Here is a 121896-nt window from a genome sequence, read left to right as displayed (position 1 = left end):
GCTGTCAATAACACACAAACGGTGGATGTTGTTTAAACAGTAGACCAGTCAATTAGGGATGGTAACTAGCTTTTGGAAATACAAGGGTTAAACAGCTTTGTGAGATGTTGCTAAGGTTGACATTTGTTCAATAATGATACACACCACATGCTGTTACGATGCTGTATAATGTGCATGCTGTGATACAAATGTAAAGGCTCACTCAGTGTTGTAATGATGCACTCGTAGATAATGCATTATGCAAGTGTTGGAATTGTCAGTTTTATTATATTTAAAACAGCATGTCCATGTCCAGGTTATGTGTGTGATGTGAGCGCTGACCGGCACATTATGGCATGCTTAGCAGTCCTTGTGAGGGCAGTTTTCCCTTCACAATTTTGATATTGCTTTTTTTTTTTTTCCTTCCTAAGGGTAGAGGGTCAGTGAGTGGTTGCTTAAGGCTCGGCACGGTAAGTTAGTTAGGCCTCTTATGTGTTTCCAATGGGCGTAGAGGTGCTCTGTATTTTATTTTGCTGAATACCGCGCTGCAATATTTGCAATAAACAACGTAATTATTTTGTAATTGAATGTTGTCCCTTGGGAAATTCTTGTGATGATGAGCTATAAAAATAAACTTGAGCTGACACTGCATTAATATTATATATTTTACGTCTTTTTTTCTTCTTCTGCATCAACCTAGTTTACCTTTAGGGGTTTCATATACTCCTATACTATCCTCGTCTTTATCAGTAATATCACAAATAATTCTCATTCTTTTTCATCATTTCTCTGCAAACACAAGCATTCTCCCATTGACTACTCTGGAGACAGATTCAATCTTGTTTGCCTGAGACGATCAAATATAATGAATATGTAGTGTGTGTGTGTGTGTGTGTGTGTGTGTGTGGATCTTCTTCCATGTACCTATACCATGCACCTCTCTCCCATCGACCAATGTCCTTCGTTCATGCAAAAGTAGGTTAGCTGACACGGCAGTTACCATGGCAACCGGCTCTTTGCTTCCTTGTTGAAGAGTAGTTAGAGAATGTGTGTTCTCACAGACAATGTGCATGGGGGGGATATAACAGGGGTGCTAACAAGGTCAAAGAGTCTGTGGTAGGTCCATTTGTACAGCATGTGTGTGTTCTTCCAGAAATAATAATAAAAAAAGTATTACAAAGTTTAAGAGAATGATATTTCAGCTATGGTTGTGCCAAAATATTTGCTCAATATGACGCTATTGTTGTTGTTTTGTTACATGTGATGTGATGCATACCTTTAGTCTTTTATATGTATTATTTATGTTTGTTCAGTGGGAATGTAACATTCTATATACAGTCAGTAATGTACAAATGTGTTTCTATTATCATCATAAGCCTGGAGTTGTTATGCTCCGTGGTATAATTGTACACTTTTCCATGAAGATAATTAGATAAATATGAAATATCAGGAGAAAAATATAAGCTATTGCATTTTTTTTTTCTATATTGCATTGATTTCATCCTTGAAAAGTTCAGAACAGTTAGACCATATTTTCAATTTCTTCTTTCAGAGTTCGAGTCTCCTTGGGGCACATAAAAAGCATGAGGAAGTTTGCTTTTAATGATTTCGCTGCAAATTGAAGTTTCTTCATTATACCAAGCAGCAAATTAGGCCTCCACTGACTGCTATCTTCTCTGAGCTACAGTACTTTGATGTTGTGCTGAGGGAGGGTTAATACAGGACAACCAGTCCTGTGACAGCTGCTCTACTATACTGAATCTTTAAAACTTTGATCCACAACATGTTGACCTTTAACCTTTGTACAGACTCAAAATATATCCAGTTTATGATTACATTTATTCATGGACCAAGTAATCATAACTCTAAAACATATTTTGTTTAACACAATTCAATAAAAGGCAGTACATGAAGTCAATATATTGGGTAAACTAGAAATATACAGTAAATTAAATTCAGGGTCTTCCATATTATGCTTATTCTAATGTTGAAAGAAGAGTGAATATACATGTTGACATGTGAATATGGCCCACGGGATTCAAAACAACACATGAATAATCTTTAAAATAGATTTTTTGTGGCAATCTTTTTATCATAAATGCTGTTTTTCATACCTCATATGTTTTGTTTTCTTTATCAGACGTATTAGACTGTATTTGCTATATATATATTGCTTGTTTCTTTGCTGCATCCTACTAGTTAATGCTGAAAGAACCATGTATTCCCACAGGGATCATGCAGTATGTAAAGGATATGTAATCCTATACCATCTTATGTTATATTGCCTTATCAAATAATCCCTCATCTTATCATATCTGATCTTGTTTAATCCCTTTTTGTCACATTCTGCCTCATGTATCTCAGCTTGTGTCATTATATTGTCTCATATATTATATATGTCCTATTATCTCAGCATATCCTATCTTGTTATACCCCATTTCACCTTATGCAGCATCAGTTGCATGTGTTTTTGTGTTACACCATCCATCATAGTAAATACAGGTTTTGCTTAATACGTGTTTTTGTCCGGTCTGTGACAGAGCAGCCATCATTCTCTCAGCAGAACTCATCAGTCTTCTTGTTATCCTCTCTTTATCCTCTCTTCTCATCTAATCTCTTCTCCTCTCATCCTCCTTTTCAGTCAGGAAGCCCCTGGATCGACATCAATGAGCCTCTCAAAGGAGGAGGTAGACAGGGAGACGGGGAGAAGTAAGAAAACAGAGAAGAGGATGGAGACAGAGAGAAGGAAACAGACTGCGAGAGGGACAGAGAAAGTTAAAGAAAAAAGAGAGAGTGACCATGGAGGAGATAGTCGATGGGAGATACAGAGAAAAAGAAAAATAGAAACGGGGGAAAGACAGAGACAGAGAGGGAGAGTGATTAATTACAGGACTCCCAGTGTTTTCAAAGCCCCTCTTTTATCTCACCCTTCCTGTGGCTGAGAAAAGGAGAAGCGGCGGAAAGAGGGAGGAGGAGGAGGAGGAGCAGGAAGACTAAAGTCCAAGCTTTAGTCCAACTCAGACAACAGGCACCAGTCATCCACATCACACAAACACACACTCAAACTAATTTATAGCTTCTGTTTCAAAGACATTTTATCATCTGAAACAAGGTGTTTGTGTGTGTGGGTTGGCCTTCATGTAAAGTACTCTAATAGTGATAGTAGGAATATGTAACTTTTCTCTGTCCACTTACAAATATTGTGGTTATTATTCATATATGTCGTGCTGCTGACACTGCATACCGAGCGATTTAACCATGCTGCACCAAAAACAAATTGCACCAAATCTGACATTGTCATGGTAGTAGGTAGGATTATATCATTGTGGCAATATCAGTATTATTGTGAAAGTAATAGCAATATTAGCAGTAATGGTAATGACAGCCGTAATAGTATAACTTTAAAATATATAATATATTAAAAGCATATGCATCACATATTATACCAAAATCAATTGTTTTCAATACCTCAAATGTGATGTTTTGCTGCTTTTCTTTGTCTTAAATTACAATAATATTAATACCTTCATATTTTAAACCGCTTGACCAAAAGAATGAGCAATTTTGAATTATTATTATTATTGTATATTCTGAAGACGTCAATTTGGACCCTTGAAACTTGTAATGAGCATTTTTCACTATTTTCCAACTATCAATTGATTCATCAAGAAAACAATTGGCAAATTAATCGGTAATCAAAATAATAATAGTTAATTGCAGCCATAATATGAAAGGCAGCATGGACAGTATAGAAACACACACATATTCAGAAACCTTCAACACTTTACTTTTGGCGATACAGATCAGTGTCCATACGTTTAATAAAATGTATTTTTGCATATATTACTGTAAAGGTGTACAGTAAAGTAGGCCTTTAAGTAATTTGGGTGAATCTTGGTAGTTGTTTTCCTTATCCTCCTGAGACCCAGCCCATTGACATGTGTCCTCTGTAGTGGACATTTTGTCCACATGGATAACCTCTTACTCTTTTGACCTACTCTATCAACCCCTGGTGTATTGTAAAGAGGACATCCTAGGCTTTCCAATGATATGGCATGTGTGGTTTTTTTTTTAATCTCACTCTACAGCCATAATCTGTTCATTTTTTTTTGTCTTTTCACACTGAAATAGTCCTGTAGTCCACTACAGTGGACAATAAAAATAAAGTTCAACAAGCCTAAATTGTTAAGATTTTCTTTTAACCCTAAATAAGAAGGAAATCACAAGAAAAAGTAATTGGAAGACACTTTTTTTTAACTCGGTTCCCAGGAGGATATGATGATCAGACTTGAGTTCAGTTTAGCCACTTCCATGGTGCTGCCACTACAGCCCTGCGGACACTAGATGGCGCAGTTGAGTCGCAGCCTGCAGCTCGTTAATTGAGTCTACCTGGGACAAGTTAATCTGTCTCTCATTCAAGGGCGGAGAAAACTTCTCACTTTTTTTCTCCTCATCAAGGAGGAGCCTGCAGACACACCGACATGCACCAAAGTGGAGGCTGAGAGACACAAACTTGGACTGAGTGGAGTAAAAACCAGCAGACAGACAGACAGTCCCTCGGCGATGCTTATCCGCCACCGTGCTAGAGATTGATCACCTCACCGATCACCAGGACTGATCGCCCCCGCCAGCAGAGCCTGCAGAGCCCGCAGAGAAACCAGACCAGCGTGCCCCCCTCTCTGAGCTCCAGGTAAGACGTCTGAGCAGCTCTGCCCTCAGGAATGCAAGGACGGATTGCTGCAAGACTTTGGGGAAATTCCTGAGCAACACTTATTATGCCAAACAAGCATGTGCTTTATTGTCATTTTACTTAAAATAGGTATGAATTGATACTTTTTTCTATAGGAAATGTAGGCTTTAGGACAGAAACACTGCTGATGCATGCAAGAAAAACAATAGCCTACATCTACTGTAGTTTATAATTACTGCAAAAGTGACAAACACTGCTTTTTTACTTTTACATGTCATCTTATTTATTTGACAGGCTGATTCCAACTGGTCAAAGTATCTCATGCTTTAAAAGCAGATGTTTGTTGTCAAGTGCATGGGACTGGATGACTATATTTCCAATATTGTTATTTGCATGAATGTCATATCTACATGAAATACATTTTTAAGTACATTGTGCAACAGGCATATCCCCAATATACATTCTGAAGTTTTGTGAAAGATACTGTGCGTGTTGGTGCAAAGGTTGTAGCCCAAGGTGGAAGACAAATGAGATTGTCTCTCACATCACCAGCTTCACACTTTATAGGCCTGGATTGCTTTTTGACAAGGCTGTGATGTTTGAATCCCAAACATGCTGCAGATATAAAAACTGACTTCACTGTCTTGGGATGATTTTGATTAATAGAGTAGAAGAACTTGCAGAAGCAAAGGCAGGCGTTTGGATTATTATATTATCTCAATAAGAAATCATTTTAATGCTGCTAAATTTGGCCAAATCAGTCCTGCAGTGTTGGGGAGTTTTGTCTATGTTACTGTATTTTTTGGCAGTGTGTTTGAGAAAATGTGTGACCTTGCACACCTTTCTCCTCTGTCTGCATAATTGTTTTCTTGGTGCCGCCTGACTGTCCCGGGCCCCGGGGCCCCTGGGGGAAGTCCTGCCCGCAGACAGGCAGCTCGGCCCGGCTGGGGACATGCCGGGTCCTGCCGAGCCTCTGAAGTCTGCTGGCTGACTTTGAACTATAGCTGCTGGAGGTGGAAATCAATCCGACTCTCCCCCCCCCCCTCCCTCCCTCTCTCTTACTTACTCTCTCCCGCTTTCTATCTCTCTATCTATGTCTCTCTCTCCCCCTGCAGCCCCCAGCTCAGCGTCTCCACTGCCATTGAATCTTTCATGTTCACAGGTAGAAAGGCGAAGGAGACACAGAGAAGAAACAGGGGAGGGAGTGTAACTCATCTTCAAAAGAAGTTAATATGGTTTCTAAGGATTAAAGGGATGAAGGCAGAAAAAGTAACAAAGCCAGCGCCTGTAGTCATGATCATCCTGTACTAGACTGAAGTGAATAGGTAATTTGTTGACTTACTCGCCGCTCTGTCGCTTAATGCTGCTCGGTACTAGAATTCACACAATGACCCTATTTATTTTGGGGTGATGTCATACAAAGGGAAGGGATTCTTGTGTTTGTCTTGTGGAAGTTATTGTTGAGATTTATGTATAACAGCTGATTCCAATCCACACAGCATATCCATTCCCCCCGCTGAGAAATTTATAGAGCTCAGGAGGCCAGTTAGGGTTGAATGTTTCATAATGCTTCACACATCTAAAATGAAATCAGAAAGAGTTTACGTATGGAAGTGATGTTATTTCAGCTCATTAGGTTACTACTTCTAATTTATGGCAGGACTGTTTGGTGGAGGCTTTCATCCAAACTGCCTTACCAGACCCAGGCCATGTGCACGAATCCTTCACATGTTGTGTATAGGATTGTAATAATCATCTATTTGAATGTAAAACAGATTTATAGGGATAATCTAAATATCCAGTAGGAGATCAATCTAAAGGAACTAAAATGTCAGTGTCAACGTCATCCTTACAGGGATACTGATATTTATTTTTAGGCTTTTTATGACATCTGGAAAAAGTACAAAAAGAATTCGCTCAAATGCTTCTTCCTCCGTTATAGAGAACTCAAGTCAGACAGCAGAGAAGTCGTACTAGTAAAACAAAAGAGCAGCTGACAAAATGTGCATTATTATTTCACAGAAAAACATAAAAAAAGTTATTGCATTAACGTATATTCCAAAGTGAAAGTATAACGAAACAAAAGACATTGGTATACTTCATAGAGATTAATAAAAGCACTGAAAATAAGTGCTAATGTATACAGTACAGTTAATTTACAAGACGTTTTACCTCTATCAGTGGGATTTTACCCTGACAGCTTTTATTCTGAAATGAACAAAGAAATAATTAAATGATGAAATACAGGGTATAACTTGAATCTATCATTTATATATTCTGTATCAGTGTGTTGAGGTTCTGTATGTGTTCAACACTGATAGTGTACACAGCTCAAACGGATGCAAACTGAGCAAACAAAAGGCTTCATCTGAGAATATACACTCATTACTGCTGCATACAGTAATTCGCAGTCTCCAGTACAGACAACTAACATAGAATAAGGCGGTGGATCTTCAGGACTCCCCGAGGGGCCTCCAGGAGGTCCCCAGCAAAATGAGGAGGTAGCTGCATTTCATTATATTTTAATTTACATGCAATAATTCCGGCAAAACAAACTTTTCTAATCATGAGTTTCACTCACACCACATGAACAGCGCAGACAGTTCAAAAAGCCAATACTAAATCAGCAGATGAAATCTCTCCATGCAGGCCCCCGGGAGCAAGTTTAATCAAATTGGGGTTTGTGGTCTAATTTGTGTCTACTGAAGAGTCCTCTGTATATGTGGAACCTACTTCAGTTAGTCATCAACTTATTCTATACGGAGTCTGTGGAGGGAGATCTGGCACTTCATGTCTTACATTGTGGAAAAGCAGAAATACTAGGTGAGGTCTTGAAAATCATAGTTTATATGCACAAAAATACGTGAAGTGTGTGCTGGCTGGTGCAAAAAAGGAACAACTCTTGCGCACCAAACTGTTGTGTTTCTGGCTTTGGTTGGTAAAACAACCAATTGGCAGGTGGTAAGCATGGTGAGGGATTGTGTTGTTGGCTAGGGCACCTGTGCAGATGGGTGTAGGTGTGGCTGGTGGCAGGTTGAAATTACTAGAAGTAGGCGTGAATGCTTCTGTTGGTTTGCAACTTTCAACCCTCAAAGTAAGTGCTTAAATTCTTAAGTCTTTACTTTTTCAATGGATTGATGAGGATTTGCGCTTTGAAGATTCCTCCATCCATCATGACTAGCTGCTGTTCAGACAACGAGAATTATCCGCCCGCAAGAAAGACTCCGAGAGCCCTCAGATTTGTTTTATGAACTCGCCGCAAAGGGTGAAAACACACACCTACGGTTTATTATTGCAATGCCTACTAGAAACAAACAGAAATTAACAATGTGGATACAATTTGTTGTACTGAAAGCCATTGTTTCAATAGTAGCTCTCTCTGATAAGGTCATTTATATGAGAGCTTTAATATCTCAATGGGTCCCAAAAGGCTTGTCCACTGCTGAATTGGAGTGTTTTGTACACTCTTTAATGTGTATTGTCTAAAAACAAGGCAACACCATAAGAAGTACACTCCCCCAAAACACACATTTATCCTAATATATAGCTTTTACTTGAGCGGATGGCATCGTTCTGCCATCCCTTTATTGTAGGTTAGTTAGAGGGCAACAATAAGACATACAGACGGATTCCTGGTTGCAGATTAGGCTTCCCACCTACAGCCACTGCAAAATAAACAGAGACAGAGACAGAGAGATGTTCTGCCCCAGCAGAGCTAAAGAGGGGAACAAGGGATCAGGGAGAGGAGACGATGAAAGACAGATCACCGGCAGGCAGAAAATCAAAGAGCCTACTGACTGACTGGAGCTGGGCTAGGTGTGTGTGTGTGTGTGTGTGTGTGTTACGTGAGCGTGTGTGTGTACGACTTCTTTTCATGTGCCCTAAGAGTTTGTTTTTCCTGCGCACAGAGTGGGAAGCTGACAGTAAGTCTGTAATTAAAGCAATCAAAAGATGAAGAAAGATGAAGAAACATCACACACAGATGTGCACGTATACAGAAACACACATTTTATATAGTGCTCTGTCCACGAACGTATGTAACTCTGGAGGTGTGATGATTCTCTGCTGCTTAAAAAATCTGCACATTACTTAAAGAATTAAGTATTTACATGAAGTCTTTTCCTGAGTGAATTGCAGCCTTTCTACTGTAGGTGATATTTGAGCTTTTTGTGTGCCCCAGTTAGTACTTCTCTGATTTGTCGATGGAAATTCAAGTTGCTACAAAGCATGTTTTGACACTCCTGTGAAAACACAGTTCCCACTGATAAACCGCGATGTTGCAGTTGGACGGGGTCGGAGTAAACGGATATTTAGTGAGCATACGAGGGCCAGCTGTTGTCTGGGGTTTGCGCCTGTCTCCAAAGTTTGAAATCACTTTAATCATGGGTTTATTTTCACATCAAACTTAGACGGTCATCGTGTTGCAAATTAGACACATCTGACTGATTTAGTTCCTGATATCTGAGCCTTGATGGTTACTTTGTTCAGTGAGTTTGACTTCCTTTAGCACTGATAAAGACATGTAAGGAGAATGGGAATTTACAAACATGTCAGTAGTGCGATGTGTGAGCCTGAACTGCAGTAATGTGATAATACATTGTAACTACAGTGATGTCTCCTTGTTTTTAGATCTTTTTTTCCAATCAGTGAGCTCTGTTTAGAAGTTTTGAGACACACTCATGGTCTGATTCAGCTGAAGGTGAATTGACTGACAGCGCTGCCGCCACCACCCCTCTATTTACTGCCTCCAAATCATAGAAAGGAGACAAAATGCCAGCAGCACATTCCTCCTTCATAATTCACTTCTGAAAAGACAGACAGTAGGGGCACTTATAATTACTTAAAAGTGGATTGGCCAAATTCTTGAACACACACTTGGAATGATTATTGAAAGTCAGAGCCAAACGTTCAGTGAACTGGGGTGTGTGTTGACGCTTTTCAGGCAGATTATTAAGAGCACAGGTCGATGATTATGGCCGCTGTACTGTTAATGACATGGTATTATACCGAATGAAAATGTCTCATTTCTTTTTCTGATGATTATAGACTATTGTAAGAAGAGTTTCTCTGATTATGATATCCTCACAATTCACAATTATGTTCACTTTGTGGTGGGTGTTAGTGTTTAAGACCTCTATCGTGGACCTATACTTGACTGGAAAACCTGGCATGAAACAAAACAAAGTAGTTCGAATCAGAGGCACAACCATCCAGTGTAAAGATAAAAATGTATGGTAAAATGAATCTTGTTAGAGTGAGTTGTTTACCAGAGCTGGTGGAGGTGTAAATGACAGACTTGATAGAGGGGAAATCCACTATGTTTGTGTGTTTTATCTACAAACCCACATGGTTGAAGTTTTATTACCTGTAAGAATTCAGATCATTAATCTTAGTCATAATCATAATATCCCAGCATTTATTTAAGTATCACTGTGGCACTTTTTGCCAGTTAACTTCTTGTCTGTGTCTAGATAGTTAGCTATATTTATATTTTCTACTGTTAAAGCTAGTTTTAGTTTGATTTAGTTAGCATGAACTTTGTACAGACATGTGCAGGCCTGAAGAAGTGAGAAGTTGTTAAAAATTACACAGTAACTGTGTTTACAGAAAAGGATCTTAGTTGGATAATTTTCTTTAGACGTACATCTGCATCATGTGAAGTGGAGCTAATGATGACCATCTCTTCTTCTGTAATAGTGTGTGCGATAGAGTCGCTGCTTGGTTGGCTGGAAAACAGCAGGATTTGAGGTGTTGTGCATGCACACACAAACAAGCAGGCGGTCACAGTGAGTAACATGTGTTTGAGATCTTGCTTGGATTTGGCAAGTTGAGCTCTGGTCTGTAAAAGGAATTGGTTTTTTTTTAAGGGATAAAGCAGTGCATTGATTAACTTTGGAACTTGTTTATGGCCTGGAAGCGGATGGATTATATGTGAGAGTGTGTTTATGTTAGGCTTAGAGCAATATATTGGTTAGCTGTTGTATGGGGCCAAAATGATATTTTAATTAGAGTGAGATATTGAGAATGACAAAATGGGCAAAGCTAGTCTCAAATATTGGCAAAAACATCAGCTACCAGCAGCTCCAGTCAAACAATATCAGCATCAATGCCTTTTGTATGTATAACAAGCATTTCTAGCATATGCTGTTTATGAATCATTAGATTTTAAAGGAAAAGAGGAAAAGGGGAGAGGTTGTTTGAAAGAAAAAAAAATGAAGCAAGAGAAGAAAGAGAAAGGATTCAATGGAAAACAGATTTTCCTTTTAGAAATACCAAAACCAGGATGACAGAGACCCCTGGATCCACATGCTGCTGATTTAATTGTCATCAGAAATTAAGTGCCATGGAAGAGCCCACAAACCACCCTCTAACCTCATTCTTCATCTTCTTCATTGGTTCGCTTCCTGGCCAAGTTCCCTCGCCACTGATTGGCCTATTACTTAATCAGGGAGGAAGTCATTATCAACCGGCGTAATGAATAGACGTTACGGGGTTAAACACTGATGGTGAAAAGCCTTTTCCTACACAATCCATGGGTAATCGTACTGAATGACATAGAAGTAGGAAGACACAGAACAATGCAGAGTAAGAGAGTTATTTGGCTCTATATTTCTCAATGAAGTTAATGAATAGAATTGAATCAATGAGACGGTGAGAGACAGAAAGAGTAATGTTTAACACGGGTTATCCATGTGGTATCCATTAAATGGTCCAACAACAACAAAGGTTGCCACTGGTTTATTCCTTTTAATGCACTAAACAGGTTTAGTGTAGCCCCAGTTTGTGCCGCTCATGTGTTACCATTACGTTTGAGCTAAGGATCTGATACTCCAAAATCCAAACAAAGATAGTAGCCGGAAGGTTTAGCGTACATGTACATAAAGAATGTCTGAAGTAGGTTAATTTCTGTTTTGGGATTTAACACCTAAATATGTGGTTCATTCACACGGTGGCCACTAATCAAAGGTTGTAGGAACTGGATTTATCCCCAAGCATTATCTCACGTTCATAACAATAAATTACACGTTATTATATGTAGTGTTTTTAATCTTGGAACCGGCTGAGTCTACAGTATAGGCTGTTGGGTTCATCTCCCAGTAGCGGTCCCTTTGTGACTTGGCCCATTGAACTTGTCGCATGTTGCTGTATCAGCGACTGCTACTGGACTGGTTGGTCCTAGACTCCACATGAAGTGGAGTGGGATCTTGGAGATATTGTGACTCTTCTAAATGTTACACTGCACCCCTCCTGAGGCCGACGACAAGAGTTAGGAATGACAAAGACCGCAGTGCGTGGGGAATTGGGCATTCCACTCTGGGTGGAAAAAGGGGGAAAACTGACCTACCACAGACTACAATCATGCAGTAAAAATCTACTCCTTATAAAAGACCAAAGCATATTTTGTCAGTATGACTGTGGTGCCAGAGAGACGTGACTGCTATTTTCAAGTAATGAACAATGATGAATAGCCCATTTCCCATAAGAAACAACTAATCACCTAAATGTTCTTAGTTAACCGAACAAGATACTATCAGCTTATTAGTGGGCAGTCCTAGTTTTGAATGCACAATGTGCTTACACAGTAAGGTTTAAAGCATTACCACAAAGAATACAAACACAAGGATGAATAACAACAGACTGACTGGCAGGTATGGATGGGTGCCTGCCGCGCCTGCCAAAAAATGTGGAAGTGTTGACAATTAACATTAACTATCTACTTAATGTATATGTGCTTGTGTGAGCTGATCTGGGAATTTCCATATGGCAACCCCTCCTTTCACCAGGGTGTAAACATCCCCATAATGACTTCGAGCTAAGTCTATCACAGTTGGCTGCAGTCCATATCAATACAGACTTAATTCTGCTTTGAAGTTTGTGATATTAAGGTATTATACTTGTCACTGTATGCCAGGGAGCTTTGATGAAATATGTCTTCTTTTAGGTCTACTTAAAATCACATTGTGTGGATTTTTGAGGTCAATGGGTTTGTTATTGTGCATTTTTTAATGAAGCAGAGTAAATTGTCTTCCCATAGTTATGTGGAATTTCATATTGGGTTTCCTCTGCTGACAAAAAGAGCAATCAAATGCAACCAAATGAAAAACAGAGATGAAGACAGAGATAATGAAGGGAGGAGGAGGAGGTTGCAAAAATGTCAACAAGTCGAGCAAATGTTGCAAAATAAGGCCTTGAAACAAACTGTACAGATAAATGTCAGCTGAAGTGCTTTAAATTCACACGCTCATACTGGGAGCTGCCCAGTACAATCGCTGTGTTCTACCGGTGACACAAAGAACTGCGTAGCCTCTACCTGGTAATGACACCGCTAAAGACAGAAGGCTTATTTATTGGAGATTATGTGGTCGTTAGAAGATTAATACCCTCGGGGGGTAAAAGACTTGGGCTGACTTTCATCTCAGACCTGCCCCGACAGAGAGAGCGGGGGTGAGAGAGACAGAGATAGAGGGTGGAAAGAGGTAGAACAGAGTGTCAGAAGACACAGAGAGTCTTCAAACACAGCGGTGTGTGTGTGTGTGTGTGTGTGTGTGTGTGTGTGCATCACTTTAACCCCATAATGAGTAGCCTTGAGGGGGTCCACAGCAATTTGGCAGTTCTTCATTTCCTGATTTAAAAAAAAAGAAGTGCTGTCTACCCTTTTATCTCTTCGGCAGCAACACACAGCCCCACATATACACACACACACACACATAACATACACATACACACACAAGCGCACACACACACACACCGGTTGCGGTCTTACCACAAGGACTTGTGCAATTTAGCCTATTCTGCCCTCACAAGCCAGCTCTGTGCGTATTTATAAGCCATACATCTATGTGTTAATGTGTGTTTGTGTGTGTTTTGCGCCTCTGTGTGTGTTGAAGCTGTAATTAAGCAAGATCAAACCCTCGGGGTCGGAGAATTAGCCATCATCGACGATCAAAAGGTTTTTTCACTCAAGTCTGCGACATGGAAGAGTGAAATCCGAGGTTGAGAGCCAGACAGACGGATTTTGACCTCAGATAGCAGATATTGGCGGCGGCTTCTTCCTCTCTTTCTTTCTCTCTCAAACATGCACACACACACACACACACACACACACTTGCTATCAACAGCTTGAGGTGGATTTAAAGTTCAGCTGTCAATGTGTTGAACGGAACTGATCTGACCTAAGGGCACATCAATCAAAACAATAACATGCTTTTATGACAAGACTACAGTGTCGACTCTTATGGTTATGGTATGGTTAGGTTAGGTTAGGTTTAGGCAGGCGGCAACCCCGGGTCTGAAAAGTGAAGCCAATGCGGAAGTGCCTTAAACTTGCATTCTTTCTAATAGCCAGCAGGGGGCGACTCCTCTGTTTGCAAAAAGAAATCTGATTGTATGAGAAAATGCCCCTACTTCTCACTTGATTTATTACCTCAGTAATCATTGTAAACATGAGTTTATGGTCTCAATCGCTAGTTTCAAGTTTTATTCAATACAGTATGATGTTCATTTAGTAAATTATGGTCCCATTTAGAGTCAAATAGACCATAAAGCAGGGGATGCTTTAGTGCCTGGCTACATTGTGTTTGACAGGCCGCTACAATGATATTGCCCAGTCTGGGAGTTGTCCGTGTTTTTGTCCTACAACTTTAACCCTTTCACAGTGTGTTTTCAGGTCATAAAAGTTAATACACCGATCTGCCATTCAGACCTCCCACAGCCATACATTTGTCTGTGCTGTCACACTACTCATGCTACAAAAAAATTAAAAATAGATCATTGCTTATGCTGTTCCCCGGACAGACTTATTATTTTATTTTAATGCAGATTAAAAATGAAGAGTTAAACAATGTTAAAAAAAAAAATCAGTGCGGATATTGAATGTCTAAATTAAAAAAAAAAGCTAACTGTAGCATCTTGAGTTAAAAGTAATCCCAGTAAAAGGTCTCAAGGTTATTACATTCAGGACCGTTTGAGTGAGCAGATGATGTGGGTGTGTTATCAGCAGGGTTTAGGGTGTCACAGGGTCCCCTATAAAACCAGGAAATCAGATAGAAGCCTAAGATCCAAGTAAAGTCTCTGTATACACATTTATACATCTACCTGCAACTTTCTTTCTTTCATATAATTAACACTCAAAGAGACTCCATGAGAAATGCACTTAATAACAGTAATTAAAGGTGTGCTGTGTGTGTGTGTGTGTGTGTGTGTGCACATGCTTTAACTTCACCGCTGTTTGTCTTTTTTACTAATCCAATGTGACTTAAAATCTTATTTAGCTGTGAAAATAAATGTTACCTTGGAAGATGGGAAAAGTGGATTTGAAATATGGGTTTGAAATAAATACTTTAGAATAACATATTCTTTTTCATTTATGTTTTTGGTGTGGTTAGTATCCATTTCTCATTTACATGTCTTATATTCATCTTTATACAAAATTGGATGGAAAAGTGATTTATAGTTTTCATCATCTTAATGGCCAGAAAATGAATTCATCCACTCGCTGAGTTGATCATAGGATTGTGCATTTGATTCCCTACCGGCCTTATTGACACTGATAAGGTGGAGTTTGTTAGTTTAGCATATTGAATGGAACCGTGTAATTACTTGTAGATTAGAAGCAAATTAAAAAAAAAAGAAAGGAAATATGAAGCAAATTATAATTGGAGAGATTTAACACCCAGCAGCTCCACAGTGTTTGTGGAAGCCTCCGTGTTTCAGGAAGCTGATAGAAGCAGCGTTCTCTCAGCATGCTCTTATCTGTGCTGCCACCCTGTCAGAGACCACACACACTTACACACACATGCACTGATTTTCATCCTACAAGATAGGAAAAACATATTTGAAAGAAAAAAAAAAAGTTAAAAACCTAGTGGCATGCTTGGAAAAATGTGATGTGTAGTAAAAAATAATCAAGCATGCAAGTTGCTTGTGCTGCGTTGAGTTTCTATTTCTTTGTATGAAACGCTGCAAATTAGTCCGTTTGTTCCACTTTTTTTCCTTCTGGAGAAGTGATTTAGCACTCTGTGGGATCTGATTATTTTTTCTTATTTGTTTGTAAATCGTTCTGAGCTGTCGAGTGATTCTGGGCTCATTGTTTGTATTCAACTGTGGCTTAAGGGGTGATTCTTTACAGAGGACCCCAGCCAGCATATCCTTTCAATTACAGTGACGACATTATTTACACACTTGCACAAGCACACACACAGATGCTCCACCGTCAGTGCAAGCCAACCCAGGACAAACACACAGTAAATACAATCGCAGGCACAATCTTGCAGATGCACAAAGAAATAAACAAGCAATTGCACATCACCACACGCAGGCAAATGGACTCACAAACACACAAATATACCATAATATATGCTTTACTTAGGGAAATGCACACAGAATTTATGAAGTGTTGCTGCTATAAAGCACATCCAAACACCCGCCATCATTTCACAAGTAAGAAAACAAACACACAATCTCACAATGACTGTTGTTTACCCAACATCCACCTCAATATTACAACCATTTCCTATTTGTTTTTTAACTTAACCTCATTTTGGAGCTGAAATAGAGTTGCTAGCTGGTGTGAAACCAGAATTGCGAGCTGTTTTTACTGGCGTTTCAACTAAGTTTGGAGTTTTGACAAAAAAAACGAGAGCAAGTGCCGAGAGAGACATAACAGAGAAATAGGCAGATTAATTATTAAGTGATATCACCATCCTTTATTGAAGCAGAGGTTAGCCAACGGTGATGTGTGCTTACAGTTATGAGCAAGAGGAATGCCACAGGCTGTTCTGTTGCTAATACATGTTTATGGGCGATGACGTGATGGTAACGGGACAGTGAACTCATCTGGGCCACACATACACGCACACACACAACGTGCCAACTGACAGCACTACTGTTGGCAGGAATGCAAATAGATTCATGACTTTGCTGTTTAGTAAGTTCGGTGCAGAAGGCTGATCGCAGAAAATGATTGCATTACAATGGATCACCATTTCTCTTTGTCTTTCTCTCTGGTCTCCAGGAAGAAGACGCAAAAATGTCAGAGAGGAGAGGTCAGAAGAAGTCCGTCTTTCTGTCCTCTTTATTGGTAAGTTTTTATTTTTTTGCCTTTGTTTCCTGTCTCCTCCTCTTTAATTCCCCCTGTCCTCCTCCTTTAATTCTTCTTAATTCCTTATCCAACATTTATTTTCTTCATTCAGTTCTAATCCCAAACTAATTTCATGTTTCCTTTGACTTTATTTCTCCTCCATGGTCCTCCCTCTTTTCCTCCTCCATTTCCCTACTTTCACTCCACTCTTCCTCTCTTTGTTTTTTTATGGTCTTACTCTGCTTCACATACTCCTTCCGTTTTTCTTCTCCTTGCCCTCTCTAAAATACTGCCAAGCAGCAGCATAACTCCAAGACCATCATCATATTTCTGGTATCCTCAGAAACTCTTATTAGTCCACTGGCATGGATCATAGCCACAATCGATTCCACACTTGGCACTGCGGCATCCAGACTTGTGCTCTTATGTGCCAGCAGCTTGCACAACTTTACAGCACTTGTACCAATTAGTCAACCTCAGAGTTTTTCAGAGAGCAGATATCTTTATAATCCGACCGGGAATCCAGAGATTCTCTGCCTGTTTTGATGTTGAAACCCACTGGCAGAGTTCCCGACAGGCTCAGAGTCCTCCACCTTACCCTCCCTCTCTCCTCTGTTTTCATCTCATCACTATATGTGTGCATGCAGACTGACACTGGAGCACTTAGTCAACAAGGAGGAGATATTTGGATTCAGTCAGTGGTGTCAATACACTACGCCACCAAGTAGTGGCATTAGAAATGTATTACTACTAATTCTAAAAGCACTTAGACTATATTTGTGGGGAAAATGTAGAACAATGACGATTGACTGACTGAGAAGTACACTGGTAGTGTCATAGTGTACAATATCACATACAGAGACAACACTCATATACAGGTATCGATGTGGGAAAGGAGGTCAGTCAGTGGCGTAAAGTAACTAAGTACATTTAATCAAGTACTGCACTTAAGTCTTTCTATTTCTACTCCATTACCTTTTAGAGAGGAATATTGTCCATTATACCGCACTACATTTATCTGACAGCTACAAATAATAGTTACTTTACAAACTAAGATGATACATAGAAAACAAAGGACTTTTAAAATATGATGTATAGTAAAATATTTAAATATTTAACTACCTAACAGTATGTCATTGACCTTAACTGATTAACTGACAATTAATAGTCAATTATCAGAAAATTCAGCCGCAACTGATTTTACAACTGATTCATTTTGAGGTTTTGGGCTGTTGGTTGGACAAAAGAAGACATTTGAGGATGTCACTTTGAACTCTGGGTAATTGTGATAGACATTTCTTTCAAACCAGACAATTAATGAATCAATCACGAACATAATCAGCAGATTAATCCACAATGAAAATAATCTTTGGCTGATATTGATAATAGCCATGATATTTAAAAATGAAATATTGATATCATGTTAATAATACACATATGATAATATCATGTTAATAATCCAGCGGTTCTTAGATAATTTTATATGCTTACATTTTCTCTCCAACTCCCTACATTCGTATTTTGATTGTAATTCATTTGCCAGAAAAAGAGACAAAATGCACAATAAACAAAGTTAAATATGAATTTGACTGAGAGCATTATTATTTATTTTTCAAATTTTCTGTAGATATTGTGATAATATTGTTATCGTGAATTCTTTTGGCCACGATAATCATGTAGTGAAAATCTGATATTGTGACAGCCCTAGTTGCAGCCCAATATAAAATAGATAAAATATATCCATCTCAACAAACTACAGTTACATTTTAGTAAAAATGTTATTTTACTTTTGATACTTTAAGTACATTTTCCTAATAATACTTTATATGCTTTCATTTAAAAGCATGTTCAGTAGAGGACTTTTACATTTTTTTATGTTTATGTTTATTTACACACACATTAAACTTCATAAAATCCAGATAAAAATAACAAGAAATGTTGACAGGAGAGTTCAAGAAGCCAGTGGTTTATATAACGGACCTCCCTTCAACATAAGGAGAAAAACAAAAGAAAAGAAAATCAAGCAAATGTAATGGAGTATTTTCACAGTGTGGTATTAGGATCTGAATACTTCCTCCACCCCTGGTCTCCGTAAACACTCCATGTTGTTTACAAGAGCCTTCCTGCCAAATCGTAGTATAAATTGAACTGTGAGGAATAACAATAAGAACCCGCCGGATGCTTTGTGAATGTGCACAAAGCATCTGACTAAATATCCTCCCAAAGCATTGTGGGATAGCTGGTTGCGCATAATCGCCCTGAGGAGAATATTGGTGTGACAGAAAGTTGTTGTTTTTCCAGCTGTGGGAAAATGTGGAGAAGATCATTATTGCAGTTTCTTCAGAGCCAAACAAAGTGCTGCTCTGTGCATGGTTGCACAAATCGTCAGAGAAAGCCAATGCACACAATGCTTGCTAAATACCCACAGTGAGCGATAAATGTGCGACACGCTGACAAACAAATTGTTTTGCTTTCACCGTGTCGATTTGGACTAACTGTACATCGGCTGTGTGAGGTAAAGGTCAGTTCATTTTGAATCTGGTATAAATTAAGAACAGTTTACTTGGCCTGAGATGATTGGGCTCCATACAAACCCTTGTTACACATACACACAGGCAGTTTACATTTGTATATTTAGCCAAACAGTGTCTTGTGTCTGCTGTCATGAGACGGTTATGAGGAAGAGAAAACAAAGGGAGATGTTATTAAAACAACAGAGAGAGGATGGAGAGATTTAGTCATGCACTCATTTGCTTGGCCTACATCATTTTCTGGACTGCAGATGATTTTTAAAAGTCAGTTAGTTTGTTATGAAAAGAACAAAGTGTGCTAGTAAAGCTATAAATACCAGCTGCTACTTATTACAGTGAGCTAAAATGACACAATGCCACACACACAAGCACACACTGGTATTGTGCAAACTCTCTCATACTCACACACGTGCACACACAGCTAATAAAGATCCACTAATCTGAATAACACAGATGACAAAGTCGGGATAAGATGTTTTGCTTTCTTTGCGTTTGACAATTAAAATGATGATGTTGATTCTTTGCCAGTTGATTTAACTGAATAAATCAGCCATCACCCAATGAAGTCATTATTTCTGCTGCGGTTGCAGTGTGAATCATTTTTGATCCAACTTCCCACATGTATGAATCAATTCAAGTTCAAGTTTTAGTATCCATGATAATGTGTTTAAATTCCTTTGCAGAGCTATGCCTAATTACAAAAATAAATGGATGTACAAGTATTTTTTCTACAGTTTATATGCAGAAAACGTTTGAGAGGATTAATGATGTCTGTCTCTGTCTTCCGTCTCCCCCTGTCTGTCTTTCTGTCCCTGCAGGTGTGTTGTATGTTTGCTAGTGCGGAGTATTCCCAATGTGGAGAGTACGAATTCTTCAATCAGACCAGTAACACTTGCCAGGCCTGCCCTCAGTGTCAGCCAGGACAAGAGCCACAGATGGTGAGACACACACTCACACATGCACTGAAACCATTGTTTTGTCTATAAGAGAGTTGCTTTTTCATACTTTTTGAGTACATTTTAGAATCAGCCGTTAGGAGGCGGATAAAGTATCAATTCAACATCAAATTGTAATCATCCAAAATTGATAAATAGCATAAAAACTCATTTTATGACTCTGTGTGTCATTTTTGTTCAGACCACCCACAACACACACACACACACACACACCTACAAACACACACACACAGAAGTGCACACATAGCTGCACAGTGAAGAGGGCCTAAATTCAAATGAACAATGTTTTATGCTTTATTGCTCCCATTGACTTCAATGTGAAGGCATGCATTACAGTGAATGACTTGCAGTAGTCACACAGAGCTTCAGTCTGCGTCAGTCAGTCTGCCGACAGCCAAAGAAAACAGAGCGAAGGTAAGCGCTTCAGTTGGCACCCCGGGGTGCCACACCCTCTTAAGAGAGACAGCCGCACTCAAGGGTGAACAGGATGAATTATAGCCTCTGTCATTTATTCGGGGGCAGCAGTATTGTCTTGATTTCAGTACTTTTCCTTTTATATGGTCATGTGCTGATTTAATGATGCTGCAGAGTGCAGACTTTCTTGGCTCTATAAATGCAGTGTTACACTGGTTAAATTACAGATCCTAAACACTCCAATTTATCTAACCAGTTTGCTATGGTTATGGTTCTTGAAAGTTAAATTTCAAAAGTTCAATAATAGCTCTAACATTAGTAAACTAAAGATGTTAAATTATACCGATAGGCATACAGTTTTTCCAACCACAATGAATCACATGAATTTCTGAAGATTTTATGAAACCTCAATAAACAAGACCAAGAGTTTACAGCCATGTTAGCAGCTCTCTGAGGCTGTACTTATTGGGACATGACCATCGTTAAATTTCATGGCAATCCATCCAATAGTTGTTGAGACATTTCACTCAAATCATCAAATGCCAACCTCATGTGCTATAGGAAAAAGTTGGGTGATATCCAAAGTCAGTACATCTTGCAATTCATCTGGTAGATATTGAGGTACTTGAGGACCAAAGTAGTGGACCGACCGTCAATCTGACCAAAATTGTCATTCTAACATGGCTTAAAACAAAGCAACAAACTGAACTCTGTTGTTTCATCCTTCATTAAATTGGGAATAATCACAACACTCTTCTTTCCTTCCATCCTTTCTTCTGTCCTTGTCTCTCAATGATTGCTCCAACTGTGTTTGGTTTTAACTTCCTTTCCTGCTTCACTACTTCCTGCCTTGTGTTCACTAAGCTACCATGTGCCTCCAGTAAGCATCCTCAACAATGTGCCACGTTAGAGCTTGTAAAATAACAGAGACAGAGATGGCAGCGAGAAGCTCAGTCTGATAAGCATCGAGCTCTGTCATAAAGAATAATTTGGCCATTTCAGAGCGACAGAAACATGAGAGAAGAAAAAAGTTCAATCAGTGAGATGAGAGCCCCCTTTGCACTTTCTCCTGCCTGTCTGATCTTCTGGGTGCCACAGTCTGTAATTCATGTGTTATTTTCTTCCCCTCAGCTTTGTGGGCTCAGTGTGTGTGTGTGTGTGTTTCGTGACACCCTTTTAATCATGGGATAACCACAGGGTTCCTCCTCACAACAGAGACTTCAGAAAGTACACACTTACGCACAGACAGACATCACACAAGACATCCGAGGACACGTTTAAAGTGCATCTTGTATCCAGATTGTGCATGATGTAGTTTATATGAACATAAACAATGGGGACAGACTTAAATTTCCTAATTTTTATTGAGGCCGGGTGAGTACACATTAAAGAATTGGGCATCGAAGTTTCAGCTTGCATGGTGTGTGAAAGCTGCTTGACATTGAAGATATGCTCTCTGCGGGGGGGACCTTGTGGCCCAGCGGTTTTCAGATGCATAACATGCACCACAACTTCCCCGGCTCAGTTTGCCTGGAACATTTTGTTGCATGTCATCACCCCCCCATTTCCCTTCCTTCCCTTCACTGTCAACTTTCAAAATAAAGGCAAAAAAGACAGAATATTCCCTGCTTGTTGTCACTTCTAGTTTCTATCCTCTTCCCTTCCTCCTAGATTTATGATACATAAGATTCAAAGAGGCGACAAATTTGTTTTGAAAGGAAAGAAGCTTTCAAACGGAGCAGCTTTTGGAGAACAAACAGAAGCAGAGCCATGGCAATCCTATGTTATAAAAAAGATCCAAAGTGAGCTTTAACCAAAAGCGGCAAGATCCTGCCGATAGCTCGGAAAAGTTTTATATCAAACAATCACACGGAGACTTACGGACGTCAAACAGAAGGGAAGGAATATTAAATTTCTCTGAGAGTCCGTCTGCTGTAGCCCGAAGCTAAGAGGCATAGGCTTGTTTGAATAGACGGATGAAAGTAAGAGGGAAACGCAAGATGAAAGAGAGGGAAGCAAAAGAGAGTATGTTTTTGTGTGTGTCTCTGTGTGTGTGTGTGTGGTCTGTTGTTCGGCCTCCCCACTGTGAGGAATTACCATGCAGAGATGGGAGGGGATCGATGCTGGATGACAGCATGATGAGTTGGTCATCTTAAACACTACCAGGCATGGAAAGCTCTACACACACACCCACACACACTCAAACCTCTGTGGCAATCGGATTTCTCTTTTGTCATCTCAAAACAGTAATGCCAGATTGGTTAAGGATATGGATAGAAACAGATGTGAGTGTGTGGGGTGTGCTTTTTTGTGTGTCCACAGCACAGTTGTAAATCATCTTAATGATCCGAAGGGTGTTGAGTTCATTTAAAGTTACATCCAATTTACTGTCGGAGAGAAATACTAACCTAATGTATGAATGTGTGTGTGTTTTGCAGACCTGTGGCTACGGTGTGAAGGATGAGGACTTTGCCTGTGTGCCGTGCCCACAGGGAAAATATTCCAAAGGGAAGTACGAGATCTGCAGACGGCATAAAGACTGTGACGCCCTCTACAAAGCCACTGTTCGCGTAGCGGGAACTCCGGACAGCGATGCAGAGTGCGGACCCTGTTTACAAGGGTAAACAACACAAACACACACACACGTTTACAAGATTCAACTTAAAAACAAAAAGCCAGCAGGGATTTACTACACAATTGAAACAGAGGATCCACTGAAGCAGCTTGCAGGCTCAAGGCCTTGCTTAAAGGTGCCCTAGACAAAGTTTCTGTTTATATTCAGGGCCAGATTTACTAAGAAAATGGTATTGAATGCATTTCCTTCCTCATAAAACCATTGCAAAGCCATTTTAAACTTGCATTGTTTACTTGCTAATAGTCTTCTTCTTCTCTGCCTTGTCCTGGTGCACTGCTGCGTTTCTTGGCACATTCCTGCATCCTGTAGATCGCTGGAATATCATGAAAACTGCATTGGCAAGAATCTGTATTGAATCATTTGCGTGCGTGTGCATGCACGTGCGTCCTTATGTGTGTGCACAGGAACAAACAAATCAGGGACCCACTCATAAAAAGTTGCTCTGTAGCACCAATAGTGCTGGAAAACTCCACAGGGTACCTTTAAAGGCATGCATACATAAAGGGTGAACTATACTACACTGAATATATACTGTACGTACACAAACGGAGATGCACTGTTATAGTACTGTATTATTCAGACTATTCAAATCTTGCCACATGTACAGTATGAGTTGTCATGAATGGACCACCCTGTTGTCTTCATTTTAATACGCTGCCTCCCTTTGTGAGCAAACCCACTCTAAATCCTAAACTTCTTTATTTGCACATGACAGCTGCGGATGAAACCCCCTGTCACTCACAAATATGAAGTCAATAAGGGAGGTTTAAACGTTACCAGACCTTCCTATTCTCTTCCCCTCTCATCCTTCCCATCATCCATCTCTCCCCCTCCTTCTGCCTCTCTGTACATTGACGTGCTTTGTCAAGACCAAACTTTGTCTTTCTTACAGCATTTAAATGTCTGTTTTGGATCTCCCGCTGTGAGATATTTTACGCATAAATGTTTGCTAAATTAAAACATTTTAAATATTTTTCTGGATCATATTTCATCTAATAACTATGATTGATTGTGGGCAGTATTTAATTATTAAGTCTTGGAGGAACTGGCATAAATATGAGAGATTCATGATTCTCCTCCTCCTGTCATCAGCCTGGATGTTGTCCTGCTGACTTCTACTTTTCTTGGCTCTGTGTCTCCTTTCACAGGATGTTTTTGCTTTTGCTCAGGAACACTGAGTTTGGTCATGTCTATGTCTGCGTCTGTACTGCATGCGCTGTATTGTATGTATGGGTGTTCTACGCTGCAGTTCGCAGAGTCCATACCTGTTCGATGCAGAACAGAACAGGCCTGAACAGTAGCAATAAAGTTCAGTTAAAGTCTGCAGAGAAAAAGACCTGGAGGAAAATGAGGAGTTTGTTATGATAGAGATTTTTATCTACCTGTTTCCCTGGAAACAACTTCAGTAGCGCTTTAAAGAATTACTGTTTACAAGTCATCATTGAGCAATGAGTTCATGTGAACTTAATTAATACTTTATTATCTATAATCTATCAAAAATGTCTTCATAATACGCAATAGTAGGCTACTTCACTGTCTCTCTAAGTCCAGAACAGTTTTTCTTTTGCAAAATTTCTTAAATATTCAATCAGTATTGCATATGTAATATTTTTAAGGGCTCATGAAGAAACATCTATATGTGTTATTGATTCATTAATACTTATAATAATAGTTCAAATATGACCTAAATTCTTCTTGTTTTTTTGTTACAATAATGTTTTGCTTTAACTAATTGAGAGGTAATATATGTGTAATTCACTGTGTTGCAGCTTTTGCTATCCCACCTCTAAATAGTTTGCTAAGTCTTTTGTAAGGGTTTAATTTAATACCCCTTTAGACTAAGGTATATAAAACATTAACAAGTGTTAAGCAGACCTTCTGTATATAATTTTACCATTTAAAATTTTTTTTTTTTGAATAATAATACAATCTGAGTTAATATTCTGTGGAACATTTGCATAAAGTGTTAAATAATTAATTTATGAACTTTAAATGAGATAACTGATGATGCTTGCTCATCTTCATGAACGGTTAACATCTGCTAAATTCGTAATCGTGCAGTTATTTGTAGTTAAAATAGAGTGACTAATGTCTAATGGTAGAGATCATAAATCAATCACCAGCAAACAAATCAGATGTTCCCTCAACTAATGACCAGTGTCCAGGAGCACAAGATTGAACCAGTTTCTCTGACTATATCCAGATATATGAAGGCATCAGTTAATTACCTGCACGCTGCATACATTATGTTCATACTCATAAAAATTCTGCTCATGTTCTCAAGCCTAAATGATTTAATACCACCACCAGTCATTCACAGACTCGACTCCCTCTCGCCTTTCCTCTAATAGACGCTTCATGACTCAGGGCCATAATATGTACCAAGCCATCTTTAGTGCCTTTAGGGCATCAATTATGTACATTTCTTCACCGAGGCAAACTTTTCACCTCAGCTGCTTCCCCATACTTATGCACGGTGTAGGTACAGTATGTCTAGAAGGTAGGGAGGCCACATACCGTATTACACACCTGCCGTGCTCGCAGACGTGCTTTAATTGTTTTTTTTAATCTTAAAATGTTCCTGCAAATGCTCCTTTCCTTCAGCTAATTTTTCTCCGGAAAGCCTAACCAGGTCTAGTGTAGCTTATTTATACAGTATAATCTACCAAGTTGCTGGTTTATACCGATGTATTTTATGTCTCCCAGGTATTACATGCTGGAAAACAGACCCAGGAACCTCTATGGGATGGTTTGCCACTCCTGCCAGAATGCACCACGCAACACCAAAGAATGTAAGACCAACCTCTTTGCAGTTTAATTTCTCCCTCCCCTTCCTTCCGCTCACTTCCAACCTTTCGTCCCAACAACCTTTTATTCTCTTTTCAACTATGAATTCCCCTGTTTTCTTTTTCAACATTCATCTTCACAGCTTTTTTGTCCAAACACGGACCTGGTTTCCGCTGGATTCAAAGCTACCAAACATTAAAGTTTTCTGTCTAAATGAAAGGAAATAAAAGGGGACATGCTGTGTAAAAACAGATGTGGAAAGCCTGGATTTAGTTTGAGGGAACAATCGGAGGTCAGAGGTTGTGGTGAGTTCTCCCAGACCCTCTGGTCACTGTCCTCCCCTGTCGGCGGGCCTCGCTGATGGACTCAAAGGAGTTCAACAACCGGACCTCCCCTTCCTGCATCTCTGCTTTTCTGGCTCCAGAGGGGTGTTTGGCCGCTTATCCATAACCTCACTGATTACCCTGCATACCTGACACTGTGTGTACATGCATCTGTGTGTGTGTGCGTGTGTGTGTGCGCATGCATGGCGCCAACTGTTGCTGCGACCACATCTTTGGACGATAATATTTACCAGAGGTTGTTTTCAGTTTTCCGTTTCCCATTCACTATCAGCCTCCGCAGTTCATAAACGTTTCCTCACACTTGCAACACAGAGCGTGAATGTTGTCAAGTGGCAGTCAAGCAAAAAATAACTTCAATATATTTTGCAGATTTGACTGTGGTGGTAACGCATACAGGAATATTGCAACCATAGGCTATATAATATGATACCGTATGTAAGCAGTTTGATGCTGCACTTCATAAAGCTGCAGAAAGCAAAAAGGGTTGCAACCCAGCCTTTGTGTTTTATCAGAATACATTATTGAAATTACGTTTCAGAATTATACTTTATCATACAGTATTTTTCATTTCCTCATGCTGAATTTGAATACATATTCAATCACCACAGTGTCCCTTTTGGGGTGTCTCGTTAATGGTAACTTGTTTAAACGTGATTATAAATAGCCCCAACACATTTTTTTATTATTGTAAATGGCATTAATAACTTTTAGGTCATCGGTTTTAAAAGGAATTATCCTTTCTTAGTATTCATCATGCACAGCAAAGTTTCATTTATCCTCCTGCCATCTGCCTTCCATGTATTTGAACTACTACATCTTTGTTATGAAGTTAGTTAGTCTGAAACATATAAATCCGTTTGGGACACTCTGGAAAAGAGAGAAAGATAAATGTAAACTGTAATTAATTGTCCTCTTGTGTCCTCTTTTAAAGATGAAAAAGGCGCAGATATTGTTAAAAACACCATGAAAATGAGAAGGAGATTAGACCTCAATCAATTACAATATAATTACATACTGCAGAAACGGTCTTCACGGCCAAAAAAATGTCCATATTATTAAACCATTTAGTTAGAAAATCTGTCTCATAATTTAATCTTTGTCACAATAATTGAAAATAATCTTTCAGCGGCGGTGAGATTAATAGTCTTTCAAGACATCCAATGTCATTTCCCATTTTAAGTAATTTTCTACACTTGTCAAAATGATTATTTATTGCAAAGCTGGAGGCGGATATTCACACCATCCTGCTGTGCCCTCTGTGGGTTTGTCCACATGTGACAAATAGATCACATTGATCCAAAAAGGAGGGAATGTCGACGAGATCTCCACAGTGTTTTTGTACACCCACACATACATACTCCTATGGGAATGATATTTATGGGCATATAATTGCTCAAAACCCCCTGTGAGCATAATTGAAGAGGCCGGAAATGAATGGTATTGTTATTGTGTCATATTTAATGAGTGTGTTTTGAAAGACGAAAACCCCAAAAAGCAGCCCGGGCCTGCAGGGGAGAGGGTGTGAAATAGGAGCAGTGTGTGTGTGTGTGTGTGTGCGTGTGCGTGCGTGTGTGTATGAATAAACACTTGCTTTTCAACAGTTCCTTAATTATTTCTCCCAGGCATGGAAATGATTGATTGAATGATGCTGTGAAGAAGTGCAACTAAGACATAGAATGATTTAACACAACTTGTGTGGCAAGTAATTTTATCTTGTATTCAGATTCAAACTGATTAGGGGATTGCAGTATTTTTGTGCTGACATATTTCATATACAATATACAACATTCAGGTTTCTTGTTTGAAAAGAATAACTGGACATTTGGGGAATTGCACTTACTCCATACTGAGAGTTAGATGAGAAGATTGATACCACTCTCAGACATGAGAGTAGTATCAATAGTCTTAACTAATTCTCATCTAAAGAAAGCAAATAAGCACATTTCCCCAAAGGTCGAACAATTAATTTTAAGATTTTAACCATATATTGAGATATTTTTTGGGGATACTAGTGCTTACTTACTACTAAAGCTGCCCCCTCAGTCGATTTGTCAACTAATGATCGTTTTGGTCTCAGCCGACTAAGATTTCTTTAGTTGATTAATCGTTTTTTATTTTTTTCATGCTGAATGGCTTATTTCTAAGAAACTTATGAGCACATTTCTGATAAAAAAAAGATTTAAAGTGCTGCATTTATGTGATTCTTTGTGGAGAAACTCAGTTTTACAAATCGAATCAACTAATCGATAAGTCAACAAAATTGTATGAGAAAAAAATGCACAACTTCTCATGTGAAAAGGGATGTCTCACAAGAATAACCTGACGATTTATAGCCCTTAATGGTCTGGGTGAAGGTGTAATTGCTGTTTGTGTTATATCAATCAATGATAAGGAGATTCAAATCAGATAATAAGAAACATGAAAACAATTAGAACTTAAAGTTCTTCAAAGCAAGCTGTAAAAGCAGTATGGTTTTCTGAAATAAGATTGATTAGTCTGGTTAAAAGATAAAATCACAGAGAGCATTCTCCATTTCTTCTTATGTATTAAGTCAGTCTGTGGTACATTTTAATTAAACCCTCTTTAGATGATAGAGAACATAAAAATAATGCACTCCCAACAGTAAATAAAAAAAGGAGCTGGAAGCTGGGAGTTCTATTTGCTCAGGGTGAAGACAGGCTGACACTCGCCATGTAATCTGTAAATTACCCTGGCTCCTGCCTCGCTCTGTGTGTGTGATAATTAAAACTTCAGTGGGTATGAGAAAGAACGATGATGATTAGCGTGTTACTGCTTGCGCCGATGCTACTCTTTGGCAGGCAGTCTGTCCCTCAATTTCCACCCTCATCTTTTGATTTTTATTGACTTTTACTGCCCTTTTCCAAGCGGGCATCAACACATATAAATACTTAACTCACTATCAACAGATATCATAAACTTTACTCAGTGTAAGAACACATTTCGAATCTTCTTTTTCCTCTACGTACCTACGGTGACACCAGACACACGTGGCTGCGTATCACATTTCCGCACTTATCAGACGCTAACCTTCACTTCATCCCTGCTCACAATTCTTACCTCAAACAAAAATACTTTGATTTGTAATTCTGCTCCTCTCAGTTTGTTTGGATTTAAGTACTCAGATTGCCCTGCAGAATTATCATTTTGCAGTGTGAGTTCAGCCTGTGAGACATGATCAAGAGACGAAACCGCAAGACGCTAAACAAAATTCCAGTTCGGGCTCATATACTTATCCAGAGTGTAAACACATACCCCGAGTTAATGTCTGCAGCCACAGGGCACTGATGTGTGTGTGCTTGTGTGTGTGTGTGTGTGTGTGATGACATGAGGCTCTGAGACCACGGGAAGCAGCAGGGCACATGCCAAAGAGGTCTACAGTGTATCGACTCGGTGAAATAAAAGACTGATTAAAAGAGCTGATTTATGAGCTGCCAGGACTTCACAGCTCCATTAGGAAAGAGGAAAAACAGTCGATGAATAATCCAGAAAAAGAGACAGAGGGGAAGAAGGAGGGTGGGGGGGAGGAAGTGGTGAACAGAGAGAAAGAAAGAAATTTGGACAAAGAGCTTCGTCCGTTGCAAAATGATGTCATGGAACACTATTGGGGGGTGAAAAAAGTCATAAAATGCAAGGCCAAAGCTAACATGCCATAAGCAGTGACAGATGGCATGTCGCCCCTGCCAGTGACAAAATTAATGTTCAAGCTGGACAGTACTTCTGGTGCTTTCACCTTCAACCAATCTGTAAAACTGTGTCATCTCTGGAAGAAAGTGGCGCATCATTCATCCAACTTTAAAGGAATAGTTTGGCATTTTGGGAAATATGCTTATTTACCTTCTTGCGGAGATTTCAATTGGAAGATTGATAGAACTTTAATGTGTGTATGGTAAATATGTAGCAGCCGGTTAGCTTAATTTAGCACAAAGACTGGAAACGGGGAAGCAGCTTGCCTGGCTCTGTCCTAAAGTAACAAAATCTGCCTACGAGCACCTCTAAAGCTCAGTGATTTACATGTTATATCTTGTTTGTTTAATCCGTACTTCAGACAGACAATGTATCCTCATAGAATGGTTCGTATGATATCTTACGAAAAAGTTATTCCTCCTTATTCGCTCGTTTTCCTACGAATGTCCAGCAACACCTGTCAATTTCAGCTGGTTACATGCATACAGTCTTTTCAAAATAAACTTCCGTCTACACAGTAAACAACTTAATTAGGTTTAGGGAAGAAAACTACTTTGTTAGGTTTAGGAAAAGATCGTGGTTTGGCTTAAAATAACTCTGAAAGTGGCGTTAACCTATGTGACAAATAAATCAACGTTGACTTCCGGTTTCACACAGGACACGATCGCCGGTCTCCTGGGCGTAAGTCCGGTATTTGTTGACTCACCCATCCTCCTCGACCTCCTCCCTACGTGGCGTTCGCCACTATTTATATTTCCTGGTTCACGGTTATCTGAATTACACACAAATTGATTTTGTGGGTTATACACAAATTTCAGTGATCAGCCTGAGACAGAGAGTGATATTGATCTTCTCATCTTACTCCTGGCAGGAAAGTGAATAAGCACATTTCCCAAAATGTCAACCAATTCCTTTAATCAAAATTGTGTGTGTGTTAGCCCGGTGATAGCTATGGTTTTGTTTGAAATGGATTTAAGGGCAAACAACAGAACAAAAAATATTTTCACTAATCCACAATTAATGAACAAGTATTGAAAGTATGTGTCTGTGTGTGTTTCACAGGCATGTCAACGGGCGTGCAGAGAGAAAAACCTATAATTGACCCTGGCAGCACTACTGTGTTCCCTCATCCACATAAAGGTATATACATAAATACACAAACAGAAATATACTGACAAGCTCCATCTATCTATAACCATCCATTGTTTGTTTGTTGATGTCTTTCTTTCACCCACACACCCACAAATCATTAACACTACTTTACATCATTGCCTCCATGTTTCAGATTCCACCGGACAAGGTCACCTAGCAACGGCTCTCATTATCGCCATGTCAACCATTTTCATCATGGCCATCGCCATCGTCCTCATCATCATGTTTTACATCCTGAAGGCCAAACCGAGTGGCCAGGGTAAGACACCACCCCACCCGACACCCCCACACACACATACACACAATGTCATGTTAAAGGTTGGCATTTGTGTGTGACGTTCCTCATGTGTGTGTGTCTGCAGCATGTTGTTCTGGACAAGTTGTGAAGGCAGTGGAAGCTCAGACCAACAAACAGGAAGACAAGAAAGATGTCCCTGGTGAGACAACATACACACACATATTTAATAATTAATGAGGTAACGCAGCATTTAAGCTTATTAATGATTTCTTGTTTGGTGTTTCTCACGAACTGACTTAGCTCCCATCTGTATTCTGGCCTCATGAGTGGGAGTCTTGTTTACATGCACACTTAGTTCCCGGTTATGAGCCTTATTCTGGTTTTGATTGTATACCGGATATGATGTTTACATGAAACACAAGTAATCTTGTTATTTATATCCTTGTATACATGATTCTAACATTATCCACATTTTTGTCCATACGCATGGCCATCGGGATACAAGCTTTGATTCAGGTTTCTGAAAACAAGTGATTATATTGAGATGCAAAAACACCTCAATGTAATACTCCAATACTACCAATAACTTGAATTTCATCCTTAAGAGGACATATGACAATTATTAGACACAATTTGTTTTTTATTTTTATTATTCTTAAGCAAGTGTGGTCAATAAAAGCCAACAGTCCTTGAAAATAAATGTAGTTGCTGTATAGTTACGTTACTGAGATCATAAGGAGTAAATACTCTAAGATATTTCTTTTATGATTCATAAAGTTAAAAGAAAAACTGCAGAAACCAAGTAAAGCATGAACCTACAACAATTTATCTACTGTTTATGCGCACACCATCTGTTCTGTCCTCTCCAACATTCTCAGTGTTTTCATATCTGTAAAAATAAACAGGCTAACAGTCACAAACTTCCAAGTTTCCATAAACTTCTTTTGCACATTGCGCAGTTCCTAAAAGAGGGCCTAGAAAATATATACTCAATAAATAGCAGACGCAGTTTAAACTCAATCTACTAAAAAATATACTCCGCACAGCACAAAGACGCACAAAGCCATAATTATAGTAACAAAACAAACTATAATTAGTTTTTTTTTCCACCCTCAGTTTTAACAACTATGAAATGAATCCCAAATAGTCACAGTGACACAGCACACAATTTACTTAACAGTCAGTTGAGGCATGAACAGATACCACCCAGCAGTGATTAGAGCAACACTGTAATTTTACTCAATCCTGTGACCGTATGTCTGGCTTATTCGTTAAGCCCAAACACTGTATGTTATCTGTGGATGAGCTTATATCTGCAAAAGTATAATCCAATACTTTCCTGTAGTGCTCTGGGCTCAGCTGATATATTTCTTATTGGAGCTGTAAATTGCATATTCTTTTGCAACAATTTCACACTGAAAAAAAAACAAGTTTCCGTCATAATTGTACTTTTGCCAGGCAGAAGAGTCTCTGGAGCGGCATGCAGATATGAATTATGGAACACTTGAACTCTCACTTCATGTTAAGATCTGCCCTGCAACGACTAATGCAACGCTGATTAAGTCTACATCAAATATGTAATCAAACAAACCGAATCACATCTAAATGTTAATGGTGTTGGCTCTGCGTGTCAGTCCAGTATGAGCATATTTATGATTTGTAGCATAATGTATGCAAATGCAAGTGTGTGTGTGTGTGTGTTCTGACAGATCTGCAGTATGATGAGTACATCATGGTGGAATGTGAAGCTTCCAAAGCTAAAACCATACGTTGCTTTAGGCGCCATTTCTCCTGACAATGATGCTCTGTTCAATTTCACTCCCAGACTGACTGCCTAACCACGTACATGTGGTGTGGATGCGAACACACACACACACACACTCACACACCCACATATACGCACACTCATACTGTATCTGCGGCCACAGACACATTATGTGGTACAATGAGGTTGCGGACTTAATAATGTAATGGCTAAAAAAACACGATGAAGTAGTTATAGTATGACAAAAAAATTAATGCCTGCATTGTTACTTACTGTTCTCTGTGTGTGTGTGTGTGTGTGTGTGTGTGTGTGAGAGAGAGTGACTGCAATGTGTATTTGGGAGAGAAGCCCATTGCTTGGAGCTCTACCGGAGCTAGCTGTCACTCATGTAGACACTGAGTTAATAAGGCTGTGAGATGAAAGACACAGATGCTTAAAATCGCACACACTCTCTCTTTCTCTTACACACACACACACACAGTATTTGTTCCACTTAGGTATTCACTCATTACGCTGTCTATCCCCATCAGTATCCATGATGTAAGTGTAATTTAACATAATAGTCACCGTAATCATTTTATACATCACTCTGCCTGCAGTTACTCCATTCGAGGTATACATCCGTTTAGCCTCAGGAATCTGTTCTCTTTAGTGAACTTCAAGTCATGCCAACATCTATTCAAAAATGTAATCTGGTCTTACTTTGCGATAAAAGACAGATTTGAGATCTTTTCTGAATTTCAGATCTTTCATTTTGCATTACTGTACTATAACCTGCCACGCACCACTTGTATTTCGATAAATGTATAAACTTTAGGAGTGTGACTTTCGTCGCACTTGTGAGATGTTTTGGTATGTCTGGTTTATTACATGTACCAAATTGAGATGTGTACATTCACTAACAGTTAAAGTGAGAATATGTATCTATTGAAAGAAAAAATAACATTTGGGAAATTCAATTTGCCATTCTTCTGTTATTCAATGAATAATGAATAATCATTCCTTATTTCATGTCTTATTTTGGGATTTATACTTTATTATTACATACTTATATAAAAACAAAAACCGAAGCATTCAAATACTGATTTGGAGGTCGATTACCATGGCAGTGGTTGAAGCTTTGAAGCATTCGGGTCAGCCCTAATAATGTGGCAGTCTTTTCATATACAAAATCACATGTGTTAGACCAACATCCTTTGAGATGTTAGTATATTTGCAGTGTTATTACTACTAATTCTGTATTTGCGAGAAAGAAACACACACCTAAACCTCTATATTATCTCCTTTTCTCTCAGACAATGTGGTGATCTACTCAGAGAAAGATGAGTTTGACAAACTAAAAGCTCCTCCTCAGAAGACGGTGAAAAGGTGAGAGACACTTCTGATTTACAAACAACTTCGCCACACCGCTACTCTTAGGTTGAACAAAGTAAGAGCAGACAAACGGACATCAAGCATGTTCTAAACTTAGCAATGCTGAAACATAAGGATGAAAAACAAGCTTCCCAATGGAACCTTTATTGATTACCATGAGGGTATGTTGTTAAAGGGGATGGTTGAGGTTAGAGAATCATTTTTACTAGCCTTGAAATGATGGAGTTGGACTAGGCAAGACAAGGGTCAACAAATCAGAATAATGTTTTCCTCTCTAGCTTGACCACCAGCCATGTTTTTGTATATCCACTGAGGTTTGAAAGGGATTTACTCACCAAAACAAGGCAGAACGGCTTCTATGTTTAGTACACTGAATATATTAACCTTAGGGTATGTGTGTCTACAATAACTGTGTATATTTACTCATCATTTTGTGCTTATTCATCAGTGAAGTCTATGTGTCTGTCATGACTGTGTATGGGACATATACAGTAGACTTTATATTCACCACTGTGTTCTTATCTTGAGTATGCATTATGAGTATATGTGTGTGTTTGCATTTGTATGTGGCGTCTCAGAGGCTTTACACAACAGAAAGAAGTTATCATTTTTTTCAGCATCTGCCCGTAATTAAGCCACCGCAGAACAAGTCACTGCAGTAGTAGTGTCGTTGCTGCTGGCCTCTTTTGTGCTGTAGCTACGTAAATGTATGTGTGTGTGTAAGGTATGTAAAAAGCAAATTCGGTTGAGTTTTTTTTATGAAGTAGAGAGCCATTATGTGGCTTGGAGCAGGCAGAGAAGTGGTTTTGTGGGGTGGCGAGGTAGCATACATGAGCCCTGAAGCCTTGCACACACTGAGCAGGACAGAGGGGGTAGTTGTCGACACAGATAGGGGTATTTATTCTTCGCCCTAAAACCACCACCAGGTGAAAGCACACCCTGGCAGACAACAAAGAACAACAGTTTTCTCACCTTTGTTTCCCTGCGTATCTCATCCTTCATGTGCAGACAATGCTGCTTTATAGGTGCTAGTGACTAGTGCGCAGAGGGAAGTGTGGGAATACATGATAGCATATTGCACACAAATCTACAGTGAGCCATTGTGCTCAAATGTTACAGTGCCCGTAGTGAACATGCTTAGATTGATACGCTGTTCCAATATATGGAAGACACACACACACACACAGACACAGACACACACGCACACACACACACACACACACACCTCAGCATCAATAGCTGTAAACAGTGTGGTATAGCAGCATGCCAGAGGATGTGCTAACTCACTGCTTTAGCTGCCAGAGTGGGTGTTAGATGTCTGGGAAACAATGCCATTTTGTGTGCGCGTTCATGAAAAGAGCGTGGGACTGCGAAACAATGGCATTCTGTGAGCATCTCTGTCAACAAGGTGCTTTCGGGAGAAAATCCAGAGCAGGCATAGGGAGGAAGAGGCCGGGTAATCAAATGATATTACATGGTATCATATTTTAAAATGCAGGGCTATTTCAGTCAATCACAGGGAGGGCTTAGAAACATCAGCAGCTATGGCAACAACAACAGCATTCTTCTCCAGTTCATTTTCATTTGACAAAAGGTCCTGTTAAGTTTGCAAAGACACAAGTCATCCTGTGTTATCTGTCACCATTTAATTATGAAGTATGACAGAAAAACGGTGTATTCTGCACCTGCAGTTATTTATAGAACCATAATTAGTACATATGCATGGATATATCAGAGTGCAAATCAGTAGAGTGTAAGGGGAGGGACATTCAAAAGAATATAAAAAAACCCTCTCACCTACTGTAGCTAAAACCAATGTAGTCTAATACATCAAATCTGCAAAAAACCCTACCTTCATGAAGGCTATAATATTCAGTTTTTGATGGAGCTGTTTTATAGAGTTCTTTATTTTACTTTTTTGAGGCTGTTTACTGTTGAATTGTATTGCATTATAGATATTTCTAATGTGTGGCCTACCCTCATTGATATAAATGGGGTGGACAAAACACAACTTTATAACCTTCATGAAGATAGGACTTATTGTATTAAACTGCATAAGCTTTAGCTAGGTAACCTGGCAACTGAGTGTACTTGTAGTTTATCCATTGAAAACCATTTTTTTTTTTGTCAGAAGCTGGAACACATTTTACTGCAACATGGAAGTGTGATACTAACAAGTAACCTTCGACAAATTATCTTTCTTGTATATTGAGGACAGTCTTGTAATGGGTTCTTTGTGATGGTATAATAGTTTTACTTTGTTTAAAGGAATTGTCTGATATGTAAGGAAATATCATTCGCTTTTTTATTTTGTTTGTACAGCAAATGTAAGCTGAAGCCAGCATCCGGGTTAGTTTAGCTTAGCATAAAGATTGGAAACAGCTAGCTTGGCTCCATCCAAAGGTAATAATACCCGCCTACCAGCACCGCTAGAGATCAAGAAATCCTTTCAAGAAATAGTCCAGCAACAATCCCCTGTTAAACCACAATTTGTTGTTTTTACGCTTCCGTTTTGTACAGATTAAACAAACAGGATATAATTAGGTAATGTCTAGGAGCTAGACCTAATCACTAGCAGGCGACCATACACATTGTAAGTGTTTTATGGGATACCAATGACTTTGTGCACATATAAATCTTTTCAAATATGTGTGTTTGTGTGCGCAGTGAAAATGATGCATCATCAGAGAACGAGCAGCTGTTGAGCCGTAGCATTGACAGCGACGAGGAGGCGGCGTCTGACAAGCAAGGATCAGCCGAGACTAACAACCTGAACCTGTGCCTAGTCAATCTGGGAAACAAGCCCGACCTCTGCCTTCTCTCTCTGGGCCTCTTGGAGCGGGAACGAGCCTGCAACGGGGCCCCCACTATTGCAGCTGGACAGGCCAATAACATCCCGAGTCCCAACCACATCGGCAATGTCAACCATATCGCCAGCACCAACCACATCAGCAGTGTGAACGGAATCAACAACAACAATAAAACCCCCGGGGTAGGAAGATGAAGCTTTTAAAGATGTTACTAGAGTAAAAGATATGATTGTGAACAGATCTTCAGTTCAGTTTCATCTGGAAATCACAAAGGGCTGTTTTTTACTCCACAGATGTTACAGAGTCGAAGGAAAAAGATCCTGGATCTGTATGCCAGAGCCTGCAATGTGACAGAGGGTAAGTCTCTTACACAGATGGAAATCCATCTTACCAAGCCTTGTAATCAAGAATTGATCTCTGCCAACACTGTGGGGGCATTTTACTTCTTTCTACTGAAGATGAACTCTCTGTATGGACTGTGTTGAAGTGAGAAATGATATTGACTGTTATTTTCAAGAAAATTGCTTTAGGAAGTGAAACTGCCCCAGAAAGAAGTCATTACCTCACTCCGCAGGCATATTTTTTACACAAGTAAACAAAATTCAGACTTGTACACCGTCTTAGATTAGTGTGTTAGCATGCAACATTTGATAATCAGCCCTACGCAAAAAGTGCAGCAGAGGTTTGTAAGTATTCAGTCATAAACCAAAGTATTGGACAAAAAATTTACACGAGAGGAAAAGTTATATACTCATATACACTCAATACTCATTTCTAACACTCATGTCCTTCTCCAGGCCTGAGCCCCACAGAGCTTCCTTTTGACTGTCTGGAGAAGACCAGCCGCATGCTGAGCTCCTCCTACAGCAGCGAGGCGGCCGTGGTGAAGACATGGAGGCACCTCGCCGAGAGCTTCGGGCTAAAGCGCGACGAGATCGGTGGCATGAGCGACGGCCTTCAGCTCTTCGAGAGAGTGAGCACGGCGGGCTACAGCATCCCCGACCTCCTGACCCGCCTGGTGCAGATAGAAAGGCTTGACGCGGTGGAGTCACTCTGCTCAGACGTGCTGGGCAGCGGTGAGATGGCGGCAGCTGCTGGACGACAGGGCAACAGCAGTTTTCACAGCCAGCTGGTCTGTACATCCCCATGCCCATCTCCATCCCAACGCTGCGCCAGCGTCTAACTATGTGTTGGAGCAGAGACTCGGATGCCTTACAGTATACATGTATGTAGGGACAGATACTGCTCTGACGAAGAGGACAGAACATATACAGTATACACCTTACCCCCATCACATGAAGAATGTCAGTGGACCTCCCCGTGCACAATCCTTTCTTTCCTATTTTCTCTGTCAAGAAGCTATTCTGAAATACTTTGTATGGCCTTAATGTTCTGTCTTTCTAAAGTGCTAGAGTTTGAGAAAGACAAAAATCAGACCAAATATTAAGAATATTCTCTAGTTTCCTAGTTCAGATATTTTTTCCTTTGGAAGAATAAAATAATCAGAACTAGTTTATATTTTATTAGACTTTTGTCTTTCTCAAATGCTAAAGAATTTTACCAAAACAAAAGCTGGATTAACTGCGCTGGATGCAACTCAATCACAGCTTTTGCAGTGTTTTTCTAAAGTTTTGATAAAAAATTGTGTATGCAGTTTAAAAAAAAATCATACAAAAAGAGGCAATGGTGTGCTGATGGAAATAAGTGCCAATTAAGTGCCTTTCTTGGAGGCACACTGCATTATAAGTAGGAGTAATGAGGATGCCTTCTTAGTTGTCCTCTCACTGAACCTTCTGATTGGGGCCAAAATCTTCGGGTTAATCCCGGAGCTGATGTAACTAGATGTTTGTGTCCGCATAAAGAAAGCGACCTGGTTTGACCGCAGCATCAGTTAACATTCATACTGTAACTGTGCCTTTGGCTGTGCTGTCATCATACAGGAAAGACAACAGATAAGAGCTCCCTTTTTAAAAAGCAATCATTATGCTATAAGCTGGAAACGTTAAAACATCGCTCAGATCAGCTTTCATCTGGTAAACTTTGCTTGATAAAATTTGGGCATTTGGGGACACCCCCGTGTCTCTTACTGATATACACAATTGTAGTCAACATTACAGAACAGTATTTTTTATAAAGACATTATGTTGATATTTTTAACTAAATGCTTAAAACTGTGGTTTTATGTCAATTTCAGGTTGATTCTGTGATGATGTTTCCTTTAAAATACCAACCCAGCTCTATCAATTGATTACCAAATGTGTAAAGTGTGATCGAAAACAGATAGTTTACAGAAGAGTTCAACCAATCATTTGCAAATCCGCTTTCTCCAACTTTAACAGACAGACCATCACACTCTCTTACAGCAACTACTTCCTCAGCAGTGACCCCAGTCTGTGACCCTCCCCCCTTATAATTCTTCCTCTCCCTCCTTATTCCCCTTTTACCCCAATGCTGCGGTCTAGTGCTGCCGCCAGCCCTAATTATTTGGCGTGTGGCTCCCCGGGCCCCTAATAGGCTGAAGTGTTGTGGTTTACAGAGCGGGTGCAAAGTGCCTGTGATTTCCAGCACCCAATTAAGCATTTAGGGCCACTTAACCACTGAAAGCCCAGTGGAAAAGTTGTAAAAACCCTGCATTAAAAAAGAGAGATGCCATGGCAGAGGCATAACTAACTGCCCCCGGGGTTGCTGCACTGTGAATGGCGCAAGAATGCAGCCGGTCGTGGTTGAAGCAGCGCTACGGTTGTCTCACAAACGTCTGACCTTACTCAGCTCTTGTGGTCGGCTCAGTCATGCTCAGACAGGATTTAAGCTCCCCTCTCCCCTATGGGACCAATATGGCAAATGAGAACAATATGCAGTTGTGCGGGTTGTCCACCTCTGAAAAAGCAGCTGAAGCCGGTTAAGTGTTGTATGTTCAAAGAATGAGGCTGGTTCCGATAAGCAAGTTAAACTTTGTGAGGAGCGTCACATAATGCTCATCTTTGCTCCATTAATAGTGATGATGTTAACAGGTAAGATGCTACAGGTCATCGTCCTGCTTTCTCTAGCGGTTAAGCTTCAAAACTCAGCAGGAAGTTCCAAAGTCCAACTTTAACAAGCAATGCCAAGACTTACTTTGATCTCATTTTTTGGGAATAGGACTGATCTTTATCTGAAGTCTGATTTTGTCAGCATAACGTCCCATGACTGCTCTGCACAAAATCAAACACATCAAGTTCCTTTTCTAATGCTTTTTTGTTCATATTTTACAATGCAATCTGGGGCTGGACTCCGGTACTTTAAATTAATTAATGTGCATGTTTATCAAGCATGTATTCCAATTTTTTTTCTTTAATATCTCCTGTCAAGCTCACATTTAAATATACTGCCTTCTTAGTGCATGGTTGTCCTCATCAAATCCAATTCAAAACAGGTTTAAGCAATTATTTTTATGTTTTATACTTTTGTAAATAATCTAAGTGGTGGATTGAATTGAAATTAAATGGACCCAAGGATGGACCATGCTGATAGGATGATATACAGAAGCCAAACATGGATTACTTACCTCAGTAGCACATACAGTATAGTAGTACTTGTCGAAACACACACAACTCATCACAGAACCAAAGTATAACTGTATATATAACTTATTATTGTACATAATGTATACATTAATAAAGATGTATGGCAAAAATGGCTTGGTGTTTGTATTTGTATGTAATATCTGACTAATAAAGTACAAAATCATATTTATTACAGTTTATCTTTGCTGATATCTGATTAAAGGAAATTTGTTTGAGACTCCAAAGAGTATGGAGCAATTTCAAATTACTTCTTAGATGTTTTTTATAAGTACAATTTTATAAACTTGCTTTGATGCAGTTATTTTGTAATTTTTTTTCTAGGTATATGCAATAAGTTGACAAGACTAAGGATCTACAGCCATGCTAGCAGCTCTGTGAGGTTGTACTTAGGAACAGTGGTTGTTTGAGCTAAATGCCAACATTGACCATTTTCACCATCTTAGTTAAGCCTGTTAAAATTTGCACAAAACATTCACGACATCACGGTAAGTCAACACTTTGACCTGTTGATAGCGCCAGATGTAAGGTTCAAGTTTCATAGCAGGTGTAGGAGGACTCTTAAAAAATATTCTTAAGTTTTACAGACAGAAAAAAATCCATATACAAAGTAAAAAATTAGTTTTTAAAACATATATTTAGAGTAAACAATTAGATAATGGAACGATCAAAAAGGTAAACAGGATTAGAAACTGCAAAAAAAAATATTTGGTCTTCTCATACAACCATAAGTATATCACTGATCAAATATATAAATGTAATGAGCTATATACGTCATGTCAGAGGTTAATGAAACTGATATACATTATAGTAAATTATCTCATATGTCCATCTCAGATTGTTGTTTGTCAGCCATTACAGCAGACACTGACAGGCTTTGTCAATGGCTCAGAGACACCAAATGGAAAATCACTAATCACAGCAGTTTCCAGTTCATTCAACAATTCCAACAGTAAATTATAGATCATTAAATGTGACATATTAACTAGACGGTTCAACAAATGAGAGATGATGTGAATGGAAAAAGACTGCAGGACAAAATTAGTTGACTATAACTTCATTCAGGAATTAGATCCAGCCCTCAAACACACCTTTATCTCTCCCACTCTCCTTATTTCATAGTATAATTTACTTGAAGCCACATGAAAAGTTTTTACCGTAAACTGTTACGAAACAATGGAGAATAATATAAAACTTTGGCAAACTACATTTTCTAGATACTTGACTTCTGCATCTAATTTCAGATGATTAGTAAATGATGCAACATGACCTGCACCAACACAAAACACTTTTCTAAACCTGGAGGAATTTTGTTTTCGACAGCACTGAAGTAAATGTCTGTGTTGCACACATTTATCTTTTCTATTTTTTTTTTTAAATAAAAACTTTTCCGCCACAAAACAAAAGCATCAGTCAATCCAATGTCACTTCTTCACACTACTCTGTCATCAGGCTTTCAATGTGGGGTTGTGTATTTGTGCCAAGATTGCCAATGCCAAACGATTAAGTGTATATGTGCTGGCTGGGGATCTTAGGTCTCGTTCATAGAAGGTCTGTCTGGCAGTGGAAATGCCAGTGATACTGCTGTGGGACATCAGCGCATCATTGACATCTTTCTCTCATCATGTTTCAAAATTGCCCACAAAGAATCCATCCCAATTAAAGAGCATTTAGTCTAATAACACACACACACACACACACATTGAGTAGGTACACATTTGTGCACAAGTGTCTTCATGTCTTTAGGGTCTGTTTTTGCGTCTTAAGAGCTTGGCTTGACTTTAAATGAGGAGGATGAAGCCATAGAGAGCCACTTCAGGGCAAGGAGTGCCAACCATGTGGCTAATTAAACCTCTGCCAGTCAGTAACACATGCACCCTCATAACAACAACTGCATGCACACACTCATCCTCATCAGTCACCTGCAAAGACATCAAAGAGCAAGAGTTACAAATGCTGTCCAGATCTCAGTCAGTCAATCAGAACGTGTGTCTGTCTGGAGGGCAGGATGAACTGTGTTTGCACTCTTAGCAATTAAATTGCTTTTAACAGGCATAGTTGTAGTACAAATTTTCAACTACTGTTTTTAAGGAAATATCCACTGAAATACTGTTGTTATAAAATATAATATCTGTCAGCAATGCACCTTGCTTTTGTAGCAGTTATAAGATAAGAGAAGAACAACAACAGCTCCTTTCAAGAGCTGCCATTTTACGCTAACTTTCAAAAATTAAAAGGGCACACAGGACGTGTATTTAGCCATATTTTGCTGAAAATTAACATGTTTAGAACTAATGTGGCGTACGGATGGACAGCAAATATGTAATTTTGCTGCAGGAGTGGTTAGAGTTAAGAAGTTTCTATCAACGTTGAACCTCCAATCTGATTCCTCCTGATTCACGGTTCTCCCTGAAGCAGCAAATTAATAATAAGGTTCGTGACTATTTGATGTTTTGAGTAGAATATGTGTTTGCCCCTAAGAAAAGTTTGACATTTCAGAAAATAGGTTTATTTGCTTTCTTGATGAGAGTTACATGACAAGATTAATACCACTCTAATGGCTGTATATCAAAGCTGGAGACAGGGCGCGATGAGCATAAAGCTTAGCTAAGCATGAAGACTGGAAGCAGGGGGATTCAATTAAGCCTGGGCTGGACAGATGGATAAACAGATATAAAGAAATAGTTACAATGATTAGCTCCACGTAAAAAACTTAGGGCTTGTTAATTGATTAAAATATTTAATTGCGATTAATCGCATGATTGTCCATAGTTAATCAAGATTAATCATAAATGAATGCACATTTTTTATCAGTTGAAAATGTACCTTAAAGGGAGATTTGTCAAGTATTTAATACTCTTATCAACATGGAAGTCGGTAAATATGCTGCTTTATGTAAATGTATGTTTATATGTATTATTGGAAATCAATTAACAACACAAAACAATGACAAATATTGTCCAGAAACCCTCACAGGTACTGCATTTAGCATAAAAAATATGCTCACATCATAACATGGCAAACTCAACAACAGGCAACAACAGCTGTCAGTGTGTCAGTGTGCTGACTTGATTATGACTTGCACGAAACTGCATGTGATTATCATAAAGTGGGCATGTCTGTAAAGGGGGAGACTTGTGAGTACCTATTTTCATTCATATATCTTGAGGTCAGAGGTCAAGTGGTCCCTTTGAAAATGACATGATTGGTACCAATGGATTCCTTAGGTTTTTTCTAGTTTCATACGATACCAGTATCTTCACTCTAGCTTTAAAATTTAGCCCACTACAACCTAAAAATCTGTTGCGTTAATGCATTAAAGAAATGAGTGGCATTAAAACAAATTTGCATTACAGCATTATTAAATTTGACAGCCCTAAAAAAGTTGTTGTTGAGATACATTGTACTAATTACTAGGATTTAGAGTTGTTAAGCTAAGCTGATTGCTTGCTGGATCTAGTGCCACACTTAAGGCACAGACATAGGTGATATTGATCTTCTAATGTATCGGCAAGAAAGGGACTCATTTCCCCAAATAATAAATGGTTAGAATTAAACAATTTATTACCAACGTACTATGAAAAGTAAATGTAGGAAAACAAACTTTGGAAATGTTTAGAAAAAAATGTTTAATTTAGAAAAAATACTGCAAGCAGAAATGAATGAATCAAATTTAGTCCATGTTAATGATAGAAAAGCAGAATTAAAAGAGTTAAAACAAACTGGAATTTAGAAACCGATGTGATCCCAGCCTGTTCACCATAAAATAACCCCTGACAGCTGCTTCCACTCACAACTCCTTCACACACACTAGCTAATTTACAGTCAGGTATATTACCAGAACCTCCATGTGCTTATTGCATTACTCAAACAGCATATTTATGCATATTGTGGCTGGTGGAAATAATATACATTTGGTGGTCTGCCATGTCAAATCGCTGATTGACTTGACTTTATGGTTGTGCTGAAGTGGAACCGCTAATGTTTCCCCCTGCCAGCTTCCTCCCAGCGACCAAATAACATTTTAATGAGGTTTACCAGCCAGACCAGAGCAGGGCGACTCTTTAGGCTAATTCTCTGAATTTTTGGTCCACTGAAAAAACCCAAACATAAATCAAGATCAGTGTTTAAAGTCGTGTGGGTGATGCTGTGCAGGGTAGAATGGCAGAGTTAAGCGTGTTAGGGAACGCGCACCAGACACCGATATGCTGACTGCAGTGCAGACCAGACTCGACTGAAGTCATGAAAGTAAATAAATCAGCCGTCGACAGTTCCTGGAGTAGGCATAAAGGCAATAACTCACTGTTAAAGTGATACTCCAACTGAAACCGATGTGAGTATCAAACCTTTAGCTTGAAAAGCAGCTGGAAGACGTTTGTAAATTCCTTTAGCTTGAATTCATGTCACTTAAAATTAAATCCAAATGTGACTAGTTAAAAAAAAAAAAAAAAAATCCAATCACTATCTCCACTGTCCAACTGTCCATCCAGGTGGTCAGTGTGTTCAAGTCATATTTTTGCCAAAATACTGCTTTTGTGTCATGTTATTGCCCTCCTGAAGCCTCCAAACTTAGGTTTGTGTCAGTGGTCACTTTAGGTACATTTGTACAATCAAATCCAATACAAAACAACAAAATAGCTCTGTCATTAACAGCACCTTTACAAAGCTTATAACATTCAGTTTTGTTAGAGAAATGTTAATTCAGGAATATGTTTATTCAAGACTTACAAGGTCATCAATAAAAAAAACAATCTTGCAAAACCCCAGATGTCATTCAATGTATTTCTTTTACATTCAATGCCAATCTTTTTTAGATTATCACTTTCTAAAATATCTGCGCATGATACGGTATGGTCAAGGTTAGGGAAAGATCGCGGTTATGGCATATAAACTATGGAGAAGGTATTTTAGGGTTTAGCAACTAAAACAGTTACTTACCAATAAATAGGTGAATATGAACTGCACAAAAGTTGGACGTAAATTGTGAGGTGCAAAATTGTCTAATATAACATAATTCAAAGGGGTACTAGGCCGTAGCTTCAGTGTTGACTTTGAGAATACAAAATGTGTGATAAAATAGAATCCTGCGGCCACGCAAGCAAACTCCTTCCTGGTGAGGAAGGCCATGGGAGATGATCAAAAGCTCTAAAAAAAAAACACAGATAGATCTAGATCCATAGATCATAGTACAGTATATGGATGGACAACAGTGAAGTGAATTGTGCTGCAGGAGTGATGTGAGGCATTTTTTGGCTGTGAAGACTGTTGAAATATTTGTAACTGACACATATTCAAATTGACCACAGCTTTCCGTAAATGAGGAAAACTACAACCCTTTTACAGACATCTTTCAAGCCTGCAGAGGGTGAAAAGGCAGAGTGTCATCTTTAATTAGCGCCGGGCTGGAATCCGTACACAGACGAACAGTGTTTGATTTATGAGGGAAAAGTGTGGACAAAATTGAGATTAGGACAATTTTATTTGCCAGGTCTGCCAAACAGGGATGTGCCCTACCAAGTTCATTTTAACTGTAATGCTGGGTGTGAACATAGCCTTACCATTTCTGTATGTCATAACTACACCAAGTGCTCATAGAAAAATGCTTGATTGGTAATCTGACATTATTATATCAATTTGTTAAGTCAGTAAACGACACAACTGATCCGGTTGTCATGTGTTACCACTCTGCTCAATAGCTATAATTACAGCTTTGCCAAAGCAAAAGATGAGTTGATGGAGAAAGGAAGTGATGAGTGGCTTCATAGTGAGCTCCAGTTTTCAAACAATTTGTAATCTAGAGAGCTGACGTGCTCCAAGGCAGAAGAAGAGATGGATGCCAAAGAAACGGTTGATGATGATAATATCATGAGCTTGACAGAGCGATTTTATTAACCACACTGCATCTGCCTGGAAGTGACGGAAGACAAACAGATTTGTTTTTTTTTCTGAGGGTTCAGGGTCAGACAGACCTGCACATGTACCCTGGGTGGCTCGGCAAAGAATGTGTGTTTACGTGGCTGCCGTGTGCAGAATGTGTTCTGCTGTTGATCATAAAACCTGATGTTTCCATTTGATCATCCAGATGCAACAAAATTCACAACAGCCACAACAGGAAAGCAATGTAAATACTCTCCTCATCCGTACTACAACCAAATGTGACCTCCTCTTTTATCTATAATATAATCTCCTCTGCTTACGGCTGTTGACAGTTGGTGAAGTAGTAAAAATGTAAGCAAGAAAAGAATTTAAGGTAGGCTAAGAGTTACAGTAATTAGGGTGATTTGCTCCATAGGATGGAGGGGGATTTCCCCCTTCTGGTCTCTACATCTAAGCCCTGGCAATTTGGTTTCACCCCCAGTGGAGATTAACATTATACAACTTATTTACAACAGCGCAGTAATTTTTAAAAGGGCACTAAAAATAAATAGTTTTCCACTCATTTTGTATATAAACAGATCTGTTTTAACATTGTCCTTGCATGCGTTCTGGTGCCTGCCACGTAATAACAGAAGTGGTTAGAAACCACAGTAAAGTAAAGTATTTGGGGTAATAACATTCCATATCATTAAATGGGCTAAAATATAAGCTACAGCTCCGTCCTGAACCTTTATCACAGCTAAACATAGGACGGATGACCCAGAGGCTTCCAAACTGAAAGAGAAAATGTGTTTTTTAAAAATAAACACAGTGACTTTACTTCAGTGGTTCAACTTGCTTTAAGGATGCAAGATGCTGTAAATTCGTCCAATTCCAAAACTGATATTTTCCATTGTAGTTTCACTATACAAGATTTAGTTTTGCATGTGTCTACTTTTCCATTAATTTAACTACTTTAACTGTAATGCTTGGTGCAGATGCTGACAGTTTTCAAGTGTCTGCAATAACTCAAGGAATTATTTTAACAAAAACATCTAAAGCAGCTCTCATATACTTTGGCAGAACATTTCATTTCGAACATCTTTGTTCTTGAATGTTTTCTTGAGCAAGTGGTTTAAAGCCTCCGGATGGACGGTCACATTATTCCCTTTTTAGATTGGATTGATTTGATTTATTGCTAAATGCTACGGTTATTTCTGACATTTTATAAAACCAAGCAATTCATTAATTAATCAAAAACATAATTGACGGATGAACTGATCGTGACAATCGTTGGCTGCAGCTCTAAATCAAACACAATAATGAAAATCCGAATATATAAAAGATGAATGCATATCTATGTGAAAACTGAGTAAAATGTTACAAACTAAAATCATAGAAAGCTTTGCCTTTTCGTTTCATCAATCTCTACTGAAATAGGTGAAAGAGAATTCTATTTAAAGTCTCAATTTCTTATTTGAAATTAAATTGCTTACTATCAGTAAATCTGTTCAAATCATGTATAGACGCATCAATTAAATTTAGGGGCCTCACATAGACAACCAATGTACAAGTATACTGTATTCTACAATACATATGTGACACAATATCCAACAAATCTTTCATCAAACTCATCATCTCCTAACCCTGACCTGAACACCGTTTCACACAATAACTAATATGAAGTTAATTTAGGAATTCAAACACTGTACGGGCCTTAAAAAAATTGGATGCATCCTTTTCAAATTCAGGCCAGCGAATCACTTCCGAGTAAAACATCAGCTGTAATTGTTCCAGTCCGTCCAATATCCTCCATCAACTAACACCACCGGTGTGTCCCATACTGAGACCATTAATCCCATCAACCCACCCATGCGCTGAAACAAATAAGACAAGTTTATACAAAACATATGGATTTCAGCATTACATACGCAGTCCAATCTCAATGTCCTTCAGTTCCTTTTGTTTATTGTCATTAAAAAGCTTCACAGTCACAGCCTCTCTTCCTCTGAGCACATCAGACACCCATTAAGGCCACTGGCAAGCATGACACCCGTTTTCATCACAGAAAGAAGAAAGAATACAAGACGAGACATCAGATTAGCATTGTGGAACAGAAAAACACGGGTCACAAAGTGCAAACCGTACACAACACTAAAAAAGTACTTCTGACAGACATAAGAACTTCAAAAACATATCACTAAATAAATAAAGAATGTGCGTCTGCATATTATTTGAGGTAGAGCGAGATGGAGGATTGAAGTTATTTATTAGTGTTTGAGCAGACATGAAAGACCGAGCTACGTACTGAAGTACTGAAACACAGGGCAAGTTATCTTTATCTTAACCGGGAAGTCTGAATTGTTAAAGAGGCCTTTAATCAAGCATGAAGCAGAGAAACATGTGAGTGAGTGTGTGTGTTATTTGAGGTTGTGGAGGATAGACCTGAAGTTGAGGCAGAGGAAGGTGTGTGTGTGGTTGGCGTTGTGATTGAGTTCTTGTATTTGGAGGTGGAGGGAGGACAGTTCAAACAGACGGCGGTTCTTCCTGGACAAAACCAAAGAAATACACAACAACCCGTCAGTCCAAAGACATTCATTGAAACATTTTCCTGTGAGTCAGTCACACTTCAGTATTTGACAAGTATACAACAGCTGTAATATCTTTGGCTGGATTTTCATCAAAGAAATACACAACAACCCGTCAGTCCAAAGAAATTCAATGTAACATAGTCCCGTCAGTCAGTCACAATCCAGTACTAGACCTGTACTACAGCTGTATTACTAGTTATCTTAGGAGGGTTTACACTGTTTGGTTGACCAGGCCAAGAATGACGTCTAAAAGTTATATATAAAAACACTTGATATTGATATAATAAAAATATTGAGTATCACGATATTGTGTTCTGTGATACTGTATCGATTCTCAAAAACACTATTGATTTTTAATGTAGCAGTTTACATGCAAATATGAACCCAGTCAATACTTTTCATTTCACTATTTCATTTGCAAAGAAATGGGCACTCAGTGTACGTGCACTCTCAAAGTAGCGCTAAGTGTGTTAAAACTATGCCAGTTTTCCTAAAATTAGATTTAAAAAAATATATCACCTTGCTTACAGTATTGCGATATATCGCAATTTATTGAATCGTAACCCCTGTATCATGATATGTATCGTATCGCCAGATTCTTGCCCGTACACAGTCCTAATGACCAGTTGAGTAGGTTAGTGAACACACGCTTGACCTATTGAGTCCAGAAAATACACACTACTAAACTCCATATGTGGAGGCACTGGAAGAAAAGTCAGGGATCACTAAAATGATTAGGATTCATCGTCCACGAATCATGAATGTCTGTACAAAATTCCGTATTGATGCATCATATTCACATAGTTTTTGAGATATTTAAGTCTGGACCAAAGAGGTCGACCGTACGATCCACCGACCAACATTCCCATCACTACAGCCGCATGCATGGTTAAAAATTTTGAGAAACTGTGAAGGTGTGGATTTAATATTGTTTCAGCACACACAAAGATCAACTAAATACATGACCACCACAATAACTTGATTTAGACAACCTTGTGGCTATAATAGACCCAATAATCCTGTGGTACGCTATTAATGGGCCACAATATAAATATGAGTGGTCAATGAGATGATCAACAGGGTAGGAAATGAAAAAAACATCATGGTACTAGGGGTGTTGCGATATACCAGTATTGACCGTTATATTTAAAAAATGCAATATGGATATCAAGTTACTCGACACACATGATAATATTGTGTAAATAATCCAGTGCCTCTTAAATGGTTACAGACTCTCCCTCCACTTCCCTACACTCGTATTTTGAGTGTAATTCATTTGCCAAAAAGGAGACAAAACACATAGTAAACAAAGTTAAAGATGAATTTGACTGATAGCATTATATTATTATTTTTTAAATTTTCAATAGATATCGTAATAACATTGTTATCGTGAATTCTTTTGGCCACGATAATCATATAGTGAAAATCTGATATTGTGACAGCCCTACATGCTACAAAAAAATTATATTAATGTTTTCATACATTCCTCTAATCTTTGCTTTTAATAGAGGTAATGTAAATCTTTACTTTTAGGAGTCACAAGCCAAAACGTTTTGGAACCACTGTAATGGTTTAAATGTCATTGCCTATCCTTGAGAAAAGGAAGAGAAATAGTTTGACTCTGGACCCGGGTTGAGTATTTGTCAGATAAAGATCAGTCTGTGCAACACATAAAGGAAATGATGAGAGTGCGTACGGTTGCATTTGTCCGAGCATGCAGGAATTTACTATCCATGATCAGAGACAAGCTAATCCTTGTTCAGTGTGTGATGTTATCAGTATGGAGATGAGTGTGTCTACCTGATGTTAGAGAGCTTCTGTAGAAGGATGGAGAGCTTCTCCAGCGTTGGGAGCTCAAGACGAGGGTTTTTAAGAAGCTGGGAGGCCGTCCGGAAAAACTCCTCACAGCTACATGCCTCCAGGAAGGGATTCAAGTAGCCTACAGGCACACAAACACAAGCAAAGCAAAGAAAGAAGGATATTATAAAAAACAATTTCTGTAATAAACACCACATTTTTATTGTCAAAACTTCTAAGGAGATGGAAATTATCAACTTCAGATTTGCATAGAAATGAAAACTACATGGAGGCACAAACAAACCGTGACAACACTTTAGCGATCAAACCGAGTTAGACAGGGACGCAGATGCTGGTCAGAGAGGATTGTATGATTGTATGTGGAAGGGCTTCCATATTGTCACTATTAAATGTGACCTTCCATTCATCAAACCATAACCTCACACAGGGAGATGAAACAGAGTAAGGACAACAACATCCATCCACGCAGATGGGAGCTGCACATTTTTTAATAAAAGCAAATGTGGACCTCATGGAGTCCTAAAATTAGTCGAGTCCTAGTAAACAAACATTTGTTTCTGCTAAAGTCACATTCCTGCTCCTATTAAAACTAACTCTCCACTGTCTTCGACCACGCACAAGGGTGAGGGAATACAATATGAGACACAGAGGGACTTTTTTTTTGGCTGGTGCAGAGGTTCTTGCTGGCATCAAATCACAGCAGAGGATTGGACGGGGAAGAATAGGATCAGGTTCAGATGAGAAAGGATAAGACGGGTAGAATCTGATAATATGAGAAGGATAAAGTAAGAAAGGATAGGTTGGTCAGTCTTTTTCCAGCAAAAGCATCACCTCACCTCAAGGTTATACAACTACTGAATAATAAGTAATTCATGTTACTGACATGTCCTTGAATTATTCATTTTCTTGCTGATTTTGGATCTTCCAAGCTCCGGGATTGTTTTTTGACTGGTGAATATTTAGTGTAATGTCTGCTGATAGTGGCTGGACAATATGGTTGACAGCAAAACTATGTATCTGTAGCTGAACATAATCCTTCAGTCCCAAAATAATGTTAGAGGTTGTCAGAGGTGTAGGGCTGATGATTTCGGCTCTAAAAAGAGGACACAAAAGCTGTAGTCATATCTGCATCTATTGGATTATAATTATTAGTATGCACTAATATCTTATAATCTGTTTCAGTGGCACTGATATAGTATCTTATTAAGACCAGAGGAACAAATGTTTGCAGCACCTCGGCCCACACTGTCCAGTCTTCTGGTTGGTCTTTATCCTTTTAAGATGTGCTACATTCTACACTTGTGTTACGACACGGATACAGATGGAGACAGACACACACACAGAAATACAGACACATTCCTCTTGGGTTTGATGGTTGACAACATAAGTGCTGCGGGACAAATCAAATAGTATAAGAAACAAGGGTAAAAAGTCCTTATCTAAAGTAGTTTAACCAGGTCAGGGAGGGTATTTTTAACTGCAACACCATGAAAACATACAACAGCAAACACTTCTCTACAGAAGGAAAGAACACATACACACACACACACTCACCAAGTAGGTTCATATGTGACCATGGAAGTTTAATATACTGCATGAAACAGTTTGGCAGTAAATGCACCCACTGTTTACCAGACATCAGTCAAAGCTAGTAAAACACTGTTACGGAGTGTGTTTGTGTATATCTGTGTGCTGAAGTGGCCAAATGCATTTTGTGATCCATGAATGTGCTAAATGTGTTGCGCAACTGGTGTGACTGAACTTTATACGAGCAGCCAAGGACACAGACGTCCTGTATGTGTGTGTGTGTGTTTTGTGTACAACTTGACCTTTTTGTTTGGTTTTGTTTTACTGGCAACCTTCAGGTGCAAACCTTTCTCCCCCTATACTCACCCCTTTCCAGTCTCTCCTCATTACTGCTTGTAAAAACACAATAATTAGCAAGTCTTGCTAGACTTACAGTCCCCTTGAAACACACACCTATATGTACACACGGTCACGCAGCTCCGGCCCCAGTCACCTCCAGCATATGTGTCTGCTGCATATTACTGTAGCATACAGCAGTCTTAAATGATGCGGCTCATAACCCAGCCGAACTCGCCCCTTCCATAGAAACACACTGCAGCTGTGCTCTCCCCTCGTCCACCTCTGTCAAGTCTTTTGTCTTTCTATAAAAAGAGCCAGGAGGTGGTGGACGTCCAACGTTTTATGACAACTTCTAAATCTTTTGCCTGACCAGTGCTTATGATTGATGTGAGCTCAGACAAACCCTTACTTTCACATGTGGTTTTTACGTGGGGATGATATGGAGTGATCCTGCAGGAGGAGCTGGTATAAATTAAAGTTAATAGTGATAGTAAAGACAGTCTATAAATCTGGGCTAGAAGAATGATCACAGCAGCTTTCGAGGTCACGTCAACCACAGACGATTTCCCAGGCAAAGAGATTTGTAAATTTGTTTTAAAAAGTCTTGAGGTCACCAGTGAGGTGCTGGGCAGGCTACACATACATACTTATTAATTTAACAATAACGTACAACAGTTGTGCCGTCCGCTGTTGCTCCAAAATGTTAATTAGTTGCTAAAGTAGTGTCGATATTGTGTAGTTCCCAACTTCGTAACTAAATGTTGGATGAGTTGTACACTTATAGTCATCTGACACATGTCTACTTACGGGACTGTTCAGTTAGCTGCACGAGGATGTCTACAGGTGTGTGCCGACCTCCACGGCCAGCCCGAAGCATCGCCAGCAGCACACACACTCCTCCGTAGTGGATGAAAAGGCCTCGGCTCTCCTCAGACATCAGCTCGGTACGGAGACTGTCCAGAGCCTGGGCCAGCACATCAGCTGCAGACAGGATAGAAAGAGACATATACTGTATACATACATACAGAGATACTTGATTCAGTTTTAAATTGAGTTTTTAATTCATTTCAGTCTTACATTTTGTCAGTTTTAGACCGAAACGGTTGTCCATGAAAAAGCTACGGTAAGTCATAAAGTGCTAGGATAAGAATACACGCCAAATTATGTAATTTATATTACAAACAATTGGTTATTGATTATCGATTAATCTGCTGATTATTTTATCAACTAATCAATTAACTGCTGGGTCTATAAAACATCAGACAAGAATGAAAAAATGTCCATCACAGTATCCCAGAGCCCATGGTGACATCATTACATTTCTTGTTTTGTCGGACCACTAGATCAAAATATCGAAACATATTCAATTTACTATAATGTCAGACCAAAATATGTGATTCTCACTGTTAAGTACCTGGAACCACCAAACTTAAAAACATGAAATTATTAATTGATTATCAAAACAGTTGTTGATTATTTTTCTTTCGATCAACTAATCGATTAATCAGCTAATCGTTGCAGCTCTAATCTCATTTTTGTACAATAAAGTCTTTTTAGCAACGGGATACGTGTCTTCTATCTACCTTTCCTCATCTTATCCCCAGCTGGGTTTCCTTTCTTTCTCACAGTCTATCTTTGTACTTTGGCCTAATACTTGCCATTCTTCTGCAGTCACTTTTCAAGTCCAGAACCCATTTTATCTGATAAATTCACGATCTGTGATCACCTCAAATAGTTCTGAGAGATGTCTGAAGTTCTAAGAAAATCCTTTTCAAATGTTCAAAAGTGCTGGATTTATACAACCTGACATGGGATAAAAGCTTCCTTTTTTTATTCTGGACTGACTTTGGTTAGCTCTGTCTCAGAATAGTACCTATATACCAAAATCCCAGCATGTATGAGGGGGAAGAAACTCCTCTCCATTATGCTCAATCTGGTTTCACGTCAATCCAGAGAAGGGGAGAAAGCGAACCTGGTAAGCAGATTGACAGAATAGAGTCTCTATAGAGACGTACCGATGGAGGCCTCCAGCATTACGAGCAGATGGAAGGTCAGTCCAGAGGAGAGTTTCATAAAACATGTCTGGATATACGCAGTACCCACTGAATGCACTAAGATTTATACTGTGGAAGGCCAGGGAGCAAAATTTAGATGCAGCTACAAGCTCTTTATCCTTCTCAAATATTTGTATCAGAACCAGACTAAGAGCCTGAAGCCACGCTGGCGGCTCTGTGAGGCTAATGCTCTTTGTAAAGAAAACAAAATTGTAAGATAGACATAAGCAGAGGTCCAGAGATTGTTTGGGGCAGATGAGAGTTTTCAGATATGTGGTTACAAACCAAAGCATTGGAGAAATAAAAATGTTAACCTGATGATGAAAGTCAGGGGATCACCAAGGTTATTACAATTCATCCTTTGAGGAGCATGAATTTCTGCCTCCGTTTAACAGACATTCATCCAATATTTTTGGAGATAATTCACTTAGAACCAAAAATGTCAATTTGTCAAGACAAGTCAAAAACATCAACCTCTTGTTGGCACAGAAATGTCAGGGGATCACTAAAGTCATTAGGTATAACCCTGTGGGATCCATGTATGTATGGTCAAAATTTCATGGCTATCCATTCAATAGTTGAGATATTTCAGTCTGGACTACAGTGATGGACTGACTGACGTTGTCATCACTTGTGCCACAGTGCTAGTGTGGCTAGAAAACCTGTGTATGCCCTGATAAGCTGATCTGATTAACAACATTCAAACCTTCCCCTGGCCAGCAGTGTTTAATAGATGGCGTACACAAACAGGACAGTGCAATAAAGTACATTTCAGCTTTGGTCATCTCTCCTTTGCACACAAAATGAAATATGTACTTGCATTAGCAGTGAAATGTGAAGTAAGAGGTTTACACAGCATGCAAAGTATGTGTGAGAACACAACACTCAGTTACATGTTTTAACACCCTGCTGTTTCTATGGATTCACACCTACACAGGTGGGGTGCTAGCACAGTCGGAAATGATAAATAACACTTTTACAATATTTAGCACGTATTTATCACATTTTCTACAGCAGGTCAGGTTAGGATTCTGACTAGCAACTTAAATTAGGCTGCCATGACATCACTATACCATGGAAGGCATTAGGCAAACAACCACAACTACAGTGAGTTCCTTCCCTTTCCTTTTTTTCAGAATCAGATTTTTGATTAATTAAATCATTATTACTAAACATGTGTTAAGTGTAATCTGCAATTTTTCACGTTATTTCAAATGTCTCCTCATTATCCAGAATAACTCTTCTTTCTATTATCTGTTTCCTTTGTGAAGCCAACATGATTTAATGACAGCATGGGAGAGCACATTCATTTTCCAAAAATGCCTCTTTTCCCTTTTATGAATTTTGAATTTACAGTATACACATATAATTGCATATATAAAAGTATCTACATCACAAACTGATCGTAAACACTATTAATCAATTTGTAACCGTTCTCATTTCTACTTGACTACGGTCTTCTTTTAGCAAAAAAATGTTTTTCTGTCAATCATTTAAATTCAGTCTGTGATGCCAGCCGTAGATAAATTACATAAGTCAGAGTTCAGTTGTTTCTCTACACGTGAGATTGAACATGTGGCATGTTGGAGATTCAGATCTCATCTTTGCAGCTATTGTGACAGTAAAATTCTCCTTGGAAAGATAGTAAATAATAGGGAGGTGTAATAAATTAATTGTAAATAACAATATAACTAATATACCAACGTGGAATCAACTAAGGTTCACAGCTTTTTGATTCTAGTGCTTAATCAATTTAGGCATTTAATTGATTAGTTGATCAACAGAAAATAAATCGGCAACTTTTGATCATTGATAAACGCTTTGTCATTTAACAAGCAAAAAATGATTTGCTGGTTCCTGTTTCTCAAATGTGAAGATTTATTGCTTTTCTCAATTTTATATTTTTGTAAAATGAGCATCTTTGGGTTTTGGACTGTTGGTCGGAGAAAACTAAAATTTTAGTAAAGCTGCAGCAAATAATCAATTCGTTGTCAATTAATTGCAAACTATTTTGATAATCGATAAATTGATTTCAGTAATAAAGAAAAAGTCAAAATTCTCTGATTCCAGCTTCTTAAATGTGAATATGGTCTGGTTTCTTTACTCCTCTATGACTGAATATCTTTGAGTTGTGGGCAAAACAAGACATTTGAGGACGTCATCTTGGGCTTTGGGAAACATTGATTGACATTTTTCCCCATTTAATAGATCACAACTATCGATTCATTGAGAAAATAATTGACAGATTAATCAACAATGAAATTCATTATTCTAACCCTGCTATTCTGCTTTGTGTCCATAATTTAAATAAAATATAATATAAAATATAATGCTTAAGATACAGTATGTGTATGTGTGTTCAGTATTGTTACCTTGTGTGACAGTGCGGAGGAGGATGAGGGTGGAGAGGATGCGTGTCTGAGGACAGGGGCTGCGGTAAAGAGGCCAGCTCCTGCAGGGTCCACCAGCAGCCCCACTGCAGGACTTGGGCAGGTCTGGATCTTCAGCCTGGTGCACCGTTAACTGGGCCGGGGGCTTTGATACTTCCTCTCCTATCCGCCGCAGAGTAGCAGATAGTGCTACATGCTGTGCAGACACACACAAACACACACTGGTCATTGCACAGAATTCATGACTGTGCGTGCACTCGGTTACTTTTGTTATATAAAATAGGAATGATATTGCCAACAGTGATCAAACGTCAGTGTAGAAAACACAAGCTCAGCCTGACAGGGAGCCAGCAGGCTTCTACTCAGATGACTTCAAATATCTAATGAAGCTAATAAATCAGTGCAGCAAACTACAGCTACTATCCAAGATTCATTTCCAGAGAAGTGAAGTTTTCAAACTCACTACATCCCTCTCTCTCTGTCTACTACTCCCTCTCCCAAAAGTCTCCATCAGCTCCACAGGGACCCAAGATTTTAAGTTATCTCCTTTCATGCATTCTGGCCCAATAGTGGTTGCTTTTGTCTTAAAAAGTGAGCACATATTGCAACAATAAGGGAGCATGTGATTCCAGTTGAACATCAAGCATGTCACTGAGCAGATATGACATGTCATGGTCTGACAAACAAACATATGGGGGCTAAGCTCCCTGCAGCAGGACTGGGGAAGAGGACTGAAGCTTGGAAGTTGGAGGCTGTTGGAGGGTAGAGAACTGGGGGGACAGGGGCAGGGGATGAAGGCTGGAAGATAGCTCATAGTTGGGATTGGGAGGTTGGACAATGAGCTAAAGGTTAGAGTTAAGACCTTCTAATAAGATAAGCCTAAAACGTGCGATTCCTCCTTCTACTAGAAACAGCTGATGTAGTTTTTGTCACGGGGACTCTCGAGGGGCTCATGGCCCTTATCAAAGCTACAAAGACAGGGACAGCCTGTTCTTATGTCTAGACTCTGTTCAACACACAGTCAGGCAGACAGGCAGGGGACTTCAGATAACCACGCTTCACATCCGAACACAAGATGGAACTCGACAGGACCTCCAAACATTAAAGCCCACCGTGCTGTGAAGGGAGATGTAGCGATAAAGTGGATATCCCCGGCTTGAAGTGGATGTGTACCTCTCTGATGTGTAGCTATGTCTTCAGGGAAAACTGTGTGTCGTGTTTGGTTTCCGCTGCAGTGATGTTGTGAAAGTGACCCAGCAGCTTTTTTGTAGAAGAACATTCAGCTTTTGCAAGGCCAAATAACCAATAACTAAGGAAGGTGCAGGCCTCAGAATTAACAGGCTTTTGTTGTTATAAAATGTAATGTCACTCCCCTGTGGTGCTGCTTTTTGACAGCCCAGATAATCTATTACATAAGAAAGTGGATATCCAGATAACAGTTTTTTTTCCAGGAATAAAGTGGCTTTCTTTTCGATTGACGCTCCCTCTGGCTGACAAGTTGCATACTGTCAAAATGCTTTAGCCTAACTTACAGAAATAGTATAGTTAGCCTTAAACTTACATTTGGACAAAATGCTTGCTGCAGACGTTGGCATACTGAGTGTCGGGATCCCACAGTTTCCCCATTCTTCCTGCTGATGCCTCACTTTTGTCTTCTTAAAGGCTCAGTTTTTTGGTTCGGCAGCTTATAAAAACTGATCTCTGGGTTCTTTACCCTGTTGGTAGTGCATCCCACCCACACAACAGCTTTTAGGCATTCTTCTGTTGTTTGATAGCAGATGGAATTGGCAAGGAGGCACCTTCACGCAATACAAAGTCAAGTGAGAGCTATGAATCATTTTCCTCTCCGGTGTGGGCGGGACTTGATTGCGTTCTGTCTCTGTTGTAGGTGATGTGGCTCGTTCATAGTAGCTACTCGCTGAAGGTATTTTATGAAATAGAACAGTGACGGACGGTGCTGCGATTTTGCCGTAGTGACCGCAGACAGAACTGCAGGTCACGTGACACCATCTGGCGTACAATTGACTTTTAGGCACACAGTCAATACAAAAGAAATGTCCGTCAAGCCACATACATCACACATATTGCTCTTTGAATTGTCACAATTCCAACCATATGCCCGGCTCCTCAAATCCAGATTTTCTTTGGTTAAAATCTGTAAAACCTATGACATGTTTTTATTGTAGTCATACTGTTTGTTCTTTGATGCATCCTATAACTACTAGCTGCAGCAGCCTAGTTTACCCACAGTAATCATTATTTTTACCTGTGTACTGCTGTCCATGTGTCTCAAAGCCCAGTGGATGAGGCGAAGAAGGTTGAGGAGGAGGTCCGTTTCTGACTGAGGAGTGTGATGAAGCTGATCTGCTAATAACGGCAGCACCTAAGGAAGCAAAGATAATTTATGACTTTGATTGCTATAAAAATGATCAGTGTGTCTTGATCTAATGCTCTTTTGTGGTCAGGACACCAGAATGTGCATGGAAATACAGTTGTAATCAAATTCAGAGATCACAGTGAAGCTACAGTGAACACGCCACCTTTAGGCATCTCTCGTTGAGTACGACCTCTGGAGGCAGACACTGGCTGACACCTTTCCCTTCGTTTCCTGCTACTGTTGAGAACGTCTGTCCATCGAGTACCCAGTCTAGTAGAAGGGCCAGGAGCTTTACTGGGTTGGGACTGGAGCTGCCCTGAGGGAAAATATAAAAGGGTTAAATTACATTGCTAAAGCAGTCATCTGAAACTTACTTTCTCACCAAACGGTGACTTTAGTCAGCTGTTATTTTAATTAGATCTTCATCATATGTCACACATATTGATCTGGATTCTATAATATGTCCTGCATGGAGTCACAATGAGCACCTAAGGGTTTAAAGATTCAAAGAAACGTAACAAGAAGTTATGACTATATCTGTTTTGAAGTTCCTGCATGGAGAAGTGTGAACATTACATCAAGACTGTGATTTCACTGGAGAGCCTGAAGGTGTTCATCTAACTGTAGAAAAAGTATGGTAATGGTATGAAAGTTTGTTTCAGTCAATGTTCTCCTTGACTGAAACAAACATCACCCTCGAAGTGCAGCTGTATCCACTGAGCTCGGAGCTTAACTGTATCCACTGAATATTAATCTACTGATATTAATCTATCAACAACAGTGATGATAACAAAATCAGTCAGCCGGGAGGATGAGTGTGGTTTGTGGAGAAGGACTGTGTGGTACTGTTTCCAGCTTGGATATGTGTAAATTAGTTTTAATGTGTGTCTCATGCTAAACGATTGGCACAGTATTTGACCAACAAATAAAGTAATTAAGTCTTAATTAGAGTAAATCCTACTGATTGGCAGCACATCCCACTGTAACACAACCACACACACACACACAGTTGTTGAACTACCTTGGTGCTGGGTTTTGCAGAGGCAGCAGTTTTCTCCTTTTTGGATGGTTTAACACACTCTGTGCTCTTAACGCTCACTTTTTGACAGCCTCTCGATGCTATGCTGAGCTCATATTTCCTCTGAAAAGAAATCAATGGATAACCAAACTTAAACCACACATATTAGACATAAAAAAAATATGTACCTTCAACAATTTGCACGCTACAAGAAATAAATGCTTTTATATGATTTTTAGGGTGGACAGGGTTTAATCAGATTGAATGTTAGAAATTAAAGTGCTTTCCATAGCAAACTGCCTTGACTCTAGTTATAAAAAAATCTGTGCATTAGTTAATATGTTCTTACCTGTAGGTTCTCAAGTCGAGCCTGCACCCTCTTGGATTGGCTGTCCAACGTTTTATTCTTTTCGCTGATCTCATTCAACTGTTGATTTAAAAGCACTGAATGTCAATATGTTATTCAAAACCACAGTCTAGAAAAACATCCCTTTATTTGTTTCATTCTGTGCATAAATCAGACCACTTTTTGAAGCATTTTTTAAGCAAGGAGGGCTTTATTAAAAAGCAACAAAAACACTTCCAAACAGACAGTGATACCAAGAAAACAATGCAGACTCAGTGATTTTACATCACTGTTCAGTGTTATGTCATAGCGCCCTCCTGTGGTCAAAGGTACTAACTGTTCGGTACGAGCCTCCTACTCCTCTACCCATAATGAAGTGAAGATTTAATCACTTTGGTCATCTTATTTTTGAAGAAACAAAATTCCATTAAAACATTGTCTAGTTCTTGGCACATTAAGTTGATATCAGGACTGGTTGCTGTAGACTCCACTGTGGATATTACTCTCAAAAAAAAATATAAAGCACTTCATGTTCAGCCCTACAGATCAGAAAGGTTTTAATCAGATGAAAAAACTTGTGAAAAGTCTGTAAATTTGTTTCCTTGAAATGTTTGCATTTTGTGGGTATCTTAAAGGTTTGATAAAGTCCTAAAACAATCTAAAATGATTTGACTCAAGGGCTGAAATGTTGCGGTGTCTTAAATGAACAGACAATCATGGTTTGTATGTGGCCATTTCTAACCTGTATCTTCATGTTATCATTCAGCTCCTTGATGGTGTCAAAGCTGGACTTGAGCCTCCTGTTCTCCTTGGTCCTCTCTCGAAGAAGATCCTGCAGCTGGCTCACCTCTTGCTGGTGTTTCTGACGACACAAACATACACGTTCACACATAATGAACTGTGCAGCCACACCAACAATGCTGGAACACTTAAGAGGTACATTACACTGACTTCAGTTTGTTATTCAAATTCTATAATAGTGAGTCAAAGGCAAGGATGTCTCATTAGTTTTAATGCCTGTTGCCTCGACTCTTCTCTCCTCGAGTCTCTTCCTTGCCTCCTCCGCTTGCATCTCCTGTGGGAGGGACTAAGGCGGGAGAAGAGGAGGCGATGAAAGGAATTGAGGATGTACAAACTGGGAAATGGGAATGGCCTTATGCGTGTCTGACCTCCTTTACAGCTGGTATGCGAATGTGTAGCATCTCCTCCAGCCCGGCCAGCTTCCCAACAGCCTCCTCCCGTTGCTTCAGCCTCCTCTCTCGCTCCTGCAGCTCCTTCTCCCACTGCTGCTGGCTCTGTCGCTCTGCCTGTATACACAAATATATTGATATTACTATACTTTATATACTTTATAACATTCCTTCTCCAATCCAAACTAACCTTTGAATCTAAAACTCAAAACTCCTCTTCACAATCTCAAGTATGGGAAAATGCAAATACACAGGCACCCTTGTATCATAATATTCTCTGCATTTAAGTAGGTGTATCGTGCTGTACACACACACACACACACATCTGTAAGTACCCTCTAATAACACACAAGGAAACATACACCTAGTCACTCTCTCTGTTTTGTATTTCTCACATCTGGATTTACTGATAAACCGTCATTACAATGATTCTGCTCTCTCACCTTTAGTTGTTCATAGATGGTCATCATCTCCTGGTACACCTTTACTAGCACTAAGGAAGAGGAACGGCACGAGTCAGGGCGTTGGCAAGCTCTCTGCAACTCCCCGTCGGTCTCAGTTTCGTGAGACCCAGGGCTATCATCCAAACAGGAAGGCAAGGTCACATCTGGACAAATAGAGGTATAATAGAGGTAAGACCAAGGCTAGCTCATTATCTGTCTATAACAGAGGCTGTAAGGAGAAGTCAGAAATGTCAGCAATAACAGGAAAGTAAGTAAATCAATTGAAATATGAAATGCAAGGACTAAATCACTGAAGGTTATTTTATGATTCATTATCTTGTCAAGTCATTCATTTTAATACTGCAATCATATAAATGTGACTATACTTCAAAGGATTTTCTTCAGGAAGTATTAACCCTGAAATTATTTCAGCATCTGCTACTTTGGATTTGCTATAAACGTGGTCAGTTCTTCTACTCAGAAAGCACAAACACTGGTGACTGGAATCATCACTCTGACACACGCACCTGTTTCTGAAAGCAGCACCTGGGAGTCCTGAAATGGGCCAGCTATAGAGTCCCCACTCAGGTCCTCATTACTGCCGTGCAGACCACGATCACTGTCAAACCTTAAGAAAGACAGCAACACGTTTTCATCGAGGCATAATACTCATACACAAATGTGAAAATGGTATTTGAAATCTCATTAGACTTACTGGTCAGGATGGTTGGTAACGGCTTTGAACAGCTCATGTAAAGCTCTGCTGTAGCATCTCAACTCTTTGCTTGGCCGTTTGGATCTGTTGGCCAACATGAGCCTTCGTAAAGACCCTAAAATATTGAACACAAAGCAATGTAAGGCATTTTAGGTAAGGGTGTAGAAAATATCGATACACATGAGTATCAAAATATTATGTTTTGCGATACTGTATCAATTCTCCAAAACGCTGTATCAATTTTTAATTAACCTTTTAAAAGTCAGACGGCCCGCCAGCTACAACCCGTGGTTATCTGAGCATCTGAAGTGAAGTGGACTTACCATCACTGGTTCCTGAGATAATGTCTTCGGGAGGTGGCAACTAAAAATCAGGAAAATCGACATGTTTTAGTGCAAAGTAGCAACGATTTTTCTAATTGTGTTCTGCGTGAGGATGTCACAACTGTGATCAATTATGTGTCAAGTAATGTTGACTTTTCTGTCATAGCTGGTAGACCACAGATTTAAAGGTCCCATATGGTAAAAAGTGAGATTTTCATGTCTTTTATATTATCAAGCAGGTTTAAGTGCTATATAAATACTGTTAAACTATCAAAACGCTCAATACACGGAGAAATACACACAGCCCGTATTCAGTAATTGTGCATTTTGAAACAAGCCGTCAGAATTTCTGTCCATTTGTGATGTCACAAATATAAAATATATATAGATTATTACACGGTTTTAAACAAACATTCTAAATGTGTCCCAGTATCTGCCTTTAAATATGCACTATCCGCAACCATCTTGGACTCTAACCACTGGTGCACTTTACACTTACTTACACTATACATCCTATATACCACTTTATAGACTGCACACATGTACATATTACATTTATTTATTGCACATACTACATTTATTTATTGACGGACTGCATACACTATGTTCACCCATTCACTCTGTATCTTTTATATCTCTATTATTGTTTTTATAATTTTTGTATACCTTTACCTCTCCCGTGTTTCACTCTGTTTGCTGATGCTGCTGCTTTGACACCTGAATTTCCCTCCGGGGATTAATAAAGGTTCATTTTATCTTATCTAAACTAGGTAAGATGGCCTTCAGCTATTCCTGCTCCCTTTTCCTGGAATACACTGCAAGGGAAGTTGAAACTGGGAAATCTGATTACTGAATTTAAAACATTAATGAAAGACCTAGAAGCAGAGTCAATCAGGAGCTGTCTGTGTTTCTGAATATTTTCACTTTAACGTTGGCTTCAAACACTTGATTTTAATGTGTTTTGCATGATTATTATGCTATGTATTTATTTTGCATTTGTTTTATGTTGTGGTGTCTGAAACTTTAATGTATGTTTAAATGCTGCTGTCTTGGCCAGGTCTCTCTTGCAAAAGAGATTCTTAATCTCAATGAGTACTACCTGGTTAAATAAAGGTTAAATAAATAGAAAAATAAAAAATTACATTGCAATTTCGTTGAAATGCGCTAAAACGCGCTAAAACGGAGCGTTTCAGACAGAGGGTAAATACAGGTATATTCAGGCAGACAGTATGAGGAAAATAATGTTTGTTTTTTAACATTACAGCAGGTAAACATGTTCTAGTAGAAACACAAAATACAAGTATGAAGCTGAAAATGAGCTGATATGGGACCTTTAACCTGTACAGGTGTGTTGACATGACAACAAGCGAGCAGAGCAACAGCTCTGTAACCATGAAGCTACCAAAACGAGCTGAAGAGACTTAAAGTTGAACTCAAACCTTTGTCCTCCTCTCCAGATATTTCCTCTTCAGCCTCTCAGCTGTATTCTCCACGTCGGTGTCATTAAACAGCAGGTTCATAGCTGAAGTTACAGCAGCTGAACTATCGATACACTGCAGGTCTGAGTCAAGAATCACAACAAAGCAGTACACTTCCGGTCAATATTTTCAAAGTAAAACCAGTTTCATGAATATGAATGGTTATTTTTGCTATATGATATGTATTATTTTGAAATTCCAATCTAATTTCCGGTATCACTCTACGTAATTACGTAACTTGACGTAACCTTTGTTGGTTGAAACAAAACGTGGAGACAAAACAGAATCTGAATTTAGCGGATAAATGATCATGTGATGTTGAAGGCTTTTCTTTACCCGCAGGTAGCGCCCTCTAGCGGAGGGAGGAGCGATATACTGCACAGATTTACAGTAGGCATACTTATATTAATTATCTAGAGCACATCTAGGGCCACATTGAGGGAAAAAACATCTGAGATTTACAGAATAAAGTTGTAATATTACAAGAAAAAAGTCATAATATTACGAAAATAAAGTCATAACTCTACAAGAAAAAAAGCCGTAATATTAAGAGAATAAAGTCATAACTTAACGAGAAAAAAATAATTACTACTTTATAATATGACTATTCTCATATTACGACTTTTTTTCTCGTAAATTTATGACTTTATTCTCATAATATTACGACTTTTTTCTCTTAAACTTCTGACTTTATTCTCATATTACAACTTTTTTTCTCGTAAACCTATGACTTTATTTTCACATTACTTTTTTATCGTAAAATCATGTCTTTATTTTTCGTAATATTATGACTTTTTTCTCTTAAATTTATGACTTTATTCTCATATTACAACTTTTTTTCTCATAAACTTATGACTATTATCATTATATAATAAGACTTTTTTTTCTCGTAAACCTATGACTTTCTTTTCATTATATTACTTTTTTCTCGTAAACTCATGACTTTATTCTCGTAATATGACTTTTTTTTCATAATGAAATCTCAGATTAATTTTTTTCCTCAATGTGGCCCTAATAATCCGTCATACCATAGACCTACAACAATGATAAATAAAAAATGAAAATGTAAACAACAATAGTTATTCATTTCCATTTTTTAAAAGATCCACAGGGAGCCACTGGAGAGTGGTCTAGTGGTCTAGATGAAACATTGGCAGGTAAACGGTTCCCAAACCAGTTGAATATGATAAAGATTGGAACAAAATAAATAATATTTGCAATTGGCAGGCTAAAAAAAAAAAAAAAAAAACCAAACAAAAAAACTGTTGTTCTTGGGTATTAAAACAATTTCAGTTTTTTTCAATTGTTATATTTCATACTTTTTGTATTTTTTCTTTTATCTCAACAATGTTCTGAATAAAGCCTACTGTAAATACTGTAGTTTATAATGTATGTGCATTCATGCAGTGTTGATCTGTGTATTTAAAATCACATGTGTTTGCTGCCCTCTGGTGGTGACAATAAAGAACTGCTAAATTAGTAAAGTGGCGTCAATGCAGACATTATAGCATACTCCCACATCCGGTAAATAATTTCAAAATAAAACTGTCAACATACATAGAGGTGTAGTTACTCGTGGCCACGGCGGGAGGGCAGTGTATACTCACTTCAATTCAAACCTGAACTGGGCTGAATATTATAAATGAACAACTTTCATCTCATTTCAGTTTTAAAGTCCTGAGGTAAAATATTTATTTTTCTCAGGCTGATGAATGGATGAATGGAGTTGCCTTCTGCACACAAGATATTTATTAATTAAATAAATATTAAATTATATTTTACCAACAACACTCAGTAAAATGTTGTTCTCTACAACTCTTCTTAATTTATCAAATTGATTACATTTAATAATTTATGAAATTAGTGGTATTATAGGGAATAATTATGTTTTGTTCTTTGTTTTTAAAATCAGGAGTGCTTGCTGCCCTCTGGTGGTGACAACAAGGAACTGCTAAATTAGTAAAAGTAGCATCAATGCAGACATTATAACATAAATACACTTCCGGTAAATCATTTCAGAATAAAACCTTTCTGCAGTAGGGCAGTGTATAGTCAATGAGGAAAAATTATGATAGGCAATGATTGGCCATAAGCAATAATAACATGACAAACACAATATTTAGTGTAATTATTTAATGTTATACAAAGTGTTTTATTAGGGATTTTTTGTACACAAAGAAAAAGAAACACAACATCCCAATAAATTGCAGCATACAATTCATCAAGTAAGCATCAATGCAGTTAACACATTACACTTCCTGGAAATGTACACTTTTAACACATTACATGATGCAGGCCTGTACATTGTTTTATAACAAAGTATACATGAGAAATACAGATAATATTGAGAACATAAATGTATTGATACCTATAAAGAATATAATACATATTGATAACTATTATTCCTACTAAAGTCTGCAATGGTGCCACCTTGACAAATTCTATGATGCTGTTGAACAGGAACACACTGGACTTGACTTAATGATATGAGCAACAGAATGAGAAGTAGTCAGCAGGTTCTGTTTATGCAGAGCAATTTATTTTCAGAGGCAGATTTTTTTTTATTATTTCTTGCTTGCCTCTGTATGTGTGTGGTTTCAGCTCTGCAACGAGAGAGCAAACTCATTAACAATCAATCTAAACATCAGATATGGTGCCATAATAAGGAAAATTAAAGCATTAAAGAAGTAAAGTACTCACAGCATGCACACATCATGTTGGAGGTCAAAAAGAAGAACAAATGGAGGAAGGCAGCATTTTCATAAGTGGAAGTGATTACACCTGAGGGGAGCGTCTGTTTTAACCTGCCTGCCTCAGTTGAGGTCATATGATCTCTTTGTAACCACTGGAGGGCACTAAAACTCATATTTATAAATACAGAGGTTAAGTATATTAATATCAAGGTATATATTTTAAGCATTATCAGTTCCTGACCTCAATGTTGATGCTAGGAAATGTTAATCTGTGTATTTAAACTTTTAGAGATTATAGCATACACACATTTACGGTAAATAATTTCAAAATAAAACTTCCCCGCAAGAGGGCAGTGTATAGTCATGGCATTATATACAGCTTTATATACAATAAATAATACTAACATTACAAGTACGCAATATTTAGTGTGATTATTTAATGTTATGAAAAGTGTTTATTTAGGGATTATTTTGTACACATAAAGGAAAAGAAGCATCCCAATAGTGTTTTCCTTTGTATTTCCCATATTGTGTTGACAAGAAGATGAAAGGGATTAACAATACATCACTGCTGATAAATCTAAGGTTAAAGGCAAAACAAAATGTTCGCTGGTTGTACAAAGCAAAGAGATGACCTGTACAAGAATATTACAGAACTGCTGAAATCACAACAACAATCATTTTGAATTATTAAAAAAATACAGCAGTTCCTTAGTAATAAATTGGAATGCTCTAATAACACTATTATACATTTTAAAATACTGTACTGCAAACTCTCTGCCAGCTCATTTATCAATAATACGGGCACATTCTGAGGCGCTACAGGGATAAAATGAGGATATGAAAGTGAGTCTTTGTTAGGGATATCCTCAGATTAACCTTGCTGCTCCCTGAGTCCCTCTCTTGCCCACAGCGTAGCGTTTAACCATTATGTTTGGCAAGCAGTGCCAAGTTTGCTCTAGACTTGAATAGTCTACAACTAGGCTTTAAGATTAATGCCCTCTTTCTCTGTTTGGCTAATTAGCAGCCAATGCCATTAATACACATTCTCATAATTCAATCACTTTGTCCCTGCAGGCTTTCGCTGATGTTGAGAGAAATTAGCCGGCAAGAATACCGAACACTGATCTTCATTAGAGGGCTATTTGCTTTGTCCACTTTATATGGAAATTACTGTTCTGTTATGTTAATTGGTCACATAAGTTCCTCAGTCAAGGCTTTGCTGTCCACTTGTGTCAAAAGGAGACAGCGTTGGATCATCAGCGGTGCATTAAGTGTGTAGGTTTTGTTATGTTAGAATCATGATCAGGTCAGAGGTTAGGGTAAGAGTTAAATTTACAGTCAAGGTTAAGGTTAAAGGTCAAGTAGCCAGTATTGTGTTTTTGTGTATGTGTAAAAGTGTAATACGTGTAGCTCTGCACACTACTGTATGTGATGTCTATCCTGTTGTTCTGCAGCCACATACTGTACCTGAAACAGCACTCAGGGACAGAGACAGCATGCAGAGATATAAAGAGCAGACATGGCATTTTTTAAATCTAAAATGCACCCGTGTCTCCGTTTTACCACTTTGTAATTTGACAAAAGCAATCCACAGCTAATGATGAGATAATTGGGGGTTGTCACTGAACAGTGGGACATTCATATCAAGTGCAATTCCCCTCTTTATTGTAGCAGAGTTTAAAGACCCTGTTTTTAGCATGCAGCTCAAATTAATTATTGTGATCGTCTGTGTACTGTATGTGTGTGTCTGTGTGTGTGTGTGTGTAGAAACGGGTACACATTCAGCCCAGTCTAAAGGGATGTGGCCAGCAGTTATCGTCTGCACCTTCTGTTTTCTCACAAACATCCCAAACATATGAGCCGGCCCAGGGGAAGACACAACTAGACAAAAGCAATCAAGCCCTATCATTGAATTAACAACATATTGCTATGTTGTATTGCAAAAGCAATTATCCCCTGTCTCGTGATACAAAGCCATGCACATACACATGCAAGCGCTCTCACACTCAATTAAAGTGGTGATGGCAGCTCTCTGCTGTGAAAATGATTGCATTTCAATTGGCATGACTCCTTGAGTCCACAGAGCAGTATTATGTATGCTAATGCAAGCTGTAAAGACGGATTTGGGGTTCAGGGGGGGCCTCCAGAGCAATTACTCCGCCTCAGAGTCCGGGCAAGACGCTGTCTCTCTGGGCATGCGAGGCACTTTTACGGGCTTTTCCATATTACATTTTTTTTGGGAATATCATAGGGATAAGCCCGTAAAATGTGAAGCCTAATAGATAGCTTAGGGTTGGATCGATCCAAGGGAGCAATATTTAATGAGAAATGTTATTAATTAGTAATAAGGCTCTTGTTTCATCTATGAGACACTTATTTCTAAATGTCAAGGGTCAGTTAGGAGCAGTAACCCTGGAGGCTGGAAGCAGGACTGCAGTGCTTTGCTCAGAGGCACTTTGGCAGAAATAAAGTAAGATACATTTTGGACTGACATATGTGTTGAGCAGATAGTGTCACATTATTATAATGGAATAATCAATACTACAGTAATTACCTGCAAAAAGCCTTTAAAGACACAATTCATGATCCAAATGTAAAAAAAATATGTATCGCGCAGCAACAATTAAAGGGTCAATTCACCTCACTGTCAACAGCATAATAGTTCTAATGAAAATCATGATTTGGGTGCACTGACCCTTTAAAAAGACAGGATTGAATTTATAGTTGCTCTAATTTGTGTTAATACGAGGAATATGATTTATATTGGAAGCGTTTATACTACAAGGGTTAGAATGATCTGACATTTTGATGTAATTTTATGGTGGCTTCATTACCTTTTTAGAGGCTTTTCAAGCGATGCTCCTTATGAATTAAGATATCATTAGGTTCATTAAAAAAGCACTTAGAGATAATTATTGTAATCAAAACATGAAACACTGAACACAATTAGTGCATGTAAGAAGCTAGCAAATGACACACTCAGACTAAAGCAACATATTTGTTTGTAGTTTAATTATTTATCTTGTTTCTAATTTAGTTTATAACCTTCTTGTACTAAAATTCCTCACAAAGCACTTAATTTAAGGAGTTACTGGTTCTAGTTTTCCAGCACGATAGATTTGTATCAGTCAGAACTACTCATGCAATCAGCATTACCACCAAAGCCCTGCAGGATTTATCCTCATAATAACTTCTGGTGTTTAAGAGCCTGTAATAGCTTCATCCGGTTATATTTATTAGATTAATTTCTACAGATTTAATTGATACATGAATATTTTAATGTTTACCCCTTACATACTGTACAAGGCCTTTGGGGCCAGGAAACCGGGAGGAGGAGGAAAGTAAATCCTGATCCTGGGGAGCCCCTTGAAATCCACTTTTTTTTGTAATTGAAACCTATGAAAATGTTTTAATTATTCAATGGATTCATAGTTTAATCAGACTTTTAGATTAGTCTGATATTCTGGTGCTGAAATATAAATGGGAATTACTGATTATAGTAAAGTAGGTGAGAATAATACTAGATGAAGTGTTGGCAGAGCCTTAGAAAGTGTTGCATTGCAGAGCGATTGCCTTGAGTTGCTCTCCTAGATGGTAATACGCTACTAGCATGCTGTTGTATGAACGTGTACCAGATTTGTCCTTAATTGGCTTTAAAAGACAGGTGCTTTAGTTTCTATCTCCCTCTCTCAGTCTAATCTTTTTGGTCTTTTTCTTGCTGTCACTCTATTCCTGGTCTCTCTTTGGACACATATATGGTGCAAAGAAAAGAAAAGAGCACTTTTCTCCCACATGGTAAAATATGCAGTAGATCTGGAATACATTTCATATCTAATTTAGAATATATTTTGAATCTTAAAATATACTAAGATTGGCCAAAATGATATGTACATTATGACATTTATGCAAGATGTACAGTTCTTGTACAAAATATTATGAGCAGTTCTTCTCTTTCTCATTTAGTCCACCGATGGGGTCCATCCAGAAAAAGGCCATTATGCCTTATTAATTTTGTCTTATTAAGTCCAGATCACACACAAAGAGGGAGAGAGGGAATCAGGTTAGTCAGACGCTAAGACACCCGAGTACTATTCAGCCTGTGAAAAACCTTCCAAAGATCTGTAGGGAGCTTTCTAATATCTCAGTATAACCCTTATGATGTCTCTAAGGGTTATTTGATGATGTCATCCGTTTATCTTGGTTTGGGGATAAGAGACGTAACATTTTTGAGAGAAAGAGAAACTGTCTTTGAGGTAACATGGTAGCCTTTATTTTGTCATTAGTGACTTTGTATGTGCCAAGAATATTCACCACCTGTGATACTGTATAACCACAATGGGCTTGTATTGATAAAGCCAGTCTCAGTTTCTTATTATCATGGTACTTTCAATGAACCCGACCTCGAAGTGATGTATGTGCAACCTCTCGAGGGAAACACCGGACATGACTGGAAGTTGATCAACCCCTTTAACACTTTGAAACGGTCACTTGAGTTGCGTCAAATCCCCCAGTTTTTTTTTTTATGGTAGCAGGATGAATTGACTCACTGTTAAACAGATAGATCCCCCCAGTCAGCCTCTATAGGAGCTGAATACATTAACACAGTCCCTGATAGTGATGTTTGACCTCAACTCCCACTCACAGTACACACAGCATTCCTTCCAGTGTGTGTATGTGAGTGTGCATCAGGGTTTTTGAAGGCTGATACGGACACCGATATTTTTCATATGATGATATTAAATATCTTTAAATTGGACCATTTTCATGCCAGGAATATGGTCTAAAATTATTGAATTGGTTTATTCTATAGAATTTTAAAATTAACTTGAATTGTTTTTCATATCTATGTGGAATCTGATGAAGATGTCTCACTACAGTCTGGTCAGAATTAGGTCCTCCATGCTTCATGACAGATATATACTGCATCCTATGCGATATACACTATAATGCCAGCTTCGCTTAATTTAAACACGTGTTAGTCTTTGCATGTGTTTACTGGATACACAGTTTACTTCCATGGGGCAGCAGTGGCCTAAAGGTTATGCCACTAGAATAAATCTGGGTTGGGAGGAGAATGAGCAACATTTGCCCCTCCCTCATTACCACTGTTGAGGTGCAGCAAGGCCCTTAAACCCTTACTACATAAGATAAAAACATTTCAAGTATGGATGATCTAATATGTGAGAGAGCATGATGACAGAGAGGCAGAAATAGTAAGAGGAGAGGAGTGTAATAGAGAGACTATATCTACGAGAGGACCTTCATCAGCGACCCTGGCGGTGCTGTCATTCCTGCAGCGTTGAGTCATGTGGGATGTTTCTGGGTAGTCTCGAGGCCTAGCAGCCCTTTTTTGGGAATGTCATGTTTTAACAACTCCGATGCCTTTTAATTCCCGCTTCTGAAAGTCTGTCTGGAAGTACTGGAATGTGTGTGAGGCAGCAGGCCAGACGCTTGTGTTTGGAAATAAACTGTCTGCCCAATCTGATTGGCCTCATTCTCAGGGACGTGGGAGCAGCAAGTCTGCGAATACACAACACACTCACACATGCATGCACAAACATGGACGGGCGCGCTTCCAAACACACCTTACGAGAATTGCTTTCTATTTCTACTGCATTCCCAAATCGCTCCAAAACATGTACATGCAGCATACTTGCACACACTTGAATTTAGATGAAACATTTGGAAGTAAAATTAATACAAAGACATAGCCACACATGGCCACAAGCACAGACACAACACATGTGTTTTATAGTATAGGTGCGAGCAAATGCTCTATGTCACACACTGAGCAGAGATCCTGGGTGTATGTGTGTGTTGAGAGAGAGAAAGAGGCCAATGGAAAGGCTAATTCTTTTTTTTTTTATATTATTCCCACAGCAGTGCTGATGAGTCTGATGGAATGGCTGCCATTCAACTGCAGGAGGCTCCTGGGAGACTGGTAGAGTTAATGGACCATATGTGTTCATATTATCATCTGTGTGTGTGTGTGTGTGTGTGTGTGTATTTCAGCCTAAAAAGGAGGACCAGTGGAGGAGTGTGATGAAATAAGCTACAACAACATAAAAGGAACCTAATTGTTCCCTAAAGGCACAGTGTTAGGAAAGTGACAAGAATAACTCAAGCCTCCCACGTCCCAGCAGACTGGCAACAACTTAGAATGGCTCTAGGTTTTTTTTTTTGTATGTTTGATAGAACATAAGAAAATGCAGAAAATGGATTGAGATAAAGGATGTTTGTGAGAGAGAGCTTGAAAACCATGGTTTGTGTATTGTGATATTTGAAATTAACCGTATTGTATAACCGCAAACCTTGACTGGCTCCTGGTGATTTCAGAATCAGATAAGAAATGGGAGAAATTCCTGAAATAGTTTTATGTAAAAAACATGATAACATATAATAGAAGATCTTGCAAATGCAGCATTTCCATTAATGACTGTATTTCAAATTTTACACTGTGAGATCTCCAAGTCCTCCAAAATCCTTTTCGTTTTAACAGCTACAATAAGCATCTATCTGCCAGAAACTACTTGTTTTTATTCACAGTTTTGTTAGCTTTGATATTCTGGTTTAAATCAGCAGTGATACTCCAAATGACTGGCTGTCAACTTGTTCATAAAAGCTATTACTGAAAGGATGCATCCTCATTTAGACATTAGATGCATTATAATGTTTGTTATGAAATCAGTTATTTGTGACAAGGAAGGCAGAGATGTTTAATGTATACGCCAGTGATCTCTAAAACCAATGATGAGATCGGAAATACTACACTGCATCAAAATATACAGTGGGGTCCTCCGTGTGAAAGGTTTCAGGTAAAAGTTGAACATTGCTGCTCATGTTTTTTTGCAATAGAACGTCATCCAGTAATGTGCTGGCCAATCAAATACATGCAACTGCTCATTCCTGGTATTATTACTTTGTAATGTCAATGGAAAATTTCTGCTGTTTACTTTACCATTGTTGAGACAGAGAAGACAATGATTATAGCCATGGTTGTCATGTAACCAGCTGGTTTCCTGCATTTTTCTGTCCATTCCCCATGTCTGCTAGTCTCTAACATTTCCTGTCATCTCAGACACTCTCATTCCTTCCCCGTCCAGGTCCTCAGTCCATTCCCGCCATTCCCCTACTTCACTGGTTCTTGAGTCTAAACAACATCTAACAAACTTTTTCAGCAATGAGTTTTCAGAGTTGTAAAATCATGTGTCAAAAAAACTGCTGTGTAGCATTTTGGTGTCTGATAAGACTTCAAACCCATTGAGTCTATATTCTGGACTTCTTGGATTGTATTGCATCTGCACTTGCAAGCGACACACCCAGACCAACGCAGCATTCTTTAATGCTGTACTATTTTTGGTCTGAACACCTGCTAACTTTGAGATGGACTCTGACTCCCAACAATCTTCCATCCTCCTCTTTGCCTCAGGTCTATGAAGCGTGACATTTGACTTCATACTCCTCAAAGTGCTCATTCCACCTTCTGACGAAATCCCTACACAATGCCAGTGTTTCCCTTCCAGAACAGCTTGGGTGATGTACTATTCCCTTATGACTCCACCCAAAACCATAACCTTTCCAAATTCCTGCTTTCATTTCTGTACTTCTGAGATTAGCACAAACTGTAACCTCTCTGGCCTGTTGGTGCCTCTGCTGAAGTTGCCTCAAAGTGCTAATTTCTTCAGCTTGGCACTCTCCACCAGTCATCACCTTCTGACTCGCCAACCTCTTTCCATATTATATGAAAAGTTGTTCAAAGTCAAGGGGTGAAGTATTTCCAGAGTCCCCTGCAGCTGTTTCCAGCTAAGCCCCAACACATGTGTTGGGTGTACCAAGCCTGTCTGACAGCCTCCCCTTTCAATCTGATCCATCTCACCACCAGATGGAGATAAGCTGACATCCAAGCCCCTACTCTTCAGTTGTGTGTCCACTAGAAATGCCCCCAGGTCTGATTAAACAACTACAAAGTGGCCCACGGTGCTCTTGTACCTTTTACCTTTAGGTGCCTCCTTGTGTTTGAACATGGTGTTTTTATGGATAGTCTATGGCTGGAACAGATGTTTCTATTGCCAATATCAGCAGGATGTCTTCTAATGAAAAACCATCATTCACACTAAGACTATATGTTTATTATTCATCTAAAGGTTGAAGTTTAAAATATATAGTATGTGTCTGAAATTCATGGGGTCAAAAGAATACTGATTATGCCTTTAAATGACAATATTGAACGAACCAATATACAGTATATCGGTCTGATCCTACTTTAAAGTGCTGGTGGGTTGTTGCTGCCAAGCCTCTGCAAGGCCCATCGAAGCTCATATAAACTCATCAAACAAGTAACAACACCCTGGCATTGAAAACACAGAGAAACAGCTGTGTGTAAGTGTGTGTCCATGAGTTAACGTGTATTGAATTCCTAATTTACTCACATGTGGGCACCAGTCGAGTATCACGCCTCTTGGCAAATTCTGTGTTAGCTGGAAGGACCTGTATGATTACTGAGACCAGAGAGAAGAATGAGCTTTTCTCCAACATACTAGTTCACAGTTTAACTATGAGATAAACACAATGATGAGAGAGGAGGATCAGAGGATGTAAAAAAAAGAGGAAAAACGTATGAACTCTGGAACAACCTTGCGGAGGAGTTTGGGCTTGTACAGTCAGTACTGTTTCTCCAATCACTGCTCAAAATGAAGTTTCATGAACTTGCTTTCATGTGTTTTACTCAATTATTGGTTTGGCCAAAAAAGCAGCAGCAGCCACAGCTGCCCACAAGCCCCAATGGTTGGTGTGTCCCTGATGTTAAAAAAGTCTATTAGGCATGCTGAATGGAAGGTTACTTGTGTAGCCATCGTTCATGGCTCAAGGCTTCTCATTCCAAGCAAGTTTAACCAGTTATGTTCATATGGTATGATTTTGCACCTCACAATTTAAGTCCATCGCCAACTGTCAACGCAGGAAGAAGTGTGTTTCTTGTGTAGCAATGCATAAAGTAGAAGTGTGGAGGTCAGGGTGGTGGATGGACGTGTAGCATGTCAGACTTTAATACAGATGAACAGAGTTTTGCATCACAATCTTCCCTTAACTATGTATTTTAGTTGTCTAACCCTAAGCCTAACTATTGTTATTTGCAATAACCACAATCTTTCCCTATCCTTAATCCATGGTTGCCATTCACAGATATTGTAGAAAGTGAACATTTTGAAAAAATTGACATTGACCATAATCCAGGGATTCGCAATGTTAACATTTTTTGTTTGGCTATAGGGTTGGTTGTACTACAGAGTATCCATGTTAAGTGCTCCCATGGGGGCGGTCTGTACATTTGAAATATGTAGAATGGAGAACTGGGCAGCTTGGCTGAGTGCTGCTTGCATTTTCTTTCTCTGCAAGGAAGAGAGGGTGTACTCTATATTCAAATGACTATACATGTAAAAGGAGAACATAATACATGAGAATAAGTCTTGGTCTTGGATCCATTTGCTATTCAGGTCTGCTTTTATGTATAACTAATTTAAAATGAGGGCTTTTCTTGGGCAGTTATCTTTACAAATGATGACGATTGCTGTTGTGTTGCATTTTGTGTGGTAAATGAAAAGTTAAAAAGTAGGAGAGGGGTTTAAGTTGATGAAGCTGATAAAGTGGTTAATGGATGATTTGTTTGACAGTAGTTGAATAAAGGAGGATAATATGTGCTAAGGCATTATGTAAAGTGGAACATTTATTTATTCTGGAAATGGTAGCAGTGGCATAACAAATATATAGATGCTGGCTTGGACTCTTTCTTTGTGTGCATTGAGATTCGCACTTGCTATGTACTTGTGTGGCCTGGTTCGGTAAAATGGGACCATATTGTTGCTGTAATCATTATTGTCATTATTTTCATCATCATCACAACCATTGTGTTAACATAATGTTTGTTGTGTCATTGTTTTATATTGTTATATGTTAAATTATTTCATTTAAGGGTCAAAACAAACTAATCAAATCAAACCAGCTAGTCAGCCACTTGAAATTGTTTAAAAATGTGGCAGCCAAAGTGGTCCACTCGGGGAGAAATATGTAACCAAACAGAGGGTCTATTCTCCTCCAGAGCTCATTTGCATTTTCCTTGGTGTTAGCAACTCTGCTTCACAAACTCTTTCCCTCACTTACACATACAGACGCACACACATAGTGAGGGGTGTGCGTGGGCAGATAGAAAGGAGAGGAATCCCTGATAAGCCAGTAGCCTGGCGGAGGGCATAGAGAGAGGAATGGCAGCTATGTCGGGCATTCACAACACTGTGTGGTGTCACCAAACAAAGCCTTCCCTTCTCCCGCCTGTCAAAGACACCATTGTGGCGAGAGGAGAGAGCCTTTATATCACACACACATTCCACGCATGCTCCCCCCCACCACACACACTCATAAACACACACACTCATAAAAAACCTACCATGCAAACCTACATGTATACAGATAAATATGCAAAGTATTTCTATGCTCTGTATTTTTACTTATAATATTAACAATTCATACACGGTACATGTATGCAAAAATACAACATTCATATGAACAGTTACTAACCCAAAAGCTATAAATGTGAATGCGCACAAACGGGTACAAACACACACACAAAAAGTCCCGTGTTGACAGGATGGAGACCTCCTGCAGAGAGGCTGGCATTCCCAGCATGGAGCCCCCAGTGAGAGTCACCTGTGAGGGGGTGGGAGCGAGGGGAAGCACCCCTGCTCACTGGAAGTCTGGGAAGTTAATGACAGCTGACACACTCACTGGGGGGTTGACAGCGAGAGTGTATGAGGGTTGTTCCCGTAAGATAGAGGGAAGCTGTCTGTGTGTGTGTGTGAGAGAAAGACAGAGAGAGAGAGTGGTAGCCTCTTCCTGTTGCTCTGACAAGCTCCTGACTGCTCCTGCCACCTCCACCTCAGCCACAAAGGACTCATGGGAAGGCGGACATGACAGGAGGGCGGGACTCACATATGTCCCATGTCTGAATTTGCAGGGTGACTCTGCAAACACCTGTCAATCACTGTCGAGAGTTACAGTACAGCTGGAATGAGCGTGCTTGTATTTTTATGATTTAACAGTAGCCCAAAGGAACGGGATCAAACTTTGAATATTGACGATTTGGGGTGTGAGTGCATTAAACTGTGTAGTGTGGCAGTGAGAATTAAAGAGCATTCAGTTCCTTGTGCTTAACGGATGCTGCTCATTTTATTTTCAGATTTTTCTGAAGTTTGTGGCAACATTTATTAGCGCATACTAACATTATTTTAGTTAGGTAGATTGCTGTTTAAATCAGGGAGAGGCATGTACTGTAGACAGGATCATAGGTGGACAACGCCAACGTTATCTAATTAAAAGATATTGGGAAACCAATCTGCTTTAACATATTGTGATACCCACATTAGTTTATTTAGTTTGGCGGTATGTGGAAAGGGGTGGGTGGGCAATAGATGACAGGTTGAGATTATTTGGGGCCGGCTCTCCTGTCAGACTCGTAGAGAGCTTCCCAGCATGGGGGTCACGATCACAGAGGAAGCTCTCAACTTCACTTCCCCATGTTACAGTGACAGGGCCTACCAGGACTCTGGGCCTGGACAAGAAGTCCTGCTGAGGGGTTTACTGACTGCAGGGTGCCTGGTTAGATTGGTGGATAAAGACCTAGACAGTAGGGGCTGAGTACAAGGACAATAGAGGGACAGTAGAGGGACAGTAGGGGAGAGGGGAATTACCTGCCAATTAGGCAAAGTTAATGTGAAGGATGATGGATGTCAACCTGTCAGAACCCGGGAGGTGGAGGGATCAGCTGGATAAGCACCATGTTATCCCTCAGATTACACTCTCTTTTGACATGATCAAACACACCACACACACACCAGCACACTTTCAGTTTGTACACCAAGAAGCTGCAGTCCTATTGCTAATCGAATTTACATTCCATCTAATTAAAATTATCCAATTTTGATTTTAGAGTTCAACCAAAAGCAAGTTTCTTATTTGGATTAAATTAAAGTACATCGGGTGAACAAATTTGAAAATTCTTATTAGAGTCGGTGCCTTTGGTCAGCAATCATCCGGTATGGACGTATTATTTACTAGGGATACAGGGCAGGACAATAAATGTTCATTGTTTTGTACTTTTATCTCTTCAGGGTAATCACAGCAGTTAATGTTTTATATTTTTCATCATAAAATGGTTGTGGAAAGTCATAGTATGCATATGGAAAATGAAGAACATCATCAAAATCAAAATCAATCACATGCTCCCTGCCTCATAAGCTCAACATAAATGTATTTAGCCAGTTAGCGCCTGTTTGCTAGAGCAAACAACAAGGCCAAAGTAAACATTTTTTTTAATTTTCTTTAATTTCTAGATTCATCTAAATTTATCTGATGGATAAATTTCATCAAATATGGTGGTATTTGGAATCCTTAGTCACAAGCACTTTTATTTTATTTTTGTATGTTTAGAAACACAAGTTAAAAAAGGATACATGAAATAGGCATATACTGTATTGATGAAATGGCTCAATTTTACATATTTTTTCTCTGTTACTGACACCCTATTCTGGTTGTTTCTTTGCCTGTCACCCAATGCATACTGGGGTAGCTTCCACTTTCTCGCGATCTTATATAGGAATAAAAGGCATGGATGGATTTCGATTAGCTTCCAAGTAGGCATGAATTTGATGATGATGACAGTGATGTTCATTGCTATTTTTATTAATTGTCGATTTCAGTTAGGTGTTGACGGGTTACTGACAAACAAATTGAATCTGTGAGGAAAACATTGAATCTTGATAAGCTTGTGAAGATTTTCATGTATTATGTTTTTGACATAATAGTCCAATTAGAAACATTTGAATAGTGGCAAAAAAAATGCAGATACCAGAATCAAAATGTTTGCATTCAAACACCATATCAGTCCAGCTCTTATTTACACACAAACACACTACTTTCTAGTGTCTTGTAATGCTGCACAGCTTGTGACTTCACATCTCCCTCAGGAAACCATCCTTAATTGTTTTAGTCCTCAGTGGAAACCTGGTCTCAGTGACAGCTTTAAAGTAAAAGAAACAAAAAACAATTTGGGTCAATGGTCCAGGAATGCCCTTCTGTAGCTCTGGTATGTGTGGTATGGTCATTATGGGCAGCATGGGACAGTAGCAGCAGGTAGGGTCACGTAACACAGGCAGCGATGATTGACAGGCAGGTGGCAGAGCAAGGGATTCCCCACTGCTGAGTAAGTGTGTGTTTTCAGCTCCCTTTCAACTGATTTGGCACTGAATAAGGTTTTATGAGGAAATTCTTGCCATTTTACACAGTCTAATTGGAATTGTATTGAATTAATTGTTTTTGAGTAGCCTACTGTCATCTACATTGAAAATAAAATATCTCTTTTCCTTCTGATTTGTTTCCCTTGCATTCTTAGATAGACATCTGTCATCAATATCTCTGATTACTGATTGTTTTTGTTCAACAGTTATCATGTTTTTTATTCATCTTGCTGTAATAGCATCACAATAGTACAGTACAATTAGTCTAGCGTCATCCCCTTTTGATAAAATCCATAAAAACAAGCTTCAAGACAAGACAGGACAGTGATAGACCATTTTCTCTGTGGCCACTATGGCCAAATCACTAAGAATATTGAAATCACTACAAAGCATGAGTGGGTGAAGTGTGTGTGTGTGTGTGTGTGTGTGTGAGAGAGAGAGAGAGAGAGAGACAGTGGGTTTAGGGAGATTCAAGATTTAAATCTATGTGCTTGTCAGTGGTTAGGGAAAGCAACAATAGAGACAGACATAGAGTGACCTAAGCATTAGTGATGAGCAATGAGTTTTGATAATGAAAATAAGTGACAGGATGACTTGGTGAAGTTCCACTAGAACATATTTGTAGAGAAGATGCCCTTCAACCGCAGAGATTCAGACCCCTGTGTTGGTTGTTGCCCTGCTGCAGTGTCTTTGAGAAATCCCATCATCTCAAGGTGCACTGCTCCACCCTGACCTCTGACCTCCGTGTGAGTGGAAGAGAGATCGGGTTCAAAAAGCACCACACAACTAATGTAAGTTTGCCATTTGTTCAGCACATTATCAATGGCTTGACTTGGTTTTGAAGGTCAGCAAAACACTATTATTATGCACTGAAAACAAGACCAGGCCAAAATAATGAAAGACACTGGAAATGAAAAGCGTCTGTAGAACATATTATCCACATAATTAGTTTAATCGGCTAATATAATCCTTGTTAAAAAGTGGATGCCAAACAGTCGGTCTACCTCTTAAATAGTGCACATTCCTCTCTGACCAGCATAAGTGAATATGTTTGAGTTGAAAACAGCCTCACCCTGCTTTGAAAGGATTGTTGTTTTTTGGAAAATTGGTTTGTTTTTCCATGATCCTGAACAACTATTTCTGCTGCTAAACAATGGCAATCATATTTCTTCATTCATACTGAAATTTGAAACTTTATAAATATTTAAATTGCAATGCATCATGTGGTTAGACCGGTCAACCTATGAGGAGTTTTACAGAGCTTTTCCCTACTTTTAATTGGAGTCGCTATTGATCCACAACTATAACTTAGCTAAGATTTACTATTTCACGCTTCATTGTACCTCTAAGCCAAAGAAATTAAACGCTATTATACACTGAACTGTCCCTTTAAGGAGCCATTAATCCACCTCTAAGAATGTCACAGCTTACAGGGGAAAGTTTTAACATCCTTTAAAGGTTGAAATGTTGTTGAATTTTTAGTTGTCATGCCTTGGAGTGGGCTATGTACTGCTGTAAGTGTTGGCAATAAAAATTGTCTATTAGCTACATTCCAGAAATAGCGGTACTGGCGTATAAAAGTCATGAGAGTTGAATCCCTGCTTCTCTAGATGCAGGAAGAGCTGTGGCGGAGCAGCCTGCAGTGGAGACTGAGCAGGGGAAACAGGTGTTGGTTGCTAAATGTGCTTTCAGTGAGCAGAGGAATGACAGCAATGTACTGGCCTCTGTGGTTACTGGCACATTACCCAGAGCGGAGCTGACAGAGAAACCTACTGCTGCTGCTGCTGCAGCTACTCCGGCCTTTATGAATGGAGTGCCTTTCCCTCTGATGGAAGAAGGATTTTACTTTAGTAAATGGACTTGGCAACAAACAAGAGCATGGAAAAAGTATGAAGTTATTGTACGCTGTGTGTATTAATCTGTATTTCCCCAATCCAACTGAGCTCCATGCTCTTTTCTAGCTGCTTAAGGGCCCAGTACAATCTCACTCTGTGGTGATATTTGGAGTCAGACCTTGACTGAAGTGAAAATTGAAAAATCCATCTTCTGAAATCTGGCGAGGGGAGAGGCCGCAATGTGTGTGGGCAGGCTGAGGAATGTGGCTGGCCTGTGTTATGGGTGGATGTTCTTGCTGTACATTGTAAACAGGCGTAAATGTTGATCTTTCCTGTAGTGTGAGTGTGTATTGAATTTTGATTTAACAGCCTGCCCTCGGCTGTTGGGAGCTCCACCAGACCTCATCCTTGCCACGCTCAGGATCATGGACCTGTGCAAACATTCCCTCCCTCGTGCCACGTGGGACTATAAGCATATAAACACCAGCCACGTTAAAACTGTTACAAATGCTTATTCTTTTGCGTCCAGTTCTAATTATACATCCTGAAGTGATAAATGTGAAGCAATACTCAAGAAATTGTTCAGTGCATTCCCCTGTCTGTGAGAGAACAACACAGTAAGCAGTACTGATGTCTGAAGTAGTGACTGTTGGTTAGCTGTCTCATCCAAACCAACACTGTCTAACACTTAATACTCAAATTCAGTTACCTTTACTGAAGCAGCTGTACAGATATCTAAAGGCAAGTAAGAAATAAAGGCAAGAAAGATGAAAGTGAACCAAACAAAACAGCAGCGATTTAATGCCGGTCCATTACATGACTTGTTCATTGGTCCTACAGTGCTAAGTGTGTAATTCATAGTTAAGATAGAAGAGAAAAAGTGATGTAATAATGCAACTATTACTCTTCTAATTCTAATAATAGTGCTGTTTCGCCAGCTTCTCTTCTTCTTGGGTGTCCCTAGTCATTTTGTAACAAGCAACCAGGTATCGTTTAACAAAAAAGACTTTGCGAATCAAGCGTAATCAGCAGGACAAGTGTTCTCTGATACTCCCAGCATGCTTCATTAGGCGGCCCTGTTGACACAAACAGAGTGGTGAAAGCAGAGCCTTCCACTAATACCCCTAATACTCGCGCGAGGAGGGCAAATTAGCTGTAATTACCCCAGTGATTTGTAGGCGTGGAGCTGGCTCGTGGAAGGGAGAAAATGTTTGAAGGGAAAAGGGAAGAAAGGGGAGTGAGAGGAGAGATTATGATTGCCATATGCCTCTCTTACTCGCCTTTAGTGTCTACTCTCCTCTGCTCTCTTCTCCTCTCTTCTCTCCACCCTGATCTCTGTATTTATATAGTTTTGTGTTCAGACAGCTGGTGTTGTGTTGCTGATTGTGAGACTAATCATCCGCTCAATTACTCTGGAATGTGGAGCTGGGCCGTGTTATGACTGATCAGCTTTCCCTCCCTCTCCCACTCTTTCTTTTCATCTCTTTTTGTGGACTCCGACTCTCTCCAATTTGCTACTCTCTTCCAGCATCTGTTTTCTGTCTCCCGTTCTCTTGCTGTTTCTTCAGCTCTCAGTTCAATTCAATTCAATTCAATTCAATTCAATTCAATTCAGTTCAGTTCAGTTCAGTTCAGTTCAGTTCAATTCAATTCATTCATTTTAATTCAATTCAAATCAAGATATTCAGATATGGATATCCGCGTGGGACCTTGTCAAAGCAATGTGAAATGTGAATCACATTCATGACAGGATCATCTATCGGCTGTGTTATTTCTCAGTTACTTCATTATGCGTAACAGCAAGATTACTTTGCTTCTATTTGTAGGTAACATTATGGCTGAGATTGTTTGATTGTTTCCCTGAAGGGTCATTTGAAAACCACCTGCAATATTCTAGATCTGCACTTTTTGGCACAAAAAAACAGAAAGATTAAAAAACAAAAATAATCTGTGACTTTTGATAATTTGTAATATAGAAAGAAGTTTCATTTTAACAATAAAAAGAGATTGGTGATTTACGTAAATTATTTTTTTCATTTTTACCTCATACTGCATGTAAGCAGTGATACTGTAGACAATATGGTGATGGGGATTAGGTGGAAGAATGACAGCCACAGAAAAAAAAAAAAAATTAGTATTTTATATGATAATTGGAGCCAATAATATGGAGGGTGCAGACTGAATTCATGGCCTTACTCTGATATTTAACTTTTGCCTTAGTGTTCAGTAAATGAAGGCCTGGAAAACACATGTCTTTCCTCCAATCCAGCTTTCCTCTGCACTACTTCTGAATAAAAAAATAATAAATTAAAAGGATAAGAACCAGGCTGGGGTTTAGAGGGCAGCGATGAGAGGAGGTTCTCTATGAGCCGGGATCATGAAAAGTTCAAGCAGGGTTGAGGTCAGGCGAAAATGCGAATTCCAAAAAAATAAAAGAGAAAATACAACTATTTCCTGTCATTTCTTAAAATTAATGCAATTCTCTGATACAGAAAGGAAATGGATATTGGTTACAAAAGAGGCAATCATGGCGATGAGGAGATGAGGAGATGAAGATCCGAAGCCCCAGATTGGCTCTGGGTTCATCCGTTTCTCATTTGGGGTCTTTTGTGCATGGAAGCATGGTGTGGGTGTGTGTCTGTGTGTGTGTATGTGTGTGTATGTGTGTGTGTGGGCGGGCTCATAAATGGGTTTGTCTGACGTTTGCAAGTGTAAGTTTGAGATTAAAAAGGATACAATGTATCCATTCAGAAAGATATACCATACTGTGATTATAACAACACATATTAATGCCGTTATTAGATGAACATTGCTTTAATCACTGCCGTATATTATCAATTATTGATATAGAGTCTCTAAATGCACATGTATTCTGAATCACAATGTCAGCAATTATTGCTTTGAAGATCTTAAATATCAGCACAAAGCATTTGCTATTTAAACTTTAATTAAAAGCTAATGCTACACATGCAACATTTCCTAAATCTCTGACTGCCCCATTTTTAATTGACATATTAATTACTTTTATATAGCTTCCAGCTCTGTATTGCTGTATCTGTTCTTCCTGCAGTGGAAGTGCCTGTGGTGATTCTCCAAGGCTGCCAGTGGGAGGCCTGTTAGCATATAAGTACACTACATGCTGATGCAGAAGCTATATGCTAATGCTTATTAGGAGGTCTGGAGTAGAGGAGAGGAGCGGAGAGGAGAGGAGAGGACGTACTTTAGCCAGAAAGTCTTAAATCTTCCCATCTTTTTCCAATTTTTTCCTCTCATCTGGTCTTTTTTATTCTCCTGCGCTTCCTTTGTGAGCTTTGAGAATCTCGGAAACCCGGTGTATTGAATACCCTGACTTAACAGAGAATGTACAGCAAATTAATCATTATACACAATTATAAAGATGTGTGGGGGACTGACACATTTGTAAATTAAAAATATTTTACTTCAGAAATGAACCCAAACAGAGAAAACATGGCAGTATCCTCACACATCAACAGCATGAGATATGCACCCACAACTAGATGATTTTTAAGAAGAGGTGCAGGGCTAACATCGTTGCATCCTGTGTGGCAGACATTTCCGTAAATGATACGAATAAGTAAAACTCATGTCAATTTGTTTTTACCTACTATGATTTTTCGTAGATAAGGGTGATCACATGATTTCAGTGGCTAAAATGTTGATCAAGTTAAGTATGTAAACATGGTCCTGATAAAAATCCCTTACTTTTAACATTTTTAATGGCATAACAAACAACTCACTCATTGTTTACTTTAGTGTCTTTTTTCCCAGGTTGTTGTTATAATTCTGTGTCAGATAATGTTGTTCAAACTGAGTGCTGTTCATTGATTCATACTAACACTTATAAAGTAATAGACAGCAACTTATATGTTGGCAATTACACATTTGACAGTCCACTGAATGCCTTGTAGAATATCCAAATTCACATTTCATGTGTCAAAACTTTTGCAAAATAAGAGTCAAGCCTATGTTGTTTGCAATATGAAAAATACATTTCTAATTACATTTATTGATGATAACCATTATTATCAAACAAAACACTCCCCTGCCTGTCTGAGTGGATTCGATTGCACATTATTGGTAGACTTCCGTAAAATCTTATTATCAAGTGCAATACAGATTCTGATCTAAGTGGATGAGGAATGAGCAAATATCATGATTTTTTTCCACTTAGGTTTTTCACTTCAATGCAATATGATTTGTTGATACTTTGGATGGAAATGCAGCTGCTGAGGTCCAGATTAGTGAAGAATAAGCGACGTGGGAGAGGAGGCTGGAATGTTAGTGGGCTGCTATCGCTGATCCACCTGGTCAGACCGCTCACACACACACACACACACACAAGCACACACACACAGCCATGATGGCAAAAGCTCAACCAGCTGTTGATTATGTCAGGATGGGTACAAATAATGCTGGAGAACGTTTTGTCCTGGCACTGGACCGAGCCTGAAATATGTAATTAAATCAGCAACTTCTTTTCAGCGTTCATACCAACGACCATTATGATCACTTCTTGAATTCTCTAGAATGCAAATTCAAGCACTGATCTCCAGGCTGTCTGAGCATGGGATTTTTCAAAATGTAATTCTATGCATGATATATTGTATAACAGAATAACACCAAACCAACATTAACTGTGGTACCTGAAATCTGTTTTTTAGCATGTCTTTGAATGTCTGGATAGTCTGCCACTCTCTGACAAACTTCCTGTCCAGACAGGAAATGCATTCCTTGGTGTGTGTTTCTCAGTCTAGGAGTGTGTGTGTTTTCCTGCGTGTGTTTGTGTGGAGACAGACAACAGACATGTCGTGGTATCTTACAATAATGGTCTGTGGAATGCAACCCACTTCCCTTGGTACTGTAGTACAGCTCAGCTCCTGTCTGGTTTAGCTGTGATTGTACCTGAAACATTCAAGTTATCAATAATATCCGTATTCTTATTTTGAGCTATAGAAGATGGGTTGCTGAGACTGAAAAGTCACGAGTTATTGGAGGATGTCTGTGCTGTAAAGAATTGAGACAAAGCTCCACCTTCTCTGGTGATAACAATAACCTCCTAACAGTTTAACAAACTGCTGTTTCTTCATTTATTAATATTCCAGTTTGGTCATCAAACCCTCTCAATAGCGGGGGGTTTGATGCCACATCACATGAATTGTTTTGGTGTTTCTGTCGGTCTGCTTTCAGAATGTTCAACCTTAGATAAGAGACCGTAAAACGTCTGACTCTGTCTGGCTGGAAATATTCCACCATTTGATTTTCAAATGTTCCTTCTTTGTTACAGTGAGTAGCAAAAGCATCAACGTTGCTTGGTGTCTTAAAGGAAACTGACTTTTTCTGATTTGATGTATTGAGAAAGTTATGCATGATGAGTTGCACAACACATGTATGCCTCTTGAGAGCAGGAATTCAATGAATTGAACACTTACTTACTTACATTTTGAGCAATATGCTCAATACGCTCTATAAAATAGATTTACTTTTAAGTGAATGTATTGTTTAAATACTACATATATTGGGAGAAATTATTAAATTTATGTCTGAAAAAAAACTTCCATTTGCAAATTCAGTTCAACAATTTATTACTTAAACATACAGTACCAATATTTACACTACACAATCCCTTGAGGCAAAAATAGCAAAATAGCATTCAGGCAAGAATTTTAGCAAAAGTCATCCAGCAAACAACTTAGCATGGCAAATCTGTACACACAAAAACATTTACAGTCATCGACAAACATTTACTGTACAAAACAAAATGTGGATCAAAATCAAGCTCTTGAAACAGAACCATTTGGTCTCACATTGCATGAAAGAGAAATGGTGATTTGTGCCGTCAGAGAAGAAGAGGCCTCCCATTCTTAAAGCTAGTAGTCTGTTTTCATCGTTCTTCGAGGGCCTTGACCTGCAGCCAACGCAGTAGATCTCTGTCATTCAAGTCCAAAGCCTGAGTTCATCTCCATAATAAGTTCTGTGGACAGTGCAGGACTCATAGTCTAAGCTACAGAAAGTCTTCTAACTACATTTTACATTACAGTGCTGGTGTCGCAGCCATACATTGATAGAGCCACATTGTAGGTCCTTTTTGGTGTGAATTGATAGTCCTTCTCATTGTCAGGACATCAGTTAGAACCAAACTGACGTCTTTGCTTTGGTCTGATCAAGAGCTGCAGGAGAGAAAAAAAGAAGGTGAAATTACTAATGTGCTTAGTATCGCTTACTGCACATGTTGGAATAAAGTTTGACAAATGTTTGCAGGTCAATATATACACTGTGTAGAGTTTGTTTCATATCTACCTGTGTCATAAACCTCCAAGGATCCATGGAGGGCCGAGGGACTCCAGGTGACAGAGGTAGCTGTGACGGGGATGTTGCTGCTGGTGTCCATCTCCGTCTTTACCCCCTCACTGTGTGGAGAACTCCCTGTGCTGGCGCTCGGCTGGTTCTGGTTCCTAACACCAGGCAGCAGCAGAGGATTAAACCTGGGATCCAATGCTGGGCTGTGGGATGGGTATGAATGGAGCATGGGGTGGTGGTGCCGGGTGTGGATGTGGGGGTGAGGATGGTAGACGTTGTGGACATTGGGGTAGCCACTTGTGCTCTGGGGGTTCAGGCTGTAAGTCCAGCTATCGGGGAGGGCGGTCGGTGGCGGGAGGCTGGCCTGAGAGAGCACGTGGTCGGCCCACAGAGCTCCATCGGGGTGGTTGAAGGAAACGGGGCTGGAGGAGAAGTCTGGGTGGACTGAGACAGAGACAGATGGAAGGCAAGGACTGGCCTGGGATGGATAGGTGCTGTTCCACACTGAGCTGCTCTGACCCTCAGAGAGAGAGCCACCATCTGAAACAAACACAAAGATGTTAGACCTCAACACTCTGCTACAAAAAAACAATTCCAGTGTTTTAAGGACTTTAATAAAGGATAATCTATTTAAATTTGTTGTTCCCCTCACCTTTCCATAAGCCAGCAGTGGCCGAGGCAGACGGCTGAGTCACTCTGATCGGTTTGGACTCGCTGTTGAAGGTGCTGGACTGACTGAGAGCCCGGGAGAAGTGCTCATCTACCACGTCACCGATGTCGCCTTGGAAGTAGGTGAACAAAACACACCGGGAGCTCAAGTACTCTGCCTCTGCTGGTTGAGTACTATCCTTCAGCTCTGAATCGGATGTGGATCTACGGCCTGATTCGGTTCCTGGTGCTGCGGGACCCTGCCGGAGGCCCTGATCCCTTGAAAGCATCCCTCTTCCTCCTCCTTGCTGTTGCTGCTGCTGCTCCATACACTCCTGCATCTTACTGTAAACACTCAGCCTCCTCTGGAGGAAGAGAAAGAGAGAGATTAACTTACAGATCCAACCAGGAGTAAACTACATTTTAACAGAATTAGCAAAGAATTTACATTTTAGTAGAACCTAAATATTGTTTTAGAGCAATCACTGGATAGAATAAAGAACCAAATAGTATTACATGTTGGTGGTGCTACTGTTTTCCACACATAATAAATCATATCTTAGTATCATACCAGTAGTTATTTGATCTGGGAGCAACTTGGGAGCTGTGTGAAAATGACTTTCTTTTTTCCCATACTGCATTCCAACTATTTGTAAAGCTCAGTGTGCCTCATCCACATTCCTGAGTGACTGACTGGCTGTCATTACATCACCATTTGACCGCAGGATTAATAGTTCCGTGTCATTACGCATGACCTGATGTGAATACCGAGCATCAGGCTGGAATTTAATCATTCAGAACTGAAATTGAAGTTAAGAGGTGTGTGTGTGTGAGGCGTAAAGGAAGTTTGAAGTGGTGTCTTGAAGAGAAGTAAGGGAATATAGAAAAGCCTTAAGTAAAAAGGAAAAGGAAATTGATTCTTTTTAATGTGAAAAGTCTACAACTTGACTTTAGGGCAGGTGCCATTCTCCAACTTTATAGGCCTATACCTTATCCCCAAAGTAAGCTCACACCTAATTGTTCTGTTAATTTCTAGGAGCCTATATCATAAATAACTATTGCTATCTCTAAGTAAGGTTGTGTCACTCGGAAGGTAAAAAAAGACAGTAATGTCAGTGCAACATCAGACCTGCTGAGATGGCAAAAAGTAGTTAGGCTGTTACACAAACGAGAACACAAGTTACAACATCCTCACCAAAATTATCACACACAATTTCAAAAGCTCCTCAAACAACTGAAACACTGTAACTGAATAACCAAGGCACATAATGTGGTAATTTTAAAATAAGCCACTGAAACATTAACAAATATGTTCCTTTACTTGGGAAAAATCAGGCCAAATGAACTCAATAAATGAAAAAATGTAAACTGTAGTTGACTTATGAAGTTATTCAAGTTATTTAAAGTATGAAGAGTATCTCACCTGTTGTTGCTGGTGGTGATGGTGGTTATAATAGGTCGCCTTGTACGCAGCTGCTGGGAGGTAGTGCGCTCCATAGCTTTGGTGGTACATCACATCCAGGCAACTCATAGCGACGGAGCAGAGCTGTTAATGTGGAGAAGAGAAGGTCGGAGGAGAGAATAAGCGCACAACACAACCGAGGGCGACTCTTCACTCCTGTGAGTTCAGACCTGCTGTATCCTCTGAATCCATCGGTGCCTCCATATATGCCCAAACGCATACAATAGCCATGTCGTCCAGTTTGCATACAGACAATGCGCCCTCCTGCTGTGCGCTCCACCAGCACCACCCGGGGCCACAAAATGGATCAAAAACGGTATGAGACAAACACACTGTATCCTAAAAAAGAAAAAAAAAAAAAAAAACTCTTCTCTGACAAGTTTTCAGACCTCTTCTGATTGGTTGAGTTATCCTTTCCCTCCTTCTCTCTCTTTCTGTTTTGGAGGGGAGTTATATTTAGAGAGGGCTGGGGCCATTTACTCACGCCCACCAGGGAAGGGCCTGAATGGAGCAGTGGAGATGAGCAAGGCACTATAACACAAACATGAGGGTAATGGTTCTATTCCCTCATTCATAAAAGTTTGAAGGACTCATAGTCTAAGCTACAGAAAGTCTTCTAACTACATTTTACATTACAGTGCTGGTGTTGCAGCCATACATTGATAGAGCCACATTGTAGGTCCTTTTTGTTGTGAATTGATATTCCTTCTCATTGTCAGGACATCAGTTAGAACCAAACTGACGTCTTTGCTTTGGTCTGATCAAGAGCTGCAGGAGAGAAAAAAAGAAGGTGAAATTACTAATGTGCTTAGTATCGCTTACTGCACAGGTTGGAATAAAGTTTGACAAATGTTTGCAAGTCAATATATACACTATGTAGAGTTTGTTTCATATATACCTGTGTCATAAACCTCCAAGGAACCATGGAGGGCCGAGAGAGTCCAGGTGACAGAGATAGCCGTGTTGCTGCTGGTGTCCATCTCCGTCTTCACTTACTGTGGGTCATATAAAGATCTCATAGTTCAGAGATCTCTGACCTCAGGACCTCCTGTCAGAGTTTAGGGTGGTGGCCGGGACTTTGCATAAGGAGTCTCTCTGCAAAGAACATTTTGACCAGACACAAAAACATTGTATTCATTCAGTTAATTGCTCAATTATATTGTCTGTTTTATATCCCATTTTATATCACATCATGAAGTTCATGAGTCAAATGAAAATGCAGGAATCAGCCTTTAAAGGGACTATTTGTAACTTTCAGAAATGCTTGTTAACATCGACACCTGTGGCCGTTAAGTCAACGAAAGCCAGCGTCGGGCTCGCGCTTGTGCTCGCTCTAAATATACCTGAACGAGCATTGCTCAAAGCAGTGAGGCGACACACGTCAGCTAAAACCACAATATCACTCTATATTTCAGCTGCTTGGCAGTAATGTTAGCTGACCAGACGAAGGTCTCTCCATGAATCACTGCTCATCCTAGTTTTAGCTTTTCCTGCCTCCCCGGAGGGAGACACCGGCACCAGGTCGGAGACTATAACGTTTCTCGCTGCGGAGCCCCGTCACTTCACAAGACACGGGAAACCTCTGTTGGTCTGGAGGAGTTGCAGCATTTATTTCTGCACAAACGTCCACTGTACATTCACTAGATATTCTCAGAGCTATGAACTCTTCTGCAGTGTGGAGTGAGTGCGCATGCACGTCTAGAGGTGGAATGAGACAGCGAGAACGTGTGCGGTGTGTGAGTGAAGGCAAGCAGGCAGAGGAGCAGAGACTCCGGCCACACGCGAGCGCGCATAATGCGAGCGCGCATAATGCGAGCGCGCATATGCCAGCGCGCATGGGATCCCGACCCGGTAGATTTATATGTGTAAAAAGTTACAAACAGTCCCTTTAAGGAGTCTCTCTGCACAAAACATTTTGACCAGACACAAAAACATTGTATTCATTCAGTTAATTGCTCGATTATATTGTCTGTACATTTTATATACCATCATGAAGGTCTATGAATCCTTTGTTGATTTATTTATTGTTGAAATACAGAGTAAAATGAAAATGCAGGAAAATATCCTTTAAAATATCCACCAATTTTTAATTGTAGAATGTAAACTCCTGGTTGCTACGTCACACGTTACAGTAATGCAATTGGCTACTTTGACATTTTCCACAAAGGAGCAGATTGTGTCAAACCCTGTGTGCACATCTGTCATCTGCAGGTCATCTTTGAGCAACAGCTGCTATTCAAAGGTGCGTTTTAGTCTGTCACCTTTAAAGGAAGAATTGCATTTTTTACCCTTGACATAGTGATTAAAGGTTATAGTAAAAAATAACAGATATAAAACTCAGTTGGATTGAAAAGTATTGTTTCTTTCTCTCTCTCTCTCTCTCTCTCTCTCTCTCTCTGTGTTTGTACCATTGTTGACCTATGGTTTCCTACCTCTATGTATTTGGTTTCTAACATGTTTAAATTAAAATGAAAGTTGCTAAAATCGCTTTGATTACTGCTATAGGCCTATGTTTTGAACTATATGTGTTGGATAGCAGATGGACGTTGCACAGCGGTATGTCCATTGACAATTCAGTTACCAGGACACCCTGATTATTACTGCCATGTACTGACTGTTCCTTAGCTTTCCCTCTTTGCATGAAGCTTCCTGACTGACTGAGTTGAGCAGTTTGCTGCCACCTGTTGGTGAGGACAGTGACATGACATGGCTGTCAGATAGACGCTGGAGAGACCTGCTGTAGCTAAGCCATACATCCATACCATCTGTAATAGAAGCAAATGACCCCAATGGAGACGTTGATCTTTAGTGGATACTACACTTTGAAGTGTACAAAAAATAATGAGGGATCATTTTCTGAAGATAATGTCTCAATTGCACAGAATGCATAAGAATTATGGACAGGCCAACTTATTCAACAAAATTATTTCAATGTTCACCTTGCTTCCCTGTTCAATGAGCATATACCAGAGTATTGCAGATTAACCAATGACACTGTTAATTAAATAATAAGGACTTGAAATAAAATACTGTGTTTTGTAATTTGTCAGAGCTCCCCATTCACAATTAAAACTCTTCAGACTGAATGTCTTTATCCCAACTATCACCCTTGGGTGCTTTGGTCTTCCTGGGGATAAAGCTGGCCAGGATGTTAGTATCACTCCACCCTCCATGATCGTCACCCCTACCAGCAGTTTATGAAGCTCTACATCATTTTTGCCTGCCAACAAGATGTGATGGGGAGCAATGCACAGCTTCTTCTTATCATGGCTGGTGTTTTCTGCAAGCTCCAGGACTGCAATGCAGAGTTTTTTCCTAACAGCCTCAAGGTGCCATTAAGCACCAGCTCCACTTGCTCAAGTTGCCCTTCCTGAGCAGCCTATGGTTGCGGTTCTCTGAGAAAGCGATTGCACTGCCCATTCTGGCTGTGGCACATCTGTTTTTTCCCCTGGCCAGAGATCTTCAATTGGATTGAGTCAAGAGGGAAACGTCAATCCAGATTGCTCAGTATCAGAAAAGTGATCCAAAAATATGCAGGGTAATTCCAGTTAGCTGCAGTAACCAATTCCACTGATTCACATCTCAAGCCAAAGAAGAGCAGGTCATTAAAAAATAGGAACAACATGTATAATTTGGGGACAAGATTACAAAGGGATTTTAAATATTTAAACATGAGAGCTAGCTCCATTTTATAGCACACAATTTCACAAATTACAAATTATTCTCTCCCCTGTTGAAATTTTATTTTCACTCAGCCTTACTTTTCACTTCGAATTGAGACAGCAGGGTACTGCAGAGGCAGGCAGTGATTAAATTGAGCTTCTTTTCAGTTTGCTGTTATCTTGTTCACCAAGATTTGGGTATTTAAACAAAATATAGGCGTTAAATACATGCTGTGTCCAGAGATCCTTATGAATACAAAATTAATCTTTGTATTTACACATGTAAGGTAAAGAGGCAAAACAAAGATTTATAGAATTGTTTCAATGTCTGCATCAGAGATATATATTTTCTCTCACTTTGCGATTCATTTTCTCATTCTTACCTTTCATTAGTGTGCATTGCCCCACTGTGGGATCTGGTGAAATGTAAATGTTTAGGAAAGACAACAGGAAGATTTATTATTTATTTCCTGGACCAGCCCTGCTTGCTGGTTGCCAGGTGCCTCATCTGATGAGACTTCAGAGACGTCTATGGCAAGTGGGTAACAGTCTCACCATTTTCACTCATGTTTTATTCACTTTGATTTCACAACGGGAGCTTGAATTATTCAGTCGCAAGCTGATGATGCGATTAGACTTCATGGAAGTGGGGCAGCATTTTGAAAGAAAAGCACTTATACAGGAATTACCAGAAACATTTGGAGTTTTGTTTGCTTCAGACAAGCCCAGTTTTGCCCATCGAGACAGGGCCTGATCTAGCCTAGGTGAAATTCAGATTTGGAGCCCACACCCCACCGCTGCTGGCGGCACCTCTCTAGGGTTAGGGTTAGGGTTCAACCTCCCAAAACCTCCCCTAGCCCCGTAAACTGCAACACACATCAGACATCACAATGGTTTTAAGACAAAAATTAAGAATATTATTTTCATAAAAAACTGTATATATTATAATATAAACAAACAACTGGTCCTCGACATTGTTGGCTTAAAAATGTTTAGTCAGTTTCACTATAATAAGAGTTACAGGAGTGAAAAGTGTAATTGTTTCTTTCTTTCTTTCTTTCTTTCTTTCTTTCTTTCTTTCTTTTTTTCTTCATTTGTTACCTCATTGAAGAAAATGAACAAGGGCGCCCACCGGCCTTTTTTTTTTTTTTTAAGAGGGTGACCCAGCGCCCCCCAGAAGGTGGCGCCCTAGACGACTGCCTATAAGGCCTATGCCTTAAGCCAGCCTTGCATCAAGGTCCATGATAATAAAATCCTACAATTAATATTGCAAAAAAATCTTTTCAGAGGGTGGAAAGCTGAATCTGAAGAGTGCATTTTGTGCTCCTTTTCAAATTTCTTAATTGTCAAAAAAGCAAGCGCTCATTTTGTCCTCCAGAATTGAAGTTGTATTTAAAGAATAGTAAGCTAACGTGTGGTCAATTCACTGATCAATTCTACATTAAATAAGCAATTAAAATTCTATCTCAACAAAGTTGGAAAACAGTGACTGGGTCAGATTTTAAAGGACCAGTGTACTCTTACAACATGTGGCTCCAGAGAGGGCCATTTGCGTTTTCGCGTTGGCCCCCGTAGCACTACACGCTTAGCACACGGGAGAAGTTGTAATCTGCAACCTCACCGCTAGATACCGCCAGATCCTACACACTGCTCCTTTAACAAACCGTCAGTATCAGCCCCATAAATCATTCAAATCCTATATTGTGCCACCTGCACATCTTGATTGACAGATCGCTCATTTTGACAACACCAGCAGCCAAAGAGACTGATTATTAAATTGTGCAGAGATGGCAGAGTTAGTCCATCTATTGTTTTGATAGAGGTAATCTTTTCCCTTGCTGCCTGCGCCTGCTATGGAAGTGGGGCAGTGGAACACTCAGATTGATGCCTGGAGACAGTACAGGAAGTATCAAACGCACAGATTTATAGTGGTGTCGCATACACATATGCACACACTCAGTGCATATTACAGCAGACAGATACACACAAGCTCTCTGACACAGACGCTGGACCTCAGGGGTTTTCCACCAAACATCTGGAGCAGGCTGTGCCGCTACTCCTCTGCTTCTTAATGAGGCACAGAGATGATTATTAGTGGGTGTTTTAGAGGGGAAAACGGAGGGAGGAGACGGGAAGGGACAGAAATTAAAGTGGAGTTGGAGAATTGTTTGCTTTTTCTGCCGTTATAAAGAACGAGGGGCACCTCCAGTGATTTAGATCTAAAGAAATTTCTCATGCCTAATAAACTTCCACTACTTCAGATCACAGACACATTTCAGAGGAACATTCTGCTCCGGGAGGGAGGAGGTTTTGGGGATACATCCCAAGAAAAAAACAGGTCACAAGTGCTGTGTCCCAGATCTGAGTCTCAGAGGTAAAAGAAAGTCCAACCCTCCAAGTTTGGAGAAATTGACACTGACAATTAAACACAATTTTACCAAACATAAATTATAATGCTTTTGTCAAACTCCTTTTCGGCAAAAAATGCAGCATCCTGCCAAATTAAAAGATCTACCTTTTTCAACCTTACACTGCCCCCCTGATGAGGCAGGTGTGAGATAACGCTGAGTGCTGTTGATGATGATATTATCTCACATTAAGCAGACTGCAGCATCATGAGTTTTGCAGTGCGGTTGCTATCGTTCTTTTGCCCTGGGGAGAGTCCATAGAAATGCACACCTGCCTGAGCTGACTCTCTGGACGACCTCAAGATGATGATGATGATGATGATGACAATGATGATGTTGATGATGAGGATAATAAGGCTTATGTGCAGGCAAATAAATGAACACTGCACACGCAGGCTCTCTCACGTACATTCAGATACTCGTAGGCAACTACCAACGTAAATGTCACTGAGTTGCAAGAACATGGCCAAATTTTATTCTTGGAATATACTACAAACATTTAGAGTATTTTAGGTTTTTGATGACAATGTTGATAAAACTGTTGATGGAAAATGTTTACAGTGTGCACCACCGCTAATTTCATATTTCATTGTCATAAATACAAGGACAATGCATCTAAAAAGCCAATATCTGCCCAACTAAACAGCTGCAATACTCGTCAAACTCTTCCATTATTTCACACATATACACTTGCTTTTTGTGTGCCTGTACATTCAGTGGATAATTTCATGCAGTTTCTTCTTTAGTGCGTGTGAGAGGTGGGGGAGGAGTACACACATTAGAGTCTAATTAAAGAACCATTAGTGCATCTTCAAGTACATGGAGTGATGCAATATCAGAGGATTTTTATTCACTGTCATATTCAGAAAAAACCTCTACTTACGATATATACAACAAGATTTGCCCCTAATTCCAAACTAGAACATGAGTATTGATGTATAATTCAGTTTAAGTGAGACACAAAACAACATGGTGGTATCATTAGCACTGTAGCACCAGTGTGTTTTCTAATGAGCAAAAGACAGTCATTTGTAAGTTAATGGAAATGGAATTTCCGTGTTAAGCCAAAGGAAAAAACTGTTACAAGGTTTTTTTTTGTCAAACAAAAGCGCCATGCTTTCGCCTTTTCATTATCTCAGTGATCTCACATATTCGGTTTTAATTGCTGCAGCCATTATTGCACATTTTATAAATGGAAATGGGAGTTTTAATTGCAAAGACTAGACAAAGAAAAGTACTTCCTTCACAGCATGCGTGCTTGTATGTCTGGTGGCCTGCGCTGCGCCCAGACTGTCTGTCTGTTAACAAAGTGACCAGTGGATATTGGGTTCCCTCAAGAGTCACCATGCTGACCTTGCTTAAGAAGCAGATAATTACTTAGTCCATCCTCCAGTTTTAACTCATATTCTGCATGTATAAAGATAAAGGAAGCTGCCCAGGCTGCCCCTGCAGAAGTTAATGACATGATGGAGACTCAAAGACAGGGTCATGTTGATTGAGGGGCAATCCACTTGACAGATGTGTGCCCCCCTCAGAGGGTCAAATTGGGAGGAATTTTCCTTTTAAACAAAAGCTGGACATGGATTTAAATGTTAAATCAGAAAATTCACAGTTAATTGGAAAAAAATACATACTTCATATGCAGGACATTTGGTTTCATATATGTGTGAAATTAAGCATACAGATTCCTTTCCATATACCATTTTGCTCTATTACTTTTTGGAGCTCCATTTTGATGTCTGGTTTAAACAATATTCTGGGGAAGAGTGTAGATTTTATTCATATTATCTGTGACAGTAATAAAATGCTCTCCAGCAGAGGTAAGACGCAGCATGAATGGAAAACACAGAACAATAAGTGGAGACACAGGAAGCTTCTTTTGCTGTTCTGGCACTTTGAGAAAAAATGTGGGACATGGCAAGTCTTTATTTTGCTTTGGGGGTTCCCCATCTAGGGAGTCCAAGCTTTTTTCCGCCTTACAAAACTACTGATATCACTCCAATACAATGATTATTATTTAAAAACAGAATCTGTTTTTTACCATTTATAAGAGATAAATACTACATTGTGAACATTTAATTTAAAAATAGCTCAGATCTTCTCCGTATCCCATCTGTTTCAGTCCTTCATGCTCTCTCTCTTGCAATAAAATGTTGTGTCTGCTCTGTTTGTGCTCATATTTTCACACGCTAAGCCATTTATTAAGGGCAATAAATGAAATGAAATGACAGGTATAGATTTTTATGTCACCAAAGACTCTATATGAATTAATCGTAATGGTTAAAAACAATCATTTACTTTGAATGATTTGTGCCCCAAGGAACATGTCCAGTGTGTTTTCAACAAGATAAAGAAGACCCTTACATTGAAACATTTCATTATTTATTACACAACACAAAACCAAAATAGAAACTGGTGTAAAACTGCTAGTTGAAGGCGATTCTCTGCGGTTGTAGCTTGATGATTCTCAATCGACAATCTCACTTTACCTAGCAGTCCAGCTGTCATTACAAATTACACTGTCCTAAATGGATGAAACAGACTTCCATCTCAAATGCGATACAACATACTCATTTAAGAGGAATTAATTCTGATCAGTTTCCAAACAAAGTGTGTAAGTAGTGGAGAGGATTTAGGACATATGGAAGACAGCAGGTGGCTGGGGGAGCGGGGAATAGACGGAGGGATGGTAGGAAGCAGGAAGACAGGGTGATAGCAGCGGGGGAGGCAGGGAGTTTGGGATGGTCTAATAAATCGAGTGAGTGACTCCACTCATTTCTGCCCGTGGGACGAATCTTGCCGCGCTCACCGACGCAGTGCAGCATCAGGGAATAATGGGTAATGAGGGATTATTCTCCCCTGTAGTGTTTGCTCATCATCATTGCCACTCACAACCTCTCCAGAGCCTCCCACGAAGCGCACACACCCCCTTAACACAAGGCAGATTTAGCATGTAGATGCAGGTGTGGACTATAAATATAAACATGTGCAGACACACATACACACAAAGTGGCACACTCATCTTGCAGACATGCTGTTGGTTTTGTGAGTAAGGTCAAACAGCGAGGTATTATTGTTTAAATCTGCTGCTGGCGCCAATTTTGGATGTCACACTCAGTGAGGCACACACACACACGCGGTTCAATGACACCCTCTTTTACCCACAGGTCTTTTTAGCCTGAGGAGGCCAATCTGTCTAAGGGTAGATCCTACATGCATCAAACCGGAACCCTCCTCCGCCCTTTTCTCTCTCTCTCTCTCTCTTCTGTCTCTCCAGTCCGTGGTCCTCCTCGCCCCAGGGCCAGGCTGTGACCACTAGAAGTAGGCTGGTAGTCCCAGCAGGGGCTGAGGCTCAGACACGCCATTAGCATGAGGGAATTAGAGTTATTACAACTGGAAGGGCAACAGAGGACGAGTGCAAAGGAGGTTTGTGGAGTTGTGTGAGGAAGGAAACAGACAAAGTAGGAAGCTTTATTAATCAGATAGTACATGTATGTATTTGTAATGATAACACAGTTGTTGTGGATTGTCCTGATTCTGAATGTCATATTCTGAAAAGCCAAAATAATGTTTTGAAAGTTTCCCATACATACAGTGTGGTACTGATAAATTCTACTGTACTGTAACAAACTAACCTGATTAGCATGTATCTTTTCTTTAAAGGAAGTGTTTGACATTTTGGGGATTAAGTTTATTCTCTTTCTTGTAGAGAGTTAGATGAGAAGATCAATAACACTCTCATATCTGTCTGTTAAATTTGAGGCTATACAGTCAGAAGCATCAAAACTGGAAACGGGGAAACAGCTAGCCTGGCTCTGTCCGAAGTTTGCAAAATCAGCTTACCAAACTCAATAATCAATGTTCTCTTTATTTAATCCGTACAAAAACCGAAGTGTAAACATGACAAGTGACCTCCTGGTTCCTTTTCATCACTGTGAGGTTGCTAGGCAACCAGACTTACCATTTTACTATTACTGTGGCCAAGAAATAGTCCACCACAACCCTAACTGAAACCTGTCGTTTTTACAGTTTAGATCTTGTGCAGATTAAACAAACAAAATATATTTTCCTAGACTAAACTGAGATAACCGTCACCTAGCTGTAGCTTCATGCAAACAGAGTTGAGAGTTGTGTCAATCTTGTCATCTAAGTTATGGCAAGAAAGCGAATAAGCACTTTCATAAAATGTCAAACTATTCCTTTAATAAAGGGACAATGAACAGCGTATCTGCATAAGCCTCTCTCTTCAAAGTATTTGTTTAGATCAAGGTTAGTGATCCAGACTTTCTGACCATCCTGTAAACTGTAACTTCTCTCCCTGTCCCTGCTCTTCTCTATCTTTGATTGTTCCATTGATTCATCCCTCTCTTTCTCTCTGTGAATTTACCCTCTATTCTCCTCTTCCTTTAATCCCCCCGGTACTCTTTGTGTCCTCCCTGCCTCCCTCTATCTGTCTCTCTCCATCTGGGTAGCAGTGAAGTATCCATCCATCAGAGAGAAGAAGTACTGTTGAAATCCCGTGCCTCCCATCACAGCCCCTCATCTCTCTGTGTTTGCATACAAACATATTTCAGCCTACTTACATGTCAGGGGCGCGGGGAAGAATGCAGCTTATGGTCATATCTTATATCCTATTATGATTCAGGATTTACACTCGATAAATATGGGGAATAAGACTTGCTGAGGATGCCTGAGGGAAATGACAAAATGGAAAAGGAATAATGGAATCTGTGGATTTGCTGACATATGGGACAGATACTGGCTGTCTATCACTGTAAAAATAAGACATCATTGAGTCAGGATTGTCTGTCTCTGTTGTGAATCTGAAAATTTTCAAGCTAAAGGTTGTTGGAAACACAGAACCCTTGCAATTTTTGTGTGGATGGAAAATGGACAAATTGTTATTAGGTGTAAAATATCAGTCAGCCCTTGTCTGTTTCAACCCCCTCATCGCCGGACCCAACACTTGGCTTCATCCTTGGATGTCCATGAATTGGTTTATCTGTGAAGAGGAGAAAAAACACAGTTGTTACAAGAGTAACTCCACAGTCATCAAGTGAAAGGATCTGTGCGATTTGTTTGATGATACCTTTAAGCTGAAAAGCTTGATGTGCTTTATGGCTGCGACTCCCACTGATTGTGCAGAGATCTCATTTCACACATGAACGTCTCTCTCTGCTGTGTGTGTGTGTGTGTGTGCCCATACACTCTATAGTTAGTGCCTTAACATTACATATATGCTTGCCCCGGGCTAGATCACATAGAGGAGGAGGAGGAGGAGAATGGGAGAGATAGAAGAAAAAGGGGAAAAAGGGGTGAAAGTGATGCCAAAAGACAGTGAGAACGAAAAAGAGAATAGAGGCATTTCTTTGCATTTTACCTATTTGTTGTTTAATTTTTACTTTTATTCATAATTTTCCTTGGTTGAACCTATAGCACAAAATATGTTGCACCAGTATTGACTATCTGTAAAGTGGACAAGTGTGTTGCTAAATATTAAATATTTAATGACCAATAAATCCATCACAGGTAGAAAAAGTCCCAAATTTGACCCCAATGTATTGATTTACATGCTCCTAGTTTGTAGCAGCAAAGACAGATACATGCTTGCTACCTGCAGGCCCTCTGGGTGCTTGGGGCTAGATTTATCACCACTGGGGCCCTCTGATGATGAGGCCGTTTAGTGGGGGTCCCTGTAGTCCTCCACTGATTAGCGCCAAACATCTTCCCTAATAACCTTAACAAGAACAACGCCTCAGGACGACATGCTGATGCACACAGCACGCACACACACACCTCCTTGGAGATAGAGAAAAGAGCTAAGGGCTACCCATCCTCCTCTCCTTCTCCTCAAAGTCACCCCTCTCTCCTCTACTCCAGCCAAAATTTGGCATCTCTCACTATTTCTGGGCCAAGTCCCCCACCTTGCATCTTCTGTGCTACCTTCCACCGCCACCTCCAATACAGATACACACACACACGCACCAAATTGAGTTGGTTATGGTTCAAGAGTCCCACCAGCGCACATAAAGTTGCTCTCAGCATCAACATGAGATAATACAATACGAATATATGAATACACGCTGGAGTGCATGAAAACCCTCGCCTCTTGGGATAAAGAAATGAGGAAGGAAATTGAGAAGAACAGAATTTATGATGCTGTGAGAAGCCGTGGGGGTTATTTTATAGACAGGGACTCCTTCTGTGGATTGTTTCCTTACGACAGTTTATATATTTGTGTGCTTTGACTAGTCTGCATACTGATAACATACCCAGATGCATAGACTGCTTGCATACACACAAAAAGCATCTTGGAAGACTGAAAGGAAGGGAGAGACGATTAAGACATCAGTTGGATTAAATATCCTGTAAATGTGAAAAGTAAAATCCATGCAAACTCAATATGACCTCAATTTGCTTGTATAGCCTTATTGTTAGATAGATAGATAGTAACTTTATTAATCCCGAGGGAAATTCAAATTTCCAGCATCACAGTTCCATAGTGCAAAACATGTTAGTAAAAAAGGCAGTAAAAAAGTTAGTAGTGCAAAGTACAAAGTACAAAAAAATATACCAGATATAAAAATACAAGGAGATGAAGAAAACTGTTAAAACTGAATATAGTGCAGGGTAACAGCTGTGATACAGGACTATTAAAAAAAGTGAATATAGTGCAGAAGAGACTGTTAAAAATGAGTATAGTGCATTATTATCTGTCCTGCAGACCGTCCTCCTTTGTAAGCAATAATAAGAAATGTCTTTGTTGCCAATGCACATTTTATTATTTGTTCCTTTGCCTTTATGCTGCCTTCACTTACTGCATGGGATATTGCAACTCTATGTTCAGTGGACATGAATACACCAAAAGAGTGGTGAATAGGACTGATGCCCTAATAAGATAAGTTAAGATAGTCCTTTAGTAGTCCCGCAGTGGGGAAATTTGCAGTGTACAGCAGCAAAGGGGATAGTGCAAAAAACAAGATGCATCAGCTAACACAGTAAAAAAGAGCTAAACAAAATGTAACAAAATATGAACCATTTAAATAGAAGGAAGTATAAAAATAGGAGCAGTATATACAGTATTGACAATAAACAGTGGAAAATGATATTGCACAGTGAGAATGAATGAATGAATGAATGCATGAAACAAGACATCAGTTGGATTAAATATCCTGTAAATGTGAAAAGTAAAATCCATGCAAACTCAATATGACCTCAATTTGCTTGTTTAGCCTTATTATTAAGCAATAAGAATAAATGTCTTTGTTGCCAATGAACATTTTTATTATCAGATCCTTTGCCTTTATGCTGCCTTCACTTACTGCATGGGATATTGCAACTCTATGTTAAGTGGACATGAATACACCAAAAGAGTGGTAAATTGGACTGATGCCCTAATGTCTCAACCCATGTACATTGATGACATTCTCCTTTAGTCCAGGCATTCATATTGCTTACAGTCCAACAGAACATAGCCAGGTGACACTACCGTGCTTACATTTTTAATTTGGCATTGTTTCAACACTTTTCTGATCATGATCGCACATTTTACGAGGTACCATGAAGGCAGCATGAGAGTCCCGCCGTGACGTCACGTGGAGCAGCTGAGAGGAGGAGTAGCTGTGACAACAGAAAGTCAACCAGGAAACAGAAGCTGCTGCTAAAGTGACCCACCACCGCCCTGCTGCTGTGACAGCTGAAACAGCGGTGTTAACACATTATAACAGTACAGGACTTGTGTTTTTGGTTATTTAAGTTGATACTAAAGCAGCGACATGGCTTCCCTTTTCAAGAAGAAGACTGTGGATGGTAAGTTTTGCTCCTCTGTGTGTGAAACAGCTAGCTAACTTCTCTATAGCTTGTTGTGTTTGTTCCCATTTTAAATGAGCTAAACTAAACTTGTTCAACCTGTTCTGGGTTTAGTTGAGTCACCAGGCAGTCACACTGGGTTGGACTGAAGCCTAAAACTAGCGTTGAATGTAGCTTATAGGTGCTATTTATAATATACATGGCTGGATTAGTGAACAACAACATGTGGTGTTGCTTGTTACAAGAGTTGTTTAGGTTAGTTTCCACTTACTGATTGAATAGTTAGCTATCTGTTAATGTTAGGAAGAAGGTGTCTTATTGTTACACAAGAGCTAAGGTTAAGTAATTGTCTTCAAATGTCTGAAGAGAAACCGAAAACATAATCCCCCATTATCATCAAATGTGTGTCAAAAATGTTGAATATGATGTCAGATAGTTAGTTGAGTCACCAGGCAGTCACACTGTGCTGGACTGAAGCCTAACACCAGCTGTGCCAAACTACATGTAGCTTATATAATAGGTGAACATGCTATTTATAATTATACATGGCTGTATTAGTGAACAGCAATATGGTGTTACTTGTTACAAGAGTTGTTTAGGTTAGTTTCCACTTACTGATTGAATCGTTAGCTATCTGTTAATGTTAGGAAGAAGGTGTCTTATTGTTACACAAGAGCTAAGGTTAAGTAATTGCTTTCAAATGTCTGAAACCAGAAACATAAAACCCTCATTATCATAAAATGTATGTCAAAAAGTTGAAAGAAAATGTCAAATATATTAGATTAGCAGATATAATATTTGTTTTGACTTTTATATCCTATGATTTATTCAATACAAAAGGCTATCTCAGTTTCATCTCCTACATTTTCTGTCTCAGGAAGACATTAAGATACATTACTGTCTATTTGTGTTTGACACAGACTACTTAAGTAACTGCTTTGCTATGCTGTGATAAAAATAACTTCATCCTTATTAATATTATTGTGAAGTAATTGTTTTCAAATGTCTGAACAGAAACTGGAAATATAAACCCCCTATAATCATAAAATGTGTGTCAAAATGTTGAATATGGTGTCAAATATATTAGATTAGAAGATATAATATTTGTTTTGACTTTTAAGATAAGATAAGATAAGATAAGATAAAATGAACCTTTATTAATCCCTAGAGGGAAATTCAGGTGTCAAAACAGCAACATCGGCAAACAGAATGAAACACAGGAGAGGTAAAGGTATACAAAAATTATAAAAACAATAATAAAGATATAAAAGATACTGAGTGAATGGGTGAACATAGTGTGTACAGTGCGTCAATAAATAAATGTAGTATGTACAATAAATAAATGTAATATGTACATATGTGCAGTCTATAATATTATATTATTATTATTATATTTATATCCCATTTTGTCCTATGTTATATTTATATCCTATCCGATATATATTTATATCCTATGTTGGTATTTATTTATTCAAATCAATACAAAAGGCTACCTCAGTTTCACCTCTTACATTTTCTGTCTCAGGAAGACATTAAGATACATTACTGTCCATTACTGTGTTTGACACAGACTCTTAAGTATAACTGCTTTGCTATGCCGTGATAAAAATAACTTCATCCTTATCACAAACTGTGATGCAATGTTGTAATGTAAAGGAAAGGCTGTTAAAATATGACATCATGCATGTCTTTTTAGTTGGATGTGGTAATTTTAGTCTGTAATATACAGTGATGTCAAAATTCTGAAAAGCCTTTCAATCTACGTATGTCAGTATTTGTCTCCAGGCTAGGTAATCAGCCTCACAAGGTTAAAATGGAAAAATCAGCCTCTCTTTTATCAAATTTAATGAATCAATTATTCTATTTAAAATACTGATTTTGTTGACTCCTAGGGCTGGATTTCCAGATTAAAGTTCACCCCAAACTTACTTATGTGGAAAATTCCATAAAAATATGTATATATTATATAAGTATATTAACTGCATGTTTTAAAAAAAATGCTCTCTTGGTTAAGGCAAATCTTTTCACAGCACCGCCTACCTACTCCTCCCATCATTGTCATTCCAGTTCCACCCATATGCATACTTACTGTGCCGTGTTACCTCCGCTCCATGTCAAGCCAGCGTCAGGTCTTCTCAGCTGTCACATTTCGCAGTCTCCATCTCGCATTCTTAAATTCTCTCATCTCTCGCTCTCTGGACAGAGTTTTTTCGTTGTTGCCCTTGGTAGGATGGCTGAAGTGGTTTCTGGTTATTTGGTGAATGAATGGGCGGGGGGGGTTAGATCTCACATATTTGTAGGACGATATCCCTCCCACTTAGAGACGTTGGCGGTACGTCACCTTGTACGTATACATGCGTCGTTCCCACAAGTGGTCCAACACAGTGACGTGTCTTGACCAAGTTCATAATTGCTGAACTTTTCAAAATAATAAGCATTTGTCGGCTTTTGCCAAGAAATTATATTTAATATTTTTTATATTATATAGCAACCTATGAATATAGAGCTGAATCATTAGTTTAGAAATGTATTGTTCAGTTCTTTATCTTTTTTTAACCGTCTAAACTATTCATTGTTGTGTAATTCTGTGATCATCTATTGACATTCCTCCTCTTTTGCTCTTTTTGAGGTTTCTTCCTTTATTTTTATTTTTATTTATTTATTTTTTAAATACTTTTATTGCAAACTACTAGTGAATTATACATCCACAAAATGTCCAATATATATTTGCAATTTTTTTCCACTTTTTTTCCCATTTTTTTTTTTTTTCCTTTTGTTTTTCCTCTTATTTTGGTTTTTGGGAGTTTAGTTACCCTGGCTCTTTACTTTATTTAATGCTTAAAGATTCGTTATAGATTTAAAATCTATAAAAAAAGATATTGTGTGTTCTATATTGCAACATACAAAAGCACCTCAGATTTTTGACTGAATCTGGTTTAGGTTATAAAGCAGCTAATTTCAGATAAATCTCAAAACTGTATTTTTTTTCTATAGTCAGTGCCAAGTCTACAATAGAGCGTTAACTGAAAGTGCCACAACTGCAGCTGCATTAGTTTTCTTTCTGGAGGTCCTGAAGGTGTGCGTTTCTGTGACACTGATTGCTAAGGGTTGTCCCTCACTCACAAGTCACAGATGAATGTGTGACTTCAGGGTCATACATTATCTCACATGATGCCACGTTGTGGTTTAGAGCTGACTCAATATTGGTGTGAGCTGTCCAAGCACTTCCACAGTTGGCAGTGTCAGTATGCAGTCTCAGCGTGCTGCTTGTTACTCTGAGGTATTTTGCGTGCATGTGGGAGCACACTCAAACATGCTCACCATTAAGCCACTGAATAGATGTTTTAGATTTCTTCCAAAGCTGTGCAGCTGACTTAGACCTTGCCCTTTCTAACTGCATTGCAAAAAAAAAAAACGTCCAAATTGAAAAGCTAATCATCATAACATATTTTTCGGACCATTTTTTACCTCTTCACTTATACTGCACTGATAATAAAAATGATGAAATGTTAGAGGGCAGTTCATAATTAAACCACCGAAGAAGAAAAAAAGTACTTCACATTGGTGCGCTTTCTGTTCAGCTGTCAACTTCTCATTATGCCGGCTATGCAAGTCATGAGTGATGCCAGATTTCGAGACTGGAGTTAACTTACCACCACATAGCACATAGCTGTATTATATTTATTTATTTGGGAGGGTCACCACAGGGCAGAATTAAATGTTTTAGTTTGACTTTCCTGTTGAAATGCAACTGATGTGAAATCATACATATTTGGTAAGGTCAAAAGTAAAGGTAATACAAGTAATCACATTAATTCGGAATTAATGCATTTGCATTTTGGTATTTTGCTATCTGAAAATTCACTATAAATGTTCAGGTATCGTAGCTTTTACAAAGTATGAAGAACTGACCTTTCTTCCTTTCTCTCTCTCTCTCTCCAAAGACATAATCAAGGAACAGTCTAAGGAGCTACGTGGCACTCAGAGACAGATCACCAGGGACAGAGCAGACCTGGAGAAACAAGAGAAACAAATGGTGGGACCACACACACACACACACACACACACACACACACAAAAAGTCTGGGGAACAAAAGTATCTCTACGTAAGGCATTTTCCATAGATTTCTACATATTGCATCAATGCTTTATTAAGACCCCCCTGCTCTCCCGACACATACTCTTTGCTAGAGATGCATATTAAATCTTCTTCCTACGATCGGGGATTGAGCCTGATTGGCTAATGGGTCTAAATGAATAGACAAGAATGAAATGGTGTGGTGGCTTTGCTTCAGGCAAGTCACACTTCTCTCTCTCTCTCACACACACACACACACACACACACAGCGTTACACGATAAGGCTATATTCACAGACACACAAAACATTTCCCCTCTCTAAAAGATGAAAGAATCCGGCTGTTTCCTCTCCCCTCTGTTGTATTAAGTAAATATCATACAGGACATAATTACCTCCCTGGGGAACCAGCTTTTTATTTCTCATTAATGCTTTCCGCTAATTAGTCTAGTTTTTTTTTTTTTTTTTTTAAAGCTTTGTTGCACGTTTTGAATAAAAGATACCATCACTAAGAATTGGAAATGACCTATATTAGCAGTTTAGCACAATCATGACTGTCTGTTGCCCCCCACCATGCATGCTTTAAATGTGAGTGTAAGCACATACATTCATATGCAGACACTGCACAAAAATGTCACAGGGCAGAAGTTATCCCCCCAAAATCAAAGTACATTTTAAGTGAAATTGTTCATTTTCCATGTAGCTTAATAGGACTAATACGTTTCAGTAAATCGGGTTAATTAAGTATCTACTTTTTTTTTATTAAAAGGACAGAAGAAGAAAACATAATTCATTATATGAAATGTGGCTTCCTGAAACAAAATACATTTAAAGCAGTTTATTTAAAACATTTTTTCTAGCAAAAATTGTAAATCCACACGATAGTTGAATTGAAGCTGCTGTTGTAACACATTGTCCATCTGTTGTTCAGAAAAATCTTTGTCCCTTGTTTATACAAGTAAAGATTCTCAGTTCCTACCAGGCAAAGTCTAACAGCCTCACATTTGTGTGCTGCATTTCTACATGTCTAGGAGAGCACTACTGTATCTATCCATCATACCCTATCACCCCCTCTCTCCTTGTCTGACAAGGCAGTAAATAAGACATTATAAGCTTCACATCAGCACAAATCCCACTGCTCTCATCTGTGTCTTCCACCGTGAAAGCATTCATAGTTTTTCAGATGACAGTGCAGTTGACATTATTATTGTCACTGTGTGCCTTTTTTTCTCTACAGTATTTTTCCTCCATGGCATTAATTAGATTTTTTTATGCTCACAAAAGCAAGCAAATACAGACTAGACCTAATGCACCTGTTCTGTGTGTGTGTGTGTGAGAGAGAGAGACAAACCGAGACACTGAGCTGAGTGGGGGAATGTCTATTGCTTCATCAAACATTAATAATTGATTCTTGTTTCCTGAAGATGCTTTTAGCTCACACACACAAGAAATAAACAACACATGCTGGGGCGGTTGTACGCACTGTAGCAGTGCTGAGAGGCCTGGCTAGCTCACAGTAACCTGCAGCTCCACTCGTTTCTCTTGGGAACACTCGTGCCCACACACAGATTCCCTGTGGGCATCACTATATTTTCTATGTTTACCAAAGCTAAAAGCATGTATTTGCTTGCCAGTGTGTAAGGCCTGATCCAGATGTCTATATTTGCAAACACATTGGTCTCTCGGGAGCATTGTGGATATATAGTTCTGTTTGTTTATCAATGCATAGTGTGCATATGTATGCACAAGCATGTGTTTGTGTGTGTGTGCATTATGTGTTATATGGTACAGTAAGAGGAAATCAAGGTAGCATTTTGCAGGTCATAAGATCAGTAGCAGCACAAAGTTATTTCCATAATAATGATTACACAATATACTATGCAAAAGCCCTCCTGATCTCTCAGAGTCATGGAATGTCCCTTCAGATGGCTAAAACGGGAAATGGATATCTAAAATGTGCCTTCAAAAATGGCATCGGTGTGGATTGCCCATTCATAACACTGATATCCTCGCAGTTGACAAGTCTGCTGATTATTCCATCCTGATTCTCCAAGATCTTAATGTGTCTTTGGATATGGTTAAGCATGTCATATTGCTGACAGATTGGGAATTGGTGGCGCTCACTGACACTATAAAGTTCACAAAACATTACTTTGAAAAGAAATGCATCTGTTGTGTAAAGTAGCTGCTTCGCCACAGCTAATCTGCAATATGGGCTGCCTTTAACTCCATATTTCTCTTGATTTATATGCTTATACACAGGAACATTATCTCTAAATATAATGCTCATTTTCACAGTTAGACAGATGACAGAGACACTAGGGCTCTCAGTAGCCTCAGTGGATTTGTTCCAGATATCTACAGTATAGTTGAATTAAAATTTGGAGCTGTTAGTGGCTGCTCCATCTGCTTCCTTATTTTCTGTCATACAATACCATTCTGTAATATGGAACATGGTCTCCATTCATCACTCATATTTTGTGCATACTCAATAATTTGCTAAATTTGCAGACTGACATTGCACAGACTAAAATTGAAACACTATTCTCCTCTTCCCACTTCAGGAGGCTGAAATCAAGAAAATGGCTAAGACTGGTAACAAAGAGGCATGTAAGATTCTCGCCAAGCAGCTGGTCCAGCTGAGGAAGCAGAAGAACCGCACATACGCTGTTAGTTCTAAGGTCACCTCCATGTCTACGCAGACAAAGATGATGAACTCGCAAATGAAGATGGCCGGCGCCATGTCTGCCACAGCCAAGGTAAGATCCTGGACCCTGTTCTTCAGTTCCACTGGTCTGACGTCAGGTTTTAAAACATAAAACACTTAAATGGCCATTTAGACATTTGATATCTACTACATTCAACTCAGTGTTGGAAAAGTTAGGTGTGTGTCTGTTTTGCATATGAACTAGTTTCAGTGTTCACTCGTATCAATATTTTAGTGTTGTAATTAAAGTATTAATGTGGGATCTGTTCATGTTTAAAGCAAAGTCTGCTGGCGTCGTTGTTAATGAAGTGTGAAAAAGTGGTAATTGGCCAGGAGCGATGTACTGTACAAAGACTTCGCAAACACACACAGGTCAAATATAATTAGGCTTCAGATTAATGGAGTGTGATGAGGTGGGTGTATGGCTGTTTCAGAGAGGGAGAGAAAATGTGTTAATTGTTTAATGTCAGACATACACAAAGCTTGTTTATACACAGAGTTTTACTATAAATGTATTAAGTGAATAATGCAGCACTTTCCTCTCACACAGCTGTGGGTTAGCAGGGTTTGAAGCAGTATGTCAACAACAGTTAAGTGAAGATGTCTATAATGTGTTGTTTCAGGCTCAGCTGTGAAAGTACGCCGCGTTTGTGCTGATCTTTCACAGGAAGGAAAGAGATGCATAATTTAGAGTTAGCCTGGGTTTCTAGTACTTCTATTATCCAAAATTGCTAATGAATACAGAGCAAGTCTTCTAAAGCCTTATTTCAACCAAACTAATATTTCCTTGGGACACATACTGATTTGTAAAAAGTGTAGAAACTGCCTTGTCTGTAATATGCAAGGCAATTTACCTAAAGTAATTTCTGTGAGAATAAAGGTTCTCTATATGACGACCATGTGAATCAAACTGAAATTTCAGCTTAATTTAGTTTTTTTGCACATGTTTTACCACCTGCTTATGATGAAAAAATGCAGTGTAAGTCCAGCATGAAGGTTTTGATTATTTGCTACATCCCTTTACTGCCGTTTTGTTTCTTTACTCGCTTAAAACCTCTAGATTAATTCTCTAACCTTTCTTTTAATCATGTGTACAGACAATGTCAGCAGTGAATAAAAAGATGGATCCACAGAAGACCATGAAGACCATGCAGGACTTCCAGAAAGAGAACATGAAGATGGACATGACCGAGGACATGAGTAAGGACTCACGCTACACACTTTCACACACACACAAAGAGCTCTGGTATTTACAGGCTTGCCCAAACCAGATTGTCAAGATATGTGTGAAAGGTGTAAGGAGTGACGTGTGTTGCAGTCTGTGTTTTGATGAGTGAAAGAGAATTATGAAAAGAATGATTGTGACGATGATATAGAGAGGCTTTTCCATTTCAAGTGTAAATGCTCACACACAAACATCCACACATACATAGTACATTTACTAGTTTGAGTGCATAATTTGAAGCTATCTCACTCTAAAGTCCAAACTGTGACTGAAAATCAATGTGTTTGATTTAATTGACCCGTCTGTCCTTATCTCCTCCCTCCCTGTCTCACAATCTGTTCAGTTAACGACACTTTGGATGAGATCTTCGATGATTCTGGGGATGAAGAGGAATCTCAGGACATTGTCAACCAGGTTCTGGATGAGATCGGCATTGAGATCTCAGGAAAGGTACGACATTTAAAACGAGAGAGAGAAATTACCATCCTACATACCTTAACTTTATACTTCCTTCTGTTGGAATACACTTTAAGCCCATGGGGCAATACCTATTTCATTTATTGTTATCTAAGTGTTATCGCTATTCGGCTATAAATGCGAAAAGTAAAAGCACATTTTACATATGTAAATCATCCCCCAGCAACATGAACTGAACAATAAGTGTTCCACATGGCTTTTAATCGACTGTTAACATGTATTCCAGCTGCCACATGGTGGGGCTACCCTTCAGCTCTTCTACCTCTTATGTACTGTAGTCTGTGTAACTGCCAGGCAGCCCATCTGCTGTGTATCTGGCTCCCCCTGGGGGGCTCCATGAGTTATTACCTCTCATAACAATGTACAAACCCACAAATTGTCCCATAAACAAGCCCACAGCTGGAGAGAACAAACAGGCAAGATTCATAAAAAAGCTGCAAAAGTGTTTTTGAATTTCAATCACGATAAAAAACTGAGCAGAGAATTCTCCGAATGCCCTCGTACCGTGCTCTTTCTGGGAAAAGCAAAACAATAAAAGCTTTCTCAATCAACCCTAAAGCAGAAAGGAAGTTACAAAACTCATAAACTATAGTAGTTTGGGAGAAACTAATGAAAGTGAATAAGCAGCCATATGTGTTATTGTCATATTCAGTGGAATTGTCATTACATGTACAATGGTTTAAGTATGATGGGCGGCTGTAGCTAAGTGGGTTGAGTGGGTCGTCCTTTAACCACAAAATTGGCGTATCGATCCCAGACTCCTACTGTCTGTATGTTGAAGTGTCCTTGAGCAAGACACTAAAACCCAAGTTTATCCCCGGTAGCTTCCAGCAGCCCACTGCTCTTAAAACACTTAGGATGGGTTAAATGCAGAGGTCAGATTTCATATATATACATGTATGTATATGATGATTATAATAACGTTTTTTTTTAAGTATGGCAAATAACAAGTGCCAGAAAATGACTTCAGTTTTTCAGCAAAGACAAAGGCAATTTAATAATAATCTGAATTAAGATCCACATTATTTAATTATGCCTTTTGGTGATGAGCACCAGGTTGTTGTAACAAAAGCCTTAATGTGCCTTATGTTGCAGCGTTAACCAAGAAACCTGGAAAGCTATATTTTCAAGAGAGAGATTAAAGAAAGTTGAAAAGAGATTTCTTACTACTTTACCCTATTTTTCATGCAAGTGAGGGATGATCGACACTATAAAAATAATGCTTGTATAACTGACAGCCACTTGCATTAAAGCTGACGTGGGATATTGTAATGTAAAGGGACATCACAAAGTATTCATGCAGTATGAATTGTTACGTGGAGTTAATAGTTTTCCAATATAATTGACAATTTGAACGGGTCTTTAACATTTGGCTTTGGAGTAGCGGTAGGCAGCTGTCCATGGCAGCCAATCTTACAACAAGTACCAGGCTTTGTGGATGTGTGTGTGTGAAGTTTGAATTGAGTATGCTTGCTAATGGGATTTTTCTGCCCATGTGTGTTTCCAGATGGTGAGAGCTCCAGCTGCAGGAAAGAGCCTCCCCAGCGCCGCCTCCTCCAAACAGGCCACCATCTCCGACGACGAGATCGAGCGACAGCTCCGAGCTCTGGGAGTGGACTAATTGTCTTCCCTGTATTAATGTTCACGTTATAAAACCTGTGCAACATTAATACTGATTGATACAGACTCTTTTAGACACAATGGTTTTTCTCATTGTTGAAATGCTACAGGTGTAACAAAGAGTGCACACCAACACATACACACACACATTAAGACATTCAAAGACATGCAGGCAGACATGTTTATTAACACGCACATACTCACACTTTCTTTGGCAGGTTGTCTTACAGATCATTCGGGCAGAACATCTGATCTATTTATGCGAGAATAATATTTATTATGACACTGGAGTGGCCACAGCCTGAAGGTGGACCAGTAATAGATGTCTGACCTAAAGAGTTCTGAACCACCTACGCTGTTACCACCCATCTCTGTCTTTATAAGGGCTACAGTATATGAGACCATCGAACTGGCTTTTCCCGTCTGATGTTTCGGTCTAACTTGAGTTAGTCGTATAATCTATCAGCTTTTACGTGGCTGAAGACGGATGGTCTTTCTCCAGCAAGTTTTAATGAGTAAAACGTGATAATTAAAAAGAGCTTAGGGGTTGTCGGTAACCAGATGGAACTTGTATTTTTCCTACTAACACCATTTACGTGATTCACTTCCTCTGAGGCAAAACTATCCTCTACTCCATGTGCACGTTTTGCATTGTTATGTGGGTGAAATATCCTGGGGTGTCAGAAATGGGACACAGTTACTTTACCATGCAAGTGAAAAGGAGAAAAAAGCATCATCAACAACTTTCTCCACACAAATGAAGCAACTGGTCAACTAGCTAATTAATTATCATGTTTTTAAAACCCTTAGGTACGCTACCATAGTTACTGGAGATGATGTAACTCGACATATGCATGTGAAATGTAACTGACTAGGGTAAGGCCTTCACTTTACGTCAACCTAATGCATGAGATGGTGAGATTTATCGATCTGAGGGCAAGCATTTAATTAGCACCACCGAAGATGTGATGCTGCACAGATTGTGTGAGAAAACTTAATCAAAGACAAATTAGGACTAATGTAAGACTGGCATATCAAAGAGTTTTGAATCATTTTTTTGATGCTACTGCGTAATCAAGTTAGTTAGTTTTTTTTTAATTATTATTCTTGGTTGATCTGATTGTGTATCTTATATTGGACATGGGGTTTACACAGTGATTGTAGGATGGCACTGGTCCTGCAGTCCCTCCTCTCTTTCAGCTGCTGTGCAGTTACTGTCATATGCTATTTTAAGCTGCCTCACTCACAAACATACACACACACACACACACACACTACAGCGACGAAATGATGGAAGTGTTGGCAAAAATACACTGTGATCCAAGAGATGTTTTCTCTTCCTCAGAGCTGAAGCTGGCTCTTCTCTACAGTGATTTGTTAATGTCAGCCAGCTTCACGAGAATGACAGGGATATATTAAGTCATATTAAGTCTTTGTCCTTCTCTCTCTCTCTCTCTTTGGCCTTTTGTTCCCACATCGATCCCCATTGCCAAAACAAATAGAAAATGTTGTAATTCTTGCATGCATCTGACATGTACAATACATAATTCATTGACTTTTTGTAAATCATTCTTTCCTCTATCTTTAACAGTCTGTCGTGATTGTGAGCGGATACAAAGTTTTAACAGATTTCAACATTGTTTGAGTGCAGTTCCATGGTTAGGAAATTTCTTTTTAAAAGGTGTATGCATACTCCTCTTTATTTGTTTAGTCATTGTAAAGTGACTCTGTAAAGGGTTTATGGCTTTTATAATGAATAAAGTTTCTTCAGGTACAGGTTGGTGAGCCTCTATTATGGTTTTCCCTTTAAAGGACAAACTAACTACACATGTTTTACATCTCTACAGACTATTTTTCTGTCTCTTCTAGATATTCAGGTGCATTTTTACTACTGTCATTGGTGCCCATTCATTTCCATATGAATGTGCAGCTCTTGAAATTTGCTCAAGTGTGATCACAACGAGCATCGACCTGCCAAGTCTGCTAATACAGTTTCATATCATACAAAAATACATAGGAGTCAAATGGATCCAAATGTATAAGAAACACCAGCATGGTGTATGCAAAATGTAATGTATGTAATTTACAAACAGTTTGCATTTACTGATGCAGATCTTTTCAGTAATATTGCATCTGTTTTTTGCATTTCCAATATATAGAAAACTGTGAAAATTAAACAAGTGCTACTGCCACTATGTTCTCTGAATACATCAAAAGTGAAGAATCATACCAAGAGTCAATCTTAAATATAAGCGTAGAACAGTAGTGTTAAAGCATCTGTGAGACCAGCACTAAGCAGCTTCTTAGTAGCTTTATGCTCTTCAGCGTATCGTGCCTATAACTTTCCACCGCACAGCCTCAGAAATGTGTCGGCAGTCGATGACCCTGCTGCATTTATTTCCCCTGACTGCACTCCAGTGAGACAGCTGTACATGAATCACTGTGGATACTGCTTGTTCCTGAATTAAGATGTCTTCTAGCTTTATTTATGAATCCCCGGTGACACACCCGTGAAGTGCACAGTTCATCCTGCACACATAACCCGACTCTCTCTCTCTCATAATGTATGTATTCATAGGATCATATAATGGCATTAGTAAAAATGAGAGATGGTACATGTAGCTCTGCGTGAAACACAGTTCTCCTTTATTGTCAGAAATGAATTAAACTGATTTACCTTTCAGTGCCTGGGAACTGAAAGACAATAGCTCAGAACAAGTATAAGTTTTTGCAGTGACCTATGTCTGGCATATTTACTGGATATTTTCAATCAAGTTGAATAAAGGCATTTCATATCTGTCTCTAATACATTCTTACATAGCCTATCATGTTCTGCACTATTATAACATGGGAGTCTGTTTCTATCTCTTCCAGGCACCAATTAATGTTATCTGATGTAATCTGAAGATAAAGGCCTAGATTTTGTCTGAGAGGGAAGTTGTGTTTGCTTGTTTCTTCACTTTATTTAGACGTTTCACATCAGTCATCCTAACCAGGTCAGAGTCGTGACTGGCAACAAAAGCATAACATCAACAAATATGATAAATGAAATCTATCTTACAACAGGGAAACGGCAGACCTCAGATCCATTTGTTGACAAAAATGTCAGAAAGTTTCTCATATCCCTGACTTCAAACCATAAATCAAAGAGGCTGTACTCAGCAAAATAGATCGACATAATATATTAGATATCAAATAAATAGGTTGTTGTGAAACTTTAAATATATTACTTTTTTGACCACGGCTATAATTTAAATAAAACAAAACATTTTCATAAGACAGGTAATTAATGAGAGAGCATCAGCTCTGATTACAAACACACAAACAAATATAACTACAACACAAAGAGTCCTGCTGTTAAATGCACATAGAACATTATCTCAACAATAAAGTTTCCCTTCTCTCTTAAAAATAAAAGAACGAAAGTTGAGCTAACATCTGTTTTTAGAAAGGCACAGGGCTGATCTATACGAGTGCTCATCTGCACTCTGATAGATCACATTATATTTGGTCTATGTTATTAATATTCTTTCAGTATACATAGAGTAAACAAGGCACAGACAAGATTCATTACATACGTCAGGTCATAACTGCAGCGTCAAACCAGCAGATCATATGAGGTTAATGAAAAGCTTTTATCTTCACAGTTTCAACTTCAAGAAAGTTAGGCTGACCTTCACAGGATATAAATTATCATCTGAATGTTAAATCAGTGAAATTGTTTCAAGTGCGTTAACAGCTGCTGAATGCAGAATGAGGGCAGTTTTTATTATTGGGTTTTTCTGTTTCCTGTTCTCCCAGGGATTTCTGTCAGACATTTGATTTTAAAATAACACATTTTCACTAGCTGTGGTCATGAAGGAGCCTCCATCAGACTAGAGGTAAACGGACACTCTAGCTGAACCTTATAACTATGTCATTGGTCTTTGTGTTTTACTCATCTGTGCGATGCAGTGTGGACTGAGTTTGCTTAAACAGTTGCTGAGGTTAAGGCTGGTTTTGACACGTTTCTCTCTTTGGCGTCTATTGCAGAACCAGACTCTGACCACCTCCTTCTCCAGATGGAGGCCTTTGGCTATTCGGGCTATTTCCTGGGAGGATGGCTTGCTTTTTTCCACAAAGCTGCGCTCCAGAGCCTCCTTAGCTCCCAGGCTGCAGTGGGGAACAAGGGAAAGAGGAGACAAGATGAAACTAAAATGCCACTGTATGGTATGCATTGTGTCTTTGCTCCTTATAGTTGATACCTGATAGTTGTTCTCCTTTTCCTTTTCCGCTCATTCATTCCTATTTTATCATTGTACAAGGCTGCAGAAAAAAAAAAGAATATGTTGTGAGAGGAGAAAATTACTTTACTCACAGAATGGTGCACAGCTCACTGATGGATACATGATGTGATGAGAGGGTTAAAAGGCGAAAAGGTTGTGAACCACTGTCCTAGATGATGTATAAGCTAGTGTTAGATTATGCAAGGAAAGCATGCAGTAATTTCTAGCAGATCCTATTACACTGACTCAAAAGTGCACTTAGAACTTACATTGATACTCATTTTTAGCTCGTAGAGATGAGATATCCAGGTAAAAGTTGTTTTAATAAATGCCCTTAATGGGGGTTTATGGAGTGGAGTGGATGTGTGTGACTCACCACCCGCCAGCTCAGCTTCGTCAAGCCATTTAGCCAGAATGGCCTTGAGTTTGCAGGCGTTCTTGAAGCTCAGCTGCAAATTTTCAAAGCGGCAGATTGTGGTCTGGCTGAACTCTGAGCCGTGCACTGCAGCAAGGGCCTCGCCTACATTAGTCTGTGTGTAGCCTGGAGGTCAAAATGAAACAGAAGCACTTCATAGAATACCCACAAGCAGAAAAGCAGCAAGGCGAGTGCAAAAACAGAAACATCGGTGGTAAGGTCTCTAATTGGTGCAGTTGGATAGTGGGGTCATTTTCTTATTATCATCATTTTAGTGATAATACTCACCGAGTTTGATCCTCCGTATTTTGAAGTCGTTGGCAAACATCTCCAGCTCTCGTATCTGCGGGGAGTCCATGGCAGGGACATCTTCTGGGTCCCGCATGCTCTTCCTTTGGCTATCAGTTTTCATCTCTATAATACTCAGGACTCCAGGGGCCTCATCAGTGGAGAGGAGGGCCGGGGGCAGTGAGGAGAAACCATGGCTTAATGCACAGGAGCTACTACTCAAACCATGATCCGGAAACTTGTACAAGCAAGGAGTAAGAGACCCTGGAGCGAGAGAAAGAGAGAGAAAGCTTGAGAAAGGAAAATTAGTTGGTAGGAGTCTCAAGGGAGACTCTCAGACTGTCAGAAGGGTGCTGAAGGCAGAATTGCCCCTATTCCCACATGTAACCTGACACCCTTTATTTCTACAGCACAAAAAAGTTTTGACATGCCCCTGCGAGACACACTGAACTGCTAAAAATAAAAACTGCTGGAACCTGCAGGATAATATTTTGATATTATTACTATGATAGCCAACACATAGTATTTTTAAATACAGTATTTGGGACTATTTCCATCCCCACCAGAAACAAAGGGGATCTTTCGCCCCATTTTTTTTATTTTGTAAGGGAGAAAACCATTAATGAAACCCCATGTAGACCATGTAGCACACACCTGATCCAGCTCCAAAAAAACTGTGCGATGAAATTAATAATCAAATTATTTGAATATGTTTTGGTGAAAACGTATTCATTCTTTTTCCCGTTCCTTAACATAACATATTCCAGATATTCACCTCTGCAGTTTATCTGTAATTTAACAAGCCCATTCACATTGGACCACACTTATCCTTGGCTTCAGTGTTGCAACACAAAGCTGAGTTCACAAAATGTCTCTATAAAAAAACCCATTGCACAACCTTTTTAAACAGATTTGAGTTGCATAACATGCCACAGGCTATTCAAGATCCTTCATTATTTTCTCCGCCAGGGAAGTTATCTTTTTTGTTTGGTTTGTTTGTCTGTTTGTCAACAGGATGACTGAAAAACTATGTGCCAAATTTTCATGAAACTTGATGTAAGGGTGTAGCCTGGTCCAAGGAAGAACCTTTAACATTTTGGAGCGGATTCAAACATTTTCACGGCCTTGGCGGAGGTCTGTGCTCTCTGAGTGGAATTCTACTTTCTACAAGTGGCTGTTAATGTTAAGTGATTAGCTGCAGTGGAACTTTTGGCTGTT

General features: G+C 39.2%; 5 protein-coding genes across 6 annotated transcripts in view; 2 read left to right on the top strand and 3 right to left on the bottom strand.

Moving 5' to 3' along the window:
• The first annotated feature begins 4413 nt into the window (after window positions 1-4413).
• On the top strand, window positions 4414-41134 carry edar (ectodysplasin A receptor). 2 transcript variants are annotated; one of them, XM_037790778.1, is made up of 12 exons: window positions 4414-4669; window positions 16683-16748; window positions 20098-20217; window positions 23088-23269; window positions 25991-26076; window positions 31183-31260; window positions 31406-31531; window positions 31635-31709; window positions 34571-34643; window positions 37317-37641; window positions 37753-37816; window positions 38257-41134. In XM_037790778.1, exons 2-12 carry the CDS (start codon window positions 16698-16700, stop codon window positions 38640-38642), a joined length of 1566 nt encoding a protein of 521 aa, XP_037646706.1. In that variant the 5' UTR covers window positions 4414-4669; window positions 16683-16697; the 3' UTR covers window positions 38643-41134. The 2 variants fall into 2 exon arrangements, with proteins under 2 accessions (XP_037646706.1, XP_037646707.1); XM_037790779.1 differs by lacking the exon at window positions 31406-31531.
• A 7689-nt stretch (window positions 41135-48823) lies between these two features.
• LOC119499713 (coiled-coil domain-containing protein 138-like) lies at window positions 48824-65664 on the bottom strand. The gene is made up of 15 exons (XM_037788867.1): window positions 65446-65664; window positions 64007-64046; window positions 63684-63798; window positions 63496-63596; window positions 62969-63132; window positions 62505-62642; window positions 62078-62197; window positions 61339-61416; window positions 60993-61112; window positions 60135-60287; window positions 59861-59977; window positions 57577-57790; window positions 53958-54131; window positions 51267-51405; window positions 48824-49422 (listed from the first exon to the last, which is right to left on the bottom strand). Exons 1-15 carry the CDS (start codon window positions 65524-65526, stop codon window positions 49296-49298), a joined length of 1881 nt encoding a protein of 626 aa, XP_037644795.1. The 5' UTR covers window positions 65527-65664; the 3' UTR covers window positions 48824-49295.
• A 23220-nt stretch (window positions 65665-88884) lies between these two features.
• vgll3 (vestigial-like family member 3) lies at window positions 88885-92202 on the bottom strand. Its single transcript, XM_037790868.1, has 4 exons — window positions 91688-92202; window positions 90269-90629; window positions 89617-90156; window positions 88885-89486 (listed from the first exon to the last, which is right to left on the bottom strand). The coding sequence occupies exons 1-4, from the start codon at window positions 91793-91795 to the stop codon at window positions 89446-89448; spliced, it is 1050 nt and encodes a 349-aa protein (XP_037646796.1). The 5' UTR covers window positions 91796-92202; the 3' UTR covers window positions 88885-89445.
• A 13204-nt stretch (window positions 92203-105406) lies between these two features.
• On the top strand, window positions 105407-117487 carry chmp2ba (charged multivesicular body protein 2Ba). The gene is made up of 6 exons (XM_037790079.1): window positions 105407-105605; window positions 109550-109641; window positions 112246-112440; window positions 113486-113588; window positions 113957-114063; window positions 115598-117487. Exons 1-6 carry the CDS (start codon window positions 105572-105574, stop codon window positions 115709-115711), a joined length of 645 nt encoding a protein of 214 aa, XP_037646007.1. The 5' UTR covers window positions 105407-105571; the 3' UTR covers window positions 115712-117487.
• A 1596-nt stretch (window positions 117488-119083) lies between these two features.
• Window positions 119084-121896, bottom strand: part of pou1f1 (POU class 1 homeobox 1) — an 8848-nt gene continuing 6035 nt past the window's right edge. Inside the window, exons 4-7 of the mRNA XM_037790077.1 lie at window positions 120679-120942; window positions 120352-120516; window positions 119955-120015; window positions 119084-119862 (exon numbers count right to left, since the gene is read on the bottom strand). Of these exons, the coding sequence (XP_037646005.1) occupies window positions 119622-119862; window positions 119955-120015; window positions 120352-120516; window positions 120679-120942 (731 nt within the window). The 3' untranslated portion in view covers window positions 119084-119621. The remainder of the gene's footprint in view (window positions 119863-119954; window positions 120016-120351; window positions 120517-120678; window positions 120943-121896) is intronic.

Source organism: Sebastes umbrosus, chromosome 13 (genome assembly GCF_015220745.1).
Source record: "Sebastes umbrosus isolate fSebUmb1 chromosome 13, fSebUmb1.pri, whole genome shotgun sequence".
NCBI classification, from domain to species: Eukaryota; Metazoa; Chordata; class Actinopteri; order Perciformes; family Sebastidae; genus Sebastes; species Sebastes umbrosus.
The sequence above is the reverse complement of the archived record's forward strand: the minus strand, read 5'-3'. Positions and strand labels throughout refer to the sequence as shown.

Excerpts from the sequence above, each read along its gene's own strand:
- edar (XM_037790778.1), top strand. The coding sequence starts at position 16,698 with ATGTCAGAGAGGAGAGGTCAGAAGAAGTCCGTCTTTCTGTCCTCTTTA. Across the intron at positions 31,710-34,570 it reads AGACAAGAAAGATGTCCCTG|ACAATGTGGTGATCTACTCA; the intron begins GTGAGACAACAT and ends CTTTTCTCTCAG. Across the intron at positions 37,642-37,752 it reads ACAACAATAAAACCCCCGGG|ATGTTACAGAGTCGAAGGAA; the intron begins GTAGGAAGATGA and ends TTTACTCCACAG.
- LOC119499713 (XM_037788867.1), bottom strand. The coding sequence starts at position 65,526 with ATGAACCTGCTGTTTAATGACACCGACGTGGAGAATACAGCTGAGAGG. Across the intron at positions 61,417-62,077 it reads ATGATAACATGAAGATACAG|TTGAATGAGATCAGCGAAAA; the intron begins GTTAGAAATGGC and ends TTAAATCAACAG. Across the intron at positions 59,978-60,134 it reads TCAACGAGAGATGCCTAAAG|GTGCTGCCGTTATTAGCAGA; the intron begins GTGGCGTGTTCA and ends TTGCTTCCTTAG.
- vgll3 (XM_037790868.1), bottom strand. The coding sequence starts at position 91,795 with ATGAGTTGCCTGGATGTGATGTACCACCAAAGCTATGGAGCGCACTAC. Across the intron at positions 90,630-91,687 it reads ATCACCACCAGCAACAACAG|AGGAGGCTGAGTGTTTACAG; the intron begins GTGAGATACTCT and ends CTCTTCCTCCAG. Across the intron at positions 90,157-90,268 it reads CACTGCTGGCTTATGGAAAG|ATGGTGGCTCTCTCTCTGAG; the intron begins GTGAGGGGAACA and ends TGTTTGTTTCAG.
- chmp2ba (XM_037790079.1), top strand. The coding sequence starts at position 105,572 with ATGGCTTCCCTTTTCAAGAAGAAGACTGTGGATG. Across the intron at positions 105,606-109,549 it reads CAAGAAGAAGACTGTGGATG|ACATAATCAAGGAACAGTCT; the intron begins GTAAGTTTTGCT and ends CTCTCTCCAAAG. Across the intron at positions 112,441-113,485 it reads CCATGTCTGCCACAGCCAAG|ACAATGTCAGCAGTGAATAA; the intron begins GTAAGATCCTGG and ends TCATGTGTACAG.